At 38.5% G+C, this 142,667-nt stretch overlaps 8 protein-coding genes and 1 long non-coding RNA gene across 64 annotated transcripts; 5 read left to right on the top strand and 4 right to left on the bottom strand.

Annotated features, from left to right (window-relative positions):
- Nucleotides 1-3,653: 3,653 nt before the first annotated feature.
- LOC117406359 (protein C-ets-2-like) lies at nt 3,654-13,536 on the top strand. 3 transcript variants are annotated; one of them, XM_034010322.3, is made up of 10 exons: nt 3,654-3,931; nt 5,655-5,724; nt 8,209-8,329; nt 8,785-8,904; nt 9,426-9,626; nt 9,901-9,999; nt 10,481-10,708; nt 10,943-11,206; nt 11,370-11,488; nt 12,109-13,536. In XM_034010322.3, the coding sequence occupies exons 2-10, from the start codon at nt 5,662-5,664 to the stop codon at nt 12,322-12,324; spliced, it is 1,431 nt and encodes a 476-aa protein (XP_033866213.1). In that variant the 5' UTR covers nt 3,654-3,931; nt 5,655-5,661; the 3' UTR covers nt 12,325-13,536. The 3 variants fall into 3 exon arrangements, with proteins under 3 accessions (XP_033866213.1, XP_033866214.1, XP_033866215.1); XM_034010323.3 differs by lacking the exon at nt 3,654-3,931 and adding an exon at nt 4,720-4,949; XM_034010324.3 differs by lacking the exon at nt 3,654-3,931 and adding an exon at nt 4,999-5,513.
- Nucleotides 13,537-30,467: 16,931 nt separating this feature from the next.
- On the top strand, nt 30,468-44,119 carry LOC131738031 (uncharacterized). Its single transcript, XR_009329585.1, has 3 exons — nt 30,468-30,554; nt 42,585-42,667; nt 43,134-44,119. It is a non-coding gene; the product is annotated as an uncharacterized LOC131738031 (long non-coding RNA).
- Nucleotides 44,120-51,176: 7,057 nt separating this feature from the next.
- LOC117406945 (proteasome assembly chaperone 1-like) lies at nt 51,177-54,873 on the bottom strand. Its single transcript, XM_034011412.3, has 7 exons — nt 54,618-54,873; nt 53,525-53,634; nt 52,919-53,067; nt 52,521-52,583; nt 52,231-52,429; nt 51,512-51,648; nt 51,177-51,389 (listed from the first exon to the last, which is right to left on the bottom strand). Exons 1-7 carry the CDS (start codon nt 54,740-54,742, stop codon nt 51,312-51,314), a joined length of 861 nt encoding a protein of 286 aa, XP_033867303.3. The 5' UTR covers nt 54,743-54,873; the 3' UTR covers nt 51,177-51,311.
- Nucleotides 54,874-57,835: 2,962 nt separating this feature from the next.
- On the bottom strand, nt 57,836-79,597 carry LOC117405713 (bromodomain and WD repeat-containing protein 3-like). The gene is made up of 40 exons (XM_034923596.2): nt 79,368-79,597; nt 79,187-79,245; nt 79,033-79,062; nt 78,769-78,828; nt 77,229-77,379; nt 76,728-76,826; nt 75,745-75,905; nt 75,234-75,455; nt 74,645-74,745; nt 74,371-74,441; nt 74,108-74,208; nt 73,916-73,956; nt 73,667-73,765; nt 73,329-73,482; nt 73,040-73,174; nt 72,511-72,639; nt 71,994-72,219; nt 70,524-70,706; nt 69,601-69,784; nt 69,408-69,501; nt 69,122-69,274; nt 68,566-68,657; nt 68,260-68,443; nt 67,843-67,959; nt 67,564-67,671; nt 66,827-66,951; nt 66,417-66,499; nt 65,690-65,801; nt 65,323-65,384; nt 64,602-64,760; nt 64,260-64,380; nt 63,961-64,086; nt 63,727-63,796; nt 62,567-62,620; nt 62,262-62,405; nt 61,771-61,923; nt 61,263-61,432; nt 60,852-61,096; nt 60,494-60,655; nt 57,836-60,289 (listed from the first exon to the last, which is right to left on the bottom strand). Exons 1-40 carry the CDS (start codon nt 79,414-79,416, stop codon nt 58,155-58,157), a joined length of 6,924 nt encoding a protein of 2,307 aa, XP_034779487.2. The 5' UTR covers nt 79,417-79,597; the 3' UTR covers nt 57,836-58,154.
- A 4,650-nt stretch (nt 79,598-84,247) lies between these two features.
- LOC117405545 (non-histone chromosomal protein HMG-14A-like) lies at nt 84,248-89,801 on the bottom strand. The gene is made up of 6 exons (XM_034008696.3): nt 89,605-89,801; nt 87,364-87,393; nt 86,585-86,620; nt 86,319-86,363; nt 85,794-85,907; nt 84,248-85,290 (listed from the first exon to the last, which is right to left on the bottom strand). Exons 1-6 carry the CDS (start codon nt 89,617-89,619, stop codon nt 85,243-85,245), a joined length of 288 nt encoding a protein of 95 aa, XP_033864587.1. The 5' UTR covers nt 89,620-89,801; the 3' UTR covers nt 84,248-85,242.
- A 313-nt stretch (nt 89,802-90,114) lies between these two features.
- Nucleotides 90,115-96,143, top strand: LOC117405544 (guided entry of tail-anchored proteins factor 1-like). Its single transcript, XM_059030847.1, has 5 exons — nt 90,115-90,439; nt 92,473-92,638; nt 94,643-94,710; nt 95,336-95,450; nt 95,734-96,143. The coding sequence occupies exons 1-5, from the start codon at nt 90,350-90,352 to the stop codon at nt 95,805-95,807; spliced, it is 513 nt and encodes a 170-aa protein (XP_058886830.1). The 5' UTR covers nt 90,115-90,349; the 3' UTR covers nt 95,808-96,143.
- Nucleotides 96,144-97,227: 1,084 nt separating this feature from the next.
- LOC117405542 (lebercilin-like protein) lies at nt 97,228-105,463 on the bottom strand. Of its 3 annotated transcripts, XM_059030803.1 has the most exons (8): nt 105,395-105,463; nt 105,095-105,153; nt 101,252-101,787; nt 100,059-100,196; nt 99,591-99,675; nt 98,858-98,958; nt 98,531-98,648; nt 97,228-98,175 (listed from the first exon to the last, which is right to left on the bottom strand). In XM_059030803.1, the coding sequence occupies exons 3-8, from the start codon at nt 101,699-101,701 to the stop codon at nt 97,400-97,402; spliced, it is 1,668 nt and encodes a 555-aa protein (XP_058886786.1). In that variant the 5' UTR covers nt 101,702-101,787; nt 105,095-105,153; nt 105,395-105,463; the 3' UTR covers nt 97,228-97,399. The 3 variants fall into 3 exon arrangements, with proteins under 3 accessions (XP_058886786.1, XP_058886785.1, XP_058886784.1); XM_059030802.1 differs by lacking the exon at nt 105,395-105,463 and having other exon boundaries at nt 105,095-105,379; XM_059030801.1 differs by lacking the exons at nt 105,095-105,153; nt 105,395-105,463 and adding an exon at nt 102,320-102,859.
- Nucleotides 105,464-106,595: 1,132 nt separating this feature from the next.
- On the top strand, nt 106,596-120,074 carry LOC117405543 (adapter SH3BGRL-like). 50 transcript variants are annotated; one of them, XM_059030806.1, is made up of 15 exons: nt 106,600-106,780; nt 109,214-109,399; nt 109,828-109,908; nt 110,369-110,440; nt 112,098-112,172; nt 112,856-112,897; nt 113,561-113,590; nt 113,922-113,945; nt 114,479-114,505; nt 115,166-115,192; nt 115,919-115,945; nt 116,290-116,316; nt 117,087-117,116; nt 118,209-118,284; nt 118,816-120,074. In XM_059030806.1, exons 1-14 carry the CDS (start codon nt 106,736-106,738, stop codon nt 118,242-118,244), a joined length of 729 nt encoding a protein of 242 aa, XP_058886789.1. In that variant the 5' UTR covers nt 106,600-106,735; the 3' UTR covers nt 118,245-118,284; nt 118,816-120,074. The 50 variants fall into 50 exon arrangements, with proteins under 50 accessions (XP_058886812.1, XP_058886807.1, XP_058886804.1 ...); XM_059030805.1 differs by having other exon boundaries at nt 112,098-112,181; XM_059030804.1 differs by having other exon boundaries at nt 106,602-106,780; nt 112,098-112,187.
- A 2,620-nt stretch (nt 120,075-122,694) lies between these two features.
- On the top strand, nt 122,695-142,444 carry LOC117405644 (immunoglobulin superfamily member 5-like). 3 transcript variants are annotated; one of them, XM_034008851.3, is made up of 9 exons: nt 122,695-122,955; nt 124,882-124,961; nt 128,041-128,349; nt 134,550-134,846; nt 135,305-135,430; nt 136,518-136,542; nt 136,981-137,078; nt 137,340-137,395; nt 138,583-142,444. In XM_034008851.3, exons 2-9 carry the CDS (start codon nt 124,916-124,918, stop codon nt 138,661-138,663), a joined length of 1,038 nt encoding a protein of 345 aa, XP_033864742.3. In that variant the 5' UTR covers nt 122,695-122,955; nt 124,882-124,915; the 3' UTR covers nt 138,664-142,444. The 3 variants fall into 3 exon arrangements, with proteins under 3 accessions (XP_033864742.3, XP_033864741.3, XP_033864743.3); XM_034008850.3 differs by having other exon boundaries at nt 138,580-142,444; XM_034008852.3 differs by lacking the exon at nt 124,882-124,961 and having other exon boundaries at nt 138,580-142,444.
- The last annotated feature ends 223 nt before the right edge of the window (nt 142,445-142,667 follow it).

Below are 142,667 nucleotides of genomic sequence, written 5' to 3'. Positions count from 1 at the left end.
TGGTGACGGTATGCACAGAATAGTATAGAATAAGAATTAGCAATGAAACGTTTAATCACAATTTGATAAGCAAATCTGCAGACAGGCACACAGCTCCATGTATCCTCAGAGCCCGTTCAGCTCAATAGTCTAAGTAATGTTAACACTAAGTTAATGAAAACTGGATAAGTGGTTCTCTGAATATATGGACAAATGTGACATACGTACAGTGCTGTACATACAAACGGGTGTACACAGAGGACAGAGCTTGCATCTTTACTGTGGGTATACAACAGGATGTCAATTATGGTTGATATTGCAAAATTTGTGTTTAATCTGAATAATAATCTATATCTTCTTCTGTGGTAAGCTTGAAGGAAGTGCAACCACTGTACGCCTATAGTACAAATCTGGAAAGCACCAGCTAGAGACTAGCTTCAAAAACTATGAATATGGGTCACCAATGGCTTAATATGAGTAACTCCTTTATTATACAAACTAGTATAAAAATATGAGTAACTCCTAAATTATACAAACTAGTATGTATAGAGAATAGGCCAAAATCACAAACTCTCTATTTAAAGTGTTTCTGTTAAAAAGTTAAGTTTAAAATTCATGAAACTTGAATATATCATAATTAATAATTGTTTCTGGGGAAAATGGACCAGTGGAAAAGATGACAAAGCAGCTGCTTCATTCAAAGTTTGGATGCAAAGCAGGCAGTGATAAGATAATTGTTTAAAATGCTTCAGATTTGTATGTGTTTTATGCATTTGCATATCCTATCCCTGGTAGTTGTCGAGTCTTGTTCCGAGAGTGATGTATTCTAAACTGTGACTGTGACTTTCAGCTACCGTGCATTCTCTACTGTTTTGTTTGTGTCTTTTTTGCTAGTTTAACCTCTGTCCTGGTGGCTGGCTTTCTTTCGTTGTGCCACTCCCACACGGACTGCAGTACTTCCTCTCTCAGCACCAACATGAGTTCAAGCAGACACGGGTCAAATAAGGATGCAAGACACAGCCTGGCAGTGGCTGGAGCGTTCTGAAGAAATGCAACTGTTTGATAACTAGCCTAACATTGGGTTCACCCTGGAATGTCACTTTTAGACGATTTAAGACACCACTATTATGACTTGGCATTGCTGCAGCCATACATCCCACTGGAACCATATCACATCCATAAGAACATACCCTAGGGCTCATTTTTAAGTATGTGGTCGCTGTCTTTTTAGTGGCTTGTCGTTGCATTGCGAGTATCGGGGTAAAAAAGGAGATAAAACAGATAATGCATTACTAGCATTAATATACTTTTATTCCCCATGAAAAACAAGCATGACCAGCCGCTATGTAGGTTCTATTGTAAAATGACCAGCCGCTATGTAGGTTCTATTGTAAAATGACCAGCCGCTATGTAGGTTCTATTGTAAAATGACCAGCCGCTATGTAGGTTCTATTGTAAAATGACCAGCCGCTATGTAGGTTCTATTGTAAAATGACCAGCCGCTATGTAGGTTCTATTGTAAAATGACCAGCCGCTATGTAGGTTCTATTGTAAAATGACCAGCCGCTATGTAGGTTCTATTGTAAAATGACCAGCCGCTATGTAGGTTCTATTGTAAAATGACCAGCCACTATGTAGGTTCTATTGTAAAATGACCAGCCGCTATGTAGGTTCTATTGTAAAATGACCAGCCGCTATGTAGGTTCTATTGTAAAATGACCAGCCGCTATGTAGGTTCTATTGTAAAATGACCAGCCGCTATGTAGGTTCTATTGTAAAATGACCAGCCGCTATGTAGGTTCTATTGTAAAATGACCAGCTGCTATGTAGGTTCTATTGTAAAATGACCAGCCGCTATGTAGGTTCTATTGTAAAATGACCAGCCGCTATGTTGAAAATGCAAAGCTCATTTCCATTTATTGACAACATGTAGTATTTTATGGAGTCTGATTGGTCCAAATCAATACGTGTACTAAATATTTTAAACACATAGTTAATAACGAGTTTTTGACCCGAATGACCTTCCATAGATTAACTGTACCCCCCCCCCCCCCCACCCCCCCCGCTCCCTCGTCTTCGCAGCCCGCTCCTTGTCCACCTTTGCCCCTCAGTAGTGGAATGATCTACCTACGGGTATCAGGACCGCTCAGTCCCTGACCACCTCCTGGCGCCTCCTCAAGACATTGCTTCTGTCCACTCAGGCCTGAGCAGGAATCCCTGTGTGTCTGTAAAAATGAGACTGTGTCTTCAAGTTAGCAGCCTGTCCACACGTTCCCTCCCACCCACACACCTTCAGGTGCTGAGTGGAAAATCATCTGCTAATCTCCTCTCATTTGCTGACTGTTACAGTTGATGGCTGGTTGTGTGCTAATTCACAATGACACTTACAGAGTCTCCAGTGAATCATCTAAGAAACTATTTTGGTCATTTAAATTAAATTCCTCCATTCCTGCGATTAAACAGCCAATTCAATTGCCAGGAAACTAGATACATTTTGTTCTGTATATATATAGCCTGGGCAATATAAAAACATTTTTTTCAAAACATAATTGATTTGGAACACATCATTTTATACTGTTCAATCGCATTTTTAATAATTTTCTAAGTTATCTATCTATCTATCTATCTATCTATCTATCTATCTATCTATCTATCTATCTATCTATCTATCTATCTATCTATCTATCTATCTATCTATCTATCTATCTATCTATCTATCTATCTATCTATCTATCTATCTATCAGGGCAGCAGTGTGGAGTAGTGGTTAGGGCTCTGGACTCTTGACCGGAGGGTCGTGGGTTCAATCACAGGTGGAGGACACTGCTGTTGTACCCTTGAGCAAGGTACTTTACCTAGATTTCTCCAGTAAAAACCCAACGGTATAAATGGGTAATTGTATGTAAAAAAAATAATGTGATATCTTGTAACAATTGTAAATCGCCCTGGATAAGGGGGTCTGCTAAGAAATAAATAAAGATACAGAATATTCATATATTTCTTATCTGAACACTAGAATTTAAAGTTAAAACTTACAAAACTCTAGGTCTAAAAAAGGTCCAAAGAGACCCTGAATAAAATTTGGGTGGATTTGATGAACCTGTATCCCAGATGGGATAAACCACAGCTGGATTTCATTACAGCATTAGTAAGCCCCCCCCTGGATTGCATTAAGCACCTATGATGCAATCCAGAGGGGGTTGATGTCAAATCTGCGAGTTTATCCTGGCTGGGTTGATCCCTAAATCAACCAATTTATAGGTTTGACTTCTAAGTGTGTTGAAGTTATGGATACATTTTAAACACGAGTTTTGCGTGTACAGTATAATGGTGTGAATGAGTACAGCGGCAGTGTATACCACCTAATTCACTGTTCATGTAGTTCACAAATAGTTACATGTTTTCTATCTATCTGTCTCTTTGCTCTCTGCTTAATTTATGTAAATCAAAATACTATCCCTCTGCTGTATAGTAGTGTAGCATAGGTTCTGCGTGTATTACAACGCGTACTAAGTGCAGTACTCTCGTTTAGGCAAGGTTCTTAGTATTAAATGGAAGAAGTTCACAATCCTTCGCATTCGAGAGATGAATGATGATGATGTAACACCAACACAGGATTAAGAATGGCAGATCATTGTTCACAGAGGCCCCGCCCCGATGTTAAGAGAATACTATGAAACAGGCTGTGCGATCCCCGCTTGCTCATTCAATAAGGTATACAGTGGATGTTTAACACGAGCAAGTTGACAGACTAACCGCGAATTGCTTTTCAACTGTATCGTTGCTTTCACCACACAACAACAAAGAAATATCATTCTTTACGGAATCTAAACTGTGTGAGATACTTCGTTGGGCTAACTATCGTCTTGCTCTGTTGGATATATCTATCTTGTACAATTATCAGATCTTCTGCAAGAAGAGCGAGATTCCCTGACTACAAGTGCCTTCAACAGGTAGGCGTCTTCACAGGTGTCCTAATGAGCGTGGTTATTTGGTGCGGTTTAATAAGTGGATATTTTCATTTCATAAGTATACAGCTACAAGATGTCTTTGGCCAGGTTTTGCTGATGTAATGTTTTGTTATCCGGCATTCTGTATCGTTTGTGATTTTGTTTGCGAGTTGAACTAGATCAGTTTACTATGATGATGTTTATATTTAAACAATTAAATAAAATAAAAATAAAATAAAAAACATTAACTGTCCAGTTTAATTTTAGGTCGGATTTATTATTTTTGCAAATCAATCAAGCTACTAAAAGTTATACAAAGTTTGGATGTTTTCAGATATTTTTTTGTTTCGTAATGGAAGTGTGTTGAAAAACACATTCTTTCTCCACCTCATTATAAAATATATGATTATAAGTAAATAGCTTTTTAATTTCCTTGGTTCAATATATAGCACAGCAATTTCTTATTAGTTCTAAACCCATAACACAAAGACTGTATATATTTACAGGAGGCTATCTTCTGTGTATTCTACTACGATGACGATTTAAGATTTAGCAAATGTGTTGAATGCTAGTCGTAACAAATTGCTACTTTTCTCTTTTTGCTATTCTCCCTGCGGTGTCGGAGTACATACATATATGGTCTGTTTCCGGGGACTGATTAGTCATTCACCACTAGTCATTGGTTTACCTTATCTGTAAACATACGCATATACGGCCGTTTAAAAAAAACAGCAGTCCGATGTCGGATGTTTTTTTTTTTTTTTTTTGGTACGCAAGGTGTTATATGACTGACTGAGAACTACACCTTTACTAATCATTCATAAATGGTATTGTTATTGTAGAATCAATAAATAAGACGCGTGTTTGATTGTGCACTGAATCGGGAACCACCTACTCCGTGGTGACGCAGACTGAGTCACGGCAGTTTCATTTCAATGGAAGTGTGACCAGTATGAAGGGCATTCTTATCACAATTGACAACAGCAAGAAGTCCAACGAAGTAACAATATCTAAACAAATAGTTAAGTTTCTCAAAGCTTTTAAAAGGGAAATGGTATGTGCATGTTTAGAAAACTTGAGAGCAGATATCGGCCTATTAATAGCCAGCGTCTGGATGTGATTATAAAGCATACACGTACTGGCAAAACTTTTTTCTAAGTGTTTTCTCGGTCTTTTTCCATAATTATAAGCGATCCTAACTGAAAACCACAAAACGTCTCGCAGTCTTTCAATTACATTGGAATTTGGGTCTTTTGATGTGGGATTTGAGTGAATTATGAGGCCAGTTTGAGCTGTTTGGTGGAATTTCATTTTTCTGACACACTGAAATGAATAATGCGAGCTCGCATCTGTTTAGCTAGACTGTACGTGTGTTTTGTTAAGAGGTTAAAAAAATAAATTTTAAAAAAAGTCACTTTGCCTGCACACATGTTAAAAACGCAAACGAAGAAGGTAGTTCTTTGAGAAAAAAAAATTGATTAACAGAACGGGCTAGTTTACAGCCAGTTTACATGTAATACGTGGCTGAAAGACTGTTTATTTTGGGGAGAACGTTGTATGCAAGAAGTTACCTGTGCTGGAAAAGGTGAGCCAATGTAACCCTTTGTCTTCTGTAGCAGGGTGTTTTCACAGGTGTCTGTCTCAGCGCACACCAGGAGGTAAATGGCAGCCCAGCTTCTCATTGCCCCATCTCATGTAAGATACTCTTTATTCTCATCCCCTCTAGATCCATTATGTGTGACCTTGGATTGGACCAGGTGGCTCCCATGTCCAATAGCTACCGAGGCATTCTCAAGGTTGGTACCAATGTATGATAAAAGTGTTGAGATGATATGTGTGGTAATAGAAATGTTAGCAGGATGTCAGTTAGTGCTCTGGGAAGGTTCACACTTTGAATAGCACCAGTTGCATAGAGAATTTTATTTTATTTTTTTTTGGGGGGGGGGGGGGGTGACTCTAAATAGCAGTTTTGCAAAGTGACAGATTAGGATTAAGTTAAAGGTTTGGGGTAAAGTAGTTTCTATGTTGTAGTGAATTCAAAATCACATCCCATTATTTTATTTTTTTGGTGGGGGGACCCATTGAAAATGTGTTGTATATGCAATTCAAACTATGCTGTACAGTGTGTGCAATGGAATACTGAATCTCCTGTGGGGAGCTTCTTTAGGTGAATATTCTGGTGGGCTCAGTAGTTTCCTCTGAAAAACAATATGCAGGTTTGCAAATACATAAATGTCCAACCTTGTGAAATGCAAAGTGGATCGAAGAGGCGTGGTGAAGGGCTTTTCACATGTTTAGAATAGGACTGTGGCTGGCAGTGCTTTAATACTGTACTTGGATTTCTTAAAAGAACTAATGGTGTGTTAGGGTCTTGCGTAACATTGGAATTCGAAAAATGCTCATCATATTAGTAATGAAAGAAAACACATTACACAACTACTGGTACTATATTTCCTTCTTACATTTCATCGGTTCTTTCATCGAGAGCCAGCAGTGTGTGTGTGTGTGCGTGCGTGCGTGTGCGTGTGCGTGTGTGTAATGTATATAAATAGAATGCAAATCTGAATGATGTGCCTTTTTATTTATTTAATCAATGACCCGTTGCATCAAAAAACCTCGCATTAGCTGTGCTACGCTGCTGTAGATCGTTTTGTTTCCCAGACTTTATTTGCTCATTGAACACAACACAGGACCCACACGGTTCTCACAGAAATTGAAGGTGCGGCTCAGGTGAAGTACATGCTTAGGGATGGAAATAAAACTCCCATTGCATAGCAGTTGGAACCATTCCTGGTTTTACTAGGAGTTTTTAATAAGATACGCCTGAGCTTGTTACCTATTCACTGTGGCTATTCAAGCACATATCTAAACCTATAGTAGGTGAATCTGCTATGCAACAGGAGTCTGATGCTCCATAAATCCCCCCTCCCCCCAGACAGTGTGCACATTCTCTAAAAGTATTGTGCAACAAAACAGCATTAGAACATTTACAGTTGTTTGTTTTTCCTCAGTTGTGTTTCTTTGTTTTTTTTTTTTTTTTGTGCTGACAAGTTTACAATGTAAATGAGAATTCATGGAGACAGACTAAATCAATTGTAAACCCACGCTTTCTTGGCACACAAGCTCCTGGTGTTAAGTGACTGTATTTCTGCAGGTAGTATCTTCACTATCATAGCAAACACAAGAGCTGTTAGTGCCAACACCTGTGATACGATACTCTACACCCACTGCAGGTTTTCACTCCCTGCTGAAATGAAAGCAGTGAAGCAGCAGCAGGCATCATTGGAGCTTTACTGTACTGTTGCTCTGTGTTTTGACTTACACAGGGAACACTTAGGCCAATATTTATCCAGCAAGCAAGCGTGTTTATGAAGATTACCACTGTTTCTCAGCCTGTTGTGTGTGTGTGTGGGAGATGCCTTACCTTTTAATTTAAATGCACCCAGAGGAGCAAGTGGGCCTGAGGTGCAATCCAAACTAGAAAAGGATTTCAAATTTAAAAACTGAAACCAAATTATTATTATTATTTTTTTTATTTTAAAGAACCAAATGGAGAAATAAAAGCTGTACTAGTTCAATTTAAAACTGAATCATTAGACCATATAAATTGGAATGTGTTCCTTCTTATTGTATTACTTGTACTTGTATTGTAACGCTTGAAATGTTTTTGCTTACGATTGTAAGTCGCCCTGGATAAGGGCGTCTGCTAAGAAATAAATAATAATAATAATATATAGTTCTTGACAAGAAGGCCTGATTGTACTGTATAGAAGGAAAAGGTGGCTGAATTGCTTTTTGGACTGTGCAGCTCACACCCACGCAGCTTTGTAAATGAAAAGCCATTAGCGGTGACTGACAGTCACTGTGCTCTCCTGAGTTTGGGGTTGTTTGCGTTGCAGAAAATCAGTAGATTTTGCAAGTAACTTTTTTAAAAGAAGGCGTTTCAGTCACACTAGGCCTAGGCCTCATTGTAATGGATTTTAGGGCTGGCATTGGGCCCCTCTGATCCACACTAAAGGATTACAGGACCTGCTTTGGAGCTGGCTTGCAGTCAAAGCAGCCTGTTGTGCAATGCTAATGTCAGCCTGACAATCAGACTGTGGGGATCAGTGCTTGGGAATCAATTAGAATAAGTTATTGCCATTGGATAAGATATCAACCATGCCAGATAGTGTACAGTAACAGGAATGCGAGTTCACATTTTGGCTTGACCTGTACAGTGTTTTGGGGGTTTTTTTTGCATTCCGATCACATTTTAATTTTTTTTTCTTTTTTTCCAGCGTCAGACAGCATTTGACACTTGTGAGGACCCGACTTCATTATTTGCTAGGTTTTATTTACCTGGTGCCAATGAGCAGTCCGTCCAGGAAGTGCCTTCAGCACTCGACTCCATATCGGACGGTAAGATGATTTAAGAAAGAAACTTTGGTCTTATTGGTGTCGTCTTTTTTAAAAACAAAAGGGAATGCAGTATCAGTGTTCAAGCTGTGACAGACTACAGCGACATTCAGGAAGACATTTAATAATGCTTGAAACCAAAAAGATAAATAGCATTTTGTTGGATTTAAAAATTCCATTGGTTTGGGATCTATTGTTTCAAAGTTCCACTGGTTTGTCAGTTCATACTCAGCAGTGGTTTCTGAGTGCTGTCATGGGAGTCGTGCATGTTAATAACTACACTGTAGGGTGCAGGGAAGATAAAAACCATTTTCAAGGAAATGGAGAAGTAGCTTATGCGAACGTACACAGAATCGTTCTTGCTAGAAAAAAAGTGCAAAAATGCAAAATGAATTGAGAAGCTAGCAGTATTCCTCTGCTATAATCCCCTTTCTTCCTGTGTTCACTGTGTTTCTCAGACCTCTGTACCTACAATGTACCCCTCCTGACGCCCTGCAGCAAGGCAGTCATGAGCCAGGCTCTGAAGGACAGTTTCAGCGGCTTTGCAAAGGAGCAGCGCCGCCTTGCCATCCCCAATGGTGGGTGACAATCAGCTCCACTGTTTCTGTCTGTGGTCTAGATTTGTCTGTACAGTTTTCTATAGTTTTAGTTAATGTTAAAGCCTTTTGTCTGTCTGAATAAACAGCTAGAAGTTTTGGCTCACCATGAATTTTAGGATTGAGACATTAGAAAAAAAAAGAAACCTGTATGAACATAATTTTAGATATTTTATTTAACATCATGTAATTAGAAAATGATATTACAAAAGTCTACCAGAAGCCATAATGGTAGTATTTCATGCTAGATTTCAAAATGTCATATTTTTTAATTTGGCAGTTCATTAAGTATATGGGGAAAACTACAAAGTGGCGTGTAATTCAGTATGTTAACGGTATTCAGGTTTCATTCGACTATGAAGCAAAATTTGTTAATTCTATAGGGTGATGCAAAACGTTCGGCCATAGCTTTAAGTATGATTAAATCCCGGTTGCCACAATAGCATCACTACTTGTGTGCATACTAACTGAGATCCATTCCCTTGTGTTCCTCTGTGCCTCAGACCCACGAGGCTGGAGCGAGCAGCAGGTTTACCAGTGGCTGTGCTGGGCAGCCAGTGAGTTCAGTCTGGCCAACGTCAACTTCCAGAAGTTTAACATCACAGGACGGGCACTGTGTGACCTGGGAAAGGACCGATTCCTGGACCTGGCACCTGACTTCGTGGGAGACATCCTGTGGGAGCACCTGGAACAGATGATGAAAGGTAACTGTCCTCAAAGCCATTCATATGTATTGTTTTAAATAAGTATTTTTTTTCCCCTCCATAAATACTTTTTGTTTGTTTTTTTGTTTTTAATTTCAATGCAGCAAAACAGCCGTAACATCTGTAGGATGTGCAGTAATAGTCATGTTAAGAGCACTAAAATCCATCCGAACGTCAGTAAGCCCTCCAAGGAGGAGAGAAGTAAATGATATCCCAGATGTTTTATGACTAATTCCAGAATCCAATATAATCAAATTTTGTGCTGCTTTTACAGATTGCAGTGAGAAGCATCAAACCCAGTATCTTAACAACACATTCCCAACTGTATCTGTCTCCAGCTGGATCAACAACAACAACAACAACAAGGCCATTGGTGAGCTGCGTCACATGACATTCTCAATGATAAACGCCTTTACAAATGGTCAGCTGAATAGAAGTGACGGACATCTTTTTTATAGTCTTATAATCCCAATGCACAAGATTCCCAGATTCTTTTTAAAATCCTATTTTAAAATAGGTCACTTGAGGAAGTTAGTCAAAGTGAGCTTTCTTCAACTTTATGAGCTGTATTAGTCAAACGGTATTGGATCAAAATGTATTGAAAGTGTCGGTGGGCATATTTGTGCCAACTAGACCAGTGAGTGTTGTGCCCATGCCAGCAGCCAACATAATCTGGAATATTGCAATACTGATGCATTGGTAGGGGAACCAGAGCCATTGCAATGTACTGCCCTGTACTCTCAATAACAGAACATTTAGAGGACCACTGCAGTCTACATTTGTATATGGGTTTAGTGTAACTTGACCTTAACTTTTTTAATTATTATTTATTTATTTATTTATTTTTTTAATAGGTTTCAGTTTGGATCAGACTCTGTGTTCGCTCCAAATACCTGATAACACAGCAACTAGTTTGCTGAGGGAGCTGTTTGAAAACTTGGAGAAGACGTCTGTCCCTAACATCCTGGACCTGGAATACCAGGCGTTTCCCAAACCCCAGGTGCAGACGGTCAACGTGAATTACTTCCCGATAAACCAGGACTTACCCAGGAAGAGCCTAAACCTTGGAATCGGAAAGACATGTAAGTGTTTAAATCAGTAGCACACCGCATGATAGCATTGGCATGCCATCGCAGTTTTGTCTCGGGTTTGTACCATTTAAGTGTAAGCTTGGTATCCACTATGTATGCATTTATTTATTAATTAATTAGTTCTCCAAAGCATATTTTAAACCTGGTGCTTCACCCTATTGTAAACTATTTTAAATCTAGAAAGGAAAGTAAAGCCCATCCTGTCTTCTCTCTCCGGTTGTGCAGTTCACTCCAGAGATCAGGACTCCTTGGAGAGCATGGACAGCTTTGATAGCACGGACTCCCAGCTGCAGTCCTGGAGCAGCCAGTCCTCCCTGGCAGACATGCAGAGGGTTCCATCCCACGACAGCTTCGACGAGGACTGCAGCGCGGGCACCCTGTGTGTCAACAAGCAGGGTCTGTCCTTCAAAGACTACATCCAGGAGAGGAATGACGCAACGGAGCATGACAAGCCCTTCATCCCAGCGGCTGTTCTCGCCGGATTCACCGGTAAGACGCGTTGTCATGGTATCATTCGGTAACCATTGGACTTTATCAATGTGTATTTGTGTTGAATTATATTTGGCCTAATAAGACTACAGTTTGATGTTTTATCTATCATTCCTGAAACTGTGACTGCTTTCCTTAATAAAATGTTTTGCCCATTCTATAGGGAGTGGGCCAATCCAACTGTGGCAGTTTCTTTTGGAGTTATTGACAGATAAATCCTGCCAGTCCTTCATCAGCTGGACGGGGGATGGATGGGAGTTCAAGCTGACTGACCCAGATGAGGTAGGTTAAGGTATATGGAAACTCTGGCTTGTTGATATGTATTACAGTACAGCAGTGCACACACACCAGATTTACACAAGCCGTATGCAAAACTGTTTCACTCTGTCTCACCATCCTTTACGCAGGGCAGTGCATAGGGGAAGGGGAAGTTTGGGAGGAAGTTAGATAATACAAATAGGAGAATGATGAAGATATTTTTCTCATTTGCTTGTCATTAATTGAAGGAAATGTGACTCGCAGCTCATTATCCTGCCTCTCGGGCACAGCATATCATAGCTTGGTCATAAAGTGATGGATTACTCAGTACAAAGATGGGACGTTTTAAGTGCTTCACAAGTACAGACAAATGAATTTCAAAGTGTAATTGTGTACAGCTTTGAATGCCAACAAAAACTACTGAATATGCCACTGAATTTTAATTAATGCCAAACATTGCTGCATTGTGTCTGAAGCCATTGCCTTCTGAACCCCACTGTTTTGAGGCTTTACCACAGAACCAGAGCGCTATAGTTGTTCAAGCGAGGATAGTGGTTGGTGTCATTACAGATGTGATCCGTTCTAGGGTGTAGGCCCGTGTTTAGAAAGAGGAGCTGAGCACCATGTCTCTTCTCGTCCTCCAGGTTGCCCGTCGCTGGGGCCGGCGTAAGAACAAGCCCAAGATGAACTATGAGAAGCTTAGCCGGGGACTGCGGTACTACTACGACAAGAACATCATCCACAAGACCTCGGGAAAACGCTACGTGTACCGCTTCGTCTGCGACCTCCAGAACCTGCTGGGCTACTCTGCTGAAGAGCTGCACGTCATGCTGGGGGTCCAGCCAGACACAGAGGACTGAAGCGCTGGCTGTGGAGCAGAGGGGAGTGTGTGACCCCTGCTGAGAAGATAGCAAAGTAACTTGACCTCTCTGAAGGTTCTCATTTGCAGTCTTTGTTCTGGCTAGCCTGAGTAAGGGAGACCTTGAAAAGAACTCCCATTGGCTGAGAGTAGTTGAGAAGACGTGGGGGCTCTCTGTCCTTCGATTGTGGAAAACTGATGCCCCTTTTTCTTGTGGACCAGCTGCTTTGTAAAATTGTTTAAACTTTAAATAAAGATGGCGAAGCTGTGCCTCGATACAGACAGAGCCGTCTTTCTACCTTTTGGCCGTCAACGAGTGTGTATCTAATGTCTTTTCCTCACTTTTTTTTTTGATTGACTTCAAAAACTAATGTTGAATTTACAGCATTTGTTCTGGGAATGGGGGTTAATTGATTAGGATGGTTTGCTTTGCCGTTCTTTCTGTGGTAAGAAGAAAAAGCAACTGAAAACATCTGCAGGTGATCTTGGAGTGGAAAGTAAGTGTTTAGATGATGATGATGATGATGTAGTTGAGTTCTTTTGAGCAGTGATATCAGAATAGCATTGGTCATATGATAAATATATTCGTTTTAAGGAATATACTGGAAAAAGGGAAAGTAAAACTGTCACAATGATTCAGATAGGAGTCACTGCAGTGTCCTACTGCATATGTGGGGAAAAGTATAATGTTTTTGTAAAAATACATGTATCTTAATATTGTAGCGTTCCTGAAAGTCTAAAAATCTATATTTCTATGTATACATATTTTTTAACCTTCTTTGATAAACCAGATGCAAGCATCAAGCTTTTATTGGGATCAAGGTTCTGCTGTGTGGATCGTTGAAGCATTGTGTCCTTTTTGTTTGTTTTGTTTTCTGTGTGCCATTGGTGAAGCAGAGCTTACAGTCTAATCTACACTGTCACCCTGTTTCAATGGGCATCCGATTGTAAATAGGAATGTATTATTTTGTTGTATGTTGTCATTGTGCATCTCAGGTCCCTTTGCATTGGAATCTTGTACTTTGGCAATGAGAAACTATCTTCAGTGTATCGAATTACTCTGCTGAATGAGATTGTGTATACTGTGTTTGAGAAAACCGATTGTACACCGATGCTTCTGGCACGAAAGGAGGAGCTTGTGTAGCAGCTATTTTTAACTGCGCATCATTGAACCTGAAACTGTTATCCTGGAATAAAGCTTTATTTTTTCTAATTCTCTTGGTCTTATGTGTTTTAGTGGGGAAGGAGTTCACTTGCGTTGCCCTAAGGAAAATAGTCACAGAACCTCCACTGTACCAGGAGTCCCTACTGTGCCCCTGTATTCTAACCCTAAAGTCACTATCCCATTGCAGATTAGCTATTCAGTCCCCCAGCTGGACGACTGTAATGATTCTCTCTGTGTAACAGATGCTATTCAAAGCATGGATGTTCAGAGTCTGGGTACAGTTGCCCCACTTGCACCCGGGGGCGGTTAAAACTGCTGCAATTGACACCCCTGCACCAGAGTAATAAAGTATTTGGTGATTTAGATAGACCTTGTAGTTGGTAAATTCACATGCAGCTTTCCCTAAGATATGAAGGTACTGTTGATCAGGCCTGAACTCCTTGGTTTAAAGAACAGTGTAAATCGAAGAGCAAGGTTTATTACCATCCACTGTTGTATTAATCCGAGGGCTGTACACAGCTGCCAGAAGCCTCTTCAGTATTACACAATTTTAAAGCAAACAATTCGGCCATAGTTAGACCTTCAAGGCCTGCTGGAACATATTTGAAGTCATCCAGAAAGAAGTATTCCCTCTGGGATGAGAGTCGCACAGTGGGCTTGCTTGATTTCAATACTACATATCCATGGGCCATTTTGAAATATAAGACCATGACACACGATGGGAAGCTGTACAGATCATGGATGAATAAGCACCAATGTTCCTACAGTAGTGGTTTTATAATTTAATTTCCCGTAGATTGCTTGAATGATTGCGTAACAAACCTTCACCTTGTTTGAGAAGCGGTTTGACGTAATAAAGTAAGATAAACTCATACCAATTACTAGCTGTAAACGATTCTTCTAACCGCACCGGTCCTGCTGATAGTTTTATACATGAGCAATAAAAGAGGTTATTGTCAACCATTAAAAGTGAAACTGGGAAAGGGATTGTTTTTTTTTTTTTTTTTCAATCTGCGCCAAATGAATGTACAATAACTTTTTTTCCCAGCCTAATCTTTTATGGTCTTTCTTTTTATTTATTTTTTATTTTTTTAGGAAAGCAGGACTCATCCTGCCTTGGAATGCAGAATTGGCAGAGTCCACCGTCTAAACTTGTATGAAATAAAAAAAAGAAAATGCTGACAGAGCCGACCAGTCTGGATTTGCCAAAGACATTCCGACTGCATTGTCCCCTTTTCTTTCTTTCTTTTTTTTAAAATGCAAAACATCTACAGTCCTTCCCTACATCCATTTAAATGTAAATGAATGTTTAACTAAATAACACTGGAATACTAGATCTTTTTGTGGCCCTGTGCAATTAACTTTTAGCTTTAAAAAAGGGTTTTAGGACAAAACCAATGCTTGAAATAGAGAGCACATGCTGATTCATTTTTTTTAATCCTGATGGGCCCATTGTAATGATCTTAATAATGTCACCCTGAACTTTGTAAATAAGTTTTTTGTTGGTCTATGTGGATTTGTTTGAATGTATGCAGCAATATTAACAGCAGGTTTAATGAATCAGCCCAGGGTGGAAACACTGTATTGACTTGTATTGAACTAAAGAGCGGTATTAAGATCCTCCTAACTAATTCAACCTTCACTTTTTCATCGCATTCATTTAGTTTTTAAGTTTTTCTCAGCTGACAAGTTGCTTGAATTGGACAGTTTGTCTAAACTTTTATCTTCATGCTACAAATCATATTCCAAGTATTTCAAGGTTTCCATACAAATGGAATAAAACACATGCTAAACAATTTGAAGATAAAGAAATAATGGTAACACTTTACATTATGTCTCTCTAATTACTGTGTGTTTACATGGTAGTTACTTATTAAATACATGTGTACTTACACATAATTACAATGTTATTATGCATAGTTACAATGTACTTAATGTGTACATCTTTATAACCCTAACTCTATCCTTAACCCTAACCCTATGCCTTTTCTGATACAATTATGTACTTACACATGTTATAAAAAAAGATGTGCACATTAAGTGCATTGTAACTATGCATAATAACATTGTAATGATGTGTAAGTACACATGTATTTACTAAGTAACTACTATGTAGATGCACAGTTATTTGAGACACAGTGTAAGGTGTTACCAAAATAATATATGAAAACATAATAATTGCAAACCCATTTTTCATCATTGTTTTATTAATCTTAACTGAAAAAAGTAAGTTTCCATAGACTGTCAGTATCAGAGATTCAGGGCTTCTTGGCAGGAGCCCCATTTGGGTGCAGTTACTCACTCTGGCATCTCACCAAGGCGTGGGTGGTTCTCAATACAAAAGTTCAGGGCCGCCAAAGCTATGGCATATTACTGAAAAGCACACAGAGCACTTTGTCCTTCAAACCGACAACTAACAAGCTCACAAGATATGTGTGTGTGTGTGTGTGTGTATATATATATATATGTGTGTGTGTATATATACTGTATGTGTGTGTGTGTTTTGTAGGAAAGAGTAGAACACTTACAGCTCTTTAAAAAGGATCATTTATTAGAGGTGCACAAAGCAACAGCATCAAGCAACACCTGATATTTAGAGCGTTATAAACACATTTAAAAAATCAGTTGCTGGCTCAAACAAAAGCCAGTACAAAACGTTATCATGGTAATTGTCTCAGCTTTCCATGCTTTTTTCATACCTATAATGGGGTCTATTTTTTAATGCAGATTAAAATAACTTTGGTGACATTTTCTTTTTTTTTTTTTTTACTGTATTTTTAATGTATGTAGTAATATTAATAAGTGGTTCATTAAATCACACATGGTGCAAAACACTGAAAGGACATATAGAGTTAAAGAGGACCCTATGATCTTGCAATGCTTTTCTGAGAGATTTAGAGCACAGAGTAGTAATTGTGATGACTTCTGTTCCTCTATTACTACAGCTGTATTGGCATTGTTAATTTCCCTTTTCACATTGGTTGGTGCTGCAGGTGTAACAGGGCAGAGGCTGGGCATGAACCGGCGACCTCTGTGCACCACAAGTGATCATCTTCACCACAAAGTAAAAGAGCAGGGCTCGTCTGCATTCATGGTTTTAGAGCTTTTAACCTCATCTCATCTCACCGAAAGGGGACAGAATCCGTAACGGCCGTGTGTCACACAACACTGCCTTACACAGACACAACACCACCCGGTCTTCACAGTTTTGCACACAGGCACGGCTTTAAGCTCCATGGATTTAAAGATTTACTTTTTGACTGTTTAACTCAAATACATACCATACTAAAGCCTGCGTGCTTGTGTATCTAAAGAAGGTTTTGCAGCAGAGCTGTGTAGATGATGTGACTTTCCAAATAATTCCCTTTAACATAATAATAAAAATAAAAACTAAATTAACTGAATTATCTAGCAGGGTTGTAATACTGGAAGCAAACTGCTAACCAGGAAGAGAAATCCAAATGATTTTATATTGTTGTTTAATGACCAAATTGTAAGAGGTTTTATTCCATTTTAATTAAGACCTACAACTTAAAGAGAATTAGTGTACTGTGAAAAGCTGAGTGTCCGCACAGCCCTGGTTTGCAGTTTTGTCATTCCGTATCTCCAGGTTGAACAGGGACACAGTTTCCCCATGTTAATTACAGTAGCTGCGTCTTCTCTTACCAGAGGCAGAGGAGTAGACATTATCCAGGAATGGGTTAACAAGGCAATGTGGTCAAGTAAATCATTCCAGAGAGGAATGACACAGAGAACATTCAGCAAACTAAGAAGTACTTTTTTTTTCTTTTCTTTTTTTTTTTTTTACGAGTGTGGAAGCACACCCAGTTGCTGATTCACATTACTGTAAATGCATATTTGTTTATATACAAGACTAATCGAGTGTTTCCACTGGGACCCCTTGGATAAACAGTTAAGGCACTCAAAAACTCAGCTGACACGTGTGTGCAAGGAATCGCTGTCATATATGAATATTGTATGACACATATCTAACTTCAATGAGTCATTTTTTTATTTTTTTTTTATTTGGTGGCTTGCCATAATCCTTTGTCAAAATGTGATTGCCTTACTAATCTTTTGGACCAAGCCCACCTTGCCCCAAAAGTTCTGGTGGTCTTTCCCCTCATGTCACCAGCATCTCCTTTGCAATTGTATCCAGGTCGCTGGTCTTCCTTCATCCTGCCTTGGCTGACCTGTAAAAGCTGCGCCTTGGTCTTTCAATCACGTAGGCTTGGGGCAATGCATATCCCCAGTTAGTTTTGATTGCTTCAATCTTTAATATGCATTTTCATGACCTTGATGCGATATGGAGGATATGGGATAGCCATTTGAATTAACTGGCTGTGTTTTTTTTAAAAACATTTTTGTATTCATACTCCAAACAAGTGAATCAAGCTGGCTTGTGGTAGTATTATGCATATCTTCTCTTAATTGTGCTTGCTTTATCAAAGAGATTTAAAATGATTAGCATGCCTTTTCATTAACCCCAATGGGATAGGCCTTTTAAAATTGGCATTCTGGTTCTTCAGTGTATTCTTACTCCACACTTGGCGCTGTCCTGTGTGAAAATTCTTGGAAGAATCAAATATTCATGATTGTGGGTGTGTGATTCAGCATTGAATAGGTAGCTGGATAGCTGCTTAACACCTGACATCACCTGACTACCACTGTTGAGTAGTAAACACATCTTCACAGGGATTTTTACCCTTGCTAAAAATTGTGTTCAGAACCTAATAAAATCTACCAGCTTGAATACTGTACTCGCTTGTGGCATTTTCAAAGGTATACATCACTGGCTGTGCAAGAACATTGTAACAATCCCCCCAGCAACGGCAATGTTTAATCCACAAAACAACAAGGCATTACTTCATTACATCTATCATCAGAAGTAAATGGTTGTTAATTAGGTGTGGGATCAACAGAGAAACACGAGAGGTCCTTGTGGGGAGCTCAACAATAATACACTGTTCAGTAAAGACATGGACATGCAACTCTGGACTCATTCATTATTGTAATGTTACACACAAGTATCCTCTCCAAATGTATGGTCTTTATTACAGTTCACCATAATGGTACATCTGCCTCTTGTGTCTGCATGTACGGTAACACTTTACATTAAGTGGCTTTAATTACTATGTAGTTACATAGTAGTTACATAATAAATTCATATGTAATTACACATAATTGCAATGTTGTTATGCATAGTTACAATTTGCATAGCGTGTATCTCTTTTTGCAGGATATATGTAAGTACACTAATGTATCAGAGAAGGGTTAGCGTTAGGGTCAGGGTTAGGGTTAAGTAACTACTATGTAAATACACAATAATTAGAAACTCAATGTAAAGTGTTACCAAATGTACTTACCTCACTCCTGACTGCAGAGTTACACAACCAGGGGAATCGACTGTTTTGCTCTGTTTCTTCTGTTACTTGGACACGAAAATGTTAAAATATAGAAAGAGGAATTAAAGGCGGGCCTGTTCGCACAAGTCTTTTAAATGAAGCCTTAACCTCAAATTGCATAAAAACCATAAAAGCCATAGTGTATTAATAAATAACACGAAACTGCACGAATTGCACTGGAATTTTAGAATTTGCCAATACATGTTTATAACTAAATCTTAAACTAACCAAATTTGTTCAGCGGCTTATACAGCAAACAAAGCTACAGCATTTACTGCCCTGCAAAGATCTCTACATTTGAATTAGGATTGTAAAGGCCATTTCCTTTAGGACCAATTTAAAAAGAGTTTGGACTTTTTATAACTTAATAACCATGTATTTTCAATAAGATCTTCAGCAGTTTTAGACCACAAAAAACAGCCCTAATATGAGAAGATGTAAAAAAAACTTCTGAAACTTGGTGCACAATTTACAGGTCTGATGATGTTTCAATAAAACCAATAAGTTCCTCTGGTGCAGAAAGACGGGCCAATGTAAAAGTGGACTACATTCTTTCAATTGGGGTTTGGTTTCTAAATCTATGCCAAAGAAACACTGCATATTATTATTTATTTCTTAGCAGACGCCCTTATCCAGGGCAATTTACAATTGTTACAAGATTTCACATTATTTTTACATACCCATTTATACAGTTGGGTTTTTACTGGAGCAATTTCAGTAAAGTACCTTGCTCAAGGGTACAGCAGCAGTGTCCCCTATCAGGGATTGAACCCACAACCCTCCGCTCAAGAGTCCAGAGCCCTAACCACTACGCCACACTGCTGCTAATTACAGTATATTATATATGCATCTTTACAGACTACTCTAGAATGATACAGATTCATGTTCAAATGCTAGCTGACAGAACATATTTTCCAGCTTTTTAAAATCTGATTCAGATATATCAGCACACACTTTTAAAAGTGTTTACTCCAGTCTTTTGCAACAACAACTCATATCAAAGGAAATTTTAAAAAACATGTTAATGTTCAAAACTGGAGCCAAACAGCAATGCTGTATTGTTCAAGGTCTCTTCAGTGCTCTCCAGTTGTTTGTGTCTCAGTTTTGTATAAATATCGTGGAATTTTCTCCTTTAAAAAATACACTTTGAAAAAAGAATCCCATTATCTGCTACTTGGCTGCAGGTAATTATCGGGTAAGCGTTTTGTTTTCTTTTACAATGCTTCTCATTTAAAACAAGATGTGTTTGTTTATCAATATACATTTTTGTCGATAGCTTGTGACAGATTACATTGTTGATTGCATTTTGTAAGTTATCAAGGTCATGTTTGCTCCCACTAGTAATAATTAAACCCTTATTTCCACGTCATTCTATTCTATATAGAAAAAGGAGCCTTAAGGGCTGTATTTGAATAGACCAGGTTTCAGATAAGGGGGTTTGTTACACCCACAGATTTTCTGCTCAACAAACAAGAGCAACAGCACAGGTTGCTATGTCAAGGTCGGTGTTGGTGTTGAAATTGACTTGTTTATTAAAACATTCAGAGCAGGCTTCTCACAGAACAGGTTATTTGGAAAGTTGTTCCATTTCAGCCTAATTTAACATGTAAAGTCGTCCTCGAATAAGTTTGTACAGTGGGAAAAGGACAAAATGCAGTAAATATTTAAAGACAGTATCTGACTATTTATAATCCAGATGGAGGGGTTTTAAATGTTTACAGTTTAGTACAGTTTTGCAATGGCTTATCTGTCTGCACCAGGTAAATAGCATGGCCCAGCTTTCTGCACCTATGCCAAGAATACTTTCTAATTTGTTTTTGTATTAAAACATTGTATTTGTCTTTTTTGGTTTAAATATATATTTATAGAACAACACAAAGCCTTTTTTACCTGTATGGTAATTGTTTAGTTTTTATCAGCACACAATTCACTATGATCAGTCTTTTCCAAAATATCTCCCATAACCACATAAAGAATGTGTTGCAAAACTGTGCCTCTATTTCCAGTCTTCGTGGATCACTGGGATCAACCCCACATGTAAAGCTTATTAAGGTACATTTCCAGTATTTCATGCTTATTATGGTTTCAATTCCCTGGTTATGGCTTATTGGGGGTAGTGCTTCCTGTATTCAAGCCTTATTGATTTTGTTTAATTACTGTAGCTGTAATGAAAGTCCCTTTTGATTGACTGTGGTTAGTCACCGTGATTTTCACTAATATGATTATCTCTCCCCAGTTCTGCAGTTCTGTGCCACTTCTGCACTTTTAAAGAGAGAATTCATTCAGTCTTGCTTCCATACCTATCTTTGGGAGGGGGGGGGGGGTTCAAATAATTATATAAAGCTAAATTAGGTAATTCTCATGTGTTATATCTTGGTTTCCCGACAGCATTGTACCACGTGCATCTGGTTAAATAAACAAAACCTGATAGGCTGTTTTTCTCCCTGCAATGCAATAAACCACATGTTCCTGGCCTGGTGCTGTCAGGTTGTCCACGTGTGAATCAGGTTACTGAGGCTGTTGAAGACATGTTAATGTCAATAGGAACGCATTTGACAAGAACCCTGTGAATTGACTTAGATGAGCCTGTTTCTCTTTTATGCTGTGCACACGGCTTGCCTTTGGTGTTTTGTTTCAATTGGACAGCTAGCTCAGTTCCAGGAATCAAAATGTACTGTAATAGCTGCAGGGATTTCTTGAAATTGCATTCCCGACACCAATACCACAGCTAACAACATCTGCAAGTGGTTGCCTGCGAAGCTGCCTGAGGTGCTGAAATGAACGTCATTGGCTTGGCACGCCTACCGCTGAGTAAGAGGGTGGGAATGCATTTTTGGCACTCTTTCAATTATTGAGTTTAGTATGTCCCCTAGTGCAGTGAAACCCCCTGGTGTATGTAGGTAGGTCACACTTACATTTTTTGCAAAAATCTATAGAACTCTTAATCCATTTGTGATAAAACTTGGTAAGGACATTCTTTAGCACAAGTCATTGCAAGTATCAGAATCTGGGAATATGCACTAAACTACCCAACTGGATTTTCCATCGCCCTGAATTAGAGATGCAATTTAGGTTGATCACGTGATGCGACATGTGATCCCTCCAACGCTTCAAAGCAGTGGGAGCAGCACGATTGCAAACTACAAGAAGGAGGCCTGATAGTGGGTGCACACCAAGCAGATGCCACAGCAGAAAGGAGAGTCGTGTTGGTAGGCTGCTCCAAGACATCAGCCATCAGAGTGTATCAGCACTGGCAAAACGAAGGGAAAGTGGCGCCAAGATAAGCAGACTGACTGGATTAACATCCCTTTAGACACCTTCCAGCACCTTGTGGAGTCTATGCCATGTTATGTTAAGGCTGTGATATCATCTACAGGTTCTAATAAAGTGGCCACGGAGTCTATGTCACACTTTTTATATATATATTTTGTCTTTTGTTCACCTTGAACTGGAGAAAAGAAGTTCAGGACATCTGTTCTATAAACTGTATGCTCAGAGTCCTTGGCACTCCTTTTTCAGTAACAGCAATGAAAGAGAAGAGTTTTATTGTATTGTGCACAGATGATTTAAGGGTTATTGTTTCCAGTATTGGCAAGACTTTATTTTTAGTGCCCAATATTAGTTAATGGTTACATTCTGGCGTACATAAAGAGAAGACATGTGTGAGACCAGAATGTGATCACTGAATCAGAAAATGATAACAATAATAATAATATCTTTATATAGTGCCTTTCATAGTGGACCACCATCACAAAGTGCTTTACAGAGGTAGGCTGTGAACCGTGCATTATATGCAGAGTCACTTATAACAGGACATTGATTTAACAGCACAAGGAGGTTAAATGACTTGCTCAGGGTCACACATTTGAACCGGTGACCTTCTGGTTATAAGCCCTGGACTTTAACCACTGGACCACACTGCCTCCAAGCAAATATAAGCAAAGAGAAAGCTAAACAAGAAGAATACACAAAGATAGCGATTATCAATTGCTCTTACAGTACCTGCTATTTGCACAATGCACTATATACTGTGCAGTACACAGTATTACTCGTCTCTTGTAGTTCATTTCCCTCTGAACGTGATCTTCAGCAAGGCTATGTCACCTGGAGTGCAAGACCAGTTCAATCAGATTTGAGTCTTTGGGTCGTAGCTGCGCAAATCAACTTTCTCAAATGTAATTACATAGACAAAGAAAGGGGCTCTTTGACGTAGCCATGTCTGGGTATAGCACTCCAGCTCTCGTTATTATTGGTTCTAATTGCTATTTGATGTTATTTCATTGCTTCCTGTGCAATTAACAAAATCCTCAGTGGGATATAACAGGGCAACCAGTACCGTTGTTTATAAATTCAGGATGTGATGACGATTATAGTCGAACCAGGCCTGTAATATCTTCAGATCCCATTGAAACCACTAACCCTTCCATCCCTGTGTGTGGCTTTCGGTTTTGTGTTTGAAGATTTCCTGCCACTCTCTTGTGTATTTACAGTAGCAGAATAAATGGGATGTGTCGTTGTTGCAGTTTCCCATCATACTTTACAGCTATGCATCACCTCGAATTTTAGGATTGAGACATAATTTAAAAAAAAAAAAACGATATGAAACATAATTTAGATATTTTATTTAACATGTAATCAAAGAAGCTACAAAATTATATTGCAAAAGTCTACCGGAAGCCATAATAATAGTGCAATATTTCATGTTAGATTTTTACATTTTTGTCAGTTTTTATTTGGAAAACAACAAAGCGGTATGTAATTCAATATGTTAACTTAACATTATTTAGCAGATTATGAAGCAAAATTAGTTCCTTCTATAGGGTGATGCAAAACTTTTGGCCATAGCTGTACTTCAGGTGTGCGATTAAGTACATTCTGTATGCTGTAAATCAAAGGCTTGCTGGAATGTTACTCAACAGCTTTCAGAAAGTCTTTCCCCAGTAGATAATTCCTGCCTTTATAATTACAGGTACAAGGGCCTTACAACACACCTGCATTCTCAAGTGCAGCAGTAAGGGATGTCTCAATACAACCGCATACCTTCATGTGTGTTATGGCATACTAGTGTCAATGAGAGAGAAATAGCTTTGTTTATTGTACTGGCTAAGTTTAAATTAACTTTTATTTACAAGGGAAGGTATAGCAACGTGTTGATCTGTACCTTTACAACAGCCAATACTTTCCCAGTGTTAGTACTTCACACCCAGCCCACACCAACTCGCTTTAACAGAAGGATGTTGTTCTGTATCGTTGACGTTGCCATTGAAACAAATGGTGGTGGTAGTTTTAAAATGTCAGAAATGATGACGCCTGAGGAGAAGCAATCATTTTGAAAACAAGTATTGCCTTGTCAATCATTTTTACATTTGCCACGTACATTGTAATAACAACGAAATGTCAACCACATTAATGTGCACCACGGTTTTTGCACACAGTTGCTTGTTTTTTTTTAAACCTCAAGGTAAACAATTGAGTTGCCAATGAATTGAAGTCAACACAACAGATCTGAGTTGGCAGCTTACAATTGTAGCAAAATGACCTTAAGGAGAGGATTAACCCTGACACTTCTTCTCAGCACAGCGCTTATTGCTTTCTTCAGAGGGCTGACTGCTCTTCAGCAATCTCACCTCTTAGGCTAGGATAAGATCTTTTAAACAAAATTAAGGAAAAATCGAAGCAATGCTCAGAAGGGAGGACATGAGACCAGTGCTGTCCCAGAGCGGATTCCAGTTTTGGAAACTTTACTAATTATATGTGTTATGTATTTTTAATGGATACAAATATATTTTTTAATCCACTTCCACAGGGAAGAGAAATACATATAAGAATACAATTCAGAATATTACAGAATATATTCTAATATTCACAAAAGCTTTACCTTTAAGTTTTATATATATATATATATATATATATATATATATATATATATATATATATATATTTTTTTTTTTTTTTTTTCAAAATCTGTTTTTAAAAACTATTGAATTAGTTGCATACTCATCAAACTGTTCTAGATTTTTTGGAGGCTTAAAAAGCAGCCTAGAGCAGTTATAAATATATAACACTTATATTATTCAAACAATCTGTTTTTAAATTACTAATGAGTTCAATCTTTGTGGCGAGAGACCTGTGGGTCCATTTCACAAAACATAAAATACGATTATTTTTGTTTTAGCCCACTTTGAATCATTAAATCAAGTTTAAAGTTCATAGAAATCTAGTTTTACATGAAATCATAACAAACACGTATTCCCATTTTATACAAATGCTCTGCAGAACATTTCTGATCCACAGTCATCAATTTCAGGGATTCCGCTGAATTATTCTCATTTTCAAAGCACTGTTTAATCTAAGGGCAGCACTTAAAAAACTTTAAAACAGCCTATATAAAGGGGGTCATTTTTACAGATATTTTTCTCTTCTCTTCTATGTGGGCTGCAAGGACAGGGATGGAACCCAGGGTCATGACCTTGCATAAAGGAAGTGCACTGGATCACTAAGCCTCACCGAAGGAGGAAACAACATGAACAAGAAACAATGAGGCTGTCTTCTACATTACATTACAAGAGCAGCGGGGTTGAAAGGAATGCTGTGTCATTATATTAAGGAGATAATCACGACCCATCAGTTTAACCCTAATCTTTAAATTACCTTCATGATAAAGCTTGCTGTATTTTGTTCCTGTGTCACACACAGAAGATTTCAGGATTCTTTTTGTCTGTCAGATAAAATGTAGAGATCTGTGCAACGGTAGTGATGGCACTTCATAATTAGAATTGGCTTTGCTATAGCAGTTTTTTTTAATAAAACAAAATCCCTATACATTTATATGGGTGAACAAAGCACATTAAAAAAAAATAGCTTGAGTAACTTCGAACTTCAACCCTTTTTCATAATGCTAAGCCTTATCCATAACCCAGCTGGAAGAATCAGAATTCCTGAAATCCTGACCACATAAACACAACTAGTAATGCAAACTATTGTTCTGGGAAGGAGTGAGTATTCTGTATGGGCAGCAGTGTGGAGTAGTGGTTAGGGCTTTGGACTCTTGACCGGAAGGTTGTGGGTTCAATCCCAGGTTGGGGACACTGCTGCTGTACCCTTGAGCAACGTACTTTACCTAGATTGCTCCAGTAAAAACCCAGCTGTGTAAATGGGTAATTATATGTAAAAATAATGTGATATCTTGTAACAATTGTAAGTTGCCCCGGATAAGGGTGTCTGCTAAAAAATGTATAATTAATTAATTCAGCTATGTACAGAAAGCTGGATGTATGCAGTTAAACTGTGGCATCTCTATAAGAGAATAGAAGAGACACATCCAACTGTGAGCAGGGCAATTTCAATTATGGTTTGCTAAAAACAGCAATGATCTTGATCTCAGCGTTTGTTGTTTTGTCGTTTGGTAGATCTTTAACGCCAGTTTCACTCCAGTGAGGGTTTTTTGCATATGCACGAGGAGATTTGCTATTGTTTTGCAAGGTTTTGACACAGCTTGTTTCCAGGCAGTGCTTGAGAACTGGCACTTCTATGGTTAGACATTATTCAAAGTGCTCAACAGCAATAAAGAAAACATTGTTGGAGGAGCTTGAAACTGTTTTACGAGACACACCTGGAACTTTCCAGCAGCACAGGCGTGTCACTTAGGAATCTGTTTATTGCTGCACCATATCTGTGCTTTATGACACATGGTGTGCACACAAACATAGAAGGGACCCTTTAGTTCAAGAAGCCTGCAGAGAAAACCATTGATACCCTCTTAGGTGTGGAAAGCGATGCGCTTTGGAAGATAGCAGCATATTACAACATGTTCAGGAAAGGAAAACAAGGCAGTTATTGTGCTTAAAAAAGGACCTGGCTAATGTTTCTTTTATAAGTAGCTTGGCATGATTTAAATAGACCCCAGTCTTCTCCACACCTGTTGGGTTTAATGAAGTAGTGTGTATGCCACCCTGAACTGAAAATTACACCTCGTTTTAGACCAAAGCATATTTTTCTTGGGTTTTGAATACTATTCGCTCATACAACACAATGGACTTTGTATATATTCACCGTTTCTTTTTTAGTTTTTTTGTATTTGAAGTCTGGGCTCTCAAAAAAAGAAATACAATCAATCAAACAACAGAGAGTGCACTTTATATTCTCAAAACACACACGAATCAAATTATTATTCAATCTCCAAGCACTGAATCACTTTGTGTGTATGTATATATATATATATATATATATATATATATATATATATATATATATATATATATATATATATATATATATATATATATCAGTAGTGTGCACCTCAAGATTTGACATTTATATTCTTTATATACCTACCTGCATGAAAGCCTCTGGGTGTGAGAATTTCAATTTCCGTTCAGTAATCAGTGATATAGAAACAATAGGCACCCATGTGTGAAAATGTTAGACCACTTTGTGCTTTAATTAGGCATCTTAAAACAACTTCAAAAAAGGCTCATGCATTTTACCATGTGTGTTCCCTTTGTCTTATTATTTTAAATGAATTGCATGTGTGGGCTATTAAAGTAATCCGTTAAATTAAACAATCACTAATTTGCCTCTTTTGACAATTTCAGTAACAGTGGTTTGATTTCATATGCACAACAAATCAGTACAACAGACTCTATGGAGTGTTCTAATACATGTGCACACTATTGTATGTATACCGGTACATACACTTTAAGTGCACGTATACATTGTTTTTGGTCAGCGTTTCAGTAAGTTTAACATACCTTTGTCAAGGGAAGGTGTGTTTCAAAACAAACAGGGGAGGTACTTATAGACTTTTGATGCCATGGCAACCACACTCACTTATTTCTATTCAAATTGATTAATGTGTTTGTGATGTCATTTACTACATAATTAATGATGTAATGATCTACTATTCCTTTCTATTTAAACCTTCAGGCATCGTGGTATTGAGTCTATTAATCCATTGATTTTCCTTTATTCTTCTGTGTTGTACATTATCAAATTTTACTGTAAAACTACAAATTGTAGGTCATTCATGTTATGTTCAATGTTTGTAAAGTGCTGAACTATTGGTTCATTTCCTGTTTTAATTTCTTATTATTATTATTATTTGTTTATTTAGTAGACGCCTTTATCCAAGGCGACTTACAGAGACTAGGGTGTGTGAACTGTGCATCAGCTGCAAAGTCACTTACAATTACGTCTCACCCGAAAGACGGAGCACAAGGAGGTTAAGTGACTTGCTCAGGGTCACACACTGAGTCAGTGGCTGAGGTGGGATTTGAACCGGGGACCTCCTGGTTACAAGCCCTTTTCTTTAACCACTACATATTTTATATTGTTACATTTGTGGCAAAATATACCATTAACAAGGTTGCTAGTTTTGCACAATGAGTTTCTTATGACTGAATATCTATCCTCTCCCCCCCCCTCTCTCTCTCTCTCTCTCTCTCTCTCTCTCTCTCTCTCTCTCTCTCTCTCTCTCTCTCTCTCTCTCTCTCTCTCTAAATCATGATTGTTTTTGCTGTTAGTTTTTAATATTTTCCATTGAGTTCATCCATATGGTGACACATCGCTCAGTCCTCCACACTGTACACACTATTCAATGAGCTTGAAGCCGTCTCACCAGACACACCTGAAGCATTCCGACAGGTTTTCTCTCACATCGATCCAGACTGTGTGGGAGTGACAGCGTGTTTGCTGAGTGACTAATGTGGCTGCACTTCTCATGCTCACATAACATTAGTACAGTGACAAAGATGGAAGTGTGAACTGTCAGATTCCTAGGACAGACTACGACACCAGACAGAAATTCACAGATTATATTATTTGTAAATACAGTGGTTGAGAGATAAGGGATAAATTGCAGTTATTATATTATTGTATGTTTAAAAGTGAATGTAAAGTGATTTGGAGGTAAACATTATTTCAGGCAAGTTGTAGGACCCTCGCTCCCTTCGGGGGACCTTTTTGATTATTAACCCTGTTGGGGTCCTTTTGTGCTACACTGTGATCTGGCTGCACAATGTGAGCAGTGTCTTTTTCCCTGAATGTAAGGGTAGACCTGGCCACAGGTGACATGTGAAATCCCCCCTTACGCTAGGGTTAGTCCGGCTCATCGCTGTGCTTGTGTAGACTTGCTCACAGCAGGAACAAATCCAAGCGAGGAACCAAGCAGCATGTGTTGTTGTAACAGTGGAGACGCAATTTATAAATGTACAACATCTGTACAGATTCCTGACACACAAAAAACTTGCTGACTGAGGCTGGCAGATCTGCACAGCAGGGGTTAAACAAGTCTCAATGAAATGTCTTAGTATACCACCCTGAGCTCTAAATTACTCCTCAATATGCCCCACTACATATTTATCTTGGATTTTGAATGTAATCTTCGGTTGCAGAACATACAGAGGTCTTGTTTGTGTAGTGTGGGTTGATTCTGTGGAACTGTTTACTTTCTTGGATGTACTGTGTAAACATTAGTGAGACTTAACTCTTTCACTCAGTAGAAACTGATGGATTTAAAGGGTTTAAGGCTGAGCCTCAAGAGGACTGAAGATCGATAGGAAACCTCTGTTTCCCCTGTTAAGCCAATAGCTTATTTTTAAGTACATTTGTCAAGGTACTTTCCTGACCAGTTGTGGGGTCGCTGGCGTGCACAAGATTCAAACCAGGCTCCGCCCAGCACCTTGCCCACTGCTTATACTAGATGAGCCACTGGGGACCCATCTTCTCTAAGAGCAGAAGCAGCATGAAAATCACTTTTTAAATAGAAATCCAGGATCTAAAAAAAAAAGACCAAAACACTTGTCCCAAAATAGCTGTATATCTACAGTACAATGTGCACACAGTGTACTGAGAAACAACAGGCTCCCTCGCTGGTATGAATATGTATCCACTCTGAGGACTCCTTGTACACTTAATGCTCTCTCCCTGTAGTTATCACTTTCACAATATTCATTTGCCAAACAATTACTTATGTCTAACCTGAAATATCTTCTGAATGGTTGGAAAATGAAAGGTGAGGCAATATTTTTGGTAACACGATATATATATATATATATATATATATATATATATATATATATATATATATATATATATATATACACAATTGTATAAGAAAAGGGTTAGGGTTATATGGTGCAAAAAGATTTACAAATTAAGTAAACTGTAACTACACATAATAAAATTGTAATTGTACGGACACATGAATTTACTAAGTAACTACCATGTAAATGCAGAGTACTTAGAGACATAATGTAAAGTGTTACCGTATGTATATCTATCTATCTATCTATCTATCTATCTATCTATCTATCTATCTATCTATATATATATATATATATATATATATATATATATATATATATATATATATATATATATATATATATATATATTTCGACTGTATAATTTGCTGTACCAACTGAGCCTCTTTAGAAAGAAGAATCTTGAATCTATTCCTTTTAAAAAACAAACGTTTTTTCTTTAAAAACCTCCCAGCTAGCTTTGCAGAAGTCATCTGGAAGGAACCTCCCCTCCCAGAGTGGCACTGATATAAATGGCACATTCTGTGGCACAACACATGTCTGCTTAATGTCTGGGAGCTGTAACTCATCGACTGGGATAACAGAGGACCTCACACAGAACTGATGGAGTATTATTTGTGTAAGCTTTTTTTTTTATATAATTAAAATTTGATTTAATATAATTATTTTTCTGAAAGCTGAATAAAAAATGAAGAACACAAAGATACAGACCATGCCCGTTTTACTGAACAGGTTCCAGCAACAATAAACTTGCATTCATTAAAAGATACAAGGGATCTGTCTGGTAAGAATGCTGCACGGAGTGCAGGGTGAGTCATGCAAGCATGGGCTGGAATCCTGTCCAAGTCGAGTTGTCAGTCTTGTCTGGAGGCTCACAGGGAGCACTGTATTGGCCTTTTCTCTCCCAAGGGGATAGGCAAGGAGACATTGTTCACATCATGTTTCCATAACACTTACTGATCAGGTGCTGGACAAGTCCAGACAGTGACGTCACAGGACAGGGTTCACTGCTGGGTAAGGTCGAAGGTCGTCCGCTGGTCTTAGGCCCTCCTGATTGGTTCACGGGTTGCAGTGGAGACTGCTTAAAGAAGGAATTGGGGGGAAATCGATTCTTTTTTTTTTCTTTATGACTTTGCAGCTTTATAACTTGTATTAGTTCTTTGTTTTATGGTGCTATTCAATCAAGTTTAAAATACATGCTGTATATACTGCGCTATAGAACAGGGGCGTAGTGAAATATCCCATGGCAAAAGCATAGGAAAGTGTAGTAAATCATGATAAAATAATGCATATTTAAAGATACAAAGGATTTCACTATTTAACACCAGCGACAGTTGGGCTAAAGTAATGATATTTTCCTTGCTGATAACTTTGTGTTTTAGAAAGATATGCCTGTCTGAATACTCATACTTACTGACTTTAAAAACAACAGACGTTCATTTGACAGGTAATAAAAAACGTGAACACTCCTCTAAAGGGAGCCATGATGTTTGATACTGCCATCTGGTGTGAGCTAAAGGAAGTACAGTACAAACCGGAATGTCCCTGAAATGTTTAACAGTAATGTAATGCGTTTCACAGAAGGGTTGATTGATGAAAACAGGAACAATTAGAAATAATGTAAACGGCTGTGTAATGCACAAAACATCACATCCACAGCACAGTCCCACCTAACACCAATGCTCAGGCCAAAAAAACTACTTTCTACATAATGGGATGTTTCTTGTGGGTCTCCCAGCTAAGTTCTAACATGGTTCAAACCTGCCCCTATCGCCTGAGATCTGATGCTATCAATCTGAGCTGCTGTACCTACATGTTTGTTCACTAAGTGGTTTTAGCTTGTTCTTTCAGCTGTGTGTTATGCAAAAATACATGTAGTGGCAACACAGCTGTGTGCTAAAACATGAGCGTGTGGATTCAGCCTCTTTCAGCATAACAACTTCACTGCCAAGCTTACTTGCACGGCCAGTCCTAGCATTTTGAAATAAATGTACATTTTAATATTTGTATTTAATATGATGAAAACTATACATTATACCTTTATATATTATCGGTTGAAGCTGGTATTCAGAAATCCGAGTGAAAAGCATTTCCACCGTATGTTTTTCTTTTTCTTTCTCATGTGTTTGTTTGTTCAGCAGAGAGGCGTGACCACATCAGAGGTCAGGTCCCATGTTATGAATATGTATTTTTCATATATATATATTTTTTCCATTGGTTTGTTTTATGAACAAAATTAATTCAATGACACGCATTTCGACTAGATTTCATTTCTCAGTGTTTATAAATGTAACCCTGTTGAGTGTTTCCTGGTTAAGGATGAGTGTTTTTACAACAGCAATATGCATCACAATGGACAGCTTGTCAATGCAGCATCTTTCTGAGGGGAGTTTCTCATGTCGGTCCCAATCCGTCGTTCTGTCCGTGACGCCGATAATGAATTGGCTGTATGTGCCCTTTGAGCAGATATAGGCCATTTAAATGCAGGCTGTTTTCAACATTGTTACCTTCCTATGATGATGAACAGCAGAAGCAGTATGAACTGAGTGTAATTTAATTCTACCATACGGGTAACTGGCAGCACGCTACCCTGGCAGCACGCTACCCTGGCAGCACGTTACCCTGGCATCACACTACCCTGGCAGCACGTTACCCTGGCAGCACGCTACCCTGGCAGCACGTTACCCTGGCAGCACGTTACCCTGGCAGCACGCTACCCTGGCACTGCAACCCAGTACTGACTTCTCAAGGTATCACTTTTTCCCAGGAATGACAAACTACATCAAAGAAAACTGGCAACTAGGAAAGTCTTCATTGCAAATAAGCAGAATGAAAGAAATTAGAACTGGAACTACAAAACTGGTAGTTAAAATGCATTTAAATGGTCCTGTTCTGTGTCCTTTATCTTGATGGAAAAGTACAGAATTTAATTGCACTGGAGATGCACTTACTTCAGAGTTTCAGTGCAGAAGAACTCCAGCTATATTAATGCAAATAAAAGCTGTCTGTATTACAGTTCAGTCTATGGGATTTGTTTCAAGCCTTGACAGCTGAAGTTTATGATACACCATTTTTTTTTTTTTTTTATAATGTAATAATAATACACCCTGTAATCATTATAGCTAGTGCTGTTTATGACCTCTTTATCTCTGCTGCTTTAATGAGTAAGGCAGGAAGGCACAAAGCCGACCCGAAACAAAAAAAAAAATTACAAAACGCCTTGCGATTGGTTAATGGACAAACTGTACTCCCTTGTTGAGCTCAGCAGCACGGTAGCTGTAAAATATCAACCAGCCAAGCTATGACTAACTAACCCAGTAAAGACCATAGCATCAGTGATCACATGCCTTATCACGATCACAGGGCCAAAGTCGTAATATGTACAGTTATGCAAGCATGGGATTTTGTAAACACATCAGAATCAGTGAGTGTCTTCATTGGAAACGGATCATGTTTTTGTTTATCAGTATCCCAGTTTAAGGGACGTGCAATATGAAAATAAAAAGTCATTTAAGAGTAAAAGGAAAATATGAAACACGTGTAAGATACTCTGTGCTGTATTTTTTTCACAGTAAAAAAAGGCTTATTTCACAGCATTTTATGGTTTAAAAATAGGTGTTTAATGATATTTCATGATTAAACATAATATTTATTAAAGGAGAAAACTAGCGTTGTCACATTCATCATTTTGATCCCAAATATTTAACTGCTTACCTGTGTTCAATCATTTACCAGAAGCAAACTAAACCGACTGCCAGGTTCCTAAATGTAGTCTAAGAGGTAGTGAGTCAATAAGGCAAACGTTTGCTGTATTTATTTTTAACTGCTAAAAAAAAAATTATATTTACTCTATTCTTTCAGAAATGGGAACTACATATTACACAGCAATGGGTCAATTTCACAGAAATCGTGAAATCTGTGATAACCGCGAAACTGTATCATTATAGTACAATGGAAAGTAGGGCCCCCATGTTCATTCTGTCACTAATATTGTTTTTTGAAATGTTTCAGTGAAATGTGCACCAGCTTGAATGGTAAGCTCTGTACTGTTCTGGAATGTGAAGAGAGTTCTAAGGTTCTCTGTACTGTTCTGGAATGTGAATAGAGTTCTAAGGTTCTCTGTACTGTTCTGGAATGTGAAGAGAGTTCTAAGGCTCCATTAAAAAAACCAAAAGCAGACATTTGGAAGCTGGCCAGACAATAACAAATAATTCAGCAGCACAAACACTAGGGTGTGAAAGAGACAAGGTAAGTCTGATAGCAGACAATAACGTATCAATAAAGATATGGGGCGATGGCTGTCTAGCTGTGCACAGAAAGATCACTAGTTCCTTTGTTACGATAGTGTAATGACGAATGGCTGAAAAAAAACCATTAAGAAATTAAGGCCTTGCCTGTCCTGGTTTTGTGGGCGTCATTCTATTCTCGAGACCTGAAGAGTCTTAAAGAGGTATTGTGTCTGCTCCTTCTTACGCACTTTGATCAAGTAATTAGCCCTTCACAGCTAGTGAGTCAATTGTTTGTTTGACTAGTTTTGTCAAGAAAATGTGTTAATTCCTGGGAATCTGTGGCGTGAAGCATTAAAACTGTTACAACTAATTATTAGCTCAAAGCTGGATGGGCAAAAAACGAACAAAACCTGTTAGGTGGGGTTTGCACAGGTTACTTTTACAGCAGGCTAACAGTGGTTTATTAGGGAGGTGTGTAAAGGAGAGTAATAAGAAAAACAACAGTGGGGGTTTCACTGTGTGATGTTAACTGGTACAGTCAGTCTAAGGGCTATAAACACTGACTAGACTGGTGGCTTTATGGTGCTCAGTGCAATGCTGGCTTGTCTTATGAATGGGTTTATACCTGATTTAAAAGCATGGCAAGAATGCAAAAAAACCCAAAAAACTGGGCTGTAAATTTTACCAGAAACATACATGCGTAGAATATTGACAGGTGGATTGTAGTGCATTATTACAGACCACAGAACATTTCTGAAGCACCTTTTTTTTTTGTTTCCATGCTGAAAACATACGTTTTATTAAACCCTAAAGCTGTGACCGGCAGTGCTATCTCCATGCTACTGACTGATTAACAAACTAAGAAATGCAAATACTTGTCTTTGTATCTTTATGAATTCGTTTAGTTTGGCATTTATCTTTCAGTGTCCTGGCTTGCTGTGTGAGCATTCTAGAATGGATCCATTTATCTTTCAGTGTCCTGGCTTGCTGTGTGAGCATTCTAGAATGGATCCATTTATCTTTCAGTGTCCTGGCTTGCTGTGTGAGCATTCTAGAATGGATCCATTTATCTTTCAGTGTCCTGGCTTGCTGTGTGAGCATTCTAGAATGGATCCATTTATCTTTCAGTGTCCTGGCTTGCTGTGTGAGCATTCTAGAATGGATCCATTTATCTTTCAGTGTCCTGGCTTGCTGTGTGAGCATTCTAGAATCGATCCAGGCTGCACTCTGCTGCAAAGAGAGTTTCTCCAGCTTGTCAGCTTGCATTGTTCTTTCTGAGCAGCACTGACTTCATAACCAACCTGTGTACGCTGCTGCTAAGCAAGGCTCCCACACTCTAACACTTAACATTGTGTTCTGCAGGTGCACTCACAGATGATAAATTGACTTGTGTCTGACGCCCATTTCGCCTACAGAAATCCAGCCCTGTCTGAAGTTTGAACTGGTTAACTTTTTATCATGCCAATGTGACTTGTTGCTACACAGCTGGCAGAGCCCCAGCTGTCAATAAAATGTGACTAAACATAATTAAACAAAACCACAAAAACATAAAACAAACAGCATTGATCCAGACAGATCTTGATGCACAGCACCAATAGGTTGTTTGTGAAACAAGTTGTACTTTAGATTTCAACAGGGTTGACTTAGTTAGCACTGAGTTACAGTAAATGTATAATGTGTCACCTCTCTCCCTCCAGCTATATACCAGGGATGGCCGACCCTGCGAGCCGCATACCAAAATGTTCATATGGCCGAGAGACACACACTGTAACACATGAAATGTTTGCGAGCATGGCATTTAAATACTAGCATTGTTTGAAACATTTTTTTAATTCTCTCGAACATTATTATTTATTTCTAAGCTGACGCCCTTATCCAGGGTGCCTTACAATTGTTACAAGATATCACATTATTTATACGTACAGTTACCCATTTATACAGTTGTGTTTTTACTAGAGCAATCTAGGTAAAGTACCTTGCTCAAGGGTACAGTAGCAGTGTCCCCCACCTGGGTTCTCACCAAAAACACCACATAAAACACATATTTGTAAGTATTCTTTTTGACAAGCTCTTCCCTTGAAGATCTGAATGCTCAGTTTAAAAAGGTTTTTTTTGTTTTTTTTGTATGACTGCTCTGTGTATTAAATACTTTTGAGAGCTTTGTGGATGACAAATGCACTATTTATTTTGAAAGGGATTACAGTACCCTGCTCATGACAAGACAAGCTATGTAAATATAATAATTTTTGACCTGCAATATAAAATTTAAACATGCATCCTCTCGTCTAGCGCCAACACTCCAATTTTATAAAAAGATTCATTCATCTGAATGAGGACGTTTAGCACGAGCGATATTCCATGCCATACAAAACTCACTTGAGTCGTTACATCAGCGTCTTTCCTGAACGCCGAAAGGAACACCTGCTGACTGCTGGAGTGTGCTTCTGAAGAGGCCAGGTGGTTTCTCCTCAAGTCTGATCCAGGAGGATATTCAGATGAAAATGTGTTGTGATTTCATCATGACGTTTGAGGTTGCTCGCCTTCTACAGGCTGTACAGTGTGTAAGCGCTGTGTTGCAGATGAGACACAGGTTTACACTGTTTTCAGTGAAAGCAAACTCGTCCTCCCATTCTGGCTTAAAGCCTCATACTTTCATTTATTACTTCTGGAGGGTTTGCTCAGTGCCATTGTCTCCACGAAACGAAGGAGCACTTCATTCCAAATTATGAAATTCACTTTCAACTGCACGTCCTGCTTTCACACAAGGTGATCTAAATACACATGCGCCAATGTGTGGTGGCGAAAGTCATCAAGAGTCCTTGCAGTGAACAAGCAGGCTCAAAGAAACAGAAGAGAGAGAAGGGGAAGGAAGAAAGAATAATAAACACAATGAATACAGAGAACACAACTCAAGCCGCACTTGAACTGCTCGGGAGCCATGGTTCGGCCACCTCTGGTTTATACTAAAACACGTATGAACTCTGTTAGCTTTTACTGGAAATACCACACTAGGAGTGACAGCCTTCCTGCTGATACATGGTGTTTATATGTACTGAGATTTCCATGAACTAGACACTTTCACTGAGATCCTCTGAGAAGCCCTTCAAGACATATTTCTTGCAGGAGGAATGTACTTTAAATGGAAGAATAGTTGCTTCTTTTGAGATACAAGAACGAAGATCTTTCACTGAACCCCATACTTTATTTTCCTGTGGAAAAGGCCCTCGGCTCTTTTTATACTCTGATGTAACTGAAATAAACTTGTCAGAGAAGTGCGCAGAATTTATATTTTACGCGGCCATGGAATTATGTTTTTACCCCCGTCGCACATGGAAAAGGAATCAGTGGAAATAATGTGTTTAGTCCAAAGGTTGGCAAGAGTATCGAGAGGCTTCGCTGATGGAGGGAGTCTTAGTTATCTGGAGTTTGTGCTCTTTGTAGAATTAGCAATTGTATTTTTAAATTAATTGTGAAAATGTCCTCTGAGTTTGACTCCATAGGCTAAACCTAACAGCAAATGGCATTGATGGTGGCTCATTGAGAAAAAAAAAAGAACATTTTGTGACCTTGACTTAATGGGTTGAAATGTTGAGCTCCTCAGATCGTTTATCGTGTGATCGCCACACACCCCCCTTCTCCTTTAATGAGCCACTGGAAATGTGACCTCTTTAATGGATCCATTATACTTGCAATACCCCCAAACTGGAACGAATAGCGGACTTTTAAGAAAGATGGGGTCTGCATTAAACTAAAAACCTGTAAATACAACACTGCAAGACTTAGAATAAAGATACAAAACTAATAGTGCCACAGGCCATTTCTCACTCTTACACAGAGTCACTCAGACAGTATGACCTCTCATTAAAAGCCTTGCAGGCCTTGGCACCTGCACATTGTTGATTCACGTCATTGTAACAGCACACCTTATTATTGCTCACAGATAGCTCGGTCCCAGTTGCTGTTTTCACAGAAGGTGGAGTGAAGAGATTATTGGCTGCAGCCTGCAGACAGCAATAGGAAAATCATTCCACATGGACTGATTAGTAAAGCATGCTTTTAATCACAGTCAAATAGAGACATAATATTAAAAAAACGATATAAACATAATTTAGATATTTTATTTAACATAATGTAATCAAAGAAACTACAACGTGACATCGCAAAATAAAAAGTCTACTGGAAGCCATACTAGCAGTACGGTATTTCATATTAGATTTCGAAATGTTTTTCAGACAAAAAGGTAGCAGATCTGGGCAATGAACCCCTGGTCCTCTAATGGTGACTAGCTTAATCAAGCAAGCAAGAGTCACAAATACAGATGACCAGGGTAAACTGGCAATCAATTAACCAACTGAATCTGCCCACGTTCTCAGTGGATTTTCTGCTCCTCTGTAACCATGTCAAACTTTAACCCAGTCTAGTTACCTTCTCGCATGGCTGGCTAGTCAATGCAAGTACAATGCAAGCCCTAGACAATACATACACTATATACAGTGTGCAGGACCTTTGCCACAAGCTCACATCCCAAAAGCACCTCATAGTTACTCACAATTGGGCACCAGATGACATCATAGCTGACTGTAGTCAATGCTGTTGTCCCTCACCTTTTATGACTATGAAATTCACAAACAAAATCACTAATCCAAATCAATAGGGACCAGACTCTGTTTAGATTAGCAATTTGCTCTGAGTGCTGTTCATTATCTGTAACATTGCATGAACAAGAGCCTACTGTACTGTACATCAACTAGTTTGAAATATGTACTTCCTTATAGCCTTGTTTGTGCCTTAGACGCATATTGAATCTAGCTGCTATAGACCCTGGACAAACAACACCTAATGATCTCTCTTCAAACAAGCTGTTGAATGAGCGACGAAACATAAATATTGGAATGGCTGCACAGGCAGTGTCTGGTGGTAATGAATAACAGGGCAAGGATGACTAAGACTTGAGTCAGTCTTGGTCTTGTCACGCCCACATGATGGTGCTGTATACAGCTTCATGAGGCTGATGCTATTGAAACCCCAGGGCAGGCAGTGGCTTTCATCATTGGAGGACTGGCTTCCAATCTAGCTCACAAAATACCACAAAGCTACACACAATTTAGTTCAATTGGCACTTAGCATATTTACAAAGTGTTATAGTGAGTTTAAACTAAAAAGTGCCATAGCCATTTCAAAAGCTGCTTAAAGAGCAATTGATATGGGCTATCTTGACTATTCGTTATGTCTAGCCTCTAAGTACACCTGGTACAAAAGAGTGCAACCATTAACCTAACCATTAAGTAATAATACTGGTACTGTGTGGTCCAGTGGTTAAAGAACGGGGCTTGTAACCAGGAAGTCACCGGTTCAAATCCGGGCTCAGCCACTGACTCATTGTGTGACCCTGAGCAAGTCACTTAACCTCCTTGTGCTCCGTCTTTCGGGTGAGACGTAGTTCTAAGTGACTCTGCAGCTGATGCATAGTTCACACACCCTAGTCTCTGTAAGTCGCCTTGGATAAAGGCATCTGCTAAATAAACAAGTAATAATAATAACATACAACTTAAACAACAAAGGGCCCAAAACAGACCCTTGAGGAACACCAGATATCACTGGTAACTTAGAAGAGAGTTGTCCCTTAACAGCAACACTTTGCCAACGCCCCACGATGTAAGAAGAAAACCAGCCCAAAATGCTTTCACCAAACCCGTATTTAGAAAGTTTTGATAAAAGAGTTTGTTTGTAAATTGGCTTGTAAGATTATCAGTTTTATTTTACTTCAATAAAAAAAGAAGCAAATTGTATTTTGACGTAAGAAAAAAGGTTTTGCTATATCTGTCCCAGGTGTAATTGAAGCACATCCATTCATTACAAGATAAACTAATCGATTCAATAAGCCTATGTATAGGCTGGACATGGCTGATGTGTTTTCACAGTTTGCCAATTATGGTATTGAAGTGCAGTCAGAAGCAAATTGTTCTGCATAGCAAGGCTGTTGCATCAGCCTGGGGAATTCCCCTTTCAATTTCCCCTGCTTCGTCTGGCCTGGTTACAAGTAATACAGAAGGCCTGTTGAATAGCTGTCAAATGCATTATTTAACCACAGTGCAAAAAAGAGGTCTGCTGAATAATGTACATTCTATTCATGTGTGGGAGGGCACATTGCACAGCATCACTGCTGGAGCTTGACTGTACCAGGGAGAAGGAACGGGTTCGCAATGAAGGAATATCTCCATGAGCTGCTGCCATCCTGACAGAACTTGACCGTGAATTGAGTCATCCATAGTGGGCCTTTCCATTACTGTTTGTTGTTACATTAAAGTCTTTAGTAATTCAAAGGGACCAATTAAACCTGTGACCAGGTTATTTTTACTTATTAATCTGCCAGGATTGCTGATTCCTGTATCACAAAATGAACCTCATGTTTAAACCTGTGGTTTACAAAAACAAATGCAGGACCATTCCAAACTGGTTTGCCTTATAGATTTCCTAATAGTTAGCTGTATTCTGTGAATTTAGTTAAACAAGATTGATATCATTTCAATTTGATTGTTTACTTTCACACATGTTTATTTTAGCAACCATAGCAACGCGCTTTCAATTCATACTTAATATGTCCACCTGAGTCGATGTGGAAAAGAAGTGTCATCAAATCGCAATCTAATCAGAATGACTTTTCCTAGAAAGGGTAAATGTTAGAAATAATATGGCATAGGTGTAGAAAGATGGGTCGTGCTCTTTACCTGGTGCAGAAAGTTGTAAAACTACGACATTCTTTTGAACACATGACGCGTTCTCTTTGAGCTGCTGCTTGTTCTCGAGAACCTGGCATTGTACCACACCGCTTACAAAGTATCCTCCTGTGTACCTGTCTGTTCTCGTAATCGCCACCGATACAGAGAAAGTTTTGATGGTGAGGGAGATTGCCACTGACACTCTAAAGGTAATCAGGTTTGTTTTGTTTTTGTTTTTTCCCAACTATATTGCAATTCAGGTATTTCATAGAGGTTCTCAGAATGACAGTTATTTTAACCCTATCTCTGACATGACTCACAGTCCACTGGTTTCCTAGGCAACACCAGGTATGAGTGCGTCACAGTTACTGGAACAACATCTTTGGAGCCAATAAAAATTCCCAGAAAGCCCATTAAAATCAGACAATTGCATTTGCAGGCAGGAAATGGCCTAATGACCTTTGCTGTAGGATTTCCTTGGATTGTTATTTGTTTTGTTTTGTTGTTTTTTTTTAGCATAAAGAATCAATGAGATTTGTTTAAAATGATTTTCAATTTTAAAAAGACAGATTGAAAACATTTACTTGAGATGGCGTTTTTCTTTTTGAAAGGACTGCTGGAAGATGAACAATGCAGAATGCCAGGGTTATTCATAATACCGTGCTCAGTGTGCTACAATGCAGTGCTGTGCTACAAATGCATTACATTTTCTGTGGGTATCTGTTTGTGTGTTTCCTTTTCATCTGTGTACTACTGTGTGCTTTAGGAAAACGCATGTAAGGAATCATTTCAAAATCTTGAATGATTTCTTTACATACAAGTACCGTTCTGACCAAAGGTTTTGCATCACCCTATATAATTGACTCATTTTGCTTCATGAAGTCAAATGACACCTGCTGAATAACGTTACACTTTGTAGCTAACGAAAAATGACAAAAGTGACATTTCAAAATCTAACATGAAATACTGTACTACTATTATGGCTTCCGGTATACTTTTGCGATATCATTTTGTAGTTTCTTTGATTACCTGATGTTAAATAAAAGATGTAAATGATGTTTATAGAGTTTTTTTTTTTTTTAATGATATCTCAATCCTAAAATAGGTGATACATAACTTTTGGCCAGAGCTGTACATTTGAACCTGTTTGCTGATGCATTTTAACTTTAAGTGGCCCTGACAAACCCATCAGAGCGATTCTAAAGAAAGTCACACAATCCCAACTGGACACATCCATGTATTCAATCATCTTTAAGAACAAGGGAAATGGCATTTGGCGGAGGAAGACTCAGTCTGACCAGCAGGGGTCTCTGCAGAGTGATAAGGCAGCAAGGTCCAATGTATCCAAGATTGGTAACTCGGTGCAGGCTGGACTGGAACGATGCTCACATGACTCACCCTGCCTCCCAGAGGAAGTGCTTTCAATAGGTGAGCAACTGGGGACCTTCCATGTGTAGCTTTTTGTAATGTTTATAATCAGTGTGGATATTATTGATGCAGTTAAGTGATGGCTTCCTCTGTATTCCCTGTTTGCCCACATTCACATCAGCATGCTTTTGAGAGATCATGGCTGTTCCACAACAACTACCCTCAAAAAACGTTCTTCTGTTTACCCAGAGTAGCTCTTTATCTGTTGCTGTAAAAACATTATTTAAAAAAAATGCACACCCTAACATGCTTTTTTTTTTTTTTTTTAATTAGCTTTCATTTACCCATTGAGACGGAGGCCTCATTTACAAGGGCGTCCTGGAAAGTTGGGTTTATTTTATATTCTACCTTTTAAGGTTAGTTCACTATTTAACCCACGTCTGTGTGTGTTTGTGTCCATTCCCATCTGTTGGAAAACCATGTACAATTATAGCTTGGAGATACTGCATATCTTTTGATTTTAATCATTTACACAAGAAACTAATTATAAAGAAAAACGGACTAACAGTTGTGCAGAGAGCTCAGTGTTCTGTGTAAGTTTGTGTGTGCGTGTGTGTGTTTGTGTGCTGTGTTTATATGTATTTTGCAACCTCTGGTCAAGAGAAACAGAGGCTCCTCTGCCTTTCATCTAATCACGCTCCTTTTAATGAAATACAGCTGCCATGGAAACACTGCTGTGCACGACTACCGATTCAGCCTCAATCATTTAAGCTTTGTTTGCTGACCAGAAATTAATATTAACTGGAATAAAAATAGCATAGAAATAAAAGCACAAGCAACCTGGCTATGACTAAAGTGTTTATTCTTTTTTTTTTTTTGCAGACAAAGAGTGGAAATGTACAGAACCAGGGAGTTCCACTCATCTACTGAAAAGATTTCCGGGGACTGCTCACATCTGCAGTAGTATCTACACAGAAACAAACTTTAAACATCAGGCTCCTGTTTCATTGTTGCTGTAAATTCTAGCATTTAAATCGTGGCCTACAAAATCCGTGTAATTGGGGCTCCACAGACATACTAGCTATAATTGAGAACTTAAGGGAGAGCCAGATCTAGTAAGCCTGAGATCTGGTGTGATGTAAAAGCCAGAGCAAGCTCAATGTAAGTGGAGCACTCGATAACTTTGAAAGGGCTGAAAAGATAGACATCCCTGTTAAGGCCAAAGATCAGCTGTTTTATCCAATGGACCTGAGCAATGGAAAAGATGGCCGGTGCTGTCAGTCACTCCCCCTAAACAAACACAAATTCATCACCTTCTTGTAAAAAAAGATATAGAAATAAAGGAAGGCTTGTCAAGCAGCTCAGTCCAGCTCATGGAATTCGAAGCTGCTTTTAACATGTAAACCCCATCTTAGTGGGATTATTTCAGCTTGCCAAAGACCAATAAAAAGCAGACTGAGTCAGTGCCAGCCCCCCATCGTCTGTGTTTCAGGAGGTCTGTTATTAATTAAGGGACTGAAGAGTCAATGGTTTGGATGTGAAAGCCTCCTTTGTTTAGCCAAAGTACCTTTCATAACAGAGTTAAAACATGACACATTAACTGCTGCTGTATTATTATGAGAGAACCGAAAGTGACAGCTAATGGAGGCTCCTTTCTTTTGAAGATAACCCCCCCCCCCCAACCAAACATTTTAAATTAAGGTCAGCTCGTTTGATACGGTTAAGGTATAGTTTTGTGTGATCCCTTTTAGATATTGTGGGAGGGCAGCGGTGTGATACAGCTCTTAATGGCTATACAAATAGCAGGCAGAGATGTAAGGAATTGCAGTTTAAGCACTGATGTGCGTGTTTATTTACAGAAACAAAAATAAAATGGTGCACAAAAGAAAAAGGTAGTGTTTCTTTAAATATGTTAAAACTGTTCACATGATCTCCCAGGTAGAACAAGGTACTTAACACGTTGGATGCTTGTAAGAAGGCACAGTGTAGAGGCTGGGCTGGCAGGTAATCGTCTCTTGATGTTCTGGAGGTAGTTACCTGCGTTCAGTCCGTGAAGAAGAGGAAGAGGGAAGTGCTCTGCTCTGCTCTGCAATGCTCTGCTCTGCTCTGGAATGCTGTGCTCTGCAATGCTCTGCTCTGCTCTGCTCTGCTCTGCTCTGCAATGTAATGCAATGCAAAGCAATGCAATGCTCTGCAATGCTCTGCTCTGCTCTGCTCTGCTCTTTGCCCTGGGTACGTCTCCAACCAATGGAGAGACTGCTCCTTATATACACGTGTGGCTGGGCTTAATTAAGTTTTAATTAATCAATTAAGTCCCAGCCACAGTCTGCACGTGTATTTGGCAGGGGTAATATTAAGCCTATCCCTACCAAGCTGGAAGAATAGCTGTCACAATATTTTCACTTAATTTTCTCAAAACTCATATAGCTTTAAGTTTCATATCTTTTCATATATTTCAAAATACATGAACCCTGTTACATGTCTGAGACATCATTACAAGACGGGTATAATTTGTACTTGGATACATTTCCAGCTGCTTGATTTGTTTTAATTCCATCACTACCCCCTCCCCCCTCCTGGTATGTCACACTCCAGTTGTGATGAATCATACTAAAGATATTCTTTGACACTTTAACACAAGCTATTGAGAGAATCAGAACGTAGGGATTCATGTAAGTGACCTGTCTGTCTGCCTGCACATGTGTCTAAGTCAGTGCTCTTTAAATACTCTAATTAACTACAGCATGTTCAGTCAAAGGGAGCAGCAACATCCTCAGCTGGACAAAGATAACAAGAAGAACCGAGCGATTTGTAATTGGATTGAACCAGCAGGGAGAGGCTTCTGATTTCACCAGCTGAACCGAGTGCAGGCACACACTATTCAGAGTGCAGTCCACCGCCCCTGGATTCTGTCTGTCCCAGGCATCATCTTCAATTAGAAACACAACAGAAATGAACTTCTCTGGCGTGAGCAGGGCACGGCTTGACAGTGTGGCTGAATTATTCCATTTCAATTAATGACACCACTCGTCAAAAGCATTAAAAGCACAGTAGCTCACTGCATACGTAAACAAGGAGGTATGAGATTAAAAATACATAACCTTTCATGGCACTTAATATTTGACAAGACAAACTGTAAGTGTGTGGGGGCTGTTGAAATGGTTTCATTGGAAACTATGCTGTGTTTCTGAAAGGAGGATCCTCTAAATAGCTCTCTCGTCTGCGCCTCCTTGTCATTTCTCTGTTTGGCCTCCACCTTGCAGAGCACCTTGTCCAGAGTGCCTCTTACTGCCCGCTGACTATAACTGTCATCAATCTATAATCATTGCATCGCAGTTCAGCCAGCACATGGGGCGGCTATAGAGCTCCAATGGACAAGGCCATGGGCCAAAATATATTACGTTCCTCATGGGCATGGCCTCTGTCAAATGCAATAAAAAATTGTTCAATTCAAATCTTTTCTGGATCTCCTTTCTGAAATTAAAGTTGCAGTGTCCTACAATTATGTTCAATCTTTGTGTCTGTTTACTACATTCTTTCACAGTTTAAACCTTTTTTTGACATGCAGTTTTAGCTGTAGAGATACAATTGGACAGGCCTGAAGCAATGCAACAGATTGGAAAAGACTATGATCAAGAAGACTGGTACATGTTCATCAACATGATGTGGAAATGATGTGGAAATTCTGAGTGTCTTCTCTGATGGTATTTCAACATCCATGACAATAAATCATACATGCCAGGCATACCTAGTTCCTTCAAAATGGACTCTATTTCGTCTCCAATTTCTCAAAGTGAATTGAAGCTGCTCTTTGATTGCTCAAAGTGCATTGAAGCTGTTCTCTGCTCAAAGTGCATTGAAGCTGCTCTCCGATTGCTCAAAGTGCATTGAAGCTGCTCTCCAATTGCTCAATTCCCTAGTTGTTGCACGAAGAAATCACAAACATATAGGATTTAATCCTATTTATTTTGCGTCAGCTGTGGTGTGGCCTGGGGTGTGAAAGATGCTTATCAGTACAGGTTTTCTTAATTTTGTCAAATGTGTAGTATGACACACCACGCCACAATGAAATAAATAAAAGTAGTTTTGATTGAATCATTCACACCAAAACGACATGAAAAAAATAGGATTGGTGTAAATTTTTGTGATTTTGTCACACGGTAGCTAGAGAATTGAACTTTATGACAAAGATCATTGCAAATATAAAGATATAGATATGAAAGATAATTTATGGGAGTCCATTTCGAAGGAGCTGGATAAGCCTGGTATGAATCATATGTTCATATACGAGTCAGAGAGAAGACACACATAATTTCCACAGCATGTATCAGTCTTGATCATAGTCTTGTCATTAGCAATTTGTAATAGTTTTATATTTGTTTTGGAGTAAAATTGAGCCCATATAAAAATATGTATTTCTGTAAATATGATAAATATATTTATACATAGGCTTGCAATCTGTCGCATCGCATCGGTGTCGCATTGACCTTACAATTAGCAAAACTGCCCAAGAGTGCGCATAGCATTTGATACACATGGAAAAATAATTAACTCAAGTTAATTTGGTCAAGTTAATTTATATGCAAATATGCAAATGTACCCTGAGGACTCCCATAGTAAATACTTCATTTTTGGCCATAACTTTCCATCTTGTAGGCGCTTGTGCTTTAACGGGTATTTGTTAAAACCGTGTGGACTGTACTGCCTTGCACGCTCCATGCACACTGTAGTTATCGCTTCAGCCGATATCAGACGAAAGAGAGCTGAGATGCTTCTCTTGAGAAACACACCCTTTTATTCGCGGTCTGTAGTGAGCACAAGCAGGTGTGTTGAAGGGGTGAGATACCTTGCGATAAGGCTGTTCAAACACAGACTTTATTGTCACTGCCAGTATTCCTCCCAGGTGTGTTGCAATGCTAGGATTTTCATTTTGTAGCATTTTTTAGAATCTTTTTTTCTTCTTTTTTTAAAAAACATTTTTATGGTTAAAGTGCTTTGTAACTTCAAAATCTGTAGAAATGAGTCAAAAGAAAGGGAACTGAGCCAACAGTGGTATAGTCACTGAGCTCACAAACCAAAAATGTTACTTAGGCCTACAGCGCCTCCCCCTGGTTTGAATAAGAATAGCAACCCTCCCCTCCTATATATATATGTGTATTTATATATATATATATATATGGATGGTATTTTATTTAAAGTCTGGTCTCTCAAAAACACATATTGAATCACTATACTGCTATTCAAACCAGGTACTGAATCACTGTATACACATAACAGAGTAAATCACAAAAGACACACCTTAGGGACGTAACCTTATAGGTATTTTTGCACATTTGTTGCTGTCAGATTATGCCTCCATTCTGATTCATGCTGTAGATCACGTATGTCCAACCTTATTGGCTAAACGAGTCACGCCAACAAGCAGCAAGCTCTTAAAGCATCAGGCAATCACAAACACAAGCTGAATTTGTAAACATGTCACACTGTAACCTCAATTCAGTTGAGCTGAGTTTAAAGTTCAAATGAGATTCACAGGTTTTAATGTGTGCTGAATACCGTGCGTGCTCATACTTGCTGGTAAAGAGTTATACACGCAGAGGCTGTGCATTTCAAGATGTACTTTTGTCATTTCGATAACCCTCAACATGAAACCCAAAGTGGCAACATGAAGCAGCAGGGTGTATCAGCTAAGCTTTGGTGGTCTTATCTGAAGTGAAAATCTCAGTTGTTCAAGTGAATAGCTTTGTGAGTACAGCCCATTTCACAGTTACTTTCAAGTTTTGCTATTAAAGAGAAATCTTTGTGCTTTACAACCTGACCAAACATATCCGCCTCTTCTCTTTGGTCTACGGCAGAGGGGAGCAAAGTTGGTGCTGCCACTCCTGGTCTTTGTTCCAACCCTGTTTAAATAGTTTCATTGAACCAATTCAAAACTCCATCTAGACCCTGATGCACTTCATCATAGCATGTTAGCTGTTAAACCTAGAGTGGAATAGCCCTCCAGGACCGGGATTGGACAGCGCAGAGTGCTGGGTATACAGGAAAGTGGCACTGATCCTTTGTGTAACATGTATTGTGCTTAAGGAAAGGGGCAGCACGCTCTTCATTTTTATCATAAAAAAGTACATGATCCTACAATACATTAATAAAACACTGCAGTGTCCCTTGTATGAAAAGAGAAAAAAAAATCACCTGAATACTCATTTGAGTTTTGATGCATTTTTAAATTGGCTGTTTCAGACTCATGCCATACATACTTCAAAAACACAAGTCATGTATACAAACATAGTGGCTAGTGCCTTTATCAGTTTCTTATCAAGTCAGGTATAATGCAGTAAACACCAATGAATAAAACCCATTTAAAATGTGCGGACACACAAACCAAACCGTCTGCCAGGCTTGTAGCACAGGAGACTCCCTGCTTACTGGCCACCGATTGTTCTGAAGTGCTGCCAAGCTGGAACAGGACTCCCGAGCCTTGCAGGATATCCAACAGACAGTTCATTTGTTTCAGAGAAATGGAGGGAGCAAGACCTAGCTGCTGGGGCCTGAGTAAAGGTGGCTAACCAGAGCGGCGTGGCAGCACGTGGGAAACAGATGGTGTGTGCGGACAGGCAAGGCTGGAAAGCAGGGCGACAAAATATTATCACAATAACATGAAGCCTCTCCTGCCAGGACTCTTGTGTTGTGCGTGGGTGGGTGGTAATGGCTTATAAAGAATGTGGCAATTCTCTCCTGGCCCGGCTAGGAAAGCTATACTTCAGCAGAGGACTTCGGGAATACAAGGAGCCTTGTATTTAGGACACCAGTGTTGTCTGCCCTGTTATCATAGAATGTGTGTTATTCAGCCCTCAATCTCTGGTATTGACAGTAACAGTACAGTACTGTATGTTAGGTATTTGAAAGTAAAGAGGTTGTATAATATCATTTTTAGGAAGCTTCTTCATTGGGAATGTCATTTAAACAATTTCACAGTGATTCGATTATCTGGACAATTTGCTTATTCGAACGTCCCCCGGTCTCTATTATATTGGATAATAGAGGATTTACTGGACTTATAAAGTTGAATTTCCATTGAAAATCCTCTTTACACATCAGCAGGGGGGGCACTGGAATTTACAACTTGATGTTTTCTCTCCACACCCTGCAGTAAACTAGGGCGTGCTTTCAAAATCCTCAAGGGAAGCAACTTCTTAACAGTGATTTTTAGCTTCTGGTTTTGATGCATGAGATCCTTAATCTCGGGTTAGTAGGACAAAAGTAGAACGCAGGAGGCCAAGTTTAAAAAGGGGGGTTACGAGCTTTGCCTACACAGATACAGAAATCTCACAATCGACAAATCCTCCAAGGATTCAACCAAACACAGAGGAAATGGAAGGTCAAACTTTATCACACAGGTTTTGAAATTAGCAGGGGAGTATTTTCCAATATTAATCTGAATTTGTGATTTTTAGCTCAATTACGAGTCTTGGGAATACGGCCCTCCAGTATATGTTTCAGAAGTACCCTCTTTTAAGTATATTATTGAATTGATCAGGAGCTAAGAATGACATCAATAAAGCCCCGGCCTAATCCATTTTGATCTCTTATCACAGCAGTAACAAGTCTGCACGGCACTCACTGACTGCTTTCAACACAGCTTCAGGAGAAGGACAACTTATGAATTCAGCTTGCTGCATGATCCGTTAGAAAAGGTTCATATTTCTGTTGTTCTTGCTAGTTCTTACCCCATTCTTACTTCTCTTGCTTCTGCATCCACAACTGGACTAGTAGGGATTCTACAGTTTCAGACAGCCACACATCTCTCTCACAGAAACGCTGCACCCCGGGGCTCAAGAGAGTGATACTGAACACAGTGCAGCCGGCTCTTTAGAAGGCAGTGAAGCCTGTAATTGCCATGCCCGTTTTTTTGTTTTTTTTCATTAGCTCTTTCTTCTAACACTGTGATTGTAGGAATTCAATCTATTATGGAACTCAATCATAGACCGAACCCTCAAAGAAGGTCATTTTAATCAGCCTTGCCTTGTTAAAAATATGCCTTGTAATTACACTACTGCACAACTGAGTCAAAACGAACCTTTTGTGCATTTCAGGGTAGCTTACGGCACGCTCGTTGAATAAAAAATACAAAAAGAACGCTGCTTTAAAAAGTGCAAAAAGACTTTAAGTTCATTAGTAGAAAACGATTGTGCGCACTTTAAACTCGCATTTACTTCAATAACAAAATTATCTTTTAATGGCGTTCAATTTGACAGTAATTTACTTCAATTTAGCTGCAACCACCTGATCATTTAATTTGACATTCAATTCTCAGAAATATAAAAAGCCAACAAAATTTGTATTTTAAAATTGCAGCATCTTGTGGCTTTTCAATGTCAGCCTTTCGTTACATACTCTGAATGGCATGTTAAGACTAAGTAACATAGCAGTTAAGGAGGCTGTGTGGTCCAGTGGTCAAAGAAAAGGGCTCGTAACCAGGAGGTCCCTGGTTCAAATCCCGGCTCACTCGCCGTGTGACCCTGAGCAAGTCATTTAACCTCTATGTGCTCTGTCTTTTGGGCGAGACGTTGTTCACACATCCTAGTCTCTGTAAGTTGCCTTGAGTAAAAGCGTATGCTAAATAAACAAATAATAATAAATCAGATGATATTCTTCTGTTTTTCTGTGCATCAGACTTTAAAACCTCAAACAATATGCATCTATTGTGACAGCTGGGCCATCAGTTCTCCTTTATTGCTGTACAAACCTTTATACAAGAAAGCAAGCTTGATTGCGTCACAAGGGCGCCATCTAGTGGAAGATTTAAACAGTGGAATAGAACACACAGGCTGATTAATTCTGCAAAATACAACCAGTGCGGTTCTAAACTGTTCAGCAGTTTATAATACAACAAATCAGTCACGAATAAGCACAAACACACAATCCTTTTATTTTGTAAGCCTATTTTTTTTTTTTTTATTATCTTGGCTCTTTTTTCTCTTTAAATTGTTTCAGAATAGGACATCAGAATACAGATTTCTAGCAGTGCAAACACACACAATAAAAAAACATTTTACACATTCAGGTGTACAGGTTACTTTGTGCTTCATTGACTCTCACCAGCTTTTTCAATATGTCTACACTCTCGGATGAATCCAGCTGGAAAAAAAAATACAATACTTTCATAACCATTTGCATGAATACATTCGAGAAATGTTTTTTTGAAGGAATGTAAGAAACGCAGACAGCACAGCAACCACAGCTGGCACCGACGCTCTTACCTTCATTACACGACTGAGGCTCCTGCAAGACACCGTGGGCTTGTAAGCCTCCATAGTGACTGAATCAGGTTTAACCACATCACTGTAACACTGGTACAAGACAGCCGGGATCCCAAAGACTTGACAGTGACTGAGAACTGAGGACAACAACCAGAGTTAGCAAAGGCAACAACCTAACAAAAAGAACAAGTTCAAGATATGGCCACTAGGGCCCCCTAGTGGCCCGCCTAGTAAATGTCAGCATGGTTTGAATCCTGCTTACCCAGAATTGCCAATCTTAGCAGGTTGAGGAGGAAAATCTCTTCCAAGACCCCTACCAGTCAGCCACTTGCGATATATAGATATAGATATATTTAATGAAGAAGGAAAGTAATTGATCAACTGAAAACACTACTTTAACAGTTTGCTACAATGTTTGGGCTTCAGCCTTCTTCAGACAGCATGGTAGAAATAGCCAGGAAGACTGATTTATATTATTAAAATAGACTTTTCAGTTTATCAATTACTTTTGTTCTTCATTAAGTGTATATATATATATATATATATATATATATATATATATATATATATATATATATATATATATATATATATACACATACACAGGCTGGCTTTTTATAAAAATCTTACATTTTTCTTCCTGTCGTCTTCGTTATAATTATAATTATTATTATGATGATGATGATCTGGGGTTTTTGAAAGGAGACACAAGCTGTTACCTGCTGCAGGGAGCCCAGTGATAACATTGGGCTGCTCCAGAAGGGGGCAGTGTGGCGCCTCTTTGTAGTGGCGTGTCTTCAGCGCTCTCAGGAAGGGCACAGGAATGGTGGAGACTGAATCAGGTGTCTTGTACTCAGCTACAGAGCAATCTGACAACACTGTGACAGTCAAGCCTGTTTTCTGAATGCTGCCTAAAACCTACAAGAGAGGTGCAACATTACTGCTCCTACCGTTATAGAGAGACTGTAAAAAACTGGGAACGGAATTCTGATGAGCAGAATGGATTTACCTTCTCTGCCCATTGAAAAAGCTGGTCTTCTGCTACATGACAAGTGCACTGGCAAATCAGAACCTTCAAAGACAAAAACAAAGGGCGGTTTTATACACAGCATTTTAAACCACTGTATATCAGGTCACATCTCAATAGGTAGGCCTAAGAGACCATACTATGTGACACATGGCAGTGTTTTCACTGTAAGACTGCATTAAATTTAAAAGCCCACATTTGCAATACTGCTATTGATATTCAAAAGAATGTTTAAAACATATTGCGCTTTCTTAAATCTAAAGTTTTCAAATGGTACATGTAACTTGCCATGTATCAAGAAGGCTTTTTAGACTAAAAACACCACTTCCTCGTCTGAATCTGTTGCTAAAAAGACATGACTTAATATTACAGCTACCCACGTCTGGCTTGTCGGTCGGTCTGTGGAAGACGCAGGATGGACCCGCAGGAAGCTGCTGATTGGCAGTGGTTTTGCATCTCTCGTTCCAGAGGGTGACGGACCCCACTGTCTCCCAGCTCCCCGAGCTCAGAACAAAGGCAGACAGGAATCCTGACAACACACGCATCACAAAGGGGGTTAACACACACCTTCATCTGACAAAGATCTCAAGATACCACACTGACATAGGCCTACTCTGAGCAGCAAGACAAGCCAGGGGGCTCCAGTAATCCCTTTTTTGATTCGGTAAGTCTGTAACACTACAGGTTATTTATAATATACCAAACTATTCCAATAGTAGAAGTAAACATGAAAACAAAAATGAAATCATATTAAATTACAAAGCAGTCCTGTAACCAGGATTATTGTATGGGATTCCAATGTAAGGAAATAAAAATGTATTTGCACAATCAACCACTTCATGCATAAGTACAGTAGAAAACGCTCAATAGTAAAACCTGTATGAATGCTGAAAGAAAGTGGTCCAACTGTTTGATGAGCCACTTGTTCATGAGATACAGTACAGAGGCACTGCTGTGTGCTATTCTATAGCTGCTCTCTCTGTTACCTGCAGCATTGGGTCCTGCAGCTAGGATAAGGTCAGAACACTGGAAGGCTTTGGCACTGGAGGTGTCTATCGACTCTGTGATCTCTGGATTCCAATGAACATGAACTTCTCTGTTTAAAAAAAAAAATAAAAAATAAAAGTGGGCAACCAACGAATCGATCAGACAAATCCTCTGTTGAGGCCAAACCCAAACCCGAGGATTTCTTACCTTGCATTAGCAGAACAGCTTTCTCTTGCAAGTCACTTTGCTGTGCATTCCTGAGCTGTAGACTATGCTTCTCGAAAGTGTGTCAGAGTGAACTGTTATGGTTCTAATAACTGTTTTTAAAAGGGTTACTATGAACCCTTTAAAGCTATTCAGTATATTTGTGAAGCACCTATGCATTTAAAAAAAAAAAGTTAAAAAATATAGACCTATCAATAAATTTATTACTAGCAAATGGATATAGTGATATCGTTAACTGTAGTGATTTGAAAAAAAAAATACTGTATAATTAAACATACCCTTTAATTTTTAAAGTACATTTTAGAAAGAATATTTAACTTGTCCCCCCTGTAAATTTCATTGTGCACTAGTACTGGACTTTCCCCACAAATAAACATGTCTGACGCTTAGCATTAAATAATGGCGTCTTTATTTCGGGCACTGCAGAGTTATATCCAGTCATGACACAGGCGCAACAGCAGCTGTGTTACGTGTTACTGCTATTCAAGGTTTAAAACAGCATCCAAATAATTGCGTGCAGTACGTAAGAACGTTTGTGAATGGCTCTGCGCTTCCATTCTAAGCGTGCTCCAGTCTCATGCGGTCTGTGTTGTACGAACTCACTACAGCTAGAAGATAAAACCGTAAAAGCACTGCACAAAATAAACATGAAATGTAAAACAAGTTTAACCGAAAGCTTATCTCAGATATTAGTCTCCGATTTTATCACATCTATGCTTTGATTTGATCGAAATGATTCAGCAAAATGTAATAATTATTTCATGATTGTCAAGAGGGGAAGCAATGGATTTCATAGGAAACAGAACTGCTACACGTTTATGTGTGTGTGTGTATTTATTTTAATAACTATTCCTATGTTTGTGTTACCTTTTCTTTTGGATTTCGTTCCTGATTTCCCGATCTTCTTCGTTTTCCTCCTCTTCCGAATCGTCTTCACCTTCCTCCACAGCTCGGGAGTAAGCGGGCACGACCTCTCCGAAAAATGTAGCCATGGGTCAATCCAATATGATCTAGATAAGTATTCTATTATTAAAATGGACAACAGGCAGCAGTCCCCGTGCTTGTGTACCTCTGAAAGGCCTTCTGTGTTTCGGTTTCTGTCTCGATAAGAACACCAGAGGGCGCTCTCTGAATAAAACAGGAGTGGGGTTTTTCTAAGAAGTCTGTTTGTATTAAGATCGCGTTATGCTTTTACTTTACGTTGAGTGCTTAATGTTATTGAGAATTTTAAAATCAACTAAAAATGGAACGGACGATTATATATGCACAGTGATGAAAATATTAATAATAATATTCAGACGCCCCTGTTGGTTTGAAGTGCTTGGGGGTAGTCCTGCATCGGCTCGGGTTCCAGCGGGTAAGCAGGAGGCGATTAGGGAGAAGTCAGCTGACTAAGCAGGGTTCTCGGTTTGTATTGCTGCTTGTTTGAGAAGTAGCACGATCCTTTTATCACGTCTGCTTGGCGTTATTAAAAATGCCTGTGGACGATGCGAAACAAAAGGGCTTGTATCAGGTGGTGGATAAGTTCGAGAGGTAAATCAGAAGTGTGGAATTCATTTGGAATCACAGCGAATGAAAATAATGAACACGTGACTGGATTCATTCCTTGTAATTATGTTTTTGTGAACGACAGTCAACAAACTGGTACATCATCTCTGCGAAAGCACAGGTGTAACTCCCTTTCAACGGGTGCCACGGTACGAAGAGACAGGTATTTTATAGTAAAGGAAGTAGAGCTCGTTAATGTTCCAATGTTAAAATATATCCAGACCACTAAAGAAAGATACCACTCTGTGATGTTGTGATTCGTGGAGAATGGTACGATATCTGTGTGTTAATGTGACATCGTGAGTCCGTCGACGCAGCCAGTAGGTAAAGGACATACACTTGCGGGTTCGGGTCCGGTTGCAGGTAAGATGATGGTGTTGCAGCGGCTTGCGTGTGCGGGTCGGGAGCGGTTCATAAAAATTAGACCCGCGCAGGAAAGGATCCAAAATAAATCATGTTTTGGTATTTAACTACCCGACTGTAAATTGCTTTAATAACATCACAACTGGAAACTCGTACATACAATTGGGCATCAATACAAAAAAATAGGTCACCACGATCAACAGCCACAGCATGTCTAACAGTATTTTCTCTCTTGAATGCCTATTTCTAGTTTCATCACCAGCTCAAATCAAATAACTATGATCCAGCTAGATTTAAATACTCAAGGATACAGCAATCACAGATTTGTGATCACTAAGGTGTTCAGTTATTCTACAATACAAGCAAATTATCTTGACACGAGACACTACGCGTTTAAAAAAAACAACAAAACACACTCAAATCATCACTTCTTGGGCAAATGCATCTTTATTAACCAATTACACAGTAACAGTGTCTGCCCCCTCCACCCGTTCGTGTTTTTATTAACAATGTAAAATGAATCCCAGGACAAACCTAGATTAGAAAACAAAATGTACATGTGATTTTGTATGTAAGGGGCTCATCCATTAACGACCCGACTACAATAAATGAAAATCTATTCAGATCAATGGTACGGGTAAAAGTCTGTAGCCTCAGGAAAAAAAAACAACAAAAAAAACTAACTCCAATCCATCAAAACCGTATTAAATGAATTAGTGTTCACTTTAACTAATAAGCGCAAAACACGTGCCAGGAATCTGCAATGTAAACGACACATCTCCACGCGGTATACATCTTTTTACACATTTTGTACGTTACGTCTAAACAGGAAGTTTAACATCAAGATGAGAAGACAGTAAGAAATGCCCTCCATTAACTATGCCTTCCCATGTGTGTAAATCCAACAATTTAGGCAAGACAAAAACACTTTCATTTTTAAAGTTCTTATTTTTGACACTGTAATGATGTGGTAAAGCAATATAATCAGTGGCTGGTAAACTGTCTTGGACATTTAAAAAAAAAAGTAGTCTTTTCCCAAATATTCACCATTTAATATGTTTACATGCAAGTGTTGCATAGTTTTGTATACATAGATATAAATATATATGGTAAAAAAAAGTTTAAAGCAGAAGACACCAACAAACCATATGCTATATCCATGTGCATTTTATATTTTTTTTATTTAAGTTCACAGCAAAATCCATGATCACTTTAAGAACTCTAAATAAAAAGTGAAATATTTAACGACTGCTTATAGAATGCATAATTTTGCAGCTTTAAGAATCTGAAATTAGTGCAGAATTTGTTCGAGTTTGAATATGCCACTGTGAACAATTACATTTTTGGAAGTTTTCACAATGACTTCAAACAGAATTTTCACATGGGGGAAAAAAAGTGGCATGAACTGCTTTTTCTTCCAAACACAGACTTTAAAGAAAAGGGTTAACTTTCTTTTTATTTATTTTTCTATTTATTTTTTATACACAACCACCATTTTGCTCTGTAATGAATGGAATGAAAATTAATCTTTAGTAGTTTTAGGATAAAGTCACCGTTCCTTCAGTAGGAAAGAGCATATTCTTAAATACATAGCTTTTCAATGCTCTGGCACTTAAAGTAATAAAGGGCCATTTTCTTCTTTACAGTAGATTTTAAATCTGCATTTAAACTCCTGCTTACACTACTAACATCTCATTCAATATCATTACACACCATCCAGCCACATCACTGCTTCCAATATAACATTTGTACTCCTGTGCTCTCTGCTTCATTTCACACAATACTCACACAGATACAGTATGTAAAGTTCTTGGCTCTATATTGGGGTGGAGTGTAGTTTATTTGTTCAAGGCCAGTGCATATATGTGTTAAACCAACAGCAATTGCTACTTTCAAAATCATCATTTATTTTGCTATTGAAAGACAATGCAAGGTTTAGATTGCAGCACACATTAGAATTTAAATTTTTTTTAAATTTTTTTTAACCCCTGAGTTGCTAATGTACTCTTGTATACAGTGCTAATACATTTTAGTTCAAGCCAGCAAATTAGTTACGATGAGAGGTATTTTAACGTAGCACCTAAGCTGTTAATGCTCCGCACAAACTTGTCACTGGCTGACAATTATAAAAGCACGTTATGTTATTTATTAGAATTAATTCCCCCCCCCCCCCCCCCCCCCCCCCCCAGACATATATTATCAGCCCCCAAAATGAGGCACAGAAGGCATCTGTGCTAAACCTTGCAAAAATGGCAAGTTGAATGCCTGTATGGTTAACAGTCATAATTTACAAACTTTTAATTTTTTTCATAGAAAATATAAAATATAATCCCTGAATGAAACAATATATATTCACAGCATTTTCTAAAGGATTCCAGTGCTACTACCTTCTCAGGACAATCAATCGTTGTCTTTAAGGTTTGTGTTTTGTTTTTTGCTTTTTTACACAACTGTTCGAACTAGTTCTTGAGATACAGACTACCCTTTATACCTTTATTCAAAGTCAGCATATTTGACAGTCTGTCTACCTTGGTTTCTTGTCCTGATCAAAGAGACTCTCTGTGACTTTCCACAGCCTGGAACAAATTCATCATCATCATCATCATCGTCATCTTCTTTGTCATGTACTGCAAATTTTACTTGTTTTCTTTTAGACTTCCGGACAGCCCCCTGGCTGTTGGCTGCACTTTTCCCTTTTCTCTTATTTGGGTTTCTTTCTAAGCTACCAACACTGTTGTCCATGGAATCTGATCCAGATCCTGTTCCTAAATTTAAGGACTCTGATTCTGAGCTGGAGGAATCACTGCTGTTTGATTCGGACTCGCTGCTGGAATCCCTTTTCCGTTTCCTGATGCTTTTCCTGGGAAGCCTCCTTTTCCTTGAAACCCCCGATGACTGCCTCTCTCTACTCTTCCCCACCACACTACCTTGCCATTCTTCATCCTCAGACGACGCCTCCCTCCTATCTTGGTCCTCTGCTTCAGACTCAGTTACAGGGGCTCTCCTGAAGCTTTTTTTGCTTGCGTGATTCTCCTTCCTGTCAGATTCAGCACTCTCTTCTGAATCACTTAAGAGCTTTCTTTTTCTAGTCGAGACTGCCGACATTTTTCTGCCATTCCTCTCCGATTTTGAGTTTGCCTCTGAATCTGCTCGAATGTTCTTTTTTTTAAAAGCAGTCCGATGAGGAGACTTGCTCTTGTGAGCCCCTACCTCATCCTCCGACTGCGATCTTTCTTCTTCAGAGTACCCGTCGTCCCATATACACCGTTTAGAAGAAGGCGGCTGCAATTTTGTCCTCTTTTGTATTTTTTTCTTCTGCCCCTCAGACTGAGCTCTCTCTTCTTCAGATGATCCAGGATTATACTTTTTCCTGGCAGAGCTTTGTTGGGTAAGTTTCTTTCTGCCAACAACGGTGTTCTCCTCGAGCTCAGACGGTGGTCCCTCTTCTCTTGTGTCACTCTCTGTATTTGCTTTGCTGGCAGCCCGACTGGGCAGTTTCCTGTTGTTACAATTGCCATTCTGAAGTTCTGTCTCGGACTCGAATCCAGTACCTTCAGATTCCTCTGTGTATTTCTTCATCGTGGCAGCTGTTCGATGGGGCAGCTTCCTTATCGAGTCCCATTTCCCTTCAGAGCCTGGTGTTAATCGTGTCCCTGAGGTGGTTCGATGGCGCAGATTTCTCCTTCTTTGCTCATGCCCTGTACTCTCAGATTGTGATGTCGATGAGTCTCTGTTTGATACTTTTTTTCTTGAAGTGGTCACAGTGGTGCGGCTACGGAGCGTTCTTTTGGGAAAGTTCTGTCTCTCCGAGTTTGTTCCTTCACTCTCCGATTCAGTATCCTCCGAGGCTGTGGAGGATTTGCTTTTTCTATTCGGACTGCTTTCATACCCCTTGCTTGATTCAGATTCCTCTTCAGAATGTATTGTGCGTTTATTCTTACTTGCTGCAGTTCGAGGGGGCAGCTTCCTTTCAACATCTGCTTGCCGATTACTAGAGGGAGAGAATTCTTCGTTTTCAGATTCTCTTCTTCCATTTTTATTGTCAGTGACAGATTTCTCATGCTTCAGTAAAGCCTTCTTCTGTGCACGTGTGGCTGCCACAGTACGACCATGGCCTTCTCCAACTTCCCACTCATCTTCCACCTGGTCCTTTTCAGGCTTTTTCCTCCTGGATCGTGGGGGCATTTTCCGCTTTGGGCTACGTTTGCTAGCATCACTTTCCGAACTGGATCCCTCTTCTGCTTCCGAACTGACTTCCTGCTTTGTTTTTCTAGTTTTTCTATGTGGCCGTTTGTGCCCGCTGCCTTGTGCTTCTGCATTCCGCCGAGATGATTCCACCCCTGCAGATCGGCTCTGCAATGGAGATTTCTTTTTCAGGTCTCTGCTGGAGCCTTTACGACTTTCACCCTCTGAAGGAGACTCCTCCTCTTCATCAGCCATTGCCATTATATTAACAGCAGCAGCAGCAGCTGTCCTCCTGGGAGCTTTGCGTCTAGCAAGACTCGGCTCCTCCTCCTCCTCCTCCTCCTCCTCCTCCTCACTTGTAGGTGGAGAATTCTCTTCTTTCTCCGAGCTGCTCTCAGACTTCCTCGGTTGGTTACGGCAAGCTCTTCTGCTGTGTCCATTTTCTAAATAAATAATAAAATAAAATCATATTCTTCCATGATAATCAAAGTGTTGAGGACAACATTTTACATATTTCTGCAGCCAAACGTGCTGCAGACAGGGACTTTTAAATGTAAATGTTTCAGAAGCTGCTATTGTGATTGGATTTACAGTCAACTCTGAGTATGACAAACCTTAGTTCTGATTAAAAATATCACATCTCTTGCCTTGTTTGCGCCTGTCCAATGCTGCATTATTTCTCGTCACCCTTCTGCTCGTGTTCCTTGCGTTAGTTGCACCATTCTGATAGAGATGAGTGGAGCCCGAAGGTTTTGCAGCATTTCCTTCATTTTCACCGGAGCCACTAGACAGCGATTCATTTTCACTCTCTAAATCCAAAAGAAAAAATCATAATTCATTTTGTTTTCATTATTGGGACATCAACATTTGAGTTATATAATGATATATAATTATATCAAATATACTGTACTGTGGGTGAGAGAGCTGGGACCCGCACCCATGTAGAGCTGCTTACTCAGATAATACAGACAGCCCCCGATGCAACACTTTCCAGCTTAAACTTACCAAACGATGATTCTTCAGAGCTGTCTCCTGAGGTTGCTGCTCTCGCCTTCATGTTTTTAAATGACACCGACGAGGCGGAGGAGCTCTCCGAGTTTTCACTGGAGGAGTCTCCAGATGTGCTAGTGCCTCCACTCCATCTCGTTGATTTCAAGATGCAGGAGGCTTTAGTCGATTTTGTAGACTTCTTGGAGAAAACCACTTCCACTTTTTCCTGAAGTTTCACCTGTTTCTGTTTTCTCTCCGGACTAAGGGGGGGGGGGGGGGGAGTTAGGTAGTCACAATTAAAATATTTTGCAGTATGACACCCCTTGTAGGCATTCCTTGTATAATTTTACAGACAAAGTAACACTTGGTTGTTTCTTGTTAAAGCGAAAATGGTGTTAGCAAAAAAGAAAGTCACAGTAAACTCACCTGGAAGCACGACTACTCGAGACTGAAGCTTCTCTGTGCTGCAGTTTCTTCCTGAATCTCTGACTGCGACGGAGTTTTGCACTGTGTTGCACAGCTGTTTTATAGTCAGAGATAATCGATCGTATGCGCTCCTCAAAGAACGCAGACAGTCGCAAAGTCATGCTGTAGATCTGCAAGTGGGAAGCACTGTCAATTCACATTTCTGTTGATTTAACTATTCTGTCAAGTTTATACTACTATTGAAGTATATAAAACATGTAACTCCATTCAGAACATGAGACCAATAAACATATCTACTATAAAGCTAAACTTTGGTAAATAGCTACTTTATCTGTAGCTATTTCAGGATTGCCCCCACCCCCACCCAAAAAAAAAAAAAAAAGTGGTTGATGCAATCAATCCCAGTGGATTCCCTGTTACTGAGAAATCCAATCCCCAATACAAAAGCAGCTGAAAATACTTACATCACTAGAAAAAAATAAACAAACAGAAAGACAAACAATCATACCTTAGACCGCTTGTTTGGCGTAAAGGCTTTTGCATTGCTAAATATCAACCGGATATCTTTGCAAAGCTCTGTTGGGTTTTCATACCGGTCTTCATCCAACACCTTCCTCACAGTTTCCAAGTCCATTGGTGTGTCTATAATATTCAGGTAATCCTGAAGGAAACAAACATATATTTTTTTTTTTTTTGATAGAAATGCTTTTGAATTTCGTAGTAACTTGCCTAAACTTCTACATATCACTGTAGTACCCAAACATAGCACATCACTTCCTTTGTTAAATACATTGTATATCTATTTAAGCACTTTCATATACATTCTCAATTACATGGGAAATTAAAGAAACACAATATCTATTTCTGTATTAGAATATCATACTAAAACTTTTTTTTCTTTTTTTTTTTTTAAACTTAAAAGCACTCTGCTTTGTAGGTTTGTCATGCTCATTGAAAAAAAAATATCAGTTTCCCCTTCAAATGTACCACTTTACTTACTGGATACTCGTTCTCATCAACAGGGTGCCGGAAAGGTTCAGAGTCCTCACACTGAAAGATGTACTCCAGCAAAGATTTGCACTGCTGCTTCCACGCATCTACATCATAGGTTACTTCCACAGTGCTTCTCTTCCCACTCCGGCACTGTAGCAAAAAGGATTTGCAAGAAAACATAGGTCGGTATTTCATCCATAGCTATAACACACTCAATGCAGCTCTGCTAAAACACTCCTCAGCTAAAATAAGAAATGTAGAAACATTACCCTCATGGCAAAGGTTTTTACAAAATAAATGCAAAGACTTACTTGACGTAGTCTTCTTCCAGTCGATGTTCCAGGAGCGTCATTGTCATTCTGTTCCTAAGGAAGAATCAGCAGTAAAGCAATCGCTTTTCATTCACATCAGCACTTATGCAAGCATTAACAGGGAAAAGAAAAAAGACACTAGTAATCTAGTATGTTTTCCATAACGAAGGATTGTTTTATACAGGACGTATTTTTTTTTCAGGGACTGTCATTCCTTATTTTGCTGGACAGTCAAAGCTCCTCCAATTAACAGCATGATTATTTTCATAGTAATGCTCATTATCTTGATTAGTAATTAATTCCTATTTACTAACTGAGCACTCAAACTTAACGGAAAATGATGATCAATAATAATAATAATAATAATAATAAAAAGTTTAAATAAGGCGTTTCAAAAACTGGAAAAAAAAAAAAAAGTGTTTAAGAATACACCACCCACACGATCTATCGAGGGTGTCGGGGTCCATTATAAACCTGCTATATATCGAGGGCCGCGATATAGCGAGACCCCCATAGAAAAACAAATAGGCTAACAAATACTATACAATCACTCCCTTGTTTTATCGAGGGTGTCAGGGTCCAATCTAAATACTTTATGCAACCTGCTTTTTTCTCATTTTACGTATAAAAAGCAGTACACCATTTTAATTCGTACTGTGGAGGGTAATTGCTTCTCATCAACTTAAGTCTCCCAACTAATTTCATGAGTCTTCCTCTCATTTCTCAAATGTACAAACCCGCTGCATTGAAAGAATCCATTCCCAATATAGGAGGCCTGTTGCCAGGGAGCTGACGTCGCTGCCCTGTGGCTTTTGCTGGTGCATTGCTGCCACACCTCGTTGGCTAAAATAAAAACCGCGTCAGCACGTGGATATTTAATTTGCTTTGTGTTATTGTGCAATGCGTGTGTACATGATAACAGAGAATTATTAATGTTTTGTTTTTAATTGTTTTGTATATTTTTGCTTGTGATGTGCAGTACGAAATAAATGAACAGTAATTCTAAGTGAAATTGCCTATGTATATTGCAGCTAGGGCATGTGCAGTTGGATTGAAAAAATGGGGAGCCAACTCCAGGACCAAAACATATCCGAATCCGCAGTATAGCGAGGGGCAATATAACGAGGGGTGGGTGTATATGGTTTAAGTTTCCATTTTACCTGTTCTTCTGAACTGGTCTCTTCATCCATTGTGCCATAAAGCTCCAAAATGTTTGTACAGTCTTGCTTGCTGATTAACACAAAAAAGTACACACACATGAACTTACATTTACTTTGGAAATCATAAAATGCCTAATCCAGCAGCCATACTGAGAAAGGTAACACATATAAAACATTATTTTAGTGTGAATGAACAGCAGCATACTTCACAATAGTGCACTATGAAGATCTTACTTGATAAACTTGAGGAGAATGTCAGTGATCTTCTTTGCTGATCGTGCAATTGAGCTTCCTGGCACATTGAACGTTCTGGCGTTGTGTTCAAGATATCTCACCTCCCACACAAGAGCAGAGATCTTCCTGCAATCGGCATGGGTCAAGAATAGGTCAGTTATTACCTTTTACAGCTTCACTATTCATTTACACAATATCTTTTTAAATGAACATTTTACAGGCCTTTACACAGAGATGCAATTCCTAGTCACTTTAGTGTCTGTACTGGTTATGAAATTCCAGTTAAATTTCCAACTGACCGGTAAAACCTGTTCACAAGCCTCATCCTGATAGTACCAAGATCTGTAGGATATGCCACTACTGTACAGTATGCAGGATACGTGAGAATGTCCACAGGGGCAGCAAAGGGGGTCACAAAGTCTGTTTAGAAAGAAAGGGGAAAAAAAATACTGCAAAATCACTGCTGTTTTAGTTATCACTTTGCACTCTTTTTGCTACTGTCTGTCAATATGCTATTACTATAAACAAATCATCCTAATTCTGTGTATTTAATATATGTAACAACCTACGTATGATGAGGAACGAACCTGATAACAGGACGTCTTAGAGCAAGCAGCACATCTAACACATAACCATCTTACCAAGAACCATGAGCTGATCAATGCCGCTGATAATTCGTTCACATTCTTCATCCATGGACCTTACTAATCCCCATTCTCCCTTCTGAGGTTGATACATCAGTCTGCTCAGTTCCTCGGGGGTCACTGGGACACCTCCACCAATCTGATCAGGCTGCTGAGCTGTGCAAAAACAGGGAGCATTCAAGTTATTATTTATTTTACGTTGCAAATGGTGTAAAAGCATGTCAAAATTAATTTGATAGGACAGCCATTTTAGGCTCAGAGAGAAAAAGGAACATTAGCAGTAGTCTCTGTTGTTGTAGACTACTGCTGTGGCTATATCAGAGCCACAGCATGACTCACTAATATCATTACTACGGATGTTATTTTTTATTTTAAAGCATTTCTCAGTGTATGTACATTACATCTAAATGTATGTCTCTTCTCAGGTCAGCTACATCAACAGTACTTTCTTCCAGATTGTGATGTTAGACTTCAGTGGATTAGGAACCTCCCAAATTCAAATCTTAAATTATCTACAGTTTAGTGTAGATTAACAGGCTGCAACCAGCTCAACAGCATCACGTATAAAAGTTCTGGAAAGCATACTGGACTTCATTTTTCAATTGTTTTAGAATTACAAAAATTAATAAACATGGTTTATTGTTAGTATGCATTTCTTCATCTGATAACATAACATTTAAAATGTTTACAGTCCACATATTAAGTTATTTTATCATACCATTTTCTGGAATAGGTTCCACATCCCAAGGGCTAACCTTTTCAATTTCATTATTGTCCCACCTATGAAAACAAAAAACAGCATAATTATTTCTCAAAGCATTACGTTAAGGTTTGATAGAAAAACAATAATCTACAAACCGATCAATGAGAAATCCACTCTGTTGGTACAGAAATCAAATCACATTCTCCCTTTTAGTAGAGATTCAAGCCATTGGGGACAGGGAGGTTTAACATCTCCACTTAATGAGCCATCATGCTCATCAAAGAACAGAAATTACAATTTGACCAGGGTTTCTCTTGTTGAGCTTAATGAAAATGAAACAATCCCAGCAGATGTCCCCCATCGGGATGTGCAGCGTACTCACTGAACTTTAAAGCACTGGAAGTGACTGTCAGGGTACTCTGGCTGATATGGCTCTTGACATAAGATGGTCCCAAACCACCACGCATCATCAATAACCGATCTGAATCGGTCATCTGCAAAAAACATTAAATAGAAGCTGTGTCAGATATCAGCCAATACAATAACATATATTTATGTTCATGGGTTACACTTTTTGTTATAAATACTACATTTTAGAAGCACCCTTCAAAAAGTATGCTGTCACTACAGATGGAAATAAATGTATGTGTTTATAAATACAGCATACAATAATTTAAACCATGTACATAACTAGATGGCACTTGTAACAAGTAAAGAGTGTATTTTATTTTTGTTCAGCGCATTTGAAACTATTACGTTTATGCTGCACTACAGTATGTAACACTTTTATATTTCATTCAAGTTAAGTTGCCAGACTCGTACGATTACTGTATTTTTTTTTGTAAACTTGTTTAGACTTATCCTTGATTTATGCACAGCAGACGGGACTACACATAAAACCACTGCCTCAGCTGCCTTTGACTGGCATTGTATTTTGCTGCCTCAGCTAGGCCATAAGGACAGGCCAGGGAGAGTGAAAGAGCAAGGCTGATGCAGCAGTGTGCGCGATGCAGAACGCAATGTTTGGGTTGCTTTTACATTCTACCCAACCTTTAGCAAAAACTTGAAGCAAATGAAGAATTAAAGCACAAAACATGGCGTATATTTACTTGGTTGCCAGTCTCTTTGCCTTGCTTCCTCGTAACATTGTCGCAAAACAAGGAAATCAATTACGTCAGGCATGTCATGGTACCTGCAATGAAGACAATTTATTATATAATATTTTATATATGGTTTATTTTTTAAAATTCACCAAAACTTCATAAAATCACATTGAGTTCTAGATATATCTATTTCAATATTTTTTTTTTTGCAATTAAAGAAATCTTCATTTTTAAATTAACCCCAACCTACAAGTTGTAAAAGCAGTACCAAAAGGTGATATAACCATAGACAAAGCATCAAGAATTTGCCAGAGGACTCTAATTCAGTTCAAGTTGCATGAAAAATCACCACTCATCCCAATTAAAATCCACCTTCTTTCATTTTTAAAAATATTGCAATTTGAGAAGTTACGTACTTAACAGAAAACGATTTATCCGTCAGCTTCCCTGTGCCATGATCTATGAGAGAAAGCTTCAGACAGCACAGTGTCGGAGGGCAAACTTCATACTTGATTCCAGTAATTTTAACAAACTCTTGATCCTGATAATATAAAGAAAGTGCTGAGTGCTAAAAGCAATCAATTGGTAGCAAGTACAACTAAAGCATGTGTGTTTTTTTTTGGTTTTTTTTTTAAAGGGTGTTTCAAATACTACACATCAGTGAAATCAGCGCTTCAGATAAGCTGCGTAAAGGGTATTCTGCACATTGAAAAAACATCAGGCGTTTCAGGTGTAACAAATACGCATAGCAATTTTGCTGCACTGCTTTTGCATTGAAGCTTCTTGTACTTTGTTGGTTCCCAGCATCTCGATGGTCAAAAGTATGTACGGTTTTTATTGAAAGTACTCATGGACTTCAAGGCAATGTTGCATTTACCCAAAATACATTTCTCAGTGTCTAAAAAATGTTAATTACTCTAAATGACCCCAAAACCTTATCTGGAGGGCCGAGTTCAATACTGAATTTACCCTACTGGAAATCACCTCCAAAAGTTGTGAGTATTAGTCTGATTAAAATGTACTGCAACAAGACTTGAAGAAAAGCTCTGAACTTCATTTGGTAAATATCCAATTAATGCTACCTTTAACACTCACATACTCATCTCAAAAGGTGGATTTAAAAATGACAATGAGTACTACCGTATATACTTACCCTGAGCTCCAACTTTTTCCATGGTTGCTTGTCAAGGTTGATGTCATAAAGGTTATTTCTTCTCACCGCTTCAACATAAGATTCGTGGCCTTGACGGAAATATATCACCTGAATCAAACATATAAACCAATTTAAATAAAGAAAAAACCCTGCTTATCGTTTGCACTGTGTGAGATGCATACAGGTACTTCCTCTACTACATCTGGCTCCTTGGGGATAAAAACCTTTATGAATAGCACCTACCGAGGGAGGAGCCAACCACAGCTTAACAGAATTTACCTCATCGCCCATTTGGGGAACGAATGGGGACTTCCGGGGGATGACGTCAGTGATCCATGCAGAAGGACGGAATTCATTTGATATTTCTCTGTTTAAGGCTGGTCTTTGACTTGGACCCTTGGAAGAAAGACAAAAAAACAAATACGAGGAGCTTTACAAGACAAACCGCGGATATAACGCAACACATTCTGATGAATAAAAATGTTGCAAAAAGAGCAACGCTAACTCTAGACAGGAATACAAGCAACAGAAAATGACTTTAAACTTTGCATCTTTGTGTGATGTGTTGTTTATTCTGCATCACCTTCGGGCACACAATCCTCGAAATGTTACACTTGCACAGGGAACATTGGCATTTTGGAGAACGTTTCAGTAATTTCAATGCATCCCAAATGCACATGTGCTTGGTGTCGCTACCTTTGGTGTTCTTTCTTTAGGCTTCTTTGGTTTTGGAGCCTCGGCACAATGTTCCTCAGCTGACTCTTCCTCCTCCGAGCTGCTGAGCTTGCGCCTCGCTCTCCTCCTGGAGGAGGTGCGGGTGGGAGGCTGGAGATTGATACCTGCATCTGCAGTCCAGTCAGAGTACTCACTGGAAGAGTTGCTGGAAAACAAACATTTACCTCATGGGAGTGATATGGCCTGCATATATAATTTGCATGTTCTATTTTTTTTATTTAAAAACTGGTAAAAAAAAAAAAAAATGTAACTGCCTTCTTTCTGTACCTTGAACTGTTGCTTTCACTTTTCCACTCCTCTTCAGCCTCTTCTTCCTCATTAGAAATCCAAAAAGCTCCACTATCTGTTATTTCATTCTCCTAGGTTGATGGAGATAACTTTTGTAACATATTACCACACACTCGAGGCAGGTTTTCTAGCCAAACACACGTTTCCCTAATCATGTTTATAATTTTTACCCTCCCATTTCTGTACCCAATTTAAAAATGACCAATTCAAAACGTTGCCCCCTACTTATCGACGAGGAAGACTGAAAATAAACTGGTGACCTCTGCTCCCACTGTAGAGTCAATTGCTTCTTGTTACCAAGCTACTGAACTCTAGAGGAAACAGCCGACACTGCGAAGTCTACACCTTGACCAGGCAGCCAACCAGTCTGTGTCACTGAAGTGTAATGAGGAGAACTGTTCTCTGAGCAATCAAAGCATATATATTAAATGTTTTGATTGTATACAATACATCTTTTGCTGGCTCTTGACCTCCCCCTCAAAAGTTCATTTAAAAATACATATAAAAAATAAAATGAATTCCAGGCAGCACTAACCTCTTCAGATAAGGAGCTTTCAGTCTCTTCCCCTTCTTCACAAGAAAACTCAAACTGATCTACTGCAGTGTTACGGGTTCGATAGCTTGTCTGCTTTGGCCGACGTGGTCGCGTTTTTCTTTTTGTGCGTGGTCTGCCATCATCCGAATCATCCTGTTGAGTAAATAATGTTAAAGGCAACTTGAAAATAAAATAAATTAAAACGCTACATATTTACAACGGTGGCAGTTTAGCAGGCTAGCAATCTGTACTATTCATTTTTATTTGTGGGGAAGAGAAGTTTTACCTTGAATGATCCATGTAAGGACTTTCTTTTCTTTTCCGTTGTATACAGAACCAACTCCTCTCCCCCTTTTGCTAGTCTGTACTCTTCCTGTCTCCTGTAAAACATGTGGACATTTAAGGAGAAGATGTGAATAGGAACAAGATTCACGAGAAAGGAGCACCATCACTGTGCCTATCTTACAAATCAATCTTACTTGAGTATGTAGGGTGACAACTCTGGCACCACAACTCTTCTTTTCCAGGCCTGAAGGTCGCGCTCCGTGGCCATCTGGCTCCTCGGAGCGTTCTGATGCATCTGCCGCACACCTTCAACCTGCCCACTACGACGAAGGCCAACATTTGGGGAGGACTGGACTTCGACACTTGGATTTCTGAAAACTGTAAAAACTATTACAATGTAGATAGGTATTGTAGGACCATAAAAGGTCGTCAAGCATCTTTCTGATCATTCCAGCACCCTGCAAATTGTAATAAAGACAACCAGGGTGATTAAGTGGGGCCCAAGTTCCTGTGTTACTGTAAAATAACCTCAAGGTCAAGAGAGCACTTTCTTTGCTTTCACAGAGTTTGGCGAAAGGGGAGCTCACATTAACAACCTTAAACCACCAGCTCCAAGCAACACCACCTGAACCATCATCTCCAGCAATTCAGCAAAACACCCTAATAATTTAATAAACTTGGAAGTAAACTCAAATAGTTAAAGAACTTAAAAGAAACTATATTAAGCTGGATCGCCAAGGAAAGTTGATAAATGAATAATAGACAGACTGAACTGGACCACCAGAACAGTCAGAGGATTCTTCCTTATTGAATACAGCCTGAACGACGAACCACGCCCTCGTTCTGCATCAAGCCTGCGACTCTCCAATTAACCAAACACTAGAAAGACTTACAGAAGCTATTCCTGGGGAACTTGATAAATAAATGTATATTTGCAGAAAGATTGAGGGTTTTTTGGTTTGTTTGTTTTTTTAAGATGTAAAAAGGTGTGGCCATAAGTTGCTAAACTCATACCTAGTCCACCAAGCGGGCTGTGAAATGACCTCATTACATTATGAATTACTCCCAGTCAGCACCGGCACCAAACAGTTACTGATAAGCACTTAAAAAAAATCACCTCTTCTAGGGGTGCCTTCCTGGTTTTGTGGCCCATTTGGGAGGGCTGCTGACTCTCTACTCCTCTGGTCCTGTTGCTCCTGTAACTGTCTGATAATGCCATCAAGCACATTGAGCTCCCGGACTTGTTCATCATGGTCACTGGTCTGCTGGCTGATCACCTGCTCCACAACCTCGCCATCACCTGTTTAAGTGGAACAATTCAAATCAGTACCTGCAATTTAAAACACACACTCAAGACAGGTGTGTCTGCAACAGAAAAAAAAAAAAACCAACTTGAATGTGTTTTAGTAAGATTTTATTATTGTTGGCCTGTTTTACTTAATGTTGTTACATTTCTTTCTTTATATATAAATCTAAATGAAAGCGTTATTTATTTATGTACCCAATTAGATTCAATATTTAGGACACCGGAGGCAGACAATACTGGCGCTCACTCCAGGCTGCAACAGAAGGGCAATCCAGCCTGCCTTTTCTTGTGACCCCCCCCTACCCCTTCAGTGACGTTCTCTTACATATTTAGATTTTGTGATTGTCACTGGTCAATAACAAAACATTTCAAATGAAACAGAGCACCTTGACAGTTGCTTGTGTTTTGAGTGCCTTTCAAGCCCAGAGAGAACATTTAGTCCTGAGTTATTCAACTCTGTTCACCAGTGAAACCTGTTCTTTCCTCACTTGATGCAAACCTGATCCACTGTCAAGTAGCACTGCAGCAAGTCTTTTTTGTGAAATTCAGTTGTGCAGGTTTGTACACATTACCCACCCCAAGCACCCTAAATAACTGCAAGAAAGGGCAGGCAGGGACACGTTTTTTTTGGAATGGACGTTTGTGACAAAAAAAGTATTGTCAACATTTTGATAAATTACACATCCAGTTGCAATCACAAGAGTATAACAACTCCACTTCAGAACCAGACTTGACTTCTCTTACAATATATATATTGACACCTAGAACATATTCAAGAATACAAACCCAAAATAAATAACATTAAATAAAATGTAATGGTAAAAAATAAACGCCTGTGGCGAGGCTTTTTTTCTGTTTTTAATTTCAACTATGTAGAAACAGAAATATACCAAAAATAATTTACTAACAATTAACTACTTCACATATAATGGGATATTTAAATAAAAGGTTAGGATGCCAGCAAATGTATTTTCCATTTATTGATAGGTTAATGCATTATGAATTTGGCATAAAGCGTTTTCCTCATTAAAGCAAGCCTTTGCTATAATTCCGAAGATGACGGTGCAGTGGCTTATATTTTAAACATAGACGACATCCTCTCACCCGTGTTTATTTTTTGTTTTAGCTGCAGCAAAACTTGAAGGACAATAGCCTTGGCATTCAGTAGCTGTGTAGCTGCAGGAGCTTGCCTATGGCATTCCCAAAAAAGGAGGTTTCAAGAAGTGAAGCAGCAGCTAAAACACGTTAGGAAAATTATAAAAAGGGCAAACTGCAGCTTACTTGTTGCAACATATCCCAGTTGAGGAATCAGTTGCTCATCTGCAAAATTCTCCCTTCCCGGGACAAGCCTCTGGTATTTAGTGGGGTGTGGGTTTCCATCAACATCCACTAAGAAGGGTGGAGGCATGAGGTGGGGTGCCTGCTGGGTCTGCTCATCCAAGACGTAATTGTTGGCGTCTCGAATAAGCGGCCGGTAATCAGTGTGGAAAAACATCTGGTCTGGAATCTAAGAAAGCCAAGAGCAGTTTTAAAATCACTACTGAAAGCAAGATTAAATGTGTTGGGCATATTCTCACTTTTACTGGATCCCACGGGTCAACATTTAAGCACATTTTCATTTGAATTATATTTTGGTGTCTTTAAACTATATAATCGTGATCGTGAAAGGTACGGCTTTAAATTTAGGTTTGTCCAACAAATTTATTTACATCACAAAATAACTGGTTGCCGTGTTGAATTCCTATTTTTACAAAAATGTACTGTATATGTAAATTTAATACAATTGCAAAAAAATTACCTTTTCGTAAGGCTTACTGCATCCAAATCCAAATATGAGCAGGTGCCCATGAGAATCTGTGCAGGCAATGTGCTGTCCATCTGGTGAGAACTTACAGTCAAACACAGCACCATGACCTTGGCCCTCAATCTACAAGGGAAAATCAACAAGAAACATGGTTCAACATCAAGCATGCTTAAGAGACAGTTATCACAGTTTAACTAATCACAATCACAGAGCCATTATCCATAACCGTAAACACTGAATCATGCATTGATGAAAAGTTTGGATGGAAATGTTTGTCCAAGATTTAAGTATGTTTCCTTTTGAAAACGTTTATGAAGAGGGGCTGTAATTTATACAAAACAGTTGGTGTAGATTGAGGTCTGTGATGCACTGCCACTGGGATTTAAAATTCTGTTATACAGTTATACAGTAACTAGACTGTTTTGATAAACAAATGGCACAAAAGCTCCCACCCCTGCAACCCTTAATAGCAGTTGGAGCCGTCCCAGAGCTTGTGTAACAGCACAAACTGAATGAACTTTACCATGTTGAAATAGTGCCGCGTTTTTGTGCCTTTGGTTATGTCCCATATAAAGATGTTCCCATCATGCCCAGCCGACAGCACAATTCTGGGGTCAAAGGGATGTGGCTCCAGCACAAACACTTCATCCTCGTGACCCTACGAAAAAAAAAAAAAACACACATCATTTAGAAGATTACGTCCCCGCTCGCCGCTCGCCACGTCATCAGAACGTGTACTGCTAGGTGAATCCATACATTTCACCAGCTGACCCCCGTGCACGCACACACCCACCCACCCAAATGTCTCCTACCTTCAAGATGTGAAGCAGTTGCCCCGTGTAAGAATGCCACACTTTAACCAGATGGGTATTAACAGCCGTGATAACATGGTTATCATGTCGATCCCAAGCAATCATTGTCACTTTTGGCTTGAAAAACTTTTCCTCATCTGGAGTGGTTACAGGCCTTGAAAAAAACACAAAATCAGCTGTAAGATCATGGATTATAAACTAAAACTATTCCTCTTTTTGCAATTCTTCCCCAGTAGCGTGGCATGGCATTAACCCTATGCAGAAGGGTGCATTATAAAATGTAACTAATTATTTGGCTAGAGAAAGTAAAATCAGAAACAAAAAGCAAAAACCTTTACCCTTCTAATGTGCAAGCCATTTCCAGCAAAATGCTTCTCCACCTATGCTGCTGAAAATTCCAGATTCGAGCTGTTCCATCTTTGCTGCCACTCACAAATCTGCAAAATCAATATTGCATGCTGTAATACTGTACATCTATCACTGGAAGTATAAAGATGTTACACACTATAACATTTTCACAACTTATTATATTAACAAATGAACTAACTATGTATTTATAGCTTAAGAATAAGAAAACATATATATACCTGTCCCCAGTGTGGCAAAACTGAATGCTGTCAACTTTATCCTGAAATAGAAGTTGAAAATCCTTTGTAATTTCAGTAGAAACTGCACACTATTAGGAAAATCGTCAATGTAAAAATAAAAAATTTTAAATTCACAACTATGGCTGCAAAGAGAAGACAATGAAAAATCAGGACACAAGACTAAAGCCCTACCGTATGCGACTCAAGTTCTGCAATTTTCTCAGGGCTCCCACTGCCAAGAAAATACATTCGAATCACATGGTCGGTGCTGCCAGTTGCTAAGAACATGCCACCTAAAACAAATAAAACAAAAAGCAATACAATTGCGCTTTCCACAAGACACTTGATGATGATCATGGCACACAAGAGCAAGCCATAATGAAAAAACAGAGTGCAGCAACCATGAGAAAATATATAAATAAAAACAAACAAGAATAATTATATTGTTACCTTACCGGCACTAAATGAAGAACAAATCATTTGTACTCCTGGTCTGGGTCTTTCTGTAAACTTGTGTGGGCGATTGCTTTAATGATAAAAAGTAAAACAAGTGTTATACCCATACTGCAATTATTATTATTATTTTTAATAACTCAGATTCCAAAAAATAACACAAAATAGACCCCATGTTTGGGTTCCATGTTTTTTGGATTCCTTGAGCGGACTGCTTGGTTGACTTACTCCTTTCCTCTCGAGCAAAAACTGAACTGTAGACAAATCTGGACTTACTTAAATGTCATGTTGTTGGCATCCCACTGCCAAAAGCAGACTGTCCCATCCACTCCAGTAGACACCATGTATCTCACAGAGCCTTTAGCCATTGGACAAAACTGGAAGAGAAGACAGCATTTTAAATAATGCGTCCCCTCGTCTTAAAAGCACATTAAGTAAAATATTTAAGTCTTTACTGCTTAATTTACAAGTACTCATTTATGGTATTTCTCTTTTTCAAAGGGAAAAAAATGACTATCAGCTCAACACACCACAAGCTTAGTAACTGCCTATCCAACCCAACCCAACAAGTCAATCATTTGAACAAATGAAAAGAACAATGAGACTGGGGAATTGTGAACTGCAATCTCAGTGCACAGATTTTCAGATAAACAGCAAATCGTTACATTTAAACTGTGCAGAAAATAGTCACAATATATCCAGTAGTTGCATAGAAAAAAGTAATATTGAAAAGTACACCACCGTAGCCATTTTTCTTATCCTTCATACCAAGTATTAAGAGTATATACTGTACATCTCCTGTTCATTGAGCACTCATATTTTTAGGTATTTATAGTGTGCCAGTCTACCGGCAGGATCCCCATACCTGTAAGGAAGTAATGGACCCAGAATGGCCCTGCAGCACAGCCACTGGGGCGCAGGTCCGGAGGCACCACACTCGGATCACTTTGTCACAGCTGCCTGCAGCTATGAGAGTGTTCTCAAAGTTAACAGCCAGGTCAGAAATCTCTGCTGAATGGCCTCTCAGTGTAGAGTGCAAACTGCCATCAAAGGAGGACCAGATCTTCACCAGGCAGTCATCAGAGCCCTAAAACAAACAGTCACATAAAGAGAATAACATTGAGTTACAATCCCCCTGAATTTAAATTCCAAAAAGTGCCTTTATATAAAAAGAAAAAACAACCGCCAAGCTATCCCAGATAGCAGAAGTAAAACAGGAGATTAAAACAAACCAATTTTAAAGCAGGAGAACTACAAAGTGGCATGTTACTTATGCACCAAAATTGTTGACATTTGTTTAAATAAACACATTACTCCACTGGGAGTGCACAAAGGAGGCATTGACCAATGTTTCAAGTACAATGGCAGGCACTTACAGTAAAAATCCTCTGTCCAGTGCGGTCAAATGCAACACAGTAAACAGCTGAAAGATGACCAAGGATTCTCCTGCGCATCTTCATGTGTTGGTAGGAGCTCACAGGACATATTGAACTAAAACGGTCTGCTCCCGTCAGCTCTCTCCCACGATAAACCTCGACTACAGAAACAGAAAGGACACAGCAGGTTTTAATAACAATAACAATAATAACAACAACAATAATAATCAACAACAACATGCAAAGCATGCACATCTAAATGAATGGCTTTAAACGCATTTGATTTGTATAATATTGTACACAGTCAATTTCTTAATTTAAATAATGAGAAAAATGGCTAGATGAAAATAAAGAAGTGTTGGGGAATCTGGCCCACATGACAGTTAGGAGGACCGTGAGTCAAGTTAACAAATAAGGCATACAAAATAGGCAACCCTGTATTTCCATCCTCTAACAGAATATGATTGCGATTTCAGAATTTGCTTGCAAGAAGGGCATTAATTAAAGGTTCGTTCGCTAGCCAGGAATTCGCAGGTTGTTCTAAACCGTCAATGGTTCATTCACGCACTGTGTTTTTTTTCTATTGTTCCGTTAACAGAAACCGTTTGACAATGTGTGAGTAGCAGCATGTCACTCACATGCAAAATTCGATCTTTTGATTTGTATAATGCCTATTACTTAAATACCTAGTGCATTTATGGTAGAATAAGTATGAAACATAAAATATATGGCAATACTAAATTTTAATTTCAAAAACTGAACACTGCACCTTTACAAACAAAATAAACAAACAAGAGTTGAAAGTTCACAGCACAGACTATATAGATAGAGAGATGTAGATAGAGAGATGTAGATAGATAGATAGATAGAGATAGATAGATAGAGAGAGAGATAGATAGAGAGATAGAGAGATAGAGAGATAGAGAGATATTAGTAGGCAAATTCTAGGATTATCCATGAATTATGGATAATATAAAGTTTACCCAGATTTGGAGGGCCTCTGTAGTTCACAGGCAACTCTGGTGGCCTTCCTCTGTGGAGAGCTGCAAAATCTGGGCCCTTCAAAACAACATTTTTGCAATCTTGGAAACAAAACCAAAAGAAACAAATTAATTTTGTTAGTCATCCTATTTTCCCCTGCCCCATCAACCAAGAGAGAGTAACCTGGTATAAATACCTAGTATTAGACTTTTCTACATTCATCTATGAAGCAAAGGGGGAGGCAAATTGTCTCAAGACACCATTGGTCATATTTTCATAGCATTACCAAGAGAAAATAAATTAATTAATGTTGCAAAAGTAGCAAACAAACACATTGTGAATACTTGGATTATATTACTTAGTTGTTTGGTTCTAGTTTTGTAAAACTAGCAGACATCTTACTGTTCCTCTTTCAAAAAACAGGAGTTAAAGGCTGGAGTAAATGCTTTGAAAACATGGACCCATTTGTCACAGAACGTGGGTATTTTCTGTAAACGCAACACCTTTGGCGGTTCGGAGTAAACACTGTCTCCCTGCACCGAGCAGGGATCGGACCCCTGCCACACATGATGGAACTTCTTTGTCCAGAAGTGGGCCGATTTGTTGGCAAATCCGCAGCAAATGATCAGGCGCCACATGTTTGTTCGCACGAACCTAGAAATGCAGTGAGAAAAAAATCAGTACATACAGGTATGCCAGGTAAGTGCAGTAACAGGTACTGGAAGACCTCATTCTTTCAAGTATTCCTTTTTATTGTGGTTTCTAAAATCACACCGAACAATTCGAGGATTGGTGCATCTGAACACACATACACTCAGTATTACTGAATGGCTGCAATGTGAAACCAAAACATTGCCAAAAATCTAAAAATGTAGCCCATCTGTCTATAAAAGATGACTTTTTAATGGTCCCTTGTGTCATTACAAGCTGCTTGGCTGTATAAATCTCAGGTGTATTTGCTCAAAAAGTAGAACAAATACAGAAGAGCCTTGGTATGTATTCTGGAGGTTTCGTTGTTATGTGGAAGTTCTAGCCCCACTATTCTGAGACATGAAATGCAGCTGTTGTGACCAAAATACCCCCCACCCCCCCACCAGTCACAGGTGGCGTTGAACTACACAGGAACAGAAATAGACATGTTTTGCATTAAGTTCCCCCCCCCTCAAGAACAAATTTTATTTAAATGCACCAAAACTTAAGACAAAACAAACACAGTCTCACACAATATAGACTCATAGATTATGGCTCTAACTTTATCTATGTCTTATCTGTCACACAGTATGCCCCTTTCCCTGCATCCGATCATACTAAATGTGATGATTTCTTTATGGTTAAAAATCCCAATATATATTTATATATATATATATCAAACTGATACACAAGTGTTTTAGGAAATGTAATCCTCTCAAAGACAAAAATAATCAACAAAACAAACCTAAATAATGACTCATGTAAACCTGATAGACATAAGTTTTAGGTTGAGGCTTACTTGAATATTCTAACACGAAACAAAAATTTGACAATGCATCTTTAAAAAATGAAATGACACTTACATTTCGAAACGAAAGGAGTAGCTCCTCCCCCGTTCAGTGCACTTAACCCCCACAAAAAGACAGTTTACAGTCCCATAGGAAACACATTGGCATAGTATTAAAGAAAGACCAATCAGAGCTCAACTGACAAAACATTTTGCTGGAGGATATGAATCGCGCCTCCAGATTGGCCCATATAGGACTCTTCACTCAATTGCACCCTCCTTAGTATAATCTCCACCCCCTCTATTGCAATTTAATACCTAAAAAAAAATCACCTTCAGCGGCAAACAATCGTATTTTCTACTTTTTTTTCCCCGGCAATTCAAACATAACACCGTGGGAAAAGCCACAAACAACCCCCACTAAAAAAAATTCTGTTCGATGCCTTATAAAAGCGAGGACGAATTGAAAGTACTTACATAATAAAAAAAAAATAAAAAGTATGATGAGAGACCGTGAGAATTAATATTTCTAATAACCCTAAGAAATGTAATAAAACTGTTCTTACCAAATCTTCGTACGTTCTGGGATGATCATTGCCTTCCCAGTCCAATCGTTTTGGAAGAAGCTTAAAAAATAAAAACGAGGGGTACACATGACTTTAGAATATGTTACAATATCGTAAAATCGGGTTTGTAAAAATGTGTGATGTCAAAAGAAAGAGACAGTGACATAGAAGCGGTTTAAAAAAGTCAGTGACCAAAAAACAAGTCACAGCTCTCTCGCACACACAGACACACATACACAGCTGGACGGGCTGTGCTGTACAGACCTCGTAATCCTCTAGCTCCCCCACCAAGACCTGCAATAAATAAAAAACATGCATTTTTTCAGACATGGGTCTTTCAATAATTTTTCAAACAACACAAATGTTTTTTTTTTTTTTTTTTAAACAAATACAAAATGAAGGGAAGTTGCCAGCTCACCTCTGCCGCTTTCCGACAAGGGCCTTTCGATAAAAAACGCGCAATCAGGTAATACAGCTCTGTAAATGGACATTAAGAAATATTACAAAACAGGGAATTTTAAAGTTAAAAGTTTTAATTCATAGCGTTTTTTTTTTTTTTAGTACTATTATCTAAGTGTGTACTTTTTTTTTCGTCTTACCCGATTCAAGGAACGATACATTCTGACTTTTGGCCGTTGTGTCGGCCATTGTTTAATGTGTGAAGATTTTGAGTTGTAATTTATGATTATTTAGGCTTATATTTATTTATTTATTTGCTATCACACTCCTCCGACCCCCCTCCGCAGCAGCACCAGCTCTTTATTCAACCAGTTTTCGGTCGCCATTGAAGTGATGAGGCCTCAGCTATACGAGATACTTCCGCCGGAAGGGGGGGAGAAAAATAAATCCGTTCTTTCGCTTCTCCTTTCGGCAAATGTTCTGTTTGTTTTGACAATTCAATGTTTGGGTGTCTTTAAAAGTAGTGTAAAGACCTTATTAACCGAGTTGTAGGTTTGTTCAATTATTTCTGATTATTAAAATAAAAGATATGTGTCACTGCTTAGTGTGTTTTTCCGCGATGTAGTTCGGCTGTCTTGGAGAGTGACGTCACTTTTGTGGCGGCGCTGTACTCAGCTGAGGACGGCTTTTATTATTGTTTGTTTCTGTTACTTTACTGTCTTAAACATCATCGTGTGATTGCATGTCTACGCTTACGCACTAGTTTGACAGATGAGATCTTAATGGTTTTAGCAAAAAATGTCCACACACTAAATTGTATTTTATTAGTTTGATATAGCCAATCCGTGTTTAAGAGAATACATATACCCGTTGTAAATGGTCTTTGAAACTATCGCTATATGATTCTGAATGTTTTTTTTGTTGTTGTTTTGTTATTGAAGTATATAACATTCACAAGACACACCGACGTGAATATTCAACATTAGTAATACAGACAGGCTATATTGTGTGTGTGTATGTGTAGTATATATAGATAGATAGATAGATAGATAGATAGATAGATAGGTATATATTGTGTAAATTATTACAGAAGCAGTTCTAGTACGTTGTGGTTTACTACAATTTCCCCATCAAATACAACACGACCTTATCTCGACAGACAGCACAGCACATACACATACACATTTGCATGATGAATGCCTGTCCATATTAATTTGCATACAGAAGCTGTAACGTTTTCACGCCACAGGAAAAAAAAAAAAAAAAAAACTGTTACTGTTATTCTGGAACATATTTTACAGATAAATCCATGATTTATTAAATGTGATATAATAAGGTTATTCTAACTATTATATTTTCTTTCGATACCAAACACCTGGATATATATAAGCATGAGTCATATAATAACACTAATTTTAATAATAATAATAATAATAATAATAATAATAATAATAATAATAATCGACCAAATAAATTAATTACAACGTATTTTATAGGCCTTCTATGTGCGACGATGTAACTGATTTAATATTTTAAGGAAAACCATTGTTTTGTTGTTGTTTTTTATTTTTCTTTACCTTTTCTGTTTGTCTAAAATGTACCTAGAAGGAAGAGAAAAAATGCTTATTGAACATGAATATAGAAAATTACAATTCGTTTTTCTCAGTATAGTAGTTTGAAAGAGTTTTCGTTTGTTTTCACAATAAATACAGTATTGTAAAGTATTGCCTGCTGAAAATGTCAGCTGCTGACCCGCACAAGTTGAATTTTACAGGAACTTTTCCAGAACCTTCATAAATTTAATTACAGACAATAATAAACACGAAATTGCTATTTTAACGTACCTCCACTGCAGACGTTTTTTGTATAAAAAAAAAAAAAAAAAAAAAAGGTCCCTGATTTTACATCATATGACACGAAGGGTACCAACAAACTATCATGAAAGTCTTGTTTGCTATTCTTCTGTTACGGTGGTGCTGAGAACCAGACTAGAGTTTTGACACGGGTTTGGATAAAGTCAAAATGAACATTTAAAGTATGGCGCCGTCATACACTTAGATTTGATTCAGTCCAGTGTGGGCCAATACTTAAGGAAACTGTATGTGACCGATGAGAAAGGCTAAGGAAAGTTATTTATTTATTTATAAATACACATACGCGAGGTTAAGAGGCTGCAGATGCTGGATTGTAAGACTGGATTGTAAACAGCACGCTACACAGGCAGTGTTGTGTCATATTTACTACATCACTACATCTACTGTAGTAGTCGAAAAAGAGAAGACAATATGTACAGGTTAACACTTCCAAGAAATGTAGTCACGTGAACAAACATTGCGTACGAAACGTTGGTTCACTTGACTTTCTTCTAAATGTTACTTTACCATTCTAATTGAGTGTTTTCAAGTTGCAGACAATTTACACGTAAATAATAAATCTGTTTAATGCACGGTGTTGATTGTTAATGAGATTACAGTCTCAGTTCAGCAAAGGTTTGTGTTCATATACAGTAAAATTGGTCTAACCCGGCGTCTTCTGGGAGCAGAAAATTGTGCGGAGGTATTGAAAAATCTGCATGCAGGATTTCAGAATAGAGAGGTTTCAGATTGTGTCACAAAAGGGTATCGCACCATTATTTTAATAGGGATTTGGTCAGGATCCAAAATGAATGTGGAATTATACTGAGTGCTGGTTTGTACAGGGGCTGGAATAGACAGGTTTGACTGAACATATCATCTATTTGCCTTCCACTGCTGAAGCCGGTGTTGTAATACAATCAACTGAATGGATGAAAACCAGCATGAATCTCTATGTTGTGGTTCATTTTTAATACAGAAGAAACGAGGAGTTTGTGATAAAAGCATGACATTCGGCCAAAGGAAGATTTTGATATGATGATGAAAAAAATATTTGACATCATTCTGTTGTATCATCAGTGCAGCAGATTTTAAAAAACGAAGCCACTGGCTTTCCTAATAATAACAAGAAAGAGGAGACAGTAGCAGGTTTAGCTGTGGTGGAAAAAACATAATAATCCGTTTTGTTGGTAATGTGAAGCAAGTACAGGTGAAGCTAATAAAGGGTGCTTTGCGGGTCGTCAAGGTTACACAGGTTGTCCTCATGTCAGACTGTTTAACATTGCTGTCAGCTCATTCACAGGAGTGGGTTATGACATGGTGTTCAGCATAGGGGATTCACTTTTGCTGTAAATATTCTACAGTTGGATTCTTATTTTGACAACAGCTGTTCAGGAGGGAGAAGTAACTGATGATTTATAAAATAAAATAGTTAGAGAGAGAGAGAGAGAGAGAGAGAGAGAGAGAGAGAGAGAGAGAGAGAGAGAGAGAGAGAGAGAGAGACTCTCCCTAGATTCCCAAGTTCCACTTGATGGTGTGGTTAATAAGCTTTACCGTATTATCTTACTAATAGGCATGTGGCCTGAAACTTATATACCAAGACTGTGTGGCATACCTATGAATGGGTGTACATGCCACTTCATGTCCCTAATAACGTATGCTAAAGAATGTGTGCAGAAGTTTCATCTATGTTAGAGTGGAGTATGACAGCTATTACAGTACAGGCAGACAGATACACTCACAATCTGATAATCCCCAAAACTGGGCTCTATTCATCTTGTCGGTCCAGACAACAATTATTTAAGATTGTTCTAGGACACTTTTCAGGCTGTCTGTGATACTTCATTGTTCAGAAAGGAAACATCCACCAAAGATTGATCTGACTGAATCTTTATTGCGTTTGACAGAAGGACCAAGAGAACGTAATATAGTTTTTGGCCCGTGGCCGTGTCCGTTGAGCTCTAGAACTGCCTGTGTGCTGGCTGACTGAGATGAAGAATTATTTAATTTACTGTCTTCTGACAATGTAATGGAAACATGGCCATAAATGAATGCAGCCTGCCCACTGTCACCTGATGGAGCACGCTATGTGGTCTTGAAAGCTTGTACAGATAACTGTATAACACAAATGTTTGAAATGTTAAAATGTAATTCATAAAAGCAATCACAATGTACTTTCAGTTCAAACTCAGAGTTTCCACCAGGTATAGAGTAACCCAAGAGCATTATTGCCTAAATAGAATTTGTTTACACCTCAAGTGTTGAAGGAATAACTCCGATCCTAATCTATAGGACAATGAAAGACAACACATCTAAGCCCTGACAACCAATCTAGTAAAAACAGCCTTTGTAATGGTTTGTCCATTTTTGCTTTGAATGGTTTGGGATTTAGCCAGTTTTTTGAAGGGAATTTTGCTTACAGGGGACGGGTAGAAATATTTACCCGAGAAGTTGTTTCACCTTTAATGGAAATGCCAGAGGTATATTTGCAGAAATGAACTTGTTTATTCCCATTCTTCTTTTTTCCCCATGCGGATTGAATCCTATATAGGCACTCGTGTGCAGTTTTACTCATTTTAAGATGATAATTCAGATATTATTTCTTCCTAACAGTTTTGACTGCAGCACTCCAAAGAGTTCCATTTATTGTGTTTCTTATCAAAGTTCCTTCTGCAAAATGGTTACAAGTTAAAAGAAGCAATCTTTGAGTGCTGTGCCACAAACCCGTCGATAGGCTCTCTTGTGTACGAAGGTAGAAATGAAGCTGACAAACATTTCAGTTAGTGCCTTCATCACTTTCTTACAAGTTCTACCTTACAATTCCCATTGCTCTTTTTGAGGTTATGGATGACTCATTTATCGTGTGAAATCGATTGCTCTGTTGATTATCAGTCACCAATAGATGAAAACAAAGTTTAGAAAAGTAATGCCGAGCGCAATAGATCTCCCACGAATAAGTAGCTTGCACTTAATGAAACTCCATGATGTATTGTCTGAAATGACAGGGCAGTTCCTCAAGCTGTTGATTTGGTGTTTTCCCAGGCAACAAGAAGCTAATCAAGAGTATTTTCAAAATCCTTCACCAGTAAGAATCCTTACATAGTAGAATGCTGATGTGCAATCCTGTAGAACAAAGCATGTTGCCCTGTTGAAGAACACACAACTCAGAATCAACTTTCCAGAGTCAACCGTTTCTAGGAGCTCTGTTAAATAAACACCACAGAAGGAAATGTATAACCAGTTGTTTTATTGGTTCTTTTATACCCATTATTACACAGAAACAGCTATAAACAAAAACAAACAATGGGTACACTTATACTTGTTACCTAAAAACCACATGTAGCTATTGTTGCCACTGCTGAGATCACTTGACAACTCGAGTGACATCACAGTCGTTTGCTACCTCGCATCCTTACAAGGACAGGTACCACCAGTATGTTTAACACTGTTATGCATGTCAAGTCATAAGCTTTGCCAAAAAAAAAAACAAAAAAAAAAAAACACACATACACAACACAGAAGTCCCATTTTTTTACCATCCTTACAACATACCATTTACACACCCTATATATATAAATTTAAAAACCCTTTCACAGCAGTTACACAATGTTATTGCAAAGGCGTTCAACAACAAACAGACGACACAACACAATGCACAGTTTGGAAAGGGTAAAGACCTTGGACTTGGGAGCGGGTTAATTAAGTCATGGGGGGAAAAAAAATAAAAATCAACGTGGGTACACATTTAAATGTTACAGCATACAAACATTCTAAAAGTTATAAACAAAATAGGTGTATTTTTTCCTCCAATACCTCTCAGTTAATTATTATTTTTTGTTTTGTTAATTCAATACAATCTAGGTTACAGTACCCATCCCTCACAGCCTATGGAATGTTAGCCTGGGAGCCAATCTGTCCCTGCTCCAATACAGTATCCCAGATCGCTGCATTTCCACTCTGCAACACCTCGCCCCCCGCCCTGTCCCCCACATTGCAAATAAAAACCTACGCATTTACAATGACAATTGTTTTCCAGAGATGTAAAAACATGGGATGTGGTGGAATCCCTTTTTTTCTGAATTTCTCGTTTTAAAAAAATGCGTTTCTACAATCAAAACTACTAAAAAACTTGCATTTAGAAAATAGTCGATAAAAATATTCCTCTGAATTGTACAAGAAAAGGGGTTCAGGGACCGCTGATGAGAGACGTGGTAAAGGGATGCTAGTCAGATTCCCCACCTTTCTCTCCGGATTCTTCAGATGCTGGCGCCTGCAAGAAGAAAGAGTGAATCGAAAAAATAAAAATAAAACAACCTTTCAAAACCACATTAACACTGTGAATAATAAAACAAAATGATTCTACAATGATCATGATTATATGGGTCGCCCCCATCCCCATCCCCATCCCCATCCCCATCCCCATCCCCATCTGCACTCTCATTCCCTATTTCTTTGAATCAAAACACCCTAATTGGTAGCCTCAGTCTTTGCATGTTGTACTGGAAACCTTGAAGCTAAATGAATGTCCACAGCTCCACTTAGTGGCTGACAATTCTGAAGCAGGGATAAACAACTTGAGCTAAAGCACTTCAGGCTGGTTTCATAGACTGGTTTGCACAAATCTTCGACTACCTTGCCCAAGGTAAGACTGGGTAGTCAAAGATTAGTGCTTATCAGGAGGGTTTATTTTATCTATGAAGCGTGGAACAGCACGGCACTACAGGACCGCAGTGTCCTTCTGTATACGGGTCTGAAACTCATGGTTTGGTTTACCTCGTCGCTTTGGGCTTCTCCGTTTTCTGCAGGGGCGTCCTCCTCCTTCTCCTCCTGCTGCTTGGCTTCTTCCTTTGCCTTTCCTTTCTTGGCCTTTGCTGGCGTTTTCTCCTTCTATAAAAGACAGAAATACAAATGTATATATTAATCTCATCTACTGTCAATTCAGTGCACGTGTGTGTACAGGACCATAATGGGAGGTGGGGGCTCTAGCTTCAACCGTCTCATTAATACAACTAAACTTCCAGCGGACTAAACACACATACCCTGACTGTTCCCCACTCTGAACTGTGCATGTCTGTTTCCATCCCTACCGCACAGGAACCTGGGGGAAACTAAACACAGGCAAGCGACAATACCAAGATGCTAAAACAGGGCAGATGGTATCATCTCATTTTGAAAGGGGACACGATCGTCAGATTAAATTCACTGCATGCCAGCGGTTAAGGCATGTGTTGGGTCGAGGAAAGAAAGAAAGAAAGAAAGAAAGAAAGAAAGAAAGAAAGAAAGAAAGGAGCCTCTTACCTTTACTGGCTTTGGCTTGGGTTCAGGCTTTGCTTGAGCTGGTTGCTGAAAAATGAATAAAAGTGTATTGGTCATTCCATGCTATAATCACACTTAAACTTGGGGGGAAGCATTTTTAAATTTACATTAAACACACAGAATCAAAAGTTTAATAACACAAACATTGTTAGATCTTTGATGAGAATATACAGCTTTTTAAATACAATACCCAGCCTTGTTTTCTCTATCCATACCCAATTAAAAACACAAACCACATGCATGCTTACCTCTTGTATCCTTGTTGATCTCCTCTTGGGCAGCTTCTGTTTGTAGAACACAAATAAGAGAAATAAAGAAACAATCGATCTCTAGACTTTGCAGTTATGGAAAACTACCTACATGTATTTCTATATGCCGAAAAAAAGAAAACCAGAGATAACTGATGTCTGATCACGCAAAGATTGTATGCAAGGGATTGATTTCCTGCAAGACACGCAGTACCTCTGATAAGAATATAGTGCCATGTACAATTACAATGACTTGAGCACCACAATCATAGTCCAGTGGATCACACACAACTTTCATCTTATGATTGTGCCATACCAGAATGCATGTGGCTGATCAATCATTCTCCATTAGAGAAGGCATTACAGCTTTGCGCTGCAGTTCAGTAATGTAGCTATAGTACTACACCCACCTTCTTAAAAATCACACACAAGCCAAAGACCCTGTCCTCACTACTGCAGGTAGGTTTGAACCCTGGTAGTACAGCTAGTCTAGAACTTCATACAATTGAGAGAAGGACTACTGGTTCCAAACCAGCTGTAACCAGACATCTCAGAATGTGCTATGCAAAAACACACATCACTAAGATAATCTGCTCACCTTCCACTTTGAACTTAAGCCTTCCATTTGACTAGTTCTGACATTTAAACAACGGAGTTTATTTGTATCATTTATTTGAAATTCAGTCATTTTTTTTTTTTTTTTTTTTCGGGTACAGATGTCACAATGATAATGTTTCTACACATTTTCTAAATTGTCTGAAAGATTCATCAAAACTTACATCATCTTGTGCTTCAACTTTATCACTTTCCTGAAAAAAGAAAGAACAAGGGTATTTAAATATATTATTATTATTATTATTATTATTATTAATAATAATAATAATAAATTGCATTTTGGGCAATAAATGAAACAAAGATATAATTAAAAGGTTCAGTTTTCCATGAACGTTAAGATGATAATATTCATAATACAACACACACACTTATGTAATTAAGTAACTTTAACAGCTCATTACAAGTTTGTCATTTGTCAGTTTGTAAAATTATTTTATACCAATAAAATTACATATATGTATACATATAGGGTATACAATTTTCATGTGAAAGAAAGTCAGTACCACTGCCCGTGATAACCTAAGACTCCTTAGTATTTTCTTTTGCTTTGGGCAAGATAGTAAATAGTGGTACAATATTAGGCTATTTTAAAATGAGTCTAGGCCAGGCCTTCATTCAAATCCATTGTTATCTAAACCTAGGTATGCAATTACGTAATGAACTGACAGGATGGAACAAGGTTATGGGCTCCTTGTCAAGGGAACAGACAAATTCACTGCTGTTTTTAAGCCAGGAGTGTTCAGTTTTCTGACACGGAGTCTAGGGAGAACTCTAAATCTGCGCATTATACTTCAATGTATAATTGACTTGGAAAATATTTTACAAGTTATTGTATTATAACTACGTACACATGGGTAAGTAGTCGAGTCTCGAGGGCAGTATAACGGTTTTAAACTGCTTAAAAACAACCGTGTTCGAAATAAGTTTAAACGAAAATATAAATAAAACTACAATAGATGGTGGTTATTCATGTGTAAGATCTGCTTTCAGTATATTCAAATGTCGTTAAGTCGAATTAACTAGGAGCAAATCAAAAAACCGGTAGCGTGGTTGTTGGGGAAATCTACACGGCTTAACGAGCCCTTGTTTTACGGTTTAGCGCAGTATTTGTTATTTTCCGTCTTTGCTAGTCTCTGCTACAAAAAGAAAGATAAACACTAAGCGCCCCGCCTCCCTAAGCGCCCTCCTATATCAAGTAAGGGAGGGGCTTGCGACATCAAAGGCGAGGCGACGTCACCGCAGCCACCATCCATTCCCGCCTTTTGTTCGCGTTTCGAACTCCGACATCCTCAGCGATACTCCAAGCGGAGAAAGTCTGCAACGTACGAGAAAACTGTAGCACTGACGCTGTGCTGGGACATCGTCATTACAATACCAGCAAGAAGGATGGGGGGGGGGAACTGCACAGATGTAGGCAGACGCAGACAATGTTCACGGTGTTAAGTTATGCGGATTTTAAACGATATTATATTTAGACTTCCCTTTTGCGACATTGTTAGGCCTAACTATTTTGTTTGCGCACACACGCAGTGTGTCTGTTGAATTCGAGCGTCGCAACAATTATAGCTTACAGTAAGCGTCTTCATTATCAGCAGCCATGACACCTACACGATTGTGCATCCAACCTACCTTATTGGGTATACAAGACCAAATGGAATGGCTGCATCTGTACCGTCTGCATTAACGTACAAATTAGCACCAGCTTACTGAGAATTTACATCTTTAAAACCGCAACGAGCATGCAACATGTATACTGCGTTCCCCCCTTTATTTTTTAAATGACGTATCAATTAATACAATATTTTTTCTTCATGAAAATAGATACATATCAAACATGTACAGTCGTCTTTAGATAAAAGCGTTGCATTTTATTTTTTATTTTTTTAAATTTGGTTTCGCATTCCTTCGAACTCTGCACAATTCCACAATCTTTGTGTACAGTACGAGGATACACCCCCTTTGTTTGAATACATTTCAATACGTGCCATTTTGAAGAACAAAAAAACCACAACCTCGCTTATTTACATATTCGGAAGAAAAAAAAAACAGGCACACGAAATTTACTGTCCAGCAAGAACTGACATATTTAACATGTATTTATACGTGCATCTCGACATACCAGGGCACACCACTGCTGCTATACAGTGTAGGACACAATAAAGGCGCCAGTTCAAGATAGTACAGACGGATTCATCAATCCCCTCCTAACCACACACCAAAGTGTTGTTAGTCAGTTTCCTTCCATTGCAACATTGCACTTGTTTTTTCTGCATGCACTAGACGAATGTTTTAAATGCGTGTGCATTGCAAAATTAACGTAACACATAATTTCCACTTTTTTTCTTTTAAGAAAACAAAATAAACACACACATATTAAAAACATGCATGCACGCAATTAAACGTACCTTTCTTTTCGGCATGTTTTTTGTTTTTCTGTATAATCAACTAATAACAAAAAAAAGTGTAAATGGCGTTGCCCACAGGTGAAAACAAGATGACTAGTTATCGCTTGCGTCCAGAAGGAATCCAAACAAGGCTACCTTGTAAAATAGCCTTGCAAGACGTTAATATTCCATCACAAAAAACCAGATCAAACCAGATTGGGTCTCTCCCCCCTCCCCTCCCCATTCTATTTATTATATAGTACCAATTTGATGGGCCACTCACTCTCCGCCCCTGGTCGCCATTGATTGGCCTTTTAGGTCCCGACAACACATTTTTAAATCAAAACAAGACACCTATGTGGGCAGGTTAGCATGCCAATCAATCTCTGGGTTTTCCCTCTTTTTTTGGTAACGGGAAAGGGTGGTCACGAAACGTAAAATGTAAAAAGAGTCCAGCACTTAAGCATTTCCTAATTCCCTCTCTAGCCACTGCTTTAAATCCAGTCACGTGATATTTATTTCTGTTGGGCGGGGGGAGCACTGCTGCGACTGTTTTCTTTTAATTGTGCCAAATGTCTTGATTAATAAGGATTACAGTTTTTTCATGATATCTTTATCTCTTCAAATATGATCCACAGAAAATGTAGACAACACTATTTGCTTAATAAAAGGAGTACCCGCGTGTCTGTGTCTTGATATAATTAATAAGGGGTGTGGATTCACTGCCGTCCTCACTGTGTTGAGCAAAATACCGGTGTAAAGGAAAATGGCGGAAAGCTACGCGTGGATTTTGGTCCTCGGAGCCGTCCTTTTGTGCAACCTTGTGAAAACGTTTTTGCCGTCAGTCTCTTCCCTTGTAAGTAGCTCGTACGTGATTTTATGCAGCAGGTAACCCCCCAAAAACACGTAATGCATACAGATATTGTTAATTTACTACACCAGGCCCCGGGCCTCATTTGTTTTAGGGAGTACAGGAGTTCATTCAATCTGACTTGTGTGCATTACCTTGACTACCGTTAAAAAATTAATAATTCATTTTCGAATGACTTTGTTAAAACCTGCCTGGCGTGCCACGTCCAGTTATAAATGTGTAGTTTTTACAGACGGCTGAAATATGTACAAGTATTCGAGCCATTCATATCACCACACAGTAGAGGACTCGTCACAACAAACACCCGCATGTGTTGTTGATATGATAAACTGCATCTAATCCTTTTCAGGAAGGTGTGTGGGTGAAGTGCGTAACGTGTAACAGAGTATACATTTGCAATCTAAGTACTGCATCTCCCCAGGACGGTACAGTATATTATTACAATTAAGGGGTGCATATCTGCGGTACAACTTCACTTTGTATACATACTGTACAACGAGTAGATATAATAACAGTTCATATTTATAACCTCTAAGGTACTATGTTATTTGATTACAATGAGAATTAAATAATGTGAGAATACAATTACATATAAAGTATTGGGGACAACCAACGTGACTGTACACTAACTGTGTAGACCACACCGGTAGTACATCTGGCAGGATGGATTGCAGAGGCAGGTACACGATCTACTGGAAGACATTGTGCTATTGACTTGCAAACATATTATTTCCAGCTGGTAGTCCAAATAAAAAATCATTTTTTTCATCCTGTGATTACCCCCAAAATAGGTGGTTGTTCTTAATGAATTCAGGGGTGGCTTATCCCATCCAGGTATCAAATTAACTCTCTATCCTCGTGTAGCTCTTTAGAATTGCATTAAGGTATAAACCAATAAACTGTTGATTTTATCTGAAATAATAGCCTATAGACCATATAGTTTGTGTTTATGTGGACCCTCCTTTGTATGCATGTCAGTATTTACTGTATTGTATTTTTTTTTTTTAAATTGCCAAAGACAAATCCTTATTATTTCCCCTGAATATTTAAATACATACATACATATTATGTTTTATTGGCAAATTCACACCACTATAAATGTTTTTTCTTTTCTTTTTAGTGTATGTTACTGGTTTCCTGCCCTGTGCTTGTTCCAAGTATATCTTACACAATTGTGCCAAATAAAGCTGTTATTTTTAGGACCACAGTGACTTCTTATAATCCCATTGCCGGGGTTAATATATTGTTCAGTGTCAGTGTAGGTGACCATTAGACTAACCACAGCCCTTAGCCACCTTGTAGGTATTATTGATAGAAAAGAGATTATCTCATAATCCCCTTTAGTTTGTGGTATTCTTGTACTGCAATGGTGCTCAACTAGTGCAGACAATGTTTCTCTCATCCCATCCAGTTCCTGGCTCACTCGGTTTCATTTTAATTTACATTAATTGAAGTTAGAATTGTGCGTTGCTCCAAAAAGCTAAAGTGTGAATGAACACCAAAAAAAAAATGAAAGTAAATGAAACTGGTAAAATTAGATATTGATACATAGTGAAGAGGCTATGCATCTGATTTCAATGAAAGTATCTTGGAAGCTTAAAGCACATCAGTGTAAAACAAAAAAGGATCTTTATGAAATCGCCAGTAGTACCTGTGAGTCTCATTTTTATGTCATTTGTTTATAAAATTGCTAACATCGTTATTATTGTTATTTTATTATTTAAGCACCTGTATTTAGAGTTGCCGCTGCTAACACCACTTTGAGGTGTAACTGCAAGAAACTGTAGACAAGCATTTTGCTGAGGCCTGCATGTAAGCAATCACACGTGACGTAATGGAAGGTCCTACGTAACCCTTTTGGTTATTATTTTTTTTATTAGTTATTATTTTCTGCAGTTTGAACATCCTCTCGCAGGGGATGCAAGACTGTTAAGGTTAAGCCCTTCTAGTCTTGCTGTGTTATGTTATGAGAAGCGCATTACCTCTGTGAAAGTTGTGCCTCTGGTCTTTGCACACAGCTGTCGAAGGTCCTTCAGAAGGATGCTGACCAGGAGACCCAGATGAGGCTGGAAATCCAGAGCATGAAGCAGGAGCTCTCCACCATCAGCATGATGGATGAGTTTGCCAGATACGCCAGACTGGAACGGAAGATCAACAAGATGACAGACAAACTCAAAACGCATGGTAAAGGGTCTTGTCTTTCTAAAACTGGGATTCTCAGCCTTTTCACTATTGTTCCAAATGGGTGCCCTACAAATGTCACATGGGCCACTGGCCTACAGTGCTTCTATTCACTGAGCTCAAGTATTAAAGGGATTGAAAACACTCCCATTGCATAGCAGTGTGATCCAATCCTGGTTTTACTATGAGTTTAATAAGACGCACCTGAGCTTGTTACCTGTGCACTGGGTTTAAAGAGTAAGTAGCGGGTTTCCGAAAAATATAGCATTACACGTCCCCAGGTGTTGCTACAACTGTTTAAATAACGTACGTGTAATTTCTCTTTTCATGGTTAACATCCTGACAACTTTTTACATTTATAACTTTAAAGTCTGTTTCAAAGCTCTTTTCAAAGTGGCCGCTCTAGTGCACTGGGGTTTTGAGATCTGTCCTCTAAAACACTGCAGGAAGAGTGATTTAAAAAAAAAAAAAAAAAAAGTTTTTGAGTGCTCTGGCTTTTCTGTTCCGTACCACATCATGGATTGTTATTGCTGTGTTACCTGTTTCATAATGTGGGCAACAATCCTTACACTATCGTGGTACGTTTACACTGGCCGTTTTTAGGACGGCCTTGGGCCCTATCAGGTCTTTTTTCTGCAGTGTAAACGCACACTGCCTACTCTCAGCTGTCCTAAAAACGGCCAACTAAAGAGGTGGCTCAGTGCCAAATTAGCTCCGTCCGAAAGGCAGTGTAAACTCACCCGACTTTAGGACGGCTCACGCACGACGTGAGTGCCAAAAGTTTAGCATCACCCTATAGAATTAACTAATTTTGCTTCATAAAGTCAAATGAAACCAGCTGAATAATGTTAAGTTAACATATTGAATTACATACCGCTTTGTAGTTTTCCATATACTTAACGAAAAACTGACAAATTGAAAAATGTGACATTTCGAAATCTAACATGAAACACTGTACTATATGGCTTCTGGTAGATTTTTGCGATACCATTTTGTAGTTTCTTTGATTTTATGAACAGAATTTAATTTAACATTATGTAAAGTTTTTTTGTTTGTTTTTGTCTCGATCCAAAAATTCTAGGTGATGCAAAACTTTTGTTGTATGAACAGTAAAAACAGCTTAGCTTTGGGGTGAAAAAAAGGAGCAGAGGTCACCTTGACCAGAGGTATAACCACAGGTCTGGGAAAAGCGTCTTCATAGCAGGGACAGATCTGTAGCAGTGATCTCACACAATCTGACAGCGCTGTGCTGGGAAGCACCACCCCGGCAGCTGTCGCACACTCCCAGCTGTTGGTTGTACACCTGGTAAGAGTTGCATAAGAGACGCACTAGTCAAAACTCCCTGTTTATCTGCAGACAAGAAAGCCTTCCTGTGGAAGTCTTTCAATGACTGATCAAAGTGATATTTCTATACAGTACAGGTGATTTAACATGGGCTATGTAGAGTGCTTAGTGACTGATCAGATACAATTGGGTGTCTTCTGTTATTCCAGCATTTGCCACAGCAGTCATATAAACAGTATTGTTTGTTTAACATTAAACACTCCTTTGCAGCAGAAGAGATTTTTTTTAATGAGTTCTTTCACTTCTTTTCTTTATTATGGCCTTATCAAAACTATCTCCTGTTTTTACCGCCCCCCCAGTACAATGATTTGGGGTTGGGTTTGTTTGACCCCTAACAGGTGGGATGATTTTAGGAGTAGTTGCAGTGTGTGGAAGATTAATAGGGTTGTGCAAAGAGGAATAGAAAAAAAAAAAGTCTTTTTGAATCGGTGAGCTGAGGACTTCTAAAGCCCTGGTTTGTAATAATCTTGAGACAGAGTGGATGCCATTAATCTAAAACGAAGTTTAAAATCCAGAAACACTTATTTTGTGTGTATTCTGATCTTAGCCTCTCTTTTGATCAATTGAAAAGACCAGTAGCTTGAGTAAAGAATCTGCTGCACAGTATATTATAGGTTTTACAATCAGGACCAACTAGCATAGCCTTTTTTTTTTCTTTTCAGTCAAATCAAGAACTGGTCAGCTGGCAAAAATAAAATGGATGGTTAGCATTGTCTTCTATATTTTACAAGTAAGTAAAAAGCATTGTTTGAGACACATACATTACATATGTTTATACTTTACCCAGATTGATGCTCAGTTGGATGCCAATATATTGGCTAAACGTCAGAGGGAAATAATAACATCAAAGCAATTCCGTACTGTTCATTTTCTGATATGGCAGTGAATGTCAATGATACAGATCACACGCTTTTTCACATACGACACTCTTTGTATTTTGCATGTTTACAAAGCATTCAATTATAGATGAAAGACCCCTTACGCTAGTCCTCCGGGGATGTTTTGTTTTTGTTAATAAGCTCCATGATATATTATTATTATTATATATTGCATTAGCTTTGTGTATATTGAAGAAAACTTCAGTTTTGTTTTTGAGGCTGTGTCTGTGATTTCCAGTCACATGTGACTCCAGTACCAATATTGACCATCATAGGTTACAAATTGCATGACGTTTTCAGCACAAAGCTTCTCGGCATAAATACTGTACACACAGGAAATGAAACTGCAGGAAAAACAGTGCGACACTATCAATCATATTCTTTCAATACTATAAATATATACATAAAATGTTGATTACACCTATGGTCTTACTGGTACTTGTAGTAATGTCATTTTAAACGATTCTCTCTCCCCAGGCAGTTCTAATGATCTCGTTAATTTGGAAGTATTATGCCGACCCAGTGACTGTACTGCCCAGCAAATGGATTGCACCTCTCGAACGTCTAGTGGCTTTTCCAAGTGGAGTAGCAGGTTAGAGAAGTTAATGCAGTGATGTCATGGTGATATATCTACAGTACTAAAGCACATTTCTGATGGATCTCTGAATATAACCAGTTTTTTTTGCTGCTTTTAAAGCGGCCTACAGTTGTATGCTTGTAATGGCAGTGCAGGAGTCCTAGTGTTTGTCAATGAAATGCTTGATGGCACTGCATGTAGAATGACTTATCTCGTTGTATTTTATTATTTATTACTAGACGTTGTTATTAAGCATGCAGTTGTAAATGGCTTAAAAATGCATTTGTTTTCTTTGCAGGTGGAGTTGGAATAACATGCTGGCTTGTAGTGTGCAACAAGGTTGTTGCAGTCATGCTCCAGGCTTTCAGCTGAGAAGAGAGACCAGCTTTCTATGTATTGCCCTGTAATCAAACCCAGTTTCATCTGTTTTCCCAAAGCTTAAAACTGGGGATTTGTTTATGTTGCTGTATATATGGCAACATGACAGTGAATGGATGTCTTTTTTTTAATTTATTGTTTCACATTGACTATTTGCACTTGTCAGTGTGATATTTTACTTCTGGAGATGCTCTATTCTAGTCACACCTGGGTTTTAAGTTGATTGAGTTGAAAGGGTCCCCTGGATTGAAAACAGTAACCATAGTCCTCTGCCAAGGGTTGGTCGGATTTGAACTAAGTTGAGAAAGCCAGGGTAATCAAAGATGTTTTTTTTATTTTATATCTATCTATCTATCTATCTATCTATCTATCTATCTATCTATCTATCTATCTATCTATCTATCTATCTATCTATATATATATATATATATATATATATATATATATATATATATATGGACAATTTTGGCTCTTGAAGGTATTATTGCCATACACAATTATAAATTCCCTCCCACTGTTATTTACACAAAGATGCTATGCAATACAAATTTAGAAAAAAAAGATTCTGATCTCAGAAAGTAATACAAGTGCAGGGCAGTCAAATCAGTTTGGGCCCAAGCATCCAGTCAACTAATGACCCCAGGGCCTGTTGGGGCGGGTGGGGGCGGGTGGGGGCAGGTGGGGGTGGGGGGAGAACAATTAAAAACAATTAAAAACAATTGTATAAAAATAAATTTGCAACAGTACGCAAGCATTACCCACGAGGCAGCGAGAGTTAGTGGAAGTGCACTTGTTCATTGCTGGCCCTGGCACTAGTTGCATATACAGACAGAAGACTGGCAGACCTACAAAGCCACTACACTAATCAACAGTCTGGAACCCTGTAGCCTGTAGAGATGTGTCCCAATATGAGACAATGGAAAGGACAAACTACTACACTGCTCACAAGTTTATTTATTTATTCTGTATTGAAAACGAGGTAGATGTGAAATGTTCTAGGTGTCCAGAATACAATTCTGATTATGACAGAAGTGTCAAAAAAGAAAAACACTACTTTCCTTTACATGTGTTGTGCAGCTGCTGTATGCTACGTATCCAGGATATATCAATAAACACATTAATTACTGGAAAAAAAAAACCTGCCAGGTGTATTCTTCTCCCATCCAATTAAAACTAGTGAACATTTGTTGTTAAACTTTATTGCTGAGTTTGGCCAAACTTCTGTTGTGAAATGCCTCTATTTGCATTTATCTACTCAAGAACAAAGACATATTTTAAAAAACAACCTTCCTCTCACTTTTCTGTAAAAACAGACACCTTTTAAGTTTAAAAGAATTGTCTTCTCTTTGACTTCTATAGCACTGAGTGCGAAGGAATTGCTATTAAAAAAGGTTGAGAAAATGTGCACGTCCAATCACTTCTTTTTAATGGGTACATAAACAGCATACAAAATGAATAAATCACATCTCAATTACTTTTACTCTAATTACTGTAATTTTAGTATTGGCAACATCAAATGATAAATTACATGTTATTGGAATAATCCATTGCTTTTGTTGAATAGCTTCAGGCAACAACAAAAAAGCTCACTTTTGTTTCAAGCGATTGGTAGGCTGTGTCATTGTCGTCTTTGTGTACAGCAAGTCATTCTTCATCAAGTTAAAGTCACAGTCCTTTGTGTGTAAAGCAGGGTTTGCATGTGCATTGCAGTTTGCTCTTGCATTCCTTCCCTGGCTATAGCCGCTAACCCTTGGCCCCACATGTTTGCTGTGCAGCATATTTCTTTGACCAAAAAGTTCTTCCATCAGACTGCTCTTTTTGCTTCTTGCTGCTCCTCCCTTCATCTCCAGTCCATCTCCATTCTGCTTCGGCACTGTTGTGGCTTTGGAAAAGGATGGTTCGTACCCACTTATTCCCAAATCCTCACACTCTAGCTGCCCACTGGCTTGTTTTGTGGGGGTTTTGCTCCAGCTTGTGTTGCTTAATTTGGAGGCAGTCATCCCATGAGCAGGTCGCCCGTGGTGCAGGTTTTGGACAGTCTCTTTAAATGTGTACTGTCGCCTCTGCTTAATGGGGGGGTTATTGTTCTTAGCGGAGGATTCCACTGTATCGGAAAAATCATACAGCTCGTCAATACTGTTCTGGCTTTCTTCTTCATTGTGGAGCATCTCACTGTTTTCTTGAGTCTGGTCTTTTCTTTCTCTCTCTTCCATTTCTAAAGCTTCCCGAAGGAGCAAATCATGCTTTTCTTCGTCCTCCCTTTCTCTCTTCTTTTGTTCTTCCAGGCTGACGAATTCCTCTGTTTCTTCCTGGCTTGCCTCGTCTTCATCATCTTCCTCTTTGTTTTCTGGAATGAGTTGATCTAAAATGAAGGCTGGTTTTAAGGTCAGTTGGAAACTAAACAGAATGGTGGTATTTGGTAGCAGTTAGCACATGATGTGTCAAGGGTTTCCATGATCCCTTACTGTAAATTATAAATGCACCGTGCCCATATCATGTGTGTCAGTAGTCAACAACAGTGAAGTTGTGACTGTTTTTACTAGCATTTTTTATACTACTGCTTTTGAATTATATACAGTCCACTTAGCAAAGGTAATTAATAAATACCTGAAAATTTAAATACATGAATCTATCTCGGGTAAGCATTACTTTAACTAGGAATAAGTACCATTAACTAATTAATTCAGACATATTTAATGAACCCATTTGGTTCTCACCATGCTCTGGTCTATAAGAATCATCTCCTCCATTCAATCTTTCTTCTGTTTGCAGCTCCTCCATTTGTTCGTTGTCACTTATCTTTTCTTGATATGAATCATTTGTTATCATATTCACCTGTAAATAAAATAGGTGCTTAAATATGAAAGTGAGAGCAGGGCCCTGCCACTGGTGTACTGTTGGCTTGTTTTATTAAAGGAAGTCTTTAGAACGCAACGTGTTCTATTCAATTGATCTAAATACTGTAGCAGACGTTAGTCAGAAATTAGAAGTCTTTCTACCTGAATCTGCAAAAATGCTTAAATTAGAAATACAATTTGGATTACTGTATCTGTCTCTTCTTCCTTGGCATCGGGTACTGAGCACGGAGAGGGCAGTGGTGGGTGGAAGAAATCATCTGTCTGAACAGATTTCGCTACATTTCTCACTGAGGAAAAAAGAAACATACTAAAATACATTTACACACCATCACAAAATAAATCTCCAACTTCTTATGTGCTCTTAAAAGGTCTATAAAAAATGGTATTAGCTTTAGAGAGTGTCTGTGGATATTACAGGGATGTAATTAACACTCCCATTGCATAGCCGTTTGATCCACTCCTGGTTTTACTTAGACAACACACCTGAGCTTGTTACCTCTATGCTGTGGCTATTCAAGCTCGTGCTAAAACCTGGAATGGGTGCAACTGCTATGCAATGATAGTTTGATTTCCATCCTTGTATTAACTCCAGTTCTCCGCACTACCAAGACAGATCTGCACAGCCTGACTACAATTTAAAGTACTGTATTTTTGCCAAATAAAAGTGATGAAAACATGCATTTAACAAAATTTGGCTTGAATCACACTTGGAAATGCACAGGTGGTTTTCATGAGGCAGTTGCAGTTTAAAAAAAGAGGAACACATATGTTTTTTTTTTTGCTGTAGCTACAGGTGCTATTAATGAATGCAGTGCAGGTTAATTTACCATAGGATCTGAAAATGCACTTTGTAAATTGTACAGTAGGTCTCTATACAGTACATGCACATTTCCAGTGCACTACTGAAATCACTGCCTACCTTTTGGCAGAACATCCCTCTTAGGAGAGCCTTTCAGCAGTCTATTTGAGTAGATATACTGAATTTCCAATTCTCTCTCTTTTTCCTGAAATAATTACAGTGTATAAAAAAGGGCAGCTGTTGTGTTGTTGTTGGTTATTTTTTTTCTCAATAAAAATCCACATTTTGATAAAGTGTTACTTTTGTATCTCTCCATATCATCAGAGGGGGATAATGTAAATCTGAGTATAGGTTTGATAGGGCACATGATCATTTCTAGGACAATGAATACCCAATTCTTACAAAACAGGCAGGATGACAGTAGTAATCTCTTGTGAAAAAGCACATTGGTTTAATAATGGTGTTTTGGACAATAGTGGGAAACCTGAACCAAACCCATGGATACCATTACAAGTGATTACATTCTAGTCACACCAAGGTTACCTATAATCTATGGTAAACATTTCCGAAGTGACTAACACCGCTCACCCGGATCCTGTTATTGAGAAGATCCAACTGCATCTGCAAGAACTTTGACAGTTCTCGAGATTCCAGGGTCTTTCTGCTTTCTGCTGCCAGGTGACGAGTAAATGAAGTGTTGCACAGCTCAAGCTTTTTCTCTAGTTCCTGTAACAATTGTAATGAAATATTTGTAAGCTACAATGATATCAAACTTCGAGAAGAGGAGTATTTATTGATTTATCTTACAATTCTGCTATCACAGCGGTGTGTTTGGGAGGTGTCCTTTGGCTGGATGTCTGATTAGTTCTAATAAGATATCTAACCTCTATCTCAATTTAAACAACCCATGGATGGAATCTCTTTAAACAGCCGTGCTAGTCATAATCCTCTTTACATAATCCCACTGCTTTACTTTCCTTGAACATCAACATCAGCATTAACAACAGCACAATGCCCCGTTTCACAGGGACGCACACCACTTCCATCACAGGTGGCATCCTTCACATTTGTTTAGAAATAGGTTCTCCACAGCAGATTTGTTTTAGTCAGACTGTGAAATCACTGCATAAAACCAGCATGTATTATTATTATTATTATTATTATTATTATTATTATTATTATTATTATTATTATTATTATTATTATTATTATTATTATTATATTTGTACCAAAATATACAAAACCAAAAGAATTCTTCACGTTGATGTTGGGCTGCTGTGAGGTTACACCCAGCCCATAATGTCAAAAGTAGACCATGTACATGTACATGTACCTGACACTATAAACCCACAAGATCAAATGACACATGTATGTTTGGGTGTACTTGATTTATTTTAATTAGTATCTGCTTTCTGCTTTGTATTTATTACTTACAGGAGGCACGTCAAGTCTTATTATTATACAGGTGTCGTGTGACAACTGTTAAATAATAAGGGTATACACTCCTGTAGTTTACAGAAATGTATTCCTTTACTACTAATTATAACCTTGTAATTCACAGCAGACCATCTGTTCTTCATCAACAGAATCATGTCATATCCTGGCAGACCCTCTCTAACTCATCCACTTTCCCCTATGAATCATATCACTGTGGAATGAAAGTCAACAATATATAGATCTAAAAAAATGTACTATTTAAAACAGAACAGCCACTGCCTTAAAACAGCATGAACTCCGCCCCTCCCATCCCCTCCCTCTTATAGAATGCAGAGACACAGTACCTGAATCTTCTTTTCCTGGTATCCAGTGTTGACTCTGAGCACTGTTAGCTTGCGTGCAAGTTCCTCCCTCTCTTCCAGCTTCTTGTCCTCCGAGAGCTGCTGCAGCCTCTGCAGGCTGTCTTTGGTACGCAGCAGCTCTGCTTCGCTTGCTCTCAGCTTGTGGGACACGATGTGGTCCTGCTCCTGGGACCTGCGAAGCTGCTCTTTCAGGCTCTTCACCTCATTGCTGTGGCGAGCCATCATCTGAGGCAGGCTGCTCTCGGAGTCTTCAAACTTCCTCAGAGCCTTGGCGTGGCGGCTCTGCAGCTGCTTCAGGAGCTTGTTCTCCAAGTCGACGGCATTCAGTTTCTTCTGCAGTTCGTGCAGGTCGTTGCTCAGCTTCTTGATTTGGTGGAGCCGGGCCGACAAGATACGTGCTTCAGGCCCACTCCCTGGCTTATGGGAGATCATGCTAATCTGAGGGATGCTACCAGTTCGGTTGTTTTTTACATAGCTGGTCCACTTTTGCGGATTTCTCAATGGATTCTTATTTCGAACTAGGGAAAAAGTAACAAATAACAATAACAAAATGATTTACACTGAACCTGTGACCTTGAGGCAGTATGAAAATGATTCGGTGCCACTGTACTTACAGAAGAAATATCAGATTGCACACTCATACTGTACTGTTAAAGCTAAATACATCATCAAGATGTATTTGTGATGGTTTACTTGAGTCACACAAACTAGTAGCACCCCTGTAAATTAGATTTAATAGAGAGATAAACCGGTGAGAGTTTGAGAATGGAGCTCTTTATATTTAGGAACAACGTACAAGCAGTCATTTTAGAAAAGGCTGTATGTTATGCCTTCTGATTTGTTTGGTATATGAAGGCTGTATCTATGCATGGACATTCCTAATGTTATCGACATCCTTGGAGGGGAATTATTTTTACATGCCTTGTTACTATATTATTTGTAATAGTTTTTCAATTGCTCAGTTGCTGGCGTATGTATTTTATCCCTTTTCAGAATAAAACACAGTGGCTTGTCTATATTACTACTACTACCTCATACACATTCTCTCACCTTTGACTGCTGGCAAACTCTCCCTGTTCTCATTCTGCTTCTTCCTAGCTGAGAATGGTGTTACGCCTGAACTACACTGAGAGCTGTCTGAACTGTGCTCGGACTCGAAAGACTCTGAGTAGTCCGGATCGGAGCTGGCATCCCGAGACACGCTGGGATTGCTGCTGCTGCCACGGCTGTAGCTAGTGATCCTGCTGAAAGGGGTCCTACTGGGGGAGCAGGATTCTGTTCTGTAAGCTGTGCAGACACCGTCCCCACTCCCTGTCTCACTAGGGGATCTCTTCTCAACTACTGTATCTGACCTTGCGTTAAACATGCCTCGATTTACAGCACACTACCTGAAATTACACAGACAGTAGTTGACATACAACAGCAGCTTTACTGGGGAAATTAGATGGCACACGCGTCTGTAAGAACTTAAGACTGGTGCATTTAACACTGAAAAGTGAAACCTTTCTAAACACTGTCAAGTGTAGATTAGTGTACCACACACCACTATATCCTGCTGTTTTATACGCCCTTTGTAAGAGTACATTTTTTTGGAACATTTACACATTTATCATAGCAATATACTATGAACAAAATGTTGAATATATATATATATATATATATATATATATATATATATATATATATATATATATATATATATATATATATTATTAAAAATCAACTTATTTTCTTTCATTAATTGTATTATCATGTTGTTTGTTTTATTGATCAGTATAGCGGTATGAATTAGAAATGAACTCAGCTGGTAATTTTGTCAAAGGGTTATGAGTGCAATGTAATTTTTGTCCATTTAACATGTTGGCATTCACTGGCTGCAGATATTATTACTGTTCAACAGGATTTCGGGACCATTTATTAAAAACACCTTTATTTGCGAGCTATTGCATTAAATATCATCTTCCATCTTATGGAAAATGTCTGCTTGGCCCAAGCCATGTAGCTGTTCTCCACACACCCTTTTGTCCATCATTATCATATGATTATTATTTGGCACTGCCCAGCCCATTCAACTGTAAAACAAACCTCCCTTTATGGACGCCCCCGTTTAAATATGTCAAGGTCAAGAGGCTAAACAGTTCATGTTTTGCTTCAGTAAACCACGAAAACGTTTTTTTTTTAATCGGGCCCTGTATATTTAAAAAGAAAATGTGATGGGCTAGGTTTTATATCAAGATGAAGAAGAAAAACATTTCTTATGTGCCAGCACACAATGCCCAGCGTGCAGTACACTGAAACGTGGGACAGACTGTTGGAGTCCAGCTCCCTCTATGGGTCAGTGCACAGCACAGGCACACAACAGCCCTTGCATGACAGGAGCGGCTCTTTTTGTTTGTTTTCAACTAAGCCTGTTAGAAGATGAACTTGACCTATTTATTTAAATTCCAAAACAAGACTAAACTTTTTTTTTTTTAATGTGGTTTATAAATGACACCAGTAGGAGTAATCCAGTGCCCATCATCTTTCGCTAGCTTGTGTAACATGAAAAGCGTATCAAAACAGCAACAAGGAAGTGCTTTAATTAAGATTACAAAAAAGCTCAAGCCAAATTGCAATTCTGCAACATTCTATACCAGCACATTGTAGCAAACATCACTATGTACAGCTCCCAGGGCTGAATTATTCCTCATAACAATCACAACTCCCTATCTGAATTAGATGCTTGTGTTTTTTGTCAGACTAATATCCAACAATGTCTAAAGTTAAATTTAGTATTGAAAATGAAAATAAAGCAGTTGCATTTTGGTAGACACATTTGCATTGAGGCAGGGATAGTACTTAATCTCGGGAGAACTTCTCAACATTACACCACAATCATGCTTCAAACCTGCCCTAACTGGAGGGACCACAAAGCCCCTTTCATGCTGGCATGCTCTACCCAGGTCAGAACCTACCCGGGTCAGGACCCGGTGGTTGGCTATGCGATTTCACACTGCTTTTTGATAAAGCAGGGTTGACCTGGGTGACAGATGCAAGTACACAATGTGCATATCAATGCCCTGGAAGCAGCTTGTTAAGGACGCTTCCATCCAAACTTCTCTGGATTGAACCATTGGCCCAAATGCTGATTAGAGCAAATGATTCTTCAGCCCTGCTGCAATCTGGCTCATGGTGTGGCTCAAGCAACAAAACGATGGCTAAACAGAATAAACAGAAACGTTCCTTGCGGAAGTGAAACCTTCACGTAGGCACAGCTGTTCGTTATTTAGTTGGCTCATGAACGGCCGTCATCCATCTTGTCTCGCTCAACCTGGTTCAAAGCGTGTCGACCCACCTCAGGAGGTGGGTCGACATGCTGTAACTCTGGGACCCGGGTCAACCCGGGTATGACCCAGGTATGTGGTTTCACACTGCGTGGGATTGTGACCCGGATAGCCAGAACCCAGGTCGGGACCCGGGTGAAGTGCCAGTGTGAAAGGGACTCCTTCTTCAAGCCAATCCAATGCTCAGTCCTATACGACATACGTTGATCACTAAACTAATTCCCATTTAATGTATTTACATGTACTGTATTTTGCAAAAAAAGGTTTTTATGCTTACATACATATATACACGTTTTCTGAAACGATTCAGACAATGTAAAGGCTACTCTAGTAACTGGCCTTTGTCGTTCAAATAATATTTATCAGCCGCTTCATGCTTATGTTAAAAATCCAAAGTTACAAATGGAATCACCGCGCTATGCTGCTACTTTGTTCCGTAGTCTTTGTACTTAAGCAGGGAACCAAGTTTAAATGGCTGACAAACCGCAAAAGTAAAACTTGCCTTCTATAAATTTCACTGGAATGGTCAACGCCTCTGTTTATTTTCTTTGGATGCTGTGTCTGAAAAATAAACAAAATTAATATTACACAGATTCATTAACATTGTGTTTGAGCAATACTATTCACAGCATGCAAAACAAAACTAAATTAAATAGCCGATTTAAACGAACTCTGTTATCCGCAAAACAGCCAATATAGACAAATATGGAAAATATAGTTGAATAATATTTTTCAGAAATTAAAATATCCCGAGATATTGACTGCTTGCGTGAAACTTTAAAGTCTCTCTTCGTGGTCTTACATTCTGTCGCTTGAAGAAGCGTATTTTTATAATATTGGTCTCCTTGGCAACAATGATGCGACTCTCCGTTCCTTGTGCAGGCTGGGAATTGTAGTCTCACTACAACTAAGTAGTAAAAAAAATACACTGAAACTTATTTTATTTTTATTTTTTTAGCTGCTTGTTAAGTGAATGTCAGTGCTTTGAAAAAAATACTACTGTTACCAGAGAGCATTACACCAATTATCCAACAGTTTGGAATTCTTGTACTTTTTGAATTTTGTAGCCAAAAAGAAAGCAGGTTGATTAAAAACAAATGTAAACTGCCAATTTTCAGTACTAATGTTGAAAAACGTGTTTTAAAAAAGCTATTTACAATTGAGGGGGCCCCATTTAATACTAGTGTCAGCATATCAACAAATCTAATCTATGTGCCGCACAACACCGTAGGAACCACCTGCTACGTTTGGCAAGTATAGTTTGCTAAATAGTTTACAGGATTGCGTTAAGATTTCTTGTTTGGATATCTTTTAGCTTAGTGCCAAATTTGTTCATATGCCAATCTTTGCTTTCTACATATAGAATATTTTCCAACGGTAATGTTATATAGCAGTACATTGTACCTTATTATAGCTCAAGAAAACATGATCTGAGCTGCTTTGTCAAAGAGAGGTAAAACATTTAAAACCTTGGTCAGTCCACGACAATAACCCATATACAAAGTGTACCACGATGAAATAGCACGGTAATCTTGCTGATTTTCCGTGGTTAAGCATTTATGACGATTATACTTTAGCATATATTTGGGCTTTACAGTGCTTACCTATGCGTTACCATGCTTTCAATATGCTGTGTTGCACTTTGCTTTGATTTTGCTATGGTTCACTTGTGGGTTAACTTTGACTTTGACACTTTGACATGGAGAACGATATTATACGGTACATTGCTTTTATGGTATAATATTGTAATATCACATGCATAGTGCTATAAAACTAGCGACTTTGTAGCAATCATTCGGTGGAGGTAAACATGTGCTTAATGTAGCAGCGGTAGACCTCAACAGAATACCACACCATTGGCTTGCGAACATCTCTTGCCTTATTTGTACATGCTATTTTGCACACTAGCATGATGGAGGTGCACGGAGAGGGGGTGGGTCTGTTTGGAATGTTTTTTGAGTGACAACCAGATGTACCAATCACTCGTCGTTTTGGGAATTCCAAAAGTTTGCCAAAACCAATCCTGAATTGAACAAGGAATGTAAGGATTTTTTTGAAATTACCATTGTGGTTTGGTTGAAGTTTGCAGTGGAACTGCGTCGGGTTTAGATAGGCACTTTTAAAACAACAAAGTGTAACAAACATGGTCATCAAAGTTTATTTAGCGACTGCATCTGGCTCAACAGCGGTAAGATCATATTTATTTATTTAGATTTATTTATTTTTTTAAACAGAAATTATTTTGCATGCATATTGTAAACTTGAAAGTCCGTTAAACTATAGCAGTCATTTATATTGCTAGAATAACGGTCTACTTGGTTTTTACACATCATTAAATAAAGAAAATACAATGTATTTTATTTTATATAAATGCGTTTTTAACTTCGGTAAAGTGCATTATTATTATTTTGATTATTATTATTATTATTATTATTATTATTATTATTATTATTATTATTATTAATAATAATAATAATAATAATAATAATAATAATAATAATAATAAATATGTACCTCAAATATTTCTAATAGTTTCAAGGGAAAATCGGGATCTGATTTTAAAAGTATGGCAATGTATACTTTGCACTTGCTATCCGTGCTTTTTTTTTAACTCATTGTGACGATTTTGCAATCAATTAACTTTTAAGACCAAAAAATCCAACGAACAAAAAGTCCATAGACAGACAGGGACACACACACACACACGCGCTCACACACAAACTTGTGTTTCCTAGGGCTATATCTAGCTCGCAGCTGATCTCACATTTCAAACCTGCACTAGCAATCAATCAAACACTAACCATAACTTACCCCGCCCCCTACACCCATCAACAGACTGAGCCGCTCTAGAAAATTCCAAAATAGAATACATAGAATCTCGGTGACTATTTAGTACAGACTAAATTCTGTACTCATATCTGTATTCAGACAGGAAGAAACAGCTTTCATAAAAGAGTTCTTGTCACTGGTTAAGCATGCTGGTTTTGATTTGCTGTTGTTTAAAGATGCAGTATTCCACGATCATTTTCACGCCTATGTTAGGTAACACCACATTTTGCTGCTGATGGTTATAAATGGAAATTATTTCATATTCAGATTAGTCCTTGCAGCTGAGGGAAACGGGCAGTTAGTTCAGTAAGTCTGGAAAAAAGGTGGTCACGTGGTCATGTTTTACGCGTGTTGCACTATTTTGAGAAATGCACATTGCATTAATAAAGTAGAAAAACATTTTTTTTTGTTTGTCTAGGGGATGTGCTACAGAACACTGATAGAGTTGTAGTGTTTAGTAGTGCCCTGGCATTAACGTGGCTTGCAATCAAGACAGCCTTGAGCTGGCTTGAAAATAGCAGCTTCTCTCATCCTTTAAAATGTGATGTGATGACACACAGGTGCCTCTAAAGTTGTGTAAAGGAACCCTCAGCATCCCATGTGGTGTATCTATCAAGAAACTGTTTGAATCTAATAGTATTATTAGGATGTACTGTAGAATTGGCAAATGCACATTTGCACTGCAGAATCAGCTGTTTAAATGTTCCTGTTTGGTCCACTGAATGCATGTTTTTATCTTGAGTCAAAGCCTTATTTTTCATTTGTGTGACCATCGCTGAAGGCAGTTTGTATTCTCTCTAGGCTCACGAGGCAGGATTTTATCAACTCCTTGCACGTTTATTAGGGAGCTGTTATTTGTATAAAAAGATATCACCCTCATACAGTGTTATAATGTATTTGGGTGGGGGTGAAATTAACACATTCATTTCAATAAAAAACAAAAGAAAAATCCGGTCACATGTTCAGTATTGCCTTCAAACTAATGTTTATTGAACCCGTTTTCAAATATGCACATCATAATCCACTTAATGCATTTCCATAAAGCTTTGTAAGGTACAGCACAAACCAAAGCAGCGCCACTGTATGGTGAAATAGACACATTTTTGTATATTTTCACTGCAAACCTTTCAGCCAGAATACAGACTCAAGCATACTCGAAGCCACTATAAATAATCTGGTGTCTAAATACAGTCCTTCAAATGGATTATCCTGAGAACCCTCCTTTTGTCTCCAGTGGATTTGTACCCAGTTTCAGAGCAAGGCCAGTGTCCCAGAAAGACTTTATAACCAGGGTCTCTGAGTCCTTAGTTTAACCTGGCTTGTATTGGCTGGCAGATGTACAAACTGTAATATATCTATCTGAATGCACTGCTAATCTGACAACAGTAACTGGTGTTGTATTAGTCTAACACATGCTGCAGGGCATTTTGTTTTGGATCAGAGCTCAATTTTGGTAAGATGATCTCACACCATCCAACAGATGTTATCAATTTTTGATCACCGCAATGAAAAATTACAAAACAATGATACATTTAAAAAACAAACAAACAAAAAAACAATAGTAAAGCATTTGCTCATCAAGTTGCAAAGTAACAGATTAAACGGCGATGCTAGACTCATTTTTGGATTTGTTTAAATATCTAAAAGCTGGCTATCCCAAATGATGGAGATCATTAGTTTTATTTATGTATTTTCTATTCCATTTTTTAATCCATTATGACATTCTTTACATTCCGTGACTAGGGCTTTTTGAATCACAGCTATCACAATGCTGATTTCCTCTTCTACCCAGATCAAGAAAAAGCAACAAGATGTGGTGGGGTTCTTGGAAGCCCTTAAGGTTGACTATACAGAATTTGATATTGCCACAAACGAAGAGAACAGAATGTGGATGAGAGAGAACGTGCCTGGAGAGAAGAAACCAACAAACGGAATCCCCTTACCCCCGCAGATCTTCAATGATCAGAATTACTGCGGGGTACGCAGAACGGTTACATTATTAAGTAACACACAACATAGATAGTCATGCAATTACATTGTAATAACGGGGTAATTACCAGTGACCATTCGTATACTGTGGTAACTGCTATATAATTACATGGTAAAGAACTATACCTACTATAAATACATGCTCACAGCATGGTCCAGGCCATTTCCATGAAATTACACACCTACCATGTTATTACATTGTTATACATGCATGTAATATATAGGAGCTAGCAGTTATTCTTATGAGTGGTGTCCTGCAATGTGTGCCATAACATGCAAACCAATCACACCAAGCCAATGCTTTAGCATGAGCAAAGCAGTTCAAGAGAACATAAATAAACGATGGCATCTGTTTCAGAAGTGTGTGAAATGGAGAAAGGGGATGCTCTCATTGAAAATGTTCTGTCTCTTTTGTAGGACTATGACACTTTCTTCAACGCCAAGGAAGACAATGAAGTGTTTGCATTCCTGGGCCTCGCTCCTCCCGCAGGTTCAAAGGTCTGAGAGTCATTCTTTATTTTTACTATTTGTATTCATCACTTGTGCCTCAGAAATCAGTTATCAGTTAGTTGAAATACTGGGAAAATGGGCAAATAAATGGCTCTTGTTTGACCTGTATGGTATAATTACACAAATGGGTTCATATGCTCATGTAATGGGATTACCCTTATACTCAAGATGCTGAACTATTTTAGAAAATAAAAAGGGAAAATCTAAATCCATATCAAGGCTTAAATGTGATCTATTATCAATATTACTGCCATAACTTACCACACTGCATATTTCTGAGAAAACAGTGTGTACAGCAGTGTATGCCCATGCACCTATATGCACATCTGTACCATAACGAATCAGCAATCATAGAGAAAGAAAGAGAGCTCTACCACGTTCTGATTGAGCTTGCAGTATGACTTGGTGAGGGTGCACAACGTTAAAGATGGTGTTTTTCTTGGTGCAGGAAGCCCAGCTTGCAGAAAAGGCACTTATTCTTCAGAATGGAAAAGATCCAGAGGAACATCACAAAACATCAGTAATTTAACATTTGAATAACATTCCTTATTGACCTTTACACCCCTTCTCCCTGTGCACATGGCTGTCCCTGTTTTTCAGCACGTCCAAACACTGTTCTTTCTATCCTCTCCATCCCTTTTGGTAAAATTGTTCAGTTGTGAATGAGTGATCTACGGTCTTAAAATCCAGTCACAGAAAGATGTTGACCTCCTTCTACTAACACTGCAGTATCGCATGCAATTCTTTTTTCCTGGGTGTGGGTTGCAGTGCACCTGGGATAAACAAACACACTTAGACCTTTACCCATACAAGTCATTTGATTTTTTTCAGCATTTGTTTTAAAACTCTGGGTAAAGCAAAGATGGTGTGTTTTGATAGTGGTGGTTTAATATGTTTTGAGTACATGTTACAATGAAAACCCATGGTAAATATGGACCTGTTCTAATTTGCACTGCTTGAAAGTAGAAATATGGTACAACCCAATAAAACTGTGCTTAGAAATTATTATATTGTAGGGGTGAGCAGAGGAACAATTGCATGTAATTGTACTGGTTATCAGAGATATCATACTTACATGGGTAGACAAAAGTGGATTGATAAGTAAAGTTGTTTATTAGTAAATTGTAGAATTATAATAGAGGCATGATCAGGCATGGAATGGGTTAGTTGGCCCCAGTGTTTAGCAGCTGTTTGTTTACCACTTGATCTGCATAGAGTGGCAGAGGCCATTGTAAAATGCTGTTATCTACTTCCAGCTTTGGTTTACAGTAGTGCTGGTGTTTTTCTATATATAAATTGTAATATGAATTTGAATATGAATTGCACAAAACAGAGGTAGCATAATCAGTGCTTTCCCACTCTCCCCAGAGGGCAGGTCTCAAACCAGCCCTGACGATGGTAACATTAATACAAGCCCTTATCATTTACAGTGGAGACGTTTTCTTTAATTTTTCATGTTTTTGAAATGACAATCCAAGTTCAAGGTTTGCCTTGTGTCAGAGGTAGGAGGCTGACAAATACGGAAAATACTTGCCTAAGGCCGTTTGGCACTTGTCCGTTTTAATTAGAGGAATCCAACTGATAGATGACGTGAATAGCTGGAGGATGCTTTTTGTTAAACATGAACGGTTATAGGATTGAAAGAAACTGTCTGAAATGTTCAGCTTTGATCTGCTTCTTGTAGCTCGGAGGTTTGGAAGGAATACGTTCCTGTAAGAATGCAAATCAGGATCATCTTGGGATTTCATCTGTTTGTTTTGCAAGGGCTCGTGTATTTTCTGTATTATTATTATATGATTTGAGAGAATGCACTGATGCCATCAGTAAAACAACACTATCTGCAACAATGGGATTATACGCAGTGGGTCCTAATGAGAGATCTTGGGGATGAACATCCACGATTGTAGAAAAGTTTCTTTAGTTGTATTCAGAACTACTGCAGCTTTCACATGCTGCACATTATAAGTGAACTAGCATTAAGTGCAGGCTAAATAACGTGCTTCATTTCAGTGCTTTTAATGGCCATGGACTTCTGGTATAATGAATATTCTAGACGTGTCATTTTTAAGTGTAATAGACATGACAATGCACAAAAATGATGATGTCCCTTCATGAAATCCATTGAAGCTGACCAGTGACAGTCTTATCCACTTTGCACCCCGTTGTTGTGTGAACAGGCAGAGGAATGTAATGGTGATTCAGCGGCCCCTGAAGATCTTCACAAGACGTCCGGTCCAGGAGAAGCTGCAGAGGAAAGCGAGGAGAGCGTAATTCCACGTTTCTGCAGTCAGAAATAACATTAACGTCTTACTCTGATGGCTCCGTTTCACTCACCTTTAACCTGTTTCATCCCAACCTGCTGTGTTGTTTCATTTAACCATTAATTGGAGGTTCCTTTTTGGAAGTTGTGACAGTCAACTCAAAATGTTTAAAACAGCATTCATTTTGAAGGGTCTACATTAACCGGTGACTAAAACTAGGGACGCATTTGAAGTCCCTGCTTCTTAAAACACGTGCATGACAAAAATGACTTGCCTTAAGAATAACAGTTGATGTTATATTCTAACTTCTGTTTCATTGTTTGAGGATTTAATATAGATCACAGAAGCATATGTGTATAAACACTGAACTGAATGTCATTTTTATGTTTTCGTACGTTGCTAGTGACTCTACTTTTTGGTTTTGCAGTACAGCTCTTCCATATCTGCTTCAGTCACTGCGTGTATAATTGTACCATGTTAGTTTCCTATCTATGCATCTATTTTATAATGCACAATGTTTTTTTTTCAAAGTTTTGGCAGGGCAACTTCTCAAACTCCATGGAGTTCACTCAAACTGTTTTAACATTTCTAAAATTTCTAATTGAAATCGCGACTGAAGGAGATATTAAAGCATTATTTCTTTCACTTATAATTGGAGGCTTTCCTTTTCATAGATGAAGGAACCCAGCGAGAAAGAAGAAGAGGTTGAACACAAGGTATTTCTCTCAGTAAACTTGTTTCATTCACTGCAGATTATTTGTGTGCTGGTGCACAGGAGCTATGTAACCAGCTCACTAAACTTAAACATTAGAATCTCTGACCTTTAATCCATAAACAAGATAACATGCATCTGTGTGCTGAATGTGCCAGCCAGGGTTTCATATTTAAACGTTTCATAAAGCAGCTTGCTAGCAGTAATAACATAGAAAGCTTGGAATTACTGTCTAATGTTTTTTTATTTTATTAAAAAAATGTAATTTGAAATGAACATATAACCATTTAAACAAGGAATAGTGTACCCCCAATGTTATATAATACGGCTGTAATTTCATTCATATAAACCACAAGAGCACAAGCAGTAGCTGCGCTCATTCTTCTCAGTTCACATCCCAATAAATTTCCTTTGTCTTTGATCTTTATGTTGTCAGAAACTCTTTAACCTGGGAAGTGGCTGTAAGAAGCCACCTACACCTGCATAACTAAGGAACTCGGAAAAGCCACTGTCATTATCTAATTTGTAAAGACTTCAGAAGTAATAATTAATGGTTTGTTCAAAAAGATTTTGCAGAGCTGTCAATGGGGAGTTAATAAAAATGATGTGTCTTAATTGTTTGCGGGTAGTTTTACCCATTCTCCTTGTTCTCTGTTAACTTCAACAGGAAGAGGACTCAGAGGAGCCACTGACAGAGGTTGGGTTAATTCATCGTTTTCAACATGAATCCTCTTTTTCAGATCCTGTTCAGTTCCGTGGTTTCCTTTCCCATTAATACTAATGCTTGTTATTTACTGTATTTCTTAATGAACCGAAATGTATTTGCTGTGCACATAGAACTCCAGCTAACAAATATAAATTAACACATACTGTTTGTAAAGAAATATCTAACTTCTAAAGACTTGTTAATTTGTGTTCTGTTTATCCTCCTTTTGCCTTCTCAAAAAGCTTCCCTCCCTCCATTCCTTTCCCTTTACCCTTTTCTAGCTTTTAATTCCCATATTTCTCTTTCCATTTATTTTGTTTAGGATGAAGAGCATCCTGTCACTGAGGTAGATTCTATTGCCTGTCCCCTTGCGTCTTTATCCCATTCCCTTAGACTGCAGAAGTTTGTATGATTTACACACGTAACTGCATCAAAAATCAAGCTTGTTGTTAACATTAGGTATAATGACCTTATAAACCATTTATTGCATGCATGCTGTTCAAACTAAGAATCAGATGCAAACTACAGGTGCTGCTGAGAAGTTGTATGGGAGACTAACCAGAATAAATGTTGTCTTTCCTTTGCAGCAAGAGTCAATACAGTCCTGTAACCTCGCCACACTGCATTAGCAGTAGCGCAGTTTACTGTCTTTTGAAAGAAATGTTAAAACGTCTTCAAAGAACCAGCCAGACCCATTGAAGAAGAGCATCCACCTGCTGCTTCCTATCATATATCAGAGCCTCTACAGAAACAAGACTGACTGTTAATACTCCTTCAATTAGACTGTTCTTCTTCTCAGTGTCTTTCTAGCCAGCTATCTTGCAATCCCTTTTTTCTTGCTTTTTAATCACCTTGTTTTTCTTGCTGTCCTTTGCTTAGGATGATGAAGAGCATCCGGTCACGGAGGTACACTCGTTTTTCTCTTCTGCTTGTTATATTTTGTCTTGCTCTTTTCTCTTATTTTATACTAGAAGTGATACTCACAATACTATTAATAATAATTAAAGCAATCTTCAGTGAGATAGCCATGTCCCTGCTTCCCCATCAGCATTTCTCTTGTTCTGTATTTTCTGTGTCTCTTGGGTTCATCACCACAGCTTCAGTGGTGGATTCTTAAATGTTCTTAAATGAGTTTCGTGGTGAGATGGTGGATATAATAGATATAATAACTGTGCCCTGTAAAAACATGACCTGGTAAAATATGCTTTTGGGATTCTTTTTTGTAATGATTTGATTTATGTGCAACTAATGGTGTAAGTCAAATAAGAAATCTTCATAAAAATAACCTGACTTAAATTGCTATCAAATGAAATCAGTTAATTGAATGTGTTGTGTTTGACATATGACCATTCCGTTTAGGTATTTCTACACTTTCATTTACTATCATGATATTATATACAGTTATTATTTTGTCTATTTTGAATGAACACATTTCATTCCACTGTTATGTAGGATTAGAAGCCTGGCATTCTTTTATCTTCTATAAAATCTCTGCTCTTTCCCCGTTGTCGTAAAACCTGATCACATTCCTTCAGCGTCTAACCATCTTTCTGTTTTACTGTGCAGGATGAAGGCGAGCAGCCTGTCACTGAGGTAGATTCCCTTTCATGTTCTGTCTTTCACTTCTTAAACCCTGTGGATTCCCCCCGTTCAAGCACATTAAGCCAGTTTTGTAAATGTTGGTTCTCATTTCTCCTTTCCTCAGATTCCTTGCCTGAACATTCCTTTTCCACCCCCTTATCTGCCCCTCTTCTGAATTGTTCCACTGTATTTTGTCTCCTTTATTTTGTACTCTTGCTTGCTATGATTTACCTATGTAAGCACCATGCTATAGGATGAAGATGAGCTGTCTGTCAGCGAGGTAGACTGAGTCCTGCGTTTCCTTGATGATTTTTCCCTGTACTGTCTAATTCCTCTTTCCATTATTTCCTACATTCCTTTCCAGTCAGAAGCAGTAGCATTAGGGTAGTGTTTCAATCCATGTTAGCAGGTTTCTTCCATTCCACTTTATCATTCAGCCTTTCCGACTGTCCTTTGCCCTTTTCTCATCAGCCACCTCCTCGATTCTCTTTTCCATTTCGCATTCCCTTGCAATAATTCATCATTACCCTTTCTTTTTCTGATTCCCTCCATTCCTGTGGTTCTTCCCTCATCCCTCTCCCTTTTCTCTTCCACCTTTCCAAATACACATTCATTGTTGAGCTCTTCCGTGCATTATTTCCCCTTGATCATATTGCTGCTTCCCTTTCTGTTCTCAGTTTCCACTGCATGTGTTTAGATTTTCTTATCCCTCTGATTTCATTGCTGTCCCCTTCTCAGGATGAAGAAGAGGAGCCGATCACTGAGGTAGACTCATCTTGTGTGCTTATCCAGTTTCTTTACACAACAGGCATCCATCCCTACCTTTGTTTGCTGTTGTCCTCCCCCGAGCTTTAGTCCTGGGTTACTTGTTTAGGGCTGCATGTCTCAGCAAGCTGGAAAAAAAACCTGTTTATGCTGAATTTTAATGTGAAGGAGTTCCTAATGTGGTGTGGGTTGCATGTATCTCCTTCAGTCCTTTAACTTATTTTTAATTTCTTTGCTGTGCCATCAATTTCAAAACTTTTTTCTTACTGTTTTTCTTTGTATCCATTTATCCAGCTTTAACCTGCTTTTAATGTCACTCTTTGCATTGCTGTCCCCTGTTTTAGGATGAAGAGGAGGAGCCTGTAACAGAGGTAGAGGCAGACTTTTACTGACTCTCTTACTCCATCACTCGGCTTGTCTAACTGCAAAGACGATCTTTGGCACTGAGTGCTGGGCTGATCTTGGTCACCAGCACCTGACTGGATAAATGGGACCATATCTCGATGCTTAGTGCAGAGATTTGAATAATCAGCCGTTTAAACCTCATCCCAACATTTCTTATACAAATAATAAACTGCCGTCTTTCACTGAACCTGGTTTGATCTGCGGAATGGGGATGTCAGACTGGAAAAAGGTCTACACCCACTCTGAACTCTTTTAAATATGGAAGATCAGCCCTGGATGCCATCACGTTATTGATAGACAACGTTTCGAAAATCCAAGATATACTGGGATGCACCTCCTGCTCATGATTTGAATCGGCCATTTTCTTACAAATACAGAAATTGCATGTTCAGCCAGTGCCAAGTCCGTCCTGCTATCAAATCCGTCTCTTCATTAACCTCTTCATCAGCTTCCTTTTCATCTCCACCATAATTCCTTCTTACTCATTTACTTTGAGTTCTTTCTTTTACTGAGAACCACCTTTTTTTGTTGTGTTCTTGATTATTTAGCTTTTCAGTCATTTCTTGAATTTAAAAACGTGTATTGAACCATTCATCATCCATTCTCCGGTTCAGACCATCTCTTAAACTTGCTCCTTTTTTTCTTTCATTGCTAACATCTTTTCAGTGGGTTTCTTGCATTCAACACATTTTTCTTTCGTTCCTTTTCCTTTCAAAAACTCTTCTGACTTGCAAAGGAGGAAGAAGAGGAGGAGCCAGTGACAGAGGTACACTAACGGAGCCGCCACTCACGCCCGTGCCATGTGACCTGAACGCCCTTTTGCAAAGTGGGATTATACAGACGGGGGCACATCACATCCAGTGCTACCAGACACTAGAAATATTCTTACAGTCCAGCTGGCAAACATGTTCATGTCGGGCTAGGCTGTGTAACGGCTGTGTGGCAGACCAGTGGTCACTTTTGAATGCGCCTTGGTTATCACACTTGCTTGTCTTGTCTCTTCGTATATTTTTTAGACACAAGTAATGAATACTGAATGTGCTTGCACAAGAGTTTACTAAAAGGAAAAAAAATGGTAATGTGACAAAACTAGTGTATTTTCTTTCTAGTTTTGTGACAATACAAACTCAGCACTAGAAAATATATATATATATAGTGTAGCAATTTCCTTTCAAGTAAGGAAACTGGTAATTAGCTCCCCCTGAGAAATAATCTGGTGGGCATGATGGATATCAACAACATGGATCACTCGTAAGACAATGCATTTCACAACAACAAGGTCACATCTGGATCGTACAATTGATGTCATTTAAATACCTTATATAACCCAGTGTCCTTATAATATTAGCAGTCTGTAAGCAGTGCTGCCAGCTAGTGGATGTCCTGTGTATTACAATGCCATGGTGTCAGAATTCCTAAGAAGCACCCCCAATCTGGTTTGTTTTCTGGTGCTGGCATACTTCTGAGAGGTTCCACTTTGGTTTTTGTCCACGTTTAGGCTATCTGCATGTCACATGTGTCCAGTGTATTTGAATTGATTCAATCACTTGCCTTTGTTCAGCTTCAAGTTTCTTTGAGTCTGCTTCAGGCTCTTCTGGTTTAGGGGCTCAGACCAGCACATCATCAATGTGCAGGACCTTTAAAAAACTAAATGTGTCCATTGTTAATAGGGTAAATGGTACAGGATTCAGAATATTAAGATATATTTGTAATATTAATCAGTATGTATGTAGTTATTCTGCCCGCTCAAATTTGCTTCTGGCATTTACAAAAAAACCCTGTTTTCCGTTAGTTTAATTTCCCTGCTACAGTACTTGCTGTCTTTAATATTTTGGGCATCCTTTCTTTCTTCTGATAGGATGAAGAGCAAGGCGAGGCAGCTACAGAATCTTAATTATGCTTTTCAGTGCTTTTCCTTTGCAAAGGTTTTTAAGGTGAGTGGTGTAGCCCAACTGCTTGTTGCAGTACAATGTTCAACCAGAAGGTGGTGATGCAAGATAAGAAAGAAAAAAAAAGTCAGCAGTCAAATACTATTGTATGCATTTAAATGTATGTGTTCTTTACATATTTACTCTATGTAGCAGCCCAACCATTAATTATAAAGGATCTATAATGTAGTAAATCAAGTCCTGTATACAGTAAGAACCACAACTCACCGTGCTTTCAGTATTATTAGCACAATATGGGGTCTGACGCAGCTATAAGCATCAACAGGTGCTTCATTATATGGAGCCAAATGCAGAGCCACAAAACAATAACCGTATCACATTATATTGAGGTGTGAAATGAAGAGAATTGGGTGTACTAATACAGTAATAATGCACAACACAATAATAAGCGTCTGAATGATTCAGTCAACATGTTGAAGTTGGTCAAGCCATTGTTTTGCACCGTATTCTATTGCAGTTTAAGTGCTGCATTAAAATGCAATTAGGAGTAATTTAAATCCTTAACTTTGATTTCAGGAAACAGAAGCCCCTTCAGCCCAACACCTCCTCCCTGGATACACACCACTGATCTACACAGCACAGACACAGACTTCTCCACAGTCACAAGCCTAGGATGTAAGAAAAGACAAGGATATTTTCTCATCAGCTGCAGCCTGTTTGACAGAAAATCCTTTTCAGTATGATCGTGGATTGCTACCTGTTTACCACGAGGCTGCTTAAGAACACAGTCGATGCTTAGATCCCTGGAAGAATAATATTACCCTTGTGTGTGCCGTGCTTTTCACACAGAGCCACTTCCCCTATGAGAACAACGGCAGAGCGATCTGCAGTAAAAGTGCATTTATTAGGAGCAGATGGTCTGACACAGTGTTACAGAACCGCAGCGTTTACCTGAAATGCAAAGAAAACAAATCAGGGTGTTTTTTTTAAATGTTTTGAATGAAAACAGACAACTTAAAACAGAAATATTTGGAAACTTAACTTACTCTGTCATTGTTTGCAACATATATTGCATTGCTGATCCTGTTCTTAATTATTAGTTTGTTAGTTAGTTATTTTTATGCTATTGATTGTCTTGCAACAGCCAGTGCAACCACTGGTTTTGCTAGAAAATGTCAAAAAGGAAAAACAGGCCTCCCACAAGGGTAGTGTAACAGTGTTAGGGTGTGGGGTTTAAAGAAGTTCTCTACTTTAACACCACTAGTAATATACTATATATTTGCACCAATAACAATACTATGGGCCATATTTATTCCAGTCTTTAATTAGCTCATATTTCTTAAAAGGAGAAAAACACCTAGTGACTTTACAAAACTACGTGTAGTATCAAACAGGCAATGTAATTGAAGTCTCTCAATTACACTCTGTTGAGCTATTTAAAGACTGGAGTAAACGCTTTGATAATAAGGCCAGATATATTTGAACCTATTCAATGCACTTTTATCACAGCTAAACTGCAGTGTTTTTTTTTTGCATGGTGGAAACTCCAGAGTCCAAATTGGAGAAATGGAAGAAAAAAAACAATCTCTGGTTCCCAGTTAATTAGTTCACGGTTTCTAAAGACACTCAACAGGAACGGCTCACTTTGATAATCTAGCCAGAGGTCTCTGTTATAATCTCAATAGCTCTTCTGCAGATGTGGATTTCTCTGGTCATTTCCACCTCCATTGACAGATCACCGATATTACTGCACAGCATATTTGTATAATGTAGTGAGGTGAATTGTTTTGTTTATTGCCAAATCTCCTAGTTCTATAAAATGTTGTAAGATAAAATTCTCCAGTTTTATGTGTGGTTTTTTTTTGCACGAGCAAAGTGGGACCCCCCTTTTTTAAAGTGATTTTTTACTGATATTTTATATATATATATATATATATATATATATATATATATATATATATATATATATTAATCATAAAGCTAAATAAATATTGTAGTAGTATTTTCATATAGTTGCCATTTCATATAGTAATTCTGCTTATGATGTAGTCGCTTCACTGCAGAAACCTTCCCATGGTCCCCCGGTGGTCCCGCCCCCCCACTTTAATTCCGCTGCATCTCAGAAGGGCAGTGTTACAATCTCGCATCACGTCACTTGAACTGTAGCTAAGGGAAACAAGAAGTTAACAGCTGCCCTCCCAGATTATTTCAATTTGTAAATGACCAATTCAAAATGTCAAGTTATTTATATTAAATAATCTAGTTTTTGTAACCTAAAATATGAAGATAAACGTAATCTAAGAGTAAAATGAAAATTTGAAACAAGCGTAATTACAGGAAGGGTGCGCACAGCGTAATTTTATTTCTACCTTACTGAATTAAATAAGTCTGAAGTAAGTGCCTTGTCATTCAAACACAGTGGAAAAATATGTTTTCAGAAAACATTAAAGACAACAGGTGAATATTTCAACCCTTTACAGGGTTCAGCAGCACCAGGACTTTATCTGGGTGTGTATTGATGACGTTTCTCAAAAAATTGTTGAAGCCCCTCCCCCCCAAAACTTTTTAATAACAAAACTGCTGCATTAAAAACACTGAGACTGTTGTAGTGACTGTAACAAAAGAGCTGTGCAGAAAATGTGCTTTACACATTTAGGATGGCGGTATTAGGATCCCTCCACTCTTTAAATCTTTAAAACAGAACCCTGTCCTCCCAGTGCAACATGTTTATATGTTTATATTGTAATGGAAGCAGAAATAAGATACAAACTGGGAATTGCAAAAGACCAGCACAAGATGGTGCTCAAAGCCTACAATGAGCACGTTTAACTCACATTTCAACTTGCCCTAGAAACATGAACAGGAATCACCCGCTTCAATACACTGTGGAGAGCGACATCAGGCAAAACATTAAACACATTGTAGTACTACCAAAAGAAAGCAGGCAAGCATGTCTTTATCAGTGTCTCTCCTCAGTATTCAGAAAAGACTCTTCAGGTCAGAGAGTGTGATCTAAAGGAATAAGCTGATTGTATTGGCATATGCCTGGAATGTATGATAGATTTTCTATAAGCAGATGAGTCAGAGATCACACAGACAGCACCTCTGAAATGGAGTCCTGCAGCTACAGGCTCTGATTTCCAGACTGCAGTGTGTATTACAGCTGCTGAGCACATCACGATAGATTCAAATTCAGTTTCAGATTGGTTTTATTCAGTAAAATACTCATTTAACACAGGCAGCATGAGAGATTTAGACTACGTACAGATGTAATGTAATTAAAAATGTTCAATGTTAGATACATATTATATACATATTATATATAAACATATTTAAATACACATATAGTACAGAGCTACATAGATATTTACACATCAGTTGTTCATGCATATATTTTCATACCTATATGTTATACAAGGTAGCCTAGATTTAATTATAAAGTGTTCAGAGTGCTTCACCTTTATTTATACACTGATTCGAGTTCAGAGCCCTTCACCACATCTGTACTGTTTGTACATTCTGGAGGATCATCCACAGCATGTTCCACTCTCTAACACTTTACATTGTGTCTCAAATTACTGTGTATTTACAGAGTAGTAACTTAGTAAATACATGTGTACTTACACATAATTACAATGTTATAATGCACAGTTACTATGTACGTAATGTGAACATTTTAACCCTAACCCGAACCCTAACCCTAACCCTAACCACAACCCCCTAAATCTAACCCTAACCCAAACCCTAACCCTTTTCTAATGCAATTGTGTACTTACATATATCGTGCAAAATGATTTATACATTAAACACATTGTAACGATTCATAATTACATTGTAATTATGTGTAAGCAAACATGTATTTATGAGGTAACTTAATGTAAAGTGTTACCCACCTGTGCCTGTACTTGATGATCTTATTTACTTATTTATTTATTTAGATACACTTTGGACTATAATAACTACATGTAGCTTAGCACTACATTTTGTGATTGTGAGACTGGAACTCCATACATTAGTGGCATGTATTTAACAAAGGTTCACATCAAGTCACCTTCTTGTAAGCACATGTTTTAAAGAATGTAAAAAGATGTATGTACAGTGAAGCTACAGTGTAGTTAATACACTTAGATTTCAAAGTGTGATCCATTCATATTTTAACCAAAAATGCAATTGAAAAAAATGGCCACAAGATAACAGCTCACTACTGTTATTCGGTAGACTTAAACAAGGCTTCAATTAAAAAAAGCAATACTTTCTGATGTTTCCCTGTGCACTGGAGGTTTGTTTGTTTGTTTTAGGTAGAATGTTTTGAGCGAATAGCTACACTGAATATAATCTGAGATCATTTTCACACAGCTGTAAGTGAAGGCTCAATGGAAGTTATTGTTCACATTCATTACACATGATTCATACCCGTTAATCATTAGCAGGGCCGTGGACTTTAACCTGTACTTACTTCATATTAAAAGAAGAACAGGAACTATTGGAGCTACAGTCTCTATAGTATTTACACAGACTGAAAATCCTACTGAAGTTTTTGCTTGGTACAGGTATACACTGTGCTGCATTCATTCTCTTACTAAGAAACCCTAAAAAACAGACAGGGCTTCACACAGATACGTCAGTTTGCTGGTGATTGGCAGAGGGCAATTATAACGTGTGGAAGCTGGCGAAACCAAACCGGCTGGATTACTGATCACTAACATACAAGCAAAGGTAAGTGCGATAATGTATTTATTTATTCAGCGATACTGTGCTGTTGCACTGTACAGTTGCCATGGTCTAGTATTGTGGCTTCCATAGCCGGTATGCCGGAGAAAACACCATGCAAGCAATCGCAAGAAAGAAACAGGCTGGTATGTTGTTTGAAGCATACATTTGTATCGCTATATTTCATTGTGTGTGTGAAAGGTACATTCTTGTCAAAGCTGGAGAATCCAAGCCTTTTTTATGTTGTGGGAGAGGTGCAGCACTGGCGTTATCCCATCTCCACACACTATGCGAGCTCACCCTTTACAGAAATGTTTGGGATACCATTTCAATCCCATCGTAATCCTGTGAAGAAAGCTTATCAGAACCATGAGCAGGCCACAGCCTAACAAGCAGCAGCAACATCATCATGGAAAAGTACAGAACACATATTTCACACTGGACCTGATACAGTAGCACATTATCAGTGTTAATCTGCTCCCACAGTACTGTGATGCACTGCTGGAGTTTATTGATGAAGCACCTCGCAGGTTTCACTTGTCAGCTGATCATTCCCACGAGGGTGAGTGTGTTGTTTTTAACCAATGGGAAATGGTCTCCTATCTCAATTCTACACCTTGTACAGTAATTCATCTACATTTCATTGTGATCACATGTTTTCTATAAATCAAACTTTACCATGCTCCGCCCCCCTGCATTAAGCACTTTGTTTGCCGTCATAAAAGTACCATCTATTTGCAAGCTGATAGACTGTGGGACTTTGCGAGGGGTAATGGTTCATAACTCATATATATTTAGCTTTGTGATACCAGTGGTCATTTGAAAATGTTACCCTTGTGCTAGCAATCTAACAATGGCTCTTCCCAATGTAACTGCCCTTGTGTTACAATGGGATGTAGTAACACTGCTGCATTGCCCTTGAAGATAATTTGGTGCTGGTCTATTACCCCTATGACTACACTGCAGCTCTGTGCTGGAGGGGCTACCTTCAGTTCAAGCAGCTACCCGATATGAACATGAGACTTGGGATTGTGAAACAGTAGTTTGTCAGCAATGGGGGTTTGTGAATGGAACTGACAAGGCCTAAGAACTCATTTTACACACCCCTTTAGCAGTCCTAATCCGATCAAAGTGATTGATTGACCCCTGCCTACCTAAAGGTGAACGGATCCTTCGCTCATTGACAGGTCGCTTTTCCACCAGTATCCCCCTTGCTGGATTTATTTCAGTTGGCATTTCTGAACACATAACAGCATTAATGATGCAATTAAGAGACCTGCTGGGTGTTTGTGTGGATTCAGAGAAGCCGGGCATTGATCCCATTCGAACAGGGCTGATGAGAAACCTTATTATGGCTTTAAAGCTTAATCATAGTGCATCCAAGGTCACTTCCAATAAATCCAAACGTGGGGCACGTGCAGGAAATCCAGGAGCACCTTTCAGTGTCTGGTTAAGAGCGATTTCATTTAAACGATGGGAGAGATTGACACTGTTAATATTTCATTTTTTAAATTAGTGCGAATTTGATTCATTAAAAATCCCCCCAGTTCAATGTTAGCATTAGACTTTCACGAGGAATCATAATTGGTTTATTCATAATCCTCATTTATCCAAGTGCAGCTGAAAAAAAAAATATTTTTTTAAACGTTTTACCTAAATGGAATATCAATATATATATATAAAGTGCTTCAATGGTGAAGACAGTGGTTTTAAGGAAAAACCTGCTTGTGCCATTGATATACCCAGATACCACCTGTTTGTATGCGTTGCTATGAACAGCTGTGTCTATACAATACATGATTGTATTAATGCACACTTAACTTGTATAATATACTTGCACAGCATATAAGATACTCAATCTCAATATATATCATGTTAAAATATTACAGAATAAATCATTAAAATGCCTCCCCTTTTGAATCTGCCTTTCAGCTTTGAGAGTGGCAATGAGAATACTCTGAACACCATGCACAGTACTGGCTGCCTGCTTGTGTTACTGCATTCATTTCTAGGTAAGGTCTTGAATAATTAAACCTTTGAATTGATCCAATCCTTATATGGAAATGAATCCTTTCTTTGTTAATAACCAATTTAGATTAAGAAGGATTATTATTAATTTGTTTTTTTTACAAATATTTTTCCAAAATATCCCCTTTTGGTGACAGTTTTTTCTTTTCATTTTTAATTTCATGTTTATGTGAACTCTATGGGGTACGAGAAGTTGCCAAGACATTAAATATAAAGCATTATAATAAAGCACAGCGGAGATGAGAACCCTAACATGGTACAATTGTACATGCAGGAAGCAAAGGGGATATTCTGGGTGCCTATGGCATTCAACACAGTCGAACCCCCTTCATCCAATCTGCCCTCTGAAGTGACCCCATCATTTGAGTGGGCATAAACTCTGCTTAGCGAGTGCGAGTGCCTGTTCATATCCTCTACAGTAGAACTTGTCAGACTCCATTGAATTGGTTCCAGGTTCCACTGGATATGTGAAACAATCCCATCTCAGAGGGAGGCTTTATACTACACCATAGTTGCTTTATTAACATTGGGGCATGTCAGGTACATCAGTGTGTCTGAAACACCAAAGCGTGGTGCAGCAACATATACTATACAAAGACAATTAGTGAAAATTATTGCAAAACAAAGCACTGTAATACAATATTTGGCAATTTACAAAAAAATATAGCATTCCAAAACCAGTTCTTACCGCGCTTTCTCAGTCCGTGCCAAAGTCATTTTGTGTATTTATTTTTTGCACCATGAGTGTTAACCTGAAAAAGAAATGGCGTTGAAAAAGAAAACAACGACCCCAAAAAGCCCTCAGACACGCACAAATGAGCTTTGCAGGGCGGCAGAAATGTTTTGATTCAGCTTTTTAACTGTACAGTAACTCTATTAACCCCTTGCTTTCTTGTTTTCTTTTATTTATTTTTTACCCACACGCCAGATAATTGTAAATCAGCATTTTATATGTGAAGTATTATAAATATGGATGGATGGATGACTACATGCACAATTTTGTCATCTATCCACAAATTATACACAAAACAGATATTTCCATTATTTTTTATTTCCATTTGGCTGCTCTGGTGGGAGAGCCGTCTCCCTGTACGCTAGTAGTTTCCATAACAACAAATGATGCTTTTCTTGATCTCGTTAACATGCATTTTGATTAATGAGTTCCCCTTATCTAGTCGCTGAGACAGGAAGTGATGTACGTGACCTGCAATAATTAAGCTTTTCGACGAGAAATGCGTTCATTAATGACTTCATCAACTCAATTTCAGAGCATTAACGGATTGATTTTATTAACAAATTTCGTTACTATACCGCGAGTTCAATACAATAACACTGTTTTTTGAAAATCCACCCCATCACATCTTACAGGATCAGCTATGACAGGTTCACTGTATTGCCATGTCTCTGGAACTGCTTGAATAAAAGTGATTATACTCAAGATAAAATGCAAATGCATGAAACGCTCTGCTGTATTCACTACAGGACATTGCATATTCTGTTTTACGCGTAAGCAATTACAAAACCTAATTAGGAAAGCCATTTAAATTGAAGACCTGGGAAAATGTTAATCACCAGGGAACAAAACTCAACTCAGTAATCCTCTGATTATTTATCTTAGCCAAGCATTATTTATGTGCCCATACTTCAGCTGGCCTCCTATTAATCTGAACCTGCCTTCTCCTAGTCTTTACACGCTGCTTAAACCCATCTCCGTTTATCAATGGTGTTTGATTTTACCAGTTAGCCCGATTACTGTTTAAGCCTGAAATGATGTGTTTTCAACAGCAGCTTGTGCTGCCCTCTATCAGATCAGTGACATAGCCAGAGTTCATCTGTCAGAGACCAAGTCCCAGCAAAAAAACCTAACTAAGGCTCAGAATGAGCTATTATTAGAATAAACCACCAGCTATTCTGCCCTCAATTGAGGTGCAGTGTAGGCCCCTGTTTCTGGAAAAGAGATACAGGTGTGAAGAAGAAGAAGAAGAAGAAGACGAAGAAGAAGAAGAAGAAGAAGAAGAAGAAGAAGAAGAAGAAGAAGATTGTACCTAAAGGCTAGTTTAAGGCTCATCTGTCACGTGTGTTACAATAATTAATGGGACTGAAATAAACACCTCACGCAAGCAAACTGAAACTGCACAAGTTCAACCCCACCCTCGAAACTGGCAGTTCCGGTCCTTTGACAGTTCACAATCTGCAGTACACCACTCCCTTCTAGTTTACTTTTATGTCATTTGTTCTGACAACAAAAACAAAAATCAAAAAAGGTCTGAGAGTTTGATTGTTAAAACAGAGGGTGCCATTCACATTATTGACTCATTAAAAAGGCATTCCGTTATAAAGTGGTTTATAATGCATGATCAAAATAAATAAGCAACAGCAACAAGATAATGACTGCAAATTCACAATGAATTCCGTCCGAATCCCACAGGAACACCTGAATATCTTCTGCACTTCCTCGGAGTTCTGAAGTAACTCATTTTTAATTCAGCCCGGTTAATTCATCATGATTTAAAATCATTTAGCTTCCCCTTTGCCCTACATCCGTTCCTAATGAATTCACTAATTCATACCCTCTTACTCACCCACCAGGGCGATGCCTTGTACATGTGATCAACATCATTTGTTACAAAGGAACATGGAATAAATACGGGTAATTAAATCCACATGAATTAACAGGGCTGAACTCAAAATTAATGACTCCAGAACTCAGAGGAAGTGCAGAAGATATTCAGGTGTTATTCCTGTGGGATTCAGCCGGAATTCATTGTGAATCTGAGGTCATTATTTGAAAGTGTTACCTAAGCAATTGTTAGAGCTTTCGTTTGTGTCCATCTGTCTGTCTGTCACAACTGCCTTGAATCTTTTGAAGCTGCAATAAAATGTAAAGGTAAACCAACCAAACAAGTTGTCTTATGAAATACAACACATATAAAAATAACAATATAATTCAGTGAATTCATAGCTTTAATAGTGAATGTGAAATCCACGTTACAGTAAATACAATATCATAATGTTGAATATTACGGCTCATCTAATCTGGATTTAAATCTATTTTTTCCCCAGGTTATTCTCATATCCTCCAGGGTCCCCAGAGTGCTGCTGTTCTTCTCCACAGCGATGCCCTGTTTAACTGCACCTTGTCTAAACCCTGGGTAATCATGACCTGGTTGTTAAAGGGCAGGACAGTATTGACCGTTTTGTCTGCGACAGGACCTGTTGTAACAGACCCACGCTTTACCTCACGAAACAATACGGAGGGCAACGCCTTCACCACTGAACTTATCATATCCAACGTCAGTCTTCAGGACAGTGGGGTGGTGATGTGTGACCTACAAAACAATGGGACGAAGGAAGCTAATTTATCAGTTCAAGGTTTGTGTTTTTATCCATTCCCTTTGTAGTAAGCTGCTCAGCCCATTTGGAAACCCTATATAAGAATGAATGACATTGGGGTTGCATTAGGCAATGTCTGGGACTGTTGATCGTTTTATCAGACATATGCTTAAGTGCATTAAGGTCATAGGTTGATCAAATCAACCCCTAATCTCCCTATGTGCTGGGAACAGATAAGATAGCAGTGCTGGGGAGCTCATAGACACCAGGGATCTTTTTAAAAGCCATTGCTTTGTTAGCATCATTATCATATTGCAGTTTTTAATTTTAAATTTCCGATGTGTTATTTGGGTCTCACCAGCTTTAGTTCCCTGTTAATGTACGGATATCAAAGGAAAGCTGTCTGGACAATATTAAGAGCCTTCCTCTCATATACAGTGCATACTGTCCAAGTTGCTGCTGCAGAGTTGCTTGTGTCAGGAAGAAAAATATGTGTGACCCAAATCAGTGACCTTGACAAGCTTAAAAATCTATCTATCTATCTATCTATCTATCTATCTATCTATCTATCTATCTATCTAGCTAGCTAGCTACAGCTATGGCAAAAGGTTTAGCATCACCTAGAATTTTAGGATTGAGACATAATAATAAAAAAAAACAACTATATGAACATAATTTAGCTCTTTTATTTAACATCATGTAATCAAAGAAACTACAAAATGATATCACAGAAGTCTACCGGAAGCCATAATAGTAGTACAGTATTTCATGTTAGATTTTTACATTTTTCATTTATGTTAACGTAACATTATTCAGCAGGTTTCATTTGACCTTATGAAGCACAATTAGTTAATTATATAGGGTGATGCAAAACTTTTGGCCCTAGCTCTATCTATCTATCTATCTATCTATCTATCTATCTATCTATCTATCTATCTATCTATCTATCTATCTATCTGCGTCTTTATGTAGCTCAATCATTTTAATCGCTGGACAGATTTTTAATTTGCAGTAAGCTGTGATGGCTGTGCTGTCATTTGACATTGTAGAACATGATTAGTATGTATGTGCATATCAGTAAAGAAATGAATTACACACTTCTATGAGCTCCATTGGAGATTGCTTGTACTGCTGTTCTGTTGTTGCATATGGAATTGTCACTATGGCTTCAAATCATCAGTACCCCTGCTTCCTCGAGACCAATATGCGGCAGTAAAATAATAAAACAATTCAGCTGAAGATTTCAACCTGGACTTTACAGGCCTTCACTATATCTGCACTCAGATTTTGAAAGAAAAAAAAATCATATTGATTTTGTTCATTTTTACAGTTGTATTTCTATGTTTCCAAGCCTTTGGTGAAGTCCAGGCTATTTCCTATATAGCATGTCATCAGCACAATAGCAACAATTATGTTTTTGTATTCTGAAGAGTAACATAGCTGTGAAGTTCATAACCACACAGAGCGGTATGTTCAGCACAGTGTGACCATGTCAATGCATACCACGCTGACTGTACCCCTCACCGCTCACTAGGAATGTACAGCTCTGGCCAAACGTCTTGCACCACCCTATAGAATTCTATAAAATTAACTAATTTTTGTGCCATAAAGTCGAATGAAACCTGCTGTATAATGTTACATTAACATATTGTATTGCATACTGCTTTGTAGTTTTCTATATACTTCACAAAACTTTATGGTTTCCGGTAGACTTTTGCAATATCATTTTGTTGTTGCTTTGATTACATGATGTTAAAAAATTACTTTCATATTGTTTTTTTTTTTTTTTTTATTATGTCTCAATCCTAAAATTCTAGGTGATGCTAAACCTTTGGCTGTAGCTGGAGAGTGTTTGAGAATGTTTTGCCCGAGCTGCACTTGTCTGGTTTTGGTAGCAGTTACATTTATTTGCTGCAGTTCTATTGTCGTCATTTCTTCATATAGGCAAAGAAAATTAGACCAAAGTATGTTCAGACAGACACTTAAATAAAAAACGAGTCTCCTAGATGGGAGTGAAGAGATAAAGAAAATGAATCACCGCCTGCAATAAAGGAAAGGATTCAGACAGCCAAAATCAGATAAGAATCTGAGCTTTCAACACTTCAGCAGAACTGTTGACATGAATATTGGAGTATTTCAAGGAAAGGTAAAATAATTCAGAACAATTTCAGTAAGGATACTGGGAATGCTCAATCATTTCTTTCTTTCTGGATCGGAACCAACAAAAGTGTTGCTTGAAATCAATCTCTTAACTTTTACCACCACTGATTATATCAATCTCTAATACCACCTAAAAATAGTTCATCTGTCTATCATCATTGACTCCTTATTTAAACCCAGTCACAACTCAGCTCTTTCTCTTGCATTAGGTTTTTTCCTCCTCCTCCTCCTCACTTTTTTCATATGCTGCGTGCCTCTGTGTCGCTCCCCTCTGGGGGGATAGTGATACTCACTTCCCTGACCTAGAGTTCCCATAACTCCACAGGTTCTTCGTGCGATCAGAAGGGACCACCGGCCACACTATTCTTTCACAGCTCATGTGCTTTATCTTGTCTCAAGAAAGAAGGTTCTGTCTTACTTCCTCGTTTATCCTTCTGGGACGTGTCCCTCAGACTCTGAGTGTTCGAGTCCCGTAAATAACAATTATTTGTGTTCTTTCAGATTCTCTTTTCTTCCTTAAGTCAATGCTTGATATGAGCTGTTCCGTCCTCTGAGGGTCAAACCCGGTCTCTAACTGGGACCCAGTCGCGAGGCCGAGCCTATAACGACTCTCCGAGAAGTCAGAGGACAGGAGCCTGGAGGCCGATAGGGCCAGCCTCGACTCCATAGGGAAGGCTCTCTCGATTGGAGTCCGTCCCGTTCTTTTCTCTCTCTCCACTGCTCTAGAGGCCGAGCCTCGAATCCCAAGGTGCAAAACACTCCCTTCCTCTCGCAGCCCTGGTTCCCGCCTCATGTAATGGAATGATATATTTTATATAGTTAGAAAGGTGTAATAACCAAGACTTTATATATATAAAAATACATATAGCTAAGTATGTAAAAATATAAGTGTGACATAGACAGGCAGTCAGACCAACAAACAGACAGCCTCCATACAGCCCCAGATCATGGTAAACTTAATTACTTAAACTGATCACAATCTTAACAAGTTTCATCACAATTGGACAAGTGGCTGTCTAGCTATATATAGAGAAATGGAATTGGCATACAGACATGTGGTTGGACAGACAGGCAGACACACAACCTACACCCCGGATCATGATACATTATATATTAAGTGAATAAAAAAGATGCAGCATTGCTATTTAATCGAATAATTGTTGCAGCGGTAAACCATTTCATTATTATTGGTGGGGCTTATTTGGAATTGACAGAACATGCAGTTATTCCAACTGTGATTAACTGGCATCTCAGCCCATTGAATTGAATGGAAAGGCAAGGGCTGGACCTGAACCACAAACCATACGGTTCAAAGACAAGCGTCTTACCATCCAACTGAAGAGCAAGCTCTGTAGTGGAGAGGAAAGTATGGGTCTTATGCTGCTGTCAGTATTATTAAGAGACAACATACACCTTCAATATTGTGTGATTAGGGTTTAATTCTGCTCATTACTTAAAGCATTTTGCCAATGCTGGAAAATTATAACTAAGCTAAAAAACATAGCTAAATAATGCTAAAAAATAATAAAAAAAAGGCACTGACCCTTTGAATGCAATATATTAGCTATTGGGTCCCCTGATTGATGGTGCTACAAATTCCTGCTGACTATATCCATTGACAAGGGTATTTGCTGGATAAAATGATTTGCTGGAGAAGTGGAGGAACTTTCCTTAAGCAGTGCCTTTTTTAAATTAAATGTGCATCTTGGCGTTTCAGACGAACAGTCAGCAAGCATGCGGGAGATTTGTGGTACATTAATTTAAATGTATTAGCAGATGAGAACCACAAATCCTCAGAAGAAGCAGGGTTTTCACTCCAGATTATTCAATCTGTTTTTACAGTGGTCTCAATACAGTCAAATATATAGTGGGGAGCTGGAAACAGGCCTGAAAAATACCTGAGTCAGACCTGTTGACATAATGCAGACATTAGAGTAAAATATTTTTCATTACCTGTACTGAGATTTAAAAAATCAAAAAGAGAGAAACGCAACACTCATTAAGATAGCCTCACCAAGAGAAAGTCTTGGTATAGACACTATGCTTATACTACACAGAGAGAAGAGCAGGAGGACATAAATGGAAGCTGAGTAAAAGTATGTTCAGAACAGAAGGGAGGAAGCACTTCTTTTCCCAGAGAGTTGTAAATGCATGGAATAGCCTACCAGGTGATGTAGTAGGATCTAAAACACTGGGAACATTTCAAAAAGATTCTGTGTTTTTAGATTAGATTCCCCAGTAGGGGTGACAAGGGACGAGCCTTGATGGGCCGAATGGCCTTTTCTCATTCCTAAACTTTTCTTATGTTCTTATATGGCGGTTTATACAGGACTAGTACATTGTAACTATGCATAATAACATTGTAATTATGTGTAAGTACACATGTATTCACTAAGTAACTACTATGTAAAAACACAGTAATTAGAGACACTTTATGTAAAGTGTTATCGTTTATTTGTAACAATCCAATACAACACAATACAGACTTACATTTGCATAGTGCACTGCAGGCCTCACAGAGTGCTTTATAAAAAAAACTAAACCACAGCCAATAGCTTTCACAATTGGATTGAATATCTAATCATCTTTTTTTTTTAGCAGAAAAATACAAAAAACAGACGAGCTTTAGCTTTCAAAATGCCAAGTTAAAACTTAAAACTCCAGCATATATCAACAGACAGCTGCTTCGACTTAAGCCTTCATCTTATTACAGTGCCGTCTAATGCAGTACAAATTAACTTGAGCTTATGATCGATGCTTTAAATGTTAAATGTGCTTAACGTTTTAAATGAGCTGTGTAGGCAAGCCCCTTTACCATCTTGTTGTTTATAATGAATTATATGCTAAAATTGGGCAGAAGCTATGATCGACTGACATGCAGCGAAAGCCTTATGAGAAGCAAGTGCAGCATGCAGAGTGCTGCTGGGGTTATCTCATGTGCTAGACAACAGTCTGACAGTGTGTCTAATATATCTGGCATTGCTGGTTTATTGCTTTATTAACCCTATTCCTTTGCCACTGATAATGCATGGGAGTTAATGTGGTTGTATATGTTTCTTCTCCTTCTTTATAGGTTTGCTTGCGTTATCTTTACACTATTGTAAATGCTCAGTTTATAGCTACCCCTGCCATACCCGCATTGGTACAAAAAACATTTTGAATGAAGACAAAACAACTCATTATAAGTGTTGGAGAATAATGTATAAGGAGAGGCAGACTGTATTCCGTAGGGGATGCTACCCTTTTTATACAGCTCTCCTCTGCATGAGATGCTTGAAACCCACTATCGGGATAGCGCTCATTGTAACACAAGTGCAAAACCACACAGAAACCTCATTGCAGCTCAGAACAGAACTGTTCAATTGCAATTGCTGTTCCATTGCATTGTCATTGCAGATAAGCTGGGGAGTGTTTTCTCCTCAAATGTATGCATTCCAGCTGTATAGGGATATCTGGGTGTGGTTGTATTGTATGAGGTTCATGAACCCTCTGATGATAGACTGAAGATAGTTTCTGCACTGATGCTTTCACACTGAGATGCTGCTCCATAATCATAATGCTTCATTCTATAATGATGCTGTGTGTCTGTCCACGACTAGCCTCAGAGCTTTGGCAGAATTGTTCCATCTGATTGTACACATGTCTGCATAGATTCTTAATTCTAAGCAGAATTTATGTTTCAGATTATTCACATTTTACTTATTCTGCTTATTTACTGAAGCAATATTAGCTGTGAGGGAGTTACCGAGGATTACGGACCACAATGTTTGGCAGTAATGGGCTTGAGCTGAAATACATGGGAATCAAGATATGGGAAAAGTAGTTCCTTCATAACAAGTCTGGGCTTATGTACCTTTTTTTCCGCTTGCAACTTTTCTGTCCGTTGACATAGAAATATAATTTGAGAAACAGGTTTAAACTGTGAGTGGGTTTGTTGGTGGTTTAAGATGCTCTACCAATTCCCAGATTTCTTACAATTACAAGAAGCAAGTAGGACCTTAAAGAGCAGAGCAGAATGTTAAGTATTTTCAAATCTCAATAAATATAGAATAGTGTCCCTGTTCTCTTTTTATTTGCAGTAAATGGTTCGTTGCAGATTACAAATCACAGCCTGACTGTGCTGCAGGATCACTCCACGGCCATTGTCTGCCAGGCTTCAAACTGGTACCCTGAACCAAAGATCACCTGGATGTTAAACAAGACTTGGGCTGACCCTCAGAACTACACCACAGACAGCACTCTCAGCATTGACTTCTATGATACGACAAGCACCCTTAGATTGGCTCCAAGCAGTGATGTCACAATCGTATGTGTCGCCTCCATCCCTGCCCTGCCTGAGCCACAGACCGCCACTGTCAACCTGAGAGTCACTGCAGGTGAGCCGTTTACCTGTCCAGGTACAGAACAGGAAACTTTGAACTTTGACCTTAATGTTTAAAATAAAATAAAAGGCCTATTGCACAGAATACTACAATCTGACAAGGCTATTTTAGGGGAAACCTTGATTTCTGTTCATAGTAGCTTGTTTCTAGTTTTATAGCATCAATAGAATTGTAATCCTCTCTGGAATAGCCTTTGGCTTTACACTAGTTTCAAATAGAGTCCCATATCTTTCTAATGCACGTTGACCAATTTTCCTGCTTTCATCAGCTGTAGTTTTCAGTTTTGCTCTGAAGCTCCTCGATTTAGTGTTTAGTGTCAAGTGGTCACAAACACACCTGTGACTTCGACACCTTCCACAGAACTGCTTGGTCACTATAAGAAAGGCGGCATTGATATTCAGTACATTTAGCTGTGTGATTAGTATTCATTCAGGCTGCTTCTGTTATTCCAGAACACACCAAACCCAGCAATGACAAAACTGTCTTGATAGCCGTCACTGTTACTGTTTCTGCGGTGGCATTAATAGTGCTCATCATTGTTGGAATTGTGTTCTGCTGCAAAAAGAGAACGAGTGCAAGTAAGTAGTTTTATTCTTTTAAAATTTCTTTTTACACGTCCACAGTCTTGAATTTCATCTGAATTATTGTATATTTAGTTAAAAATGCTATTTGTTCAGTTTAATTATTTGGACACTGTTCAAACTACAGGTGCATTAGCCACCCGTAGTTACACTGCAGTTATTATTTACAGATATTTACTGCATGCTTTTAACAGACCAATCTTTGATTGGGAGGGTGGAACCCCACACATTATGTATTTTCCTGATAATATAATTCGCTTGTAAGGACACTCCTTAGATAATTTAACAAAGGTGTAACTACAGTGCAGTTAATGTACATGCATTTTGAAGTGTATATCTTTAAAAAATAAAAAAAATAATCGTTGAAAAAACCGAGAAACAACCCCAAACTAATGGCTAGCATTATAAGTCAAATAAAATGTTTTAAGACTCTGGCTTTTGAGACGGGCGTTTGCTCCTTCAAGTATAAATGTCAGGGTCAGCCAGCGCAGGTATTGACATATAGAGAATGCAAAATGGAGATTCAGGAACTTGCTTACATTCTCATTGTATTCTGATCACAAGTTCCTCTTGGGTAATAGAGTTCAGTGCAATTGACTTACTAGAGCAAAGGGCAGCCCTTGTATATTGTCATTATCCGACTCCCAAGTGCAAATTTGTATTCTCAAAAACAGTCTAAATATCTTTGTCCCCAATAAACTGTACCAAGTTCATTTATAAGGGTTTCCTAGTGAGCAATTGTAAAGCCCTTTTCCTGGCAAAGGGAGTGATACATTGCCAACCTCTTCAATCCTGAACTGTCAGGGGTTTAACACTGCCTCTGGGCTATGAATCTACATCTCGAATCAAATAACACACGCCACATATTTAGTTTTTGTAGACAGCCGTTATAAGTGATCATGGGGGAAGAGCAAGACAAATATACTGTCTCAGTGATCTCATAATACAGCTCAACCGCCCCCCTCACCCCAACCCCCAAAGATTTAAAAACCATTTATTTAGCTTTAATTTAAAAAACCTTATGAATAGAAGACAGAGTGCTTAGTTATGCTCTCTATTGAAACCATATTTCATTTTCTTTCAGAGTCCAGCTATCAGGAAGAAATGAGGCAAGTGCATTTTCAGAAACACTGACAATTTGAAACCAGCTGCTTATATATAGTGTCCTCCTCCTGTAGATATTGCATGCCTTAAAGGAATACTTACACACACACAGAATGTGCAGAATATTTATTTTTATTCAATGATATGTGTTCCTAATAATGCCTTTTTATGATTACTTCTGGGTTTTTGACATAATAAAGTCAGCATATTTTACCTTTGTGGCTGTCTCTGAGCAAGCCTGAGCAAGGTGGAATTTCTGTAATGAGGCCACTATAAAAAAATGTCCTTGAGAAGCACACTTCAGAAGTGCATCAGGGATTTTAATGCCAGATATCTAATAACTCACTGTTTCGTTTTGTTATAAAGGCTCCATTACAGCCTCTTTCCAACTCTGGCTTGCTGATTGAATTTCTACTGTTTCTTTTTTTTTGTTTCTTAAACAGAAAAGTTTCTCAAAGCAGATCCCCAAATGGGCAAAATTCCAAGACGCCGCAAATTCAAGGGAAGAATAATTTAGGGTTTTCTGCAGAAAACATTTCAGGTAGGCATTTGTATGGATCTTACATTGCTGCAATGGACGCTAAACCCACTTCTGGGTTAACGATGTAAATGAAGACTGTGTGATAACTGAAGAATGTTAGCCAATGCTATGAATTAATATACACTACCGGCTGTACGATGGAGAAAAACATGACTGATATAGCCAAGTTTTTATTCTTTATTCCCACAAAATAAAGATTTAAAAAGCATTCCAATGTAAACCTGGCTCCTACTGTAAAACACGTCTCTCCTACTTCAACAGGCAATCTGGAGATCCACGGCAGTCATGGCATGGGCAGTACGACAGCTGCATTAGAGGTACCCTCGTTTAATGACTTTAAAAGATCCTGCATATCATAGTGGTAGTTACAATGCTTCTGCACAGTTCAGGCTTGCCAAATCATCTCATTTCTTTAATGTTATAAACTGTATACCTGTTATTCTTCACACTGGGCTATTAAGGATCAGTTTAACATCACCAGATCAAGCTTGAAAATGCAAAGCTGATTTTTTACTCCTAATTGTGTGTATTTATCTATCTATGTGTCATATATTTATATATATATATATATATATATATATATATATTTATAAAAATATTACCCACAATTTCCAACCAAATACAAATTGCTTAAATCGAATGTCACCTCACAGCTAAAACTAATTCCAGTTACTGTGTCCAGTAATAACTGCAGACTGCAGGTTATCATGGAAGCAGTCACGGGTTACAGTTCTTATGTTCTAATGCTCATCTAGGGTATTATTGTCCACTGTTGGTTACTTTTATTAATGGGGAAAATAATGTTCATTATACACCACTCTGTTTATATAGTTTTCTAAGAAAATGCAAAAGCCATGCACGTTTGTTGAGATTCCTCTCAGTGCATTTGTTAAATGTCAGATGTCTAGAGTCTTTTTTATATAGATAGCTCCTATGTTTTTATATAGATAGCTCCTATGTTTTTATATAGATAGCTCCTATGTTTTTATATAGATAGCTCCTATGTTTTTATACAGATAGCTCATATGTTTTTATATAGATAGCTCCTATGTTTTTATATATATAGCTCCTATGTTTTTATATAGATAGCTCCTATGTTTTTATATAGATAGCTCCTATGTTTTTATATAGATAGCTCCTATGTTTTTATATAGATAGCTCCTATGTTTTTATACAGATAGCTCCTATGTTTTTATATAGATAGCTCCTATGTTTTTATATAGATAGCTCCTATGTTTTTATATAGATAGCTCCTATGTTTTCGAGGGCTGTTCGAGAGTCCCAGTAAGTTTCCATTCCTTTTTTTACCTTTTCCTCCAAGGATTAAACTGCATCACATCAATGACAAACGTAAACTGACAGAAATATAAACAGCACAGTTTTCAAAATTCTTGATAAAATCAGAGAGTGGAAATGGAAGCAGTGCCAGTCACAATGGCAAAATACCATTGCATCATTTCTTTTTATGACCAAAGGCTCTTGACCTGTTTTTTTTTCTCAGCAGGTTCCTGATGTGATTCATACAAATAACGAGAGACACTATCCAGTCAACCCAAAGAAAATTAAACAGGCGACAGTTGTTTAGAGCAGGGCCACGTTACCCTGGATGGCTGATCGGCTCTGTGCATAGGGAACATATCTATGATATCTACACCAACTCACCTGCTTTCTTTGGAACAGATCTGCACTAAACAAACTGGGTGCTTTTCAAGCATTGCCTCACAGGCCAGGAATCGAGGGACAAGAGAAGTAAAGAGTGCCTGTGATCGGTAGATGTGAGAGTCTGTGACATCTTTACACTAGTTACCCAATACTGTGGTATCTTCAATGTCACAAGTTCTTCTATAAAGATCTGGCCTATGTTAGCTATGTCTATGGCAGGTCATTAGAACTGAAGAGCCTAAGGTAATTGAGTAATAGCAATGGGAAGCACTCAAAAAGATTGCAAAGATCAGGAGAAAAAAGGACATGTAACGAAAAGCAGTATTTCATGTTAGATTTCAAAATGTCACATTTTTTAATTTGTCAGTTTTTCGTTCTGGAAAACTACTAAGCGGTATGTAATTCAATATGTTAACGTAACATTCATTCGATTTTATGAAGCAATATTTTTAATTCTATAGGGTGATGCAAAACTTTTGCATCACCTTATAGAATTTGATTAATTATTTATAACCGCACGTCCATTATAATTAATGCACAAACTCAAACACATTATTAGCCGTCTGTGACATTTGTATTAAAAAACAGATGATTTTTTAATCTTACATATATTATTAAATTTCTCTGGGGGTACAAATCAGACGTGTGCCATCTGTGGAACTGAATGTAATCTAATTTAAATGAATTATGCATTATTAGAATGAATGACACAAACAATAACAATAATTGACAGATCTCTGAGACTAGGGACGTTGGAGCCTCCCAGTAGCAAGGGCTGATGGAGATATCAGCAAAGCTGATTAATCCTTTCAGTGCCTTATTCAACACTCTCACTCCTACTGTACCAAATGAAGGGGTGTTCCGTCACAACAGTGTGTCACCTGGAAAAAAATGAGCGAGGTCTCTTTAAAAAACACACAGCCTCTTTCTGGCCACTTGCTCTTGCTGGGAATTGCATCTTGTGGGATGTCACAGCAAATCAGGTTAAATTGAGGCAGGTTTCAAATACAGATGCAGAAGGAAACTGAAAAACATGATCTGAGGATGTTGTTTTCAGTGGTCTGCTTTGGAAAACATTGATGGATATTGACAGAAAAGGATATCATGTGCTTTATAGTAATTTGTAATAAGAGATCAGGATTTGACAGCACTGTTTCAGAAACTGAAATGTTACGACCTCAATAAAATAAAAAATAAAAATAAGAAACACACACACACACACACGCACACACACACACACGCGCGCACACACACACATACACACACAACGATTCAGGTCACGTGGTTTACAAAAACGGAGGATTGCACTAGCAATCTTAAAACATTCACTTACTTACTATTTACAACAAAGCATACAGAACAAATGTTTACAGGGATGCAGAAATACACACTATAATTGCTTGTTTTACCTCGCTGTGTGGTCCAGTGGTTAAAGCAAAGGGCTTGTAACCAGAAGGTCCCCAGTTCAAATCCCACCTCAGCCACTGACGCATTGTGTGACCCTGAGCAAGTCACTTCACCTCCTTGTGCTCCGTCTTCCGGGTGAGATGTAATTGTAAGTGACTCTGCAGCTGATGCATAGTTCACACACCCGAGTCTCTGTAAGTCGCCTTGGATAAAGGCGTCTACTAAAATAAACAAATTGTTTTACAAAATTAAGAATATGATACAGCATTAGCAAAGCACTGAGGCCTGTACAGCATATTTCATCATTCCCATTCTTAAACTAAAATACTAGTAACTGTACCGTTTAAATCCACTTTAATAACTACTAATCTACATACTATCTGCCCACTGTTAGACAGTAATATACTAAATATTTGTCAAGGTTTAAGTAGTTTTGTACATACCTGAATAAAATAAAAATAAAATAAATAAACATTCAGGTCTTGTGTGTCTATAATCAAGTTTTCTGATTTAATAATTGCATTGGCACTACCTCTAATCAAGCTAGCTATGCTGTAGTAATGGGTCTTGGTACATTGGTTAATGAGCATGGGAGCGGGGGTGAATAATGTTCAGTAACTCACAAATATGCGACACAGGCATCAAGCTGTCATTGCTACTGTGGCACTGCGGGATTGGTACAGTACGGCTCTGTTTAGTGAAAAGATTGATCTACTTAGATAGTACTTCCAAAGTCATTTCAGTGCCCCCTTCACACTTCCAGTTTGCATGTGTGTAATAACACTGATGATTCAATAACCAACTGTAATCTGCATGCCAGCTTGTGAACATACAGCAACAGCTCCAGCTCAGCTCTGAACTGGGAGCTAGTCACTAAGAGAGCTATATATGAAAGTGAACATTTTCACTAAGAATTAGTCAATTACCTCCCACCCCCCTGCTTCAAGGATGTATAATTATATACAAAGTCGTGCTTCGTGAAACAAAAACTCAAAACAGTTGTTTAAGAAGAAATTTGCTACATGAAGCATTCCACACGAGGCAGCGATAGTTGGTGGAAGTGCACTTGTTCATTGCTGGCCCTGGCACTAGTTGCATATATAGACAACCTCCCCCCACCCTGTTCCAAAACAGCTAATAAAGGAATCGGCAGAAGACAGAAATCTTAAGAAGCTTGGCAGACATACAAAGTCACAACACTAATCAATAGTCTGGAACCCACACTTGCAGTGGCTAGGCCTGTAGAGAAAGCATCACCGCTCTCCTGATGGAACACTGGAGTTGAAACTACACTACGCACTTTCTTAATGGTCTGCCAGCATGGCATTTATTCTACTTTAATTTTGTATATAAATTGAAAATGTGCACTGTTATGTATAATCTCTCATGAAAGCCGTTGACATGATGACTTAACACTGGTCTTTCTCCTTAATGTGTTTAACACATTAAACGCTGTTCCATCGTCATAAGTAGAGATCAATCCATCCTTGGTAAATTATTCAGCAATTTCTTTCAGATGGGTCTGTTCCAAAATCAATCCTGGCTCCACAGAATGGAAGCACAGCAGTAAAGCCTTCTGACCAATCTCTGTCAGCCCATTTCCACAGACCCAGCTATATTAAGACTAGCTTTATTAAGGCCAGCCAGTCCCTTGGTGTTTGGTCATGATAGAAGCCTTTATAGCCTAACACACTGTTGATGGCCTTTGTGTACTGTATTAATCAGGCCTCACCCCTTGAAACATCATTATCAAACAATAGCAGTTCATCGGTGACCCTGTATTTTATATCGTAAAGCAATTGCTTATTGTTACTGCACTGTGCGGTTTCTAATAATAGACAGCAAAGATGCAAATGTAAAGACTGGTCGGAAACCGTCTGTCTGCGGGTAAATGATCATATATCTGCAGGTGTGCAGGGCCAATAACAACATGAACGTGCTAACATTAATGTTGTGTTTTATTCTGAAAGGACACCCAGTTACAAAACCAGAACAAGAAGTATCCATTAGTTATAAATTTATATCAGAAAAATAATGTACAAATTGGAGTACAAAGCTCTATAAAAATAGCCTCCCTTGAGCTTGGTTTGCTCAGTACCACCCTTAATAAAGGTTTACTACTGTATATTTGCATGGTATTTCTGCAGTTTTACCCTCATGATTTTCCCATGGTTATACTATGTATTTCCCATAGTTTACCCTGGTTTGCCATGTTTATTAATGGTCTTTAACATACCTTGCTGTTCTTTACATTGCTTTACAAGGGACATACTGTATTCAGCCAAGCACCCATTGCATCGTCTTCTCAGTCGTCTGTTTTTTTTTTTTTTTTTTTTTTTAACACATAGCATGTCAGTCTTCTGAATGGCTTCTATTTAATAAATTAAACACCCACCTCCCCCATTGAGTCGCACAAAGCCAGCATTACATTAGGGGCCTATTACATGACCCTTCTCTGTTTTTTTTCCAGACTAATGTTACCTGCTGTAGGTCTCACTGGTGTTGTAGGGTTTTCCATTT

Source organism: Acipenser ruthenus, chromosome 9, assembly GCF_902713425.1.
Source record: "Acipenser ruthenus chromosome 9, fAciRut3.2 maternal haplotype, whole genome shotgun sequence".
NCBI classification, from domain to species: Eukaryota; Metazoa; Chordata; class Actinopteri; order Acipenseriformes; family Acipenseridae; genus Acipenser; species Acipenser ruthenus.
The sequence above is the reverse complement of the archived record's forward strand: the minus strand, read 5'-3'. Positions and strand labels throughout refer to the sequence as shown.

What these genes read in the sequence shown, in the direction of transcription:
- LOC117406359 (XM_034010322.3), top strand. Translation starts at nt 5,662, where the DNA reads ATGTGTGACCTTGGATTGGACCAGGTGGCTCCCATGTCCAATAGCTAC. An exon ending in CCTTGGAATCGGAAAGACAT is followed by an intron (nt 10,709 to 10,942) that starts GTAAGTGTTTAA and finishes CCGGTTGTGCAG; the next exon opens with TTCACTCCAGAGATCAGGAC. An exon ending in TGTTCTCGCCGGATTCACCG is followed by an intron (nt 11,207 to 11,369) that starts GTAAGACGCGTT and finishes CCCATTCTATAG; the next exon opens with GGAGTGGGCCAATCCAACTG.
- LOC117406945 (XM_034011412.3), bottom strand. Translation starts at nt 54,742, where the DNA reads ATGGCTACATTTTTCGGAGAGGTCGTGCCCGCTTACTCCCGAGCTGTG. An exon ending in TTTTTCAATGGGCAGAGAAG is followed by an intron (nt 52,430 to 52,520) that starts GTAAATCCATTC and finishes CCTCTCTTGTAG; the next exon opens with GTTTTAGGCAGCATTCAGAA. An exon ending in CACTGGGCTCCCTGCAGCAG is followed by an intron (nt 51,649 to 52,230) that starts GTAACAGCTTGT and finishes TGTTGTCCTCAG; the next exon opens with TTCTCAGTCACTGTCAAGTC.
- LOC117405713 (XM_034923596.2), bottom strand. Translation starts at nt 79,416, where the DNA reads ATGGCCGACACAACGGCCAAAAGTCAGAATGTATCGTTCCTTGAATCG. An exon ending in GGAAGGCACCCCTAGAAGAG is followed by an intron (nt 69,785 to 70,523) that starts GTGATTTTTTTT and finishes TAGTTTTTACAG; the next exon opens with TTTTCAGAAATCCAAGTGTC. An exon ending in GGAACCTATTCCAGAAAATG is followed by an intron (nt 64,761 to 65,322) that starts GTATGATAAAAT and finishes GTTTTTGCACAG; the next exon opens with CTCAGCAGCCTGATCAGATT.
- LOC117405545 (XM_034008696.3), bottom strand. An exon ending in GATCAACAAGGATACAAGAG is followed by an intron (nt 86,364 to 86,584) that starts GTAAGCATGCAT and finishes TTCATTTTTCAG; the next exon opens with CAACCAGCTCAAGCAAAGCC. An exon ending in CCAAGCCAAAGCCAGTAAAG is followed by an intron (nt 85,908 to 86,318) that starts GTAAGAGGCTCC and finishes TGTCTTTTATAG; the next exon opens with AAGGAGAAAACGCCAGCAAA.
- LOC117405544 (XM_059030847.1), top strand. Translation starts at nt 90,350, where the DNA reads ATGGCGGAAAGCTACGCGTGGATTTTGGTCCTCGGAGCCGTCCTTTTG. An exon ending in TTGTCTTCTATATTTTACAA is followed by an intron (nt 94,711 to 95,335) that starts GTAAGTAAAAAG and finishes CTCTCTCCCCAG; the next exon opens with GCAGTTCTAATGATCTCGTT. An exon ending in TTTTCCAAGTGGAGTAGCAG is followed by an intron (nt 95,451 to 95,733) that starts GTTAGAGAAGTT and finishes TTTTCTTTGCAG; the next exon opens with GTGGAGTTGGAATAACATGC.
- LOC117405542 (XM_059030801.1), bottom strand. Translation starts at nt 102,635, where the DNA reads ATGTTTAACGCAAGGTCAGATACAGTAGTTGAGAAGAGATCCCCTAGT. An exon ending in ACCAGGAAAAGAAGATTCAG is followed by an intron (nt 100,197 to 101,251) that starts GTACTGTGTCTC and finishes CAATTGTTACAG; the next exon opens with GAACTAGAGAAAAAGCTTGA. An exon ending in GAGGGATGTTCTGCCAAAAG is followed by an intron (nt 98,959 to 99,590) that starts GTAGGCAGTGAT and finishes TTTTTTCCTCAG; the next exon opens with TGAGAAATGTAGCGAAATCT.
- LOC117405543 (XM_059030804.1), top strand. Translation starts at nt 106,736, where the DNA reads ATGGTCATCAAAGTTTATTTAGCGACTGCATCTGGCTCAACAGCG. An exon ending in AAGAGCATCCTGTCACTGAG is followed by an intron (nt 113,946 to 114,478) that starts GTAGATTCTATT and finishes TCCTTTGCTTAG; the next exon opens with GATGATGAAGAGCATCCGGT. An exon ending in AAGAGCATCCGGTCACGGAG is followed by an intron (nt 114,506 to 115,165) that starts GTACACTCGTTT and finishes TTTACTGTGCAG; the next exon opens with GATGAAGGCGAGCAGCCTGT.
- LOC117405644 (XM_034008850.3), top strand. Translation starts at nt 124,916, where the DNA reads ATGCACAGTACTGGCTGCCTGCTTGTGTTACTGCATTCATTTCTAG. An exon ending in AGCTATCAGGAAGAAATGAG is followed by an intron (nt 136,543 to 136,980) that starts GCAAGTGCATTT and finishes TTTCTTAAACAG; the next exon opens with AAAAGTTTCTCAAAGCAGAT. An exon ending in TTCTGCAGAAAACATTTCAG is followed by an intron (nt 137,079 to 137,339) that starts GTAGGCATTTGT and finishes CTACTTCAACAG; the next exon opens with GCAATCTGGAGATCCACGGC.